Genomic DNA, 144179 nt, shown 5'->3' with positions numbered 1-144179 from the left:
TGATGACAAATCTGTTGGCGCATAATATGCGCATGGAGTGCAATCTACTCGTGGCGTGTAGAACAAGGAAAACAGTGTCGTATATTTCTTGTAGTATTTCGAATAGACATGCTTACTAAGTGCACCGCTACAACCTGTATGCATGACGTATGCTAATACTGATCCACTAGTGTCACAAAACAATGGTCATTCAGACTCAGTAAAATTACGTGGAACAATTTACAGGCATGTTGTTCGAACGTTGAGAATGGTTGAACAAAATAAGTGGACTACATTGTACTACATGCATTCTGCGCGTGCAACACCTGTTTCAGCTGTATCTCAAGTTCTTAAAAATAATGTCATAATGAAAAGTAGTTTTTTCTGCCACACACGCATGCGTAGGGTAGACATCCGAATTTGTGTGAAAACTTCCAATAATACTTTATTACCAACTTTTGTACACATTAATAAAGTTAGTGAGGACTGATGCCCTGTGATCGCTAAAAATCCTCATATTAGCACAAGCTTAGCACATTTCTAGGCGCAAACTGGCACAGGGCACGTTGTTGTTCTAGAAACTGTTGCCTTGCAGTTTAAAAAGAAGGCGCGGAGAATATTGTCACGTGTCAACGCGAACAAGAGACAACACGTTGAACAAGACGGTGGAACAGCTTTAGAAATCACCAGAACAAAGACATCTTCTTCGTCTTCGAATTACCCTGTCCTACCACTCGGAGCTAGTTAAAGCGCGTATTGTCATCGTAGTTTAAACGTCTAGCTAGAGTACGCGTCAATATAAAGATCACAAGTACATTCCTTGGCGTTTTTTTGCGATAATTATTTTGGTATTGGTGCTCTGAGTTCAGAATAATATTCTGTTGCACTGTATTTATTGTGCTTAACGAGGACTAATAATTATCAAGGACATCTGGAATTTGTGCTATATTACAGTAGCATGAACTCAAGGGTCTGATAACAGCTCATCTGGTTGGGAATGAACTTGGTATAAGAAAGATAGTGACCACAGTCAAAGTGAAAAGCTTACAGTAGTCGGTGCCTTTCTTGTGCTATTGTAGTGACATGCAAGTGAAGAATTCAACACTCCAGGATAATGATTGTGGTAAGTAGAGCTGCTAACACCTGAGAAGCCAAAGCAGGCCTGAACGTTCAATATCTACACTGTAGCTACACCAGTGCTTCTCAAGGCAACTACTGTTGCAGTGAAAGCGGGGAGAGATAGTTCACCGTGACGGTTCGTGGTCAGGTGATTTGGCAGCGCGTGACTTTTTTCTTCCTCAGATAGAACACTTATGATAGACTATTAAACACGTGGTTATGTGACTGGCCGTCTCGCTCTTCCGTCCTGGCTATAACATGGTGTCAGAAGAAAACGTGCTACCAGCGGGCCCCTATTCACTCCCCGTGCGAAGGACGACGCCAGCAAGGAATCACCGGTGAGCTGCTCCATGTGCGCACATCTCAGAACTCAAGCAACGCGGCCCAGAGCGTCCGAGGTGTCGTTCGTAATTCAACCGTCGGACGCCTTCAACATTTAGTCGGCGAACGAGTGGCCGAAGTGGAAACAAAGATTTGAACGTCTCCGAACCTCTTCAGTGTTGTGCGTGAAGCTCGAGAAACATCAAATAGACGCTCTACTCTGAATCATGGGCGAGCAAGCCGAGGAAATCTACGACACCTTTGCTCTCTCTGCAGATAACTTCAAGAAATTCGACGCAGCCGTGGAGCAGTTCGACAAATACTTTATCCCGCGACGCAACGTAATCTTTGAAGGAGCCAGATTCAACACCAGAGTGCAGCAAGATGATAAGTCGGCCGAAGATTTCATTACTACGCTTCACATACCTTGGAAAGATTGCGAGTTCAGCGCTCTTCGAGAAGAGCTTGTGCGCGACCGCCTGATAGTTGGGATAAAAGATAAGCAGCTATTCACCTGGCTGTAGCTCGACGCGGACCCCACTCTTCAAAAGGCTCTTGAGTCCGTCCGCCAAATCGAGAGCGTCCGTCAACAACAAGCCGAGCTCCACAAAGAAGTGCCATCTGTGAACAAAGTTGCGTCCGGTCCCCAAACCGTTTGGCGTATATCGAAACAGGACAAAAGCGGCAGTTATTCACGCGGCGCAAACAAGCCACCTTCATGCTCCGGTAGAAACTGTATGCAAAAACCATGCCGTTGGTGCGGTCAAGAGCATCACTATCGTACTCTTTGCCTAGCATGCTCGGAAGTCTGCAGGAATATCCGGAAAAAGGGTCACTACGCCTCCGTATGCATGTCGCGGCGCCTCGATTGCGTCGAAACCAACAAGTCACTATAGAAGCAGGATTCCTCGGAGCAATCAAGACATCAGAAATAGCGCGCAACGGGATGGGACAACAGAAAGGAAGACGAACACAGGCGCAAGCTAACAACTGATTTATTGAAGCCAGACCCACAGGTATATTTATATACACAAGCTGTGCAGGCGCACCGTTACAAGGAATATGGAAACCGTCAAACAGGAAATGATTACACCAGGCGCAAAAGGAATTTTATTTTTGCATTGTACAGTGCAATCGATGTATCGCTAACACACTCCTGATCTGCTTTCCTGATAAAAAAATTTAGCGCAGCTTGCACTGGAGGCGCAATGCTAAAGAGACAGCGGAGCTGATGGGCACCTAGCTAGTCCTTGCTTTTGGGCTAGGCTAAGCACTAACAAGTCATCCCCAGCATTTCCCGGAGTTTATTTATTATTGATCGATTATTGATTAGCTATTGATTGGCTATCAATCGGCTATCGCAAGGTGTTGGCCGCGTATTTGGGCTAGGCTAAGCACTACCAAGTCATCCCCAGCATTTTCCGGAATTTATTGTTTATTGATAGATTCTCGATTAGCTATTGATTGGCTATCGATTGGCAATCGATGACTGACTAAGCTTAAGTGGTCCCAACTAGTGCTTGCAAATATCTGTCAAACCGGCTATGCGGTTTAACCGGAGGGAAGTGATTCCGGTCTCGAAAACGGTTATCCGGTTTTCAAGAAATGGATATTCAGGATATCCGGTTTAAATAACCGGTTAGCCGAATATTCGAATAGTCGGACACGGATATTTCGTGTCGCTAATAGCTCATTAAAATTTTCTTTTCTATTGCATGTATAAAATAATGGCGCAGTTTCACCCGATAGGCGAAGCATCAATTGCGATAGCAACTGAGTAGAGAGCTATACGGAGTAAGGATAGTAGTTTTATCAGCTGTATAAACTTGGACATGCAGCAGCACAAGCAACGCGCAGAACTGTTGTCGACGCTGTCGCCGTTTTGCCCGCGTTCTCACCGAACGCACGTGGCGCTGGTGACTGTTGCCAGGGCCTCTGGGGGCGGCTCGGAGGTTTTCGACGAGACAGAACGGGAAACTCGTTGAGCAGCGTCGGAAGTCTTTACTGCCTTCTCGCCTCGCAACGTTTTTATATAAATACGCATTTTGTGCCGCAGCTAAACGTCGCAACCCCTCCCTCCCTACCCCACGGCCTTTCGCGCGTCGGAAGAAGGCGCGTTTGCTCTACATATATGGTGATTGTAAAGGCGGAAAGAGACGCCTACTTCGGCAGCCCTTAAATAGAGTGTACTAGAACATGGAGAGTGCCCGGAACGGCTGCATTTTCAATGCATTGAAAGTGAAGCCAAACGACCGTAACGCCGCTTGGGGCGCTGCGATCGGTAGCACATAAAACCCCTTGATCTATCTTGATCTTGAAAGTAGCGACACTCTCCTCCGCGCGCGCTTTCCTCCTCAATTCTCCTCGCCCGCCGGCTGCGCGCGCTGCGCACGGCATGCTATTGCGCCTGGGCTCCCGCGGACGGGCCGCAGAATTCGATGGAAGCGCATTATATTGGGGCAGTTGCGCGCCCCAGTGGCGTAGAATATTTTGAAAAATGGTGATAACAGCATGGAGAATGCTGAAGGCAACGTTTATGAGGAGGTTGGTTTCATCTTAAAGCCTTATGTAAAAGGAGCTTTGAGGCGAGTTCTATACTCCAGTTATTTTTTCTGCCACATGATATGCTGCTTTACTTTTTGCATCTGATCTAGTATTGCTTGTGGCAGATCGCTCTATGTTTTGCAGTTTTTCTTGTATGTGCGCGCATTTTGTATGTGCGCGCATTTTTCTTGTACGGCACGCAGCTTCTGCAAGTAGCGACACCGTGCGGAACGAGTATAAAGGGACACCCTTCGGAATACTCGAACACTGGGCATGGTGGCACCGAAAGAATGCGGCTCAACTCTCTGCTTTTTGTTGTGCACGTGAGAAAGGATTACGGCAAGTGCTACCGTTCAAGCGACCCTTTTCTACTGGTGCTGCCATGCCCTTGGCTGTGTTGTTTGCTTGATGTGTTTTGCCTCCGGAAGTTACTGCTTTTAGGAGGGGACATTGAAACTAACCCCGGGCCCGAAACTGCTCAAATCTTGAAGCAACTTAAGGAAATCGCAGCTGATATTAAGGATATCAAAGAAAACCGCCTGGTAGAAATTGAAAAAAAAAGGTAGACGCTTTATCAAAACTTGAAGATAAGGTCACTTTATGCCAAAACCGGCTTTCACACATTAACGAAGTTGTTTTGACCCTTGAAAAGAAAATAGACGAATTAGCGAATCACAGTAGAAGACCTAATTTGATTATTTTTGGCCTAACAGAACCATGGAGTGAAAACAGCGAATCAGTGGAAACAGCCATAAATAAAGGTATCTTCAAAGAGCTTCTCAAACTGAACCCGATAGCTATTTAACGAATACATAGATTAGGTCGACCGTCCACAAATAAGAAACGACCGGTCATCCTGCGATTGTTCGATACAAGAGACAAAGCGTTAATTTTTAAACAGTGCCACAAGCTGAAGAACACTACTATATCGATAAGTGAAGACTATTCGCGAAAAGTTCGTGAGGTTAGAAGGAAGCTGTGGGCAAGTACGAAAGAAAACCGCGAGAAGGGTGACAAAGTTTCCTTAGCTTTTGACAAATTGTACACCAATAGGACGGCTTATGTTTGGAGCGCGGAAAAAAAATGAAAGAATTTCTGTAAAAAAAAAAAAACGCAGAAAAACCACAACGACCCGCCGTCACGCGCAAGCGCAGAAATAGGCACGACAGTCGCCGATGTTCCGGATAATGTTTCAGAACTTTCATGTTTAGAAATCTTCGAACCTGCCATCCACAGAAATTCAATTTCAGCCAAGGAAAAACGGCTGCGTATCGAGAATTTTAATGCTCGTAGCGTGGTGAACAAGACAGATTCCCTAGAAATTCACTTGCTACAGCACCATCCGCATATCGCAGTCATAACGGAAACGTGGTTGCGTAGCGATATAACAAACGAACTTGTGTTTCCACCCCATTACAAAGTATTTCGTAAGGATAGACTACGCAGAGGAGGCGGTATAGCCGTTCTAGTTAAAGATCAAATCAGAGCTACGCATATCGGTGATACTCCCGAACTAGAGTATCTATGCGTCAGGTTATCGTGCTGGGTCAATGCTTTGTGCTGTTCGCATTTTATAGACCACCTGATGCCACACCAGACTACTTGAATAAACTTCAAGAACAGATGTCTCTCTACCAAAATAAGGAAATTTTTTTGATTGGCGATATCTTAACTTGCCTGGTGTTAATTGGGAGCTCCTCCAAGCAAACAATAAGGCTGATGCAAATGCCAACATTATATTTGACATTATGCTAACACATGATCTTATTCAAGTGGTTAATGAACCCACACGTGTACAAGGGTCATCATGTTCTATATGAGATGTTATTTTTATAAACCGAGCCATTTCCGTGTCAATCAAAGATGGTTTATCTGACCATTACCTTGTTGCGCTTTCTTTGCCCATTGCCAAAACTACCGTTCCTAAAATTACCAATACCAAATCTTTTAAAGATTACACCAGAGCTGATGACGCTAGCATCGTTGACTACATGGAAACTTGTCTTACGGGCTTTGCAGATAGTGGTAGTGATGTGTGTACACTTTGGACCGTGTTTACTACAATGTGCAGGCATTGCATAGATACATTCATACCCACTAAAACTAAGAAAGTCAATAAAAGTACGCCTTGGATGATGCGTGCAATAGTACAACTAAAGCGCAAAATCAAACGAGCAAAAAAGAAGCATCCACGCACGGTCGCCATCACGGAACTACATAAAAAGCTGTCATGCGCCGTGCGTGATTGAAAAAATCTTTATTTTACCACAACATTGCCCAACTTCATAAAGAACGCACCGGATAAGTTTTGGGGATACCTTGGCAACAGCAAGAAGACTGTTACGGAAATTGCAGTTAACGGAACCATTCTTAACGACTTGAATGCCGTCGCACAACATTTTAACAATTATTTTCATATCGTATTCTCCCGTGCACGTTCAGGCCCATCTTTGAGTTCTGCAGTGTTTGAAGAACATGAGGCGAACTTTATATCGTAACATGGCATTGTGTCTATGTTACTCAATTTAAAAACCAAAACAACTCCGGCCCTGACAACCTCCCGAATGTGTTTCTTAGGCGATACGCCGAAACTATTGCTAAGTTCTTAGTTGTATTGTTCAGAGCATCTTTGTTATGCGCGAAAGTCCCTGAAGATTAGAAGATGGCTCGAGTTGTTCCGATCTTTAAGAAAGGCGATCGATTATTGCTCGAGAATTACCGCCCCATATCATTAACGTCATCTTGCTGCAAACTTTTCGAGCATATAATCGCAACTCGCATTACTGAATTCTTAGATGAACACTCCATACTGTCAAGTGCTCAACATGGCTTCAGGAAAGGCTGTTCCACTACTACACAATTAGTAACAATTATTGATTCCATTGCCAAAGCTTTGGATGCCAACGGTCAAATTGATGCTGTGTTTTTGGACTTCAGTAAAGCCTTCGATAGGGTAATTCACAAAAAGCTAATTCTAAAATTAAGGAACATTAACCTTCCGGACATCATAATTGCCTGGATTACAGACTATCTGGATAATCGCCAACAGTATGTTTCAGTTGACGATCACAACTCGGGATATCTGCCGGTCACTTCAGGTGTTCCCCAGGGCAGTGTCCTGGATCTATTGCTCTTTCTTTTATATATTAATGACATTGTTACCGCCGTCAAACCTGGAACACAAATAAGGCTGTTTGCAGATGACTGCGTTGTATTTCGTACAATTAAGTCCCTAGATGATCAGAAGGAACTTATCTCTAGCTTGAATAATATATTTTTGTAGTCCGAAGAATGGGGCATGGCTGCAGACGTAGATAAAACTGTCTCTCTTCGCATAAGGCATAAAAAGAATCCCCTGGAGTACGCGTATCAAATGGGATCTGTTCCACTAAAGCAAGTTGAGAGCTACAAGTACCTTGGCGTAACGTTCACTAATAATTTTTCCTGGAACCTTCACATAGACAACACATGTTCTTCTGCCTTTCGGAAGTTAACTTATCTGCGACACAAACTAAGAAACGCCCCCTCAAACGTTAAGCTACTCACTTATCTAACTTATATCCGGCCAAAACTTGAATATGCTTGCGTTTCATGGGATCCCTATACTAAAGTCAATGTTAACAAACTTGAGAGAATACAGAGAAAATCTGTTCGTTTTATTTACTCCAAGTTCAAAAGTTCGGATTCGCCGTCAGAGTTGATGTTGGCTAACGACATTCCTTCGCATGAACAAAGAAGACAGAAACAGAGGCTAGATTTTTTACATAATCTAATTAATCACAAATTGGCTCTGGACCCTTCACTATACGTAAGTCTTCTCTCCACAAGATATACACGACACGACCGTCCGGATACACTGACACCTATCTATGCTAGGACAGACAAGTTCTCCTCCTTTCCCCGGACTATTTCTGAATGGAATTTGCTGCCCGCCCCTTACAACATGTGAATGCGTTTTATGTAAGTTTTTTTTATTCTATTATTGTTTGTTTTGTTTTTGTTTTTGCATAGTGTTGTGTTATCGTGTTTGTGCATCGTGGTGCTGACGCAGACGCACTTCGCTATCCGCGGTGACCCGGACTCGGATTGTTGGGCTTTGTGACATCAATGCTTGGTGTGATAGTGGCTCGAGCATGTATATAAGCAACCGCCCCTTGTTTCTTCCGGGGTTGTTAGATGGTTAGTTGTGTGACCGAATAAACATGTGTTGCACTTAGCACCGTGTGCTGCCTGCCGGCTTCGCCCCTGCGTAGGCGAAGATATAATACATAGAATGTGTTCTTCTTGCTGTTTAATGATCAAGGCAAGTCGTTGATTGTGAAACTCCATTGCCTTTGGTGCGCAATTCCCTTGCTTTTATTACATCGTTCTGTTAATTGCACCATAGATTGATTAAGGTGTTGTGTTTTCGATCTTTTCACGAAGTGTTTCTGTGAGCAATATATTATTGTAAAGTCTATATATATGTATATGTATATATACTGTTTTTTATTTATATCTTTATGAATGTATATGAACGTATCTTGTATTCAATGTCTGCCCGTCCTGCGAGGACCACAATGTGGTCTGCAGTATGTACTAAATAAATAAATAATAAATAAATAATAAATAAATAATTAAATAATGTGCACCGCAGGTATTATATTCAGTGTGCCTTCTTATAATGAATTACTGGCGAGTGCATCGTCCGTCCATGTGTTTGTCTCAATGTCAAAGTAGCTTTTGCGCTGTGGTTTCTGCATTGAATAGGAGGGTTGCGCAATTTCAGTGCGATGAAGCGGTGGCGGCAGCCACTCATCACCCACAATAACAGAATCTGAGGAAAGGTATTTACAGATTATTCTTTAGGCTTCGGTGTCAATGAAGCTTAAAAAATACTCGGTATGCTTATGGGAGAAGGCACTCTATATTTTTAGGCAAAAGAAACGCCTCTGGAAAAGGTATTTTGATAGTTCACACCAGCATACCGTTAAATTGTGTAGTAGGATAGTTAAAATTATGATTTTGATTAGCGGGGGGCCCTATTGCCGACGTATTGTAGATTTCGGGCAAGCATGCGGTGGCGACAGGCTCTGCATAAAGAATCATAGTGTCGTTGGCTGCGTCGTTAAGCGGCCGAGATCAACATTTCTGAAATTATTAGAGGCGGGACAAGGAGCAAGCAGCAGCAATCACTTACTACTGTCAGTTCGAGGTTCATGCCGCTGTCGAGGGGGCTCTCTGTGCTTCACGACAGGTCGGTGGGAAAAAATTGCTGGAACTGCGTTGGGCTTCAGCTTTTTTTCCCCAAGTTCTTGTAATATGCGCGGCTCAAATTGGTCTTCAGTGAAATGTAGCTAGAACATTTATCGAAGAGTTAATCACTCAGGCAGGATGAATAAAACGTCCTTTATATAAGTACAAGTGCCTAATACACTGCAGTGATAACCATTATTGCCTACATAATATTCCCTGCATTGCTACATCATAACCATAATCAGTAGTTATTGCTCAACCTTCGTCATCAAAACGAATTGACACAATGGCATCGGCTCGAGTTACATGGATGGAAAAGGTCTACCCACAGAACAAAACCGAAGAAAGGTGATTTAACGCATTCGCTATTAAAGCAAAAATTCCCGGCCTCCGCCTAGAAGTCGATATCAACAGCAAGGGTGCACGATCATGTGAACACCTCCTGCAAATTGCCTGTATCCGTGAGACAACCAAATAATAATCGTCACCCACTCACGCATGCATGGCAGCCCAGTTCAAAGCAAATTCAAGAACTGAAATAGATCACCAGGTGTCCTTAGGTATCGCCTAAGAGACTCGAATGCGAGTCTTGTAAAATCTGCTGTAATTCACCTCAATCCACACTAATCCACCTTCAGGCACTTTATTCGACCTTAACCCACTCTAACCCTCCTAATACACCTTGATAGATCTTAATCCACCTCAATGCACCCTAATCGTCCTTAATCCACCTTATTCAACCTTAATCCACCCTAATCCTCCTTAATGCATTTTAATCGACCTTAATCCATCTTATTCTTCATTCATGCACGTTAATCGACGTTAATCCACCCTAATCCTCTATATTATATCTTAATCCACCCTAATCCAGGTAATCCTCCTTAATCGACCCTAGCCCTCCTTATTTAACCTTAATCCACCTTAATCAACTTTAAACATCTTAATACAATCGTTAATCAGTCATGAATTTACTTTGCTAATTATTAATAATCTCTTATACACGGCTGGATATGATTTGGCTCACTTCTGGCCTTCATTAGGTCACGTTACTTTCTGTACCTCAAACGCTCACCTTGAAACATATCCAACTAAGGGTCTTGCCTTAAAATGTGGACTAGCTGGCGCTCATCATCTGCAATACTATGGGTATACTTGCCACTATTTTTTTCGGGCCCTGCATTCATTGTATTTAAGTGACGGACACACACATCGAAGTAAGCTGTAAATAGCTCCTCTACAAGCTGCTATTCCAATTTCCAGTAAAACAGGCAACGAAAATCACGAAAAGCGCGATCGAGAGGCTGTATCTTCGGGTATATTTGTTCAGTGGAAAGCATAATCTATAATGCTGCATTTCCGATTGAATAACAGTTGACGACGTGCGAGGTGATGGAGTCCCAGCAGAATATTCAGCATTCTGAGGAGAACTCCATTTTTATGCAACGTACAAATTGCCGCAACAAAAACGCTAATGAGCAGGCCGGAAAAGTGGAAAAAAATGCAGCATTTAATTGGGGATGCTTTGTTATGAGCAATAAGAAAGACGCCTTACTTCGCAAACAATACTGTTCCTTGTCGGAACAAAGTGCTTTCGGCCAATGTTGTGCAGCCACTGCTTCTTGCGCAAGCCATCACGCTTTCCTTGCGGTATCGTGAAAACTGCATAACCATCATCACGCTTCTTGCTGCAGTTATATGCGCAGCAACACGGCATAGCGCTAGCAGACAGTTAGCGTTCGACGTTCTCTACACGCCGATCCAACCGAGCTAAGGCGCAAAATGGAGCGATCGAAAAAGCAAAACACAAGCAAAATGCAAGCTCCACTCGTTTCCAAGGGCAACTGCAGGGAGACCAGTCATCGTGCAGGAAAACGGGCGCAAGACCGTCTGTCGCGGAGGGGACTCCCGAGAGGCGAGTAGGTCGCGTGCCGGCGGCAGAGTACAAAGAGTGGCGGTACTTTAGAATTATCAAGGGGTTTTAACTGGATTGGGGCGGAGACGCGCTCCGCGGCATAGTCAACGTACTTTCGCTGCGGGCGCCGAGGCCGATTGCCCATAGTACGCTCTTAAATTAGTGTTTTATTTCAAGTGCAAATTTATGCTTACACCATCTTGCCAAACATATATATTTCACGCATGGATATACTACGCGACGGCTTCAATTTTGCGGTCGTTGTCAAGCGCGTCGTCTGCTAGCGAGCGCGCGTTCGCTACGCGGACGCTGGCGGCGCCCAGTTTTTCTCGCAGAACGTCTGTGCAGTACATTTTTTTAATGTTTTAGTTGCTTTAGTGCGCCCGTTACTCTTTACGGCGGATACCAAAGGTAGTTTTAGCCAAGTGAACCGCTTTTTTTAACGCTGTCTTCTAAACGCAACTGGTATCTCTGCAACATGAAGCTACGTACGAAAATTTTCTTATTGATAGCGTGTCATTTTACGCGCGCTTCTTGTCGGTGGGTATTGATCAGGGACAATGATCGAAGAAAACAATATTAGAGTGAAATAAACCAGGTTTATTAACTGCGTGGCGCGAAGAATGACCAATGTATTTCTAGGTAATTAAATCAAAGGGTACATAGACATATATATATATATTCACGATATATAGGTAAGGGGGGAAAATACCAAATATTCTAAATGCACTAACTGAAAAAGTGAGAACTCCCGACCATGCACGTGTTTGCATAAGAAACACACGTAGTGAATACTGCACATAAAACTCTCAGTCGCAGAAATAATATTCATAGCAGGCAAAACCATTATGTATGTATGTATGTATGTATGTATGTATGTATGTATGTATGTATGTATGTATGTATGTATGTATGTATGTATGTATGTATGTATGTATGTATGTATGTATGTATGTATGTATGTATGTATGTATGTATGTATGTATGTATGTATGTATGTATGTATGTATGTATGTATGTATGTATGTATGTATGTATGTATGTATTGTAACGTGGCAAAGAGGAGATAGAAGAGGAGGGGAACGAAGAACTCAGCAGCAGCCCCGGCTACACTTCGGTGGCGACATCGTGGTGACCTCTCATTCATCCTATAGTCTTCACCTGGGAATAAACATCGATCATCCGTAATAGTTTTTGGTGGAAGGTGCTGGGTGCCCCCGACCACCACGCAACACGGCCAACACGGTTTTCCAACCTCCTGATCTTCGTCGAAGCCGCCGAATCGCTGGATTGCCCGCATTACTTCCGGTGTCTCAGATGTCCCACACCGAAGCCAACACTCGCATGGAACCAGCGGCATCTTCGACCCAAATGATGGCTAGTCCGTGGCAGCGCCAACATCTGGTAGAGCCTCGCACATTCGGAGGGAAGCCCGGCGAGGACGTCGAAAAATGGCTTAACCACTACGAACGGGTGAGCAAGCACTATCGTTGGGACAGCGTAACGCGACTCTCCAACGTAGTCTTCTTTCTGATGGACACGGCGCTCGTGTGGTTCGATAATCACTAGGAAACTCTGACAACGTGGGATCGTTTCACGTCCGAAATTAAGGAGCGTTTCGGTGATTCAATCGCAAAGAAGAAACAGGCCGAGCAAACGCTCCTTCAAAGAGCTCAAGTTCCGGGCGAGACGTGCACGACCTACATCGAAAACGTACTCAAGCTATGCAGGACGGCCAATCCTCGTATGTCAGAGGAGGACAAAGTTGGCCATTTGTTGAAGGGAATCGCGGAGGACGTTTACAACTTCCTCATTGGTAAAGAGAACCTTGGCTCAGTCACCGACGTAATACGTCATTGCCGTACCTTTGAGGCTCGCAAACTGCGCCGCATAATCCCGAAGTCTGGCCGGCTAGCAAACGTCACAACTGTTGCAAGCATTGAAGACGACATACCATCAGTCGATCTCGCGACGACCATTAGACAGATTGTTAGAGAGGAGCTACGTCGTTGCACGGAATTGAACAATGAGGTCCGTGATAGTCAACGTCTGTACAATCCTCCACCAGCTCCCCTTTCCATCGCTGCAACGACTGTCGAGGAGTACCGCTCGAGAAGGCCAATGAGAACGCAACAGAACTACCACCGGGAAACCGGCAACGGGCGTGCTGAGGGATATGCCCGTTGCTCAGCAACGGCCTACTCGGAGCCACGGACATACCCATTCTACCCGGACGTTAGCCGCGAGCCTCCCGTGTGTTATACCTGCGGTGTCACAGTACACATCTCTCGATTCTGTCTTCAGCGTCGTTGGGCACCGAGGTGGTACGAGTCACAGCCAACGTCCTATGGCACTGAACGTCCTAACGTCGACAATTCCTGGCCTCCACGCTCCTTTACTTCGTCGACGACCTTGCCCATCAACAGTCCTCGACGGAATCAGCGCAGCGACTCACCCGTTTCAGACCGCAGTCTCACTCCACCTTCTTCACGTCAACGTCGTTCTCCTTCACCGAGGCGACGTTCATTCTCACCACCGCCGTCGGGAAACTAGACTGCGCGGCCGATGGAGGTGAGGTCGCCAGACTCGACACGACACTGATACCTCCACCGGTTACAATGCTGAGAAACAAAGTGGAAGTGACAATTGATGGTATATGTACAATGGCATTGGTGGACACCGGGGGTATGATATCTGTTATGAGTCTTTCTTTCAAGAACCGGCTTCAACGCAAAGTGATGTTTTCCCTCGACACGCATGCTAAATTCCGCGGAGTAAGCGGTGAAATACTGCGTCCCCTTGGTGTTTGTGCTGTGAATGTGTTATTGGCGGATAAGTGTTATTTAACCGAGTTTGTGATTTTGGAACGCTGCATGCACGACGTTATATTAGGGATAGACTTTCTGCAAACCTGCGGGGCTTCGGTCAATTGTGGTGCCGGCGAGCTTTCGATAAATAATGGAAAACCTGGGGTCAAGATCCGCTTGTCAAGATCCGTCATTATCAGACCTCGTGAATCAACAACCTGCTGGACAAAAAACGTTTGCCGTTGCTGAGGGAGTGACGCTGCCTCCTTGGTCTTTAGCACCGGTAGCCGTCATCGCATCTTGTACAGACGCTTCATTTGACGCCGTAGTACACCCCTTTGGCGACTCTTGTGGGAAGAAGAACCTACTGGTACCCAATAGTATTGTATCTGTGAACAATGGTAACACGTTTTTGTGGAAATTAAATTGTTCTGCCGTCCCTGTGCCCGTTCCCGAACACATCAAGATTGCTGTCTTCACGACGTCACGTGCTGTTCATCGATGGTCGTCAGGGACGAGGATTCCACTGAAGGACGAACCACTTGCCCTTACGAGCAGAAAATTCTACGCATGGTCAGCAAGTCTTTGTCTTCACGTGAACGGGACACCTTAGTACAACTGCTAGCCCAGTATGCTTCCGTGTTCGACTTCTCTCAAGATGAGCACCGTACAACTATCCCATTCTCGCGTGCTCGTCATCGCATTGACACAGGATCGGCGCATCCTCTTCGGCAAAAGCCCTACCGAGTGTCTTCATTAGAGCGCAAGATTATCGCGGACCAGGTACAATAGATGTTGAGCAAAAATGTGATTCAAGAATCATCAAGCCCGTGGGCCGCACCTGTCATCCTGGTAAAGAAAAAAGATGGCTCGTGGAGATTTTGTGTTGATTATAGGCGACTAAATGCAATTACCAAGAAGGATGTGTACCCACTCCCGCGAATTGACGACGTAATAGACTGCCTACATTCTGCCTCCCCCTTTTCGTCCCTCGATCTGCGTTCAGGCTATTGGCAGATACCTGTGGATCCCGTCGACAAACAGAAGACCGCCTTTGTTACGCCGGACGGTTTATTCGAATGTAACGTTATGCCGTTCGGGCTCTGCAATGCGCCCGCAACGTTCGAGAGATTCATGGACACAATACTCCGTGGTCTAAAGTGGGAAATATGTCTTTGCTACCTGGATGATGATGTTATTTTCGGCCGCACTTTTGAGGAGCACAACGAGCGCCTTAGCCTGGTTCTGAAATGCATGGAGAAAGCAGATTTGATTCTTAACTCTGGAAAGTGTAGGTTTGGGGAGCGACAGACATTGGTTCTCGGTCGTCTAGTCGACAAAGATGGAGTCAGACCTCACCCCGGCAAGATTGAAGTGGTCAGTGCCTTCCAGCCTCCGCAGTCAGCACGAGAACTGCGCAGTTTCCTGGGACTCTGTTCTTATTTCCGTCGCTTTGTCCCAAAATTCGCCGACGTTGTGCACCCGTTGACGCGTCTGTTGCAAAAGGATGTATCGTTCGACTGGACACCAGAATGTGAGTCATCGTTCCGTCAACTTAAATTCTGACTTATGTCAGACCCCATCCTGCGTCATTTTGATCCGTGTTCCCCTACTGAAGTTCATACTGACGCCAGCGGAATAGGCATTGGAGCGGTACTTGTTCAACGGCGAAGCGACGCCGAACACGTTGTTGCCTATGCCAGTCGTTGCTTAAGCAATGCTGAGCGAAACTACACAGTCACTGAGCAGGAATGCCTTGCAGCTGTTTTTGCTGTTCAGAAATTTCGGGATCCGTCTGGTCGTCTAGCACGGTGGGCCTTGCGACTGCTGGAGTACGACTTTGTCGTGAAATACAGAAGCGGCCGCCCGCATGCTGACGCCGACTGTCTTTACCGCTTACCACTGCCAACGGCAAATTCTGAAGAAGACACTTTCGATGACTTTCTGGCCGCTATTGCACCTGAATTTCCGGACGCGACCATCTTCCAGGAGGATCAACGCAACGACGTCAATCTGGAACCTCTTTTTGTGATGGCCCTGAATCCGAAAGCCAGTGATGGTTTTTCCATACGTGACAGCTTGTTATATAAAACCAACCACTCTGCAAGTGGCGCCCGCTTTCTTCTTGTAGTCCCGGAGAGTCTCCGTAGTGCTGTGCTACATGCCAAGCATGATGATCCAACATCAGGTCATATTGGATTCGCCCGTACGCTACAGCGTGTACAAGAGCGATTTTACTGGCCTCACATGCGTCAAAGAACAAAGCAATATGTGGCTAGTTGTGACCAATGCCAACGGCGGAAACGACCTTCAACCGCCCGACCAGGTCTTCGGCAGCCGTTGATTCCCTCCCACGCACCTTTTGAGCAAGTTGGCTGGACCTCCTGGGCCCATTCCCACGGTCATCGAATAACAATCGATGGATCATCGTTTGTGTAGACCACCTTACACGCTACACAGAGACCGCAGCAATGCTGTCATCTACCGCTGTTTGCGTCGCTGCTTTCTTGTTGCATTATGTCGTCGTACGCCATGGCCCACCTCGCGTGATCGTAAGTGATCGCGGTCGTCAATTCGTGGCCGACGTTGTTGAAGAGCTGCTTCGGCTATGTGGAACACAATTTCGTCACTCGACGCCGTACCGTCCGCAAACCAACGGTCTTCTTGAACGCACGAATCGAACTTTGATGAACATGCTATCCATGTATGTGTCCTCTAACCACAAGAACTGGGATGATGTGTTGCCATTCATAACAGTACGCCTACAACACTTGTGGGAATCCTCGGGTCCCATGACCGCCGCACGGGCAGCGAACGTCGCGTCAAGCGCATGCGTGCCAGGGAGAGTTGGGAGAAGGGAAACTTTCCTTCCGCGGTCGGCGCGCGGGAATCGCAAGCGCTATCAGCGCCACCGGGTGGGTCACGTGAGATCTCGCTGATATCGCCCGGGTCTCTTTGGTCTCTAGCAAGCGGCGATGGCGGAAGTCTCCGCCGTCGCTCCCGTATTCCCGCACGTGGTTAGTCAACCGCGTTCTTGCCGCGGCAATCGCCCCCCCCCCCCCCCGTATTCCCCAGTTGGTAAGTCGGAAGCCCTTCTTTACCTAGTGTATTATTCTCTTCGAGGGAACCCTCAGCGATGTCAACTATAGGTAGCTGGCCTGCTCAAAGTGTTAGTTGCAGTCGTAATAAATGCTTTCCGAGTGTACACGTGGTTGTCGTCTATTGTTTTCTCGAGCTTGTACCGGACCGCGGTTGATGCGCAGGCATGCGCCAACCGCGGGGCTCGGTGTGACGAGGCAGAGGGCCGTCGGCGATCCCCACCTTATCCCGACATTTTGGCGCCCAACGTGGGGCCCGAACCCATGACCCTGAGATTAAGAGTCTCATGCTCTACCGACTGAGCTAGCCGGGCGATATCCCCCCCCCCCCCCCGTATTCCCCAGTTGGTAAGTCGGAAGCCCTTCTTTACCTAGTGTATTATTCTCTTCGAGGGAACCCTCAGCGATGTCAACTATAGCTAGCTGGCCTGCTCGAAGTGTTAGTTGCAGTCGTAATAAATGCTTTCCGAGTGTACACGTGGTTGTCGTCTATTGTTTCCTCGAGCTTGTACCGCACCGCGGTTGATGCGCAGGCATGCGCCACCGCGGGGCTCGGTGTGTCGAGGCAGAACGCCGTTGGCATCCCCCCATATCCCGACATTTTGGCGTTCCCAACGTGGAGCAAGCTTTTGGAAAACGGGACGACGATCGGTTCGATGCGAAGAAGGCTTTGTCCGGACCAGCGTTAGGCCTCACCCAAAGGCGTGATTGCTAGCTAGATTGGGCATGTGCTTTCTTGATGGCCAGTTAACGCTGCGCCAGTGTCGCCGAACTCGTGTAGACGCTGAGATTTACAGCGAGTTTTCTCCTAAGAGTACGCCCGAAGCGAGTGAAACACTGCTTCAATTCATACACAACACAGGCCAGTGGCGCACCGACGGCGGGGGGATTCGGGGGTTGTAACCCCCCCCCCCCCCTAAGGCCGACTTAACCCCCCCCTCCCCCTTTTGTTTAACCCCTTTTCTTTCCTTACGCATTTGAGTACTGCAACTAAGATGTAAGACGCGCAATCGTCTGCACACTCGCAAAAAGCGCATTTTTTAACAATTTCCAGTGAAGAAACCGAAATTAGTGCTGTTTAGCTGGTATTGGCAAACTGTCACCCCCCCCCCGGGAGAGATCCTGGGTGCGCTACTGACACAGGCCTCACAGCACACATATAAACACATATACACATCAAGAATTATGCCTTAACGGCAAGTCTTTAGCGCAATAAAAAAAAAAGAGTGCAGCAGCCGACGCGGTGGTCGATTTTCCCTGTACATATGTAAATAGCCTCCTTTCTGTATCTTTGGCTCTGGGAACCGGGCGCCGGTAACGCTGGCTAGGACGTCAGCGGAGCGCAGTCCCAGGAGTCGGCTCGGAAGCTGCGGGTTGAGCAGTGAGCGGGGACCACTTAGCTAGGCCTGCATCTCCTCGCGGCGGCTCATTGGCACCCTTTATGGGTCTTTTATGGCATTGGTATCCCTCATGGACGCGATTAGGCCTAAGGCTCTGCGGAGCTGCCGGTCGCATGTTCGAAGACGACCATGCCGTGAAATTTAGCGGGTGCAACCGGATTCGCTAGTTCTACTATACACGCCCGAGCGGAGAAACCTCGTTCGAAATAGAAAGCTTATTTTGTTCAGATGAACTCAATATTTTGCGGGCGGAATAACCGAAATCTCGGGGGACCAGATAGCGCTTTGTTCATACGAGCATCGCCCACTTTCGCGCTGTATCGGACCGGAAAAATTCGGTCGAAGCGAATAACTTCATTCAAACGAACTGGATTGTTTTTTTTTTCTCGTTGCCGCATAAAGCTATGCGGTAGAACGGATGGTTCAGCATCGTGTCAGACTGCCGACGCTGTGGCGGCCTCTACTGCCTTAATTCTAAGTGTTTGTGGAGTGCATTTGAGCGACTTTGTAGAACGAGTGAAGCCGCCTGGACTTGCTATTGCTGCCATCGTCCACGTTGCTGCTTCGGCCTCAAATTGCAGCGGAGGCCCCTCCTTGATCGCGGTCCGTTGCAGTAGCACATGGCAGCCACAATGAGGGAGGCCCACCATCATACACCCCCACGAGGATGCGTCGGTGCGAGGTTCATCGTGCCGGCGCGCGCGCCGCTTCGAGAAAGTCCTGACCCGCTGTTCCCGGGTGGACATTGCGGCGCGCATCTTGAGGGCAAGCCACCTTCAGCCCCCGTCATCGTCAACCACTGTGTGACGGCTGCCACATGTGGGCGGCCGCCACACAGGACAGTGCTGCCTATCAACGTGGATTCGGACATTTCCTGCCCGAGTTTACCATCGCATCTGCCCGGATACTTTGTCAATGCCATCGTTCAGCGATTTCTCCGCCGTAGGGCAATATTTAAGGGTGGAGGGATGTGGGAATCCTCGGGTCCCATAACCGCCGCACGGGCAGTGAACGTCGCGTCGAGCGCATGCGTGCCAGGGAGAGTTGGGAGAGGGGAAACTTTCCTTCCGCGGGCGGCGCGCGGGAATGATGATGATGATTTATTGGCATCCCCTTTGAAACGGGGTGGCGACGAATAGTCACCTAGCCTGCTTGATTTAATCAGGTATACTACACATGTTCTTTATCTCGCATTTTTGTATACCTTTTTCAAAAATTTTTCTTGTACCGCTGCCTATGATTTTAGGAGATCAGGTCGTATCCATCTTTGGGAACCGGGCGCTATCGCAAGCGCTATCAGCGCCACCGGGTGCCGGGTCACGTGATATCCCACTGATATCGCCCGGGGTTCGAGTCTCTCTGGTTTCCAGCAAGCAGCGATGGCGGAAGTCTACGCCGTCACTCCCGTATTCCCGCACGTGGTTAGTCAACCGCGTTCTTGCCCCGGCAATCCGCGTTCTTGCCGCGCACATTGGCATCGCAAAACCACTCGAAGGATCGGTACGATAGATCCCATCAACCATTTATTTTGAAATGTAGTGGGGAAGAGAGCCCGCAGCCATTGAGTGAGGATGACGAAGCCCAGCCGCCCGGAGAGCGCGAGACAGTGACCGACGCTCTTGGACCAAGGCTGTTGTTACGTATAGTCCCTGCTTGTAAATAAACCCCCTTACAGTTTGGTGGAAAGGTGCTGGGTATCTCCTAGTCTCCCAACCTGGAACTACGTAGCCGTACCCTGCCTTCAGCGCCAGCGATGGCTGAAGAAACCACCACCCAAGGTCCTTCTCAGACTCAACCCACCGTCTGTCCCGGCGTGCTGCCTCAGCGTCACCCGCCGATATTCAGCGGGACTGACGACCAAGACGTCGAGGACTGGTTGGCAACTTACCAGAGGGTGAGCGCAGTCAACAAATGGGACGATGCGACTAGGCTGACCAATGTCATATTTTACTTGACATGCGTCGCCAGTCTCTGGTTAAGCAATCACGAAGCGGAGATTCATAACTGGGCCTCGTTCAAGACCACTTTTTCGGAAATCTTCGGCCGCCCCGCAGAACAGCGACTTCGTGAACGCGCTCAACAACCCGGTGAGAACTTCACCAGTTATATTGAAGACGTCGTCGACTTGTGTAAGCGTATCAACCCGTCGATGCACGAGTCGGATAAGATCAAGCAAATCCTGAAAGGAATTGCCGATGACGCGTTTCAAATGTTATTGGCCAAAGACCCACAAACCGTCTCAGATGTTGTCAGCTTGTGCCAGAGTATCGACGAACGCGCCCAAACTCGGCGCCCTGTGGAACAGAATGACTCGATCGTGGCCTTGACTCTGGGTGACCAGAATGATCTGTTGATTCAGATCAAGCAGTTCGTGCGTGAGGAGGTCGCCAGACAACTCTCTATTTTATCGAGCACGCCCAAGCCAGCACAGGCACAACATCTGGCCCCAGTCATACGCCAAGCTATCCAGGAAGAGGTCACTGACGCTTTGCCTTTCGCTCGTCCGCTACCTCCGGAGCCTGCGCCCTTGTCGTATGCGCAAGTCGTCGCTGCCGGGCCGCCTCGTCAACCGACCTATTCTTCCGCGTCGGCACCCGTTCGGCCCCCACCAGTTCCGTTCAGCCGCCCAGTCCCCACAAATACATGGCGCACTGCGGACAATCGCCCTATCTGTTATTCTTGCGGCTATGCAGGACATGTGGCGCGCTTCTGTCGCCGTCGCCCTCCTGTTCCAATAGATGTCATGCGACCGTCTGCTTACGATCCTGGGCGCTTTGACGGCACAGCGCGGCTACAACAATCCTCTTCGCCCGAGCGCATGCCCTCAGCTACCCGCCGATCTCCATCCCCCCGACGTCGCTCTCTGTCACCTATGCGCCGTCGACCCTGCCCTTCTGACGCGGAAAACTAAACGTCGCAGTTCCCGAGGCACGAACTGCGTCGTCGTCGAAAAATTCAAGTCCTCGAATTTCTCCAGCGAACCTCATTGACGTTATTGCGGATGGTTTTCGTACCCTTGCGCTTGTAGACACTGGTGCTGCCGTTTCAGTGATTGATGTAAAACTTTGCCGCTTGCTTCGGAAGGTTACGATGACGTCAACGGGATTATCCCTCCGTACCGCGACCGCACACCATATTCAGTCGTTAGCCGCCTGCACAGCCCGCGTCATAATTCAAGATGTTGTTTATCCCATTGAGTTTCTTGTGCTACCAGCCTGTTCGCATGATGTCATCCTTGGTTGGGATTTTCTTTCTCGCCATCATGCTGTTATTGACTGTGCTCGTGCCGAGCTAGGTGGCGTTCTCTGCGTTGTGTTCCGCGTCGTCTGCACCTACAATGGAAAAGTCTGTCGCTGCGGATACGAACATACCACCCACTAGTACAGTCCTTGTCCCCGTGTCCTGTGCCGCTGTTCGTGAGTCTGCAGTTCTCTTTTCACCCTCCGAGACCGTTCAACACCGCAGGCATCTCACGTTGCCTTTTGCCGTTCTTGACATGACCAACGGTGCCGCATCCTTATTTGTTACGAATCCGTTGCCGGTTCCCTCAACCTTACTCCGTGGAGAATGTATCGGCACAATTCAGGCGTTCGACGTATCCTCTATCTTCTGCCTTGACGACGTGGACAACTTCCACCTTAGTGCCTGGACGCCTTCTGCTAGTACGCCTGATCGACCGCCTTTAAGTATGTTCGGCTCCGCCATCGACGACGAACTTGCAGAGGTGCACCGCGCGAAACTTCTTGCACTCCTCAACCAGTTTCGAGGCTCGTTTGATTGCCAGAAGACGTCATTAGGCCGCACGCATACTGTTCTCCATCCGATTGACACCGGCTCACAGGCGCCTCTGCGCCAGCGCCCTTACCGCCTATCTCCTGCTGAGCGTCATGTGATCGCCGAACAAGTCGACGACATGCTTCAGCGCGGCATCATTCAGCCGTCCTGCAGCCCCTGGTCGTCGCCTGTTGTTCTTGAGAAGAAAAACGATGGCTCAATCCGCTTCTGCGTCGACTACCGCCGATTGAACAGTTACGCGAAAAGATGTGTATTCCCTGCCACGCATCGATGATGCCCTCGACTGCTTGCATGGAGGCGAATTCTTTTCATCACTAGACTTACGGTCCGGTTATTGGCAGGTCCCTATGGCACCATCCGATCGCCCGAAAACTGCCTTCGTAACTCCCGATGGGCTGTACGAATTCAATGTTATGCCCTTCGGCCTATGTAATGCCCCAGCTACATTCGAAAGGATGATGGACAGTGTCTTGCTTGGGTTGAAATGGAAAACGTGCCTGTGCTACCTGGACGACCTCGTCGTTTTCTCCCCTGATTTCGACAGTCACCTCCGTCGACTTCACGAGGTACTGAGCTGTTTGACGCGCGCAGGCCTTCAGCTTAACATCAAGAAGTGCCGATTCGGAGCTCGCAAACTCACCATATTGGGCCACGTAGTCTCTAAGGACGGCGTCCTTCCCGATCCGCAGAAGCTTCGTGCTGTTGCTGAATTCCCGAAGCCTACCACCGTGAAAGCGCTTCGCAGCTTCCTTGGTCTATGCTCATACTTTCGCCGCTTTGTGCAGAACTTTGCTTCTATAATAGCACCACTGAGGAAGCTGCTCACCGGCGATAGCTATCTGTCTGGTTGGTCGCCGACGTGTGATGAGGCTTTCGCAACATTACGCCGTCTCTTGACTTCACCGCCCATTCTACGTCACTTCGACCCTACCGCTCCGACCGAGGTACACATCGGCCTTGGCGCTGTCCTTGCCCAACGTAAGCCGGGCTTCTCTGAGTACGTTGTTGCCTATGCGAGTCGTGCCCTTACCAAGGCAGAGCGCAAGTACTCGGTTACCGAGAAGGAATGTTTGGCAATTGTTTGGGCGTTGCAGAAATTTCGCCCTTACTTGTATGGCAATTCGTTTGATGTCGACACCGATCATCATTCGCTCTGTTGGCTGGCTTCACTGAAGGATCCGTCGGGTCGACTTGGACGTTGGGCTCTTCGTTTGCAAGAATTCGATATTCGCGTTCTTTACCGCTCCGGACGCAAGCATGCCTACGCCGACGCACTTTCCCGCTCGCCGGTGTCTTCCGACGTTGCGCCTGTTTCCCTTTCCGCAACTTCCTTCACCAGCATCAATACACTGACATGCCTTCCGAACAGCGCAAGGATCCCTGGATCGCCTCGCTGATCGACGTTCTCTCTATGCCTTCGACGACACCAGCCCCACAGCTCTCTCGTGCCCTTCGTCGCCAAGTACCTCATTATGCGCTCCGGGACGACATGTTGTACCGCCGCAACTACCAGCCCGATGGTAGAAAGTGGCTTCTTGTTATACCTTGCCATTTGCGCTCCGATCTGTGCACGGACTTTCACGCAGACCCACAAAACGCGCATGCTGGCGTTTTGAAAACGTATGATAGACTTCGCCAGCGATTCAACTGGCGTGGAATGTACACATACGTCCGCAAGTACATTCGTTCCTGCATTGAGTGTCAACGCCAGAAAACAACTTGTCACCCACCTGGCCCATTACAACCTTTGCCGTGTCCCGCTCGCCCGTTTGATAGAATCGGCATAGACCTGTACGGACCCCAAGCTTCCTTCCACCCCTGCGGGCAATCGGTGGATTATTGTGGCCGTCGACCATATGCCGAAACCGCCGCTCTTGCAACAGCTTCAGCTCGCGATGTTGCCTTGTTCGTCTTGCGCCGCTTCGTTCTTCGCCATGGTGCGCCACGCGAGCTGCTTAGTGACCGAGGGCGTGTGTTTCTTTCTCAAGTCATCCAAGAGCTTCTCAGTGAGTGCAATATCATTCATCGCACCATTACAAGTTATCATCCGCAAACTAATGGCTTGACGGAGCGCTTTAACCGAACACTCGGTGATATGCTATCCATGTACATAGCATCCGACCATTCTAATTGGGACTTGGTGCTTCCTTTTGTGACATATGCATACAACACAGCCGCGCAAGCCACCACTGGATTTTCGTCTTTCTTTTTACTATACGGACGTGAGCCATCTTCCACACTGGACACTATACTTCCGTACCGCCCGGATGCATCCGAATACCGCCCAGTCTCAGAACTTGCTCAATGTGCCGAAGAGTGCCGCCAACTCGCATGCTCATTTACATCCGTGAGCCAGGGTCTTCAAAAAGAGCGCCTTGACCCGGCTGAACCTACCCCTACCTTCCCTGTTGGCTCGTTCGCGCGGCTTTCAATCCCGTGCCCCACCCCTGGTCTCTCCCGCAAGTTTGCCGCGAAGTATCATGGTCCCTACCGGATCGTTGAATGCACATCGCCGGTGAACTACGTCGTCGAGCCTGTGACACCTCCCACCGACAGACGCTGCCGTGGTCGTGAAACAGTCCACGTGGGCCGCTTAAAGCCCTACTACGACCCTCTGGTGCTTGCCTCACCTTGAGTCGCCAGGATGGATCCTCTTCGTCGCCGGGGCCAATGTTGTGGGGAAGAGACAGACAGACAGACAAAGAACTTTATTTGTGGTCCTGAGGAACCGCTTTAGGGTACCTCCCTTTTCAGGGAGTCCCCGTAGCCGTCGCGGGCCGCACCCACGTCGGGGTCGGAAGATCGTGGTCCTCCGCCCTGTCGCAGGCCCTCTGGACAGCCCGTAGTTGCTCTGAGAGGTCGCCGCTCTTAAGGGCTGCCTCCCAGTCCATTAGAGTGGTAAGCGATGAGCTGCGTAACGCAGGGCATTGCCAGAGCATATGAGATAAAGAGCAGTACGCCTCCCCACAGTCTGGACAGTGGGGATCTACATTAGGCGCGAAGTGACTGAATCGGCCCCTGGAGGGGAACGACCCCGTTTGGAGCATGCGAAAGGCCGACGATTGTGGTCTAGTGAGTTTAGGATGTGGTAGCGGAAAGGCCCGCCGAGCAAGTTGATAATGTGCCAAGATTTCATGGAAGGTGAGGAGCGAATCCCTGTACAGTCCTAAGTCGCCGCCCGTGAGTCTACCGGAACCACAGCGGTGTGTTATACCTCGCGCGCAGTCATGGGCTAACTCATTGGCGTTAACAACCTCAGAGTGCACATTGATTCCCATATGGGCCGGGAACCATTTTATGATATGAAAACCAGCAGCCCCCTCGGTGCCGAGGATGGCCGCCGCCTCCTTTGATATCGAGCCGGAGGCGAACTCTCGGGCTGCAGACCTAGAGTCTGTAAAGATATGGGTACGTAGAGGGTCCTTCAGTGCTATAGCTACAGCAACCTGCTCGGCTACTGTTGCAGAAACCTTCCGCACGGATGCTGAGTTAATGAGCGAGCCATTGGAATCAACCGAAACTGCGACATAGTGATCAGAACGCCCGTACTGGGCGGCGTCAACGAAACATGCAAGATTCGGAGTGGCCGCAGCCACTTTTAATAGGGAACGAGCCCGGGCTACCCGGCGCCCTACATTGTATTGAGGGTGGACGTTACGTGGCAGGGGATCTACCTTGAACGTATCTCTGACCATGGGTGATAGGGTCGCGTTGCGCTCCATGATTTCCTGGTGACCGCATCCAACGGATTCTAGGATGCGTCTCCCCGCTCGCGATGATGAGAGTCGTATTATTTGGGCCACTCGTTGGGCCTCGATCACCTCTGACAGGGTGTTGTGCATGCCTGGTTGCATGAGACGCTCGGTGCTGGTAGTGAGTGGTAAACCCAGCACGCGCTTGATGCTTTTGCGCATGAGGGCGTCGATTTTGGCCTCTTCCCGTTTAGACCAGCGCAAAGCGGAAGCTACATAATTAACGTGGCTCATAAGAAACGCGTGGTAGAGCCTGAGGAGATTGCTTTCACTTAAACCCCCCCGGCGGTTCGAGACCCTGAGGATAAGCCTAAGCATGTTCTCCGTCTTGGTGGTGATGCGGGCTATAGTCTGTGAGTTGCCCCCGAGCGATTCCAGCAAGAGTCCGAGGACCCGGATGGTATCCACTCTGGGGATTTGTTCTCCATTCCTCGTATAGACGGCTATGGGAACTTGATCTAAGGGTGTGGAGCACCTAACGCAGACCCACAGTTCTGATGGGCCTATACAATAGAAGTTCGGACTTGGTTGGGGACAGACTAAGGCCCGTGTCTAGTAGGAAGTGTTCCGTGATGTCGAGCGCCTCTTGGAGCGCACTCTCAACTGCAGCGTCAGACCCTCCCATGCACCACACGGTAATATCATCCGCGTAGAGGGCGTGACCAGTTCCTGTTACTGTGGCCAGTCTTTCCGAGAGGCCCTTCATGGCGATGTTAAACAGTAGGGGAGAGATGACCGCCCCTTGCGGAGTGCCTCTCGCTCCCAATGTAAATTCCTTGGATTTGACCTGCCCTATTTTGACAGTGGCCTTGCGATCCCTGAGGAAGGAGCTAACATACGCATGGAATCGTGACCCCAGGCCCAGGTCCGAGATCGCGTCTAGCACGAACCGGTGCGAGATGTTATCAAAAGCCTTCGACAAGTCTAGAGCCAGGATGCCCCTAGTGTCTCTAGTGTCATCATCAAGGATTTGCCTCTTTATAAGCAGCATGACGTCCTGTGTGGAGAGTGCCGGCCGAAAGCCGACCATGTTGTGAGGGAATAACTCATTAGTTTCTATGTGCTTAGATATACGGTTGTGAATGGCATGTTCGGCCACCTTGCCTACGCAGGACGTAAGTGAGATGGGCCGCATGTTCTCCGGCGCAAGAGGTTTGCCTGGCTTCGGGATGAGCACCACTGAGGCTGTCTTCCAGGAGTCGGGAACGATGCCCGTTTCCCAGATTTTATTGACTTCCTCGGTGAGCAACGCTACTGAATGTCCGTCCAAGTTTCGGAGGAGCTTATTGGAGATTCCATCCGGACCCGGTGCAGAGCGACCGTTGAGCGTTTGGAGCACCTCCCAGATTTCGGATTCTGTGAAGGAGGCGTCGAGCTCCCCCACTGCGCCCCCCCGGTAACGAGGATAATCCCCGTCACAGGAGGGGCCCAGCGGGAGATACTTTTCGGCCAACTCTTGCAGGAGGACGTGTTCAAATACGCCCGCCGCCTTTTGATTGTGAACTATGCGATCAATGGCTAGTCTTTGATTGCTTTTGCTTTGCGAATCGTCGAGTAAGTGCTTGAGGAGGTTCCATTTTCTCCCCGTTCTCATTTGCCCATCAACCGAGGAACACACCTCGTTCCATTGTTGTTTGGACAGTTCGATGGAATGAGCTTCGATTGCACGATTGAGCTCCGCAATTTTCTTGCGAAGTCGGCGATGGAGTCTGTGCGTTCTCCAGCGGGCCAGGATGGAGTTTTTGGCTTCTAGGAGGTGCGCAAGGCGTGCGTCCATCCGATCAACTTTTAGGTCGGTCATAACCACCTTGGTCGCAGCTTGTACGTCCTTCTGTAGTCTTGTGAACAGACTATCGAGATTATCGTAGTCGGTCTGGTCCGCTTCCCGCAATTTCCGGAAGGCATCCCAGTCCGTCACTTTAAATTCCCTGGTAGGGGCTGCGCTAATTGTTAGGGTAATCTCCACAATGAAGTGGTCGCTACCCAGATTCTCTTGCAAATTTCGCCATCCTGCTCCGGGGGCGTTCTTGACGAACGCCAGGTCCGGAGTGGTATCTCGGACTACCGACGTGCCGATTCGCGTCGGGTATTGAGGATCCGTAATAAATTCCAGTGAGCAGTCAGAAACTGCCTGGACTAGGAGATTGCCCTTGGTGGAGTTGCGGGGATATCCCCAGGAATCGTGGGGTGCATTGAAGTCACCCTCTATCACTATGGGGGCCCCCTTGGTAAGGGCCACCGCCTTTGTCATGATCGTGACGAATGCCTGCCGCTGATCCGACGGCGAGCTGTATATATTTAAAAGGAAAACACTGCTCTTAAGCCAATTGTTAGGGATAATTTCGACCATAATGATCTCCACCCTGGTTTTGCCAAGTGGTAATTTGTGTACTTGGAAGGAGCACTTCCGTGCGACCAAGGTTGCTAAGCCCCGCTTTCCCTCCTCCCGTATCGATACGACCCGGTATCCCGGGAAAGTAGGCGTGTCATCGAGAGTTTCTTGTAAAAGAATTACGTGCGGTTTGACCGCCTGTGCTGAAACGAATTGCTGCAGCGGAGCTTTGCGCCGTTGGAAACTAGCGCAGTTCCACTGCCACACAACCAGCTTATTTGAATTGACCGCCATGGTGATTGCCTTGGATTGGCCATTCCACCGTATTGTTGACGGGGGAGGCGCTTGCGGGTAAAGGTGCCCGACTGGGCTCTCTCGAAGGCTGCCTAGCCGTAGCTAACGCGGCCTGTCCACTTTCCAGGGACGCCATCCTCTTAAGGAAGGCAGTCACGTTTTCAGTGAGCTGCTGGATTGCGCGCTGCATGCTTTCTAGGCCTTTGTTATTCGACTCGGTTTCCATAGAGTCAGCGTCCCCCTCTGGGGGCGTGGCCCTACGTTTACTCGAGCGCGCCTGTGGCTCCCCTGTTGGGGGCACCTGTTGCTTCTCGGCTTGCGAGGGGTAAGAATTACGGAGCGACTCAAAGTCGGCCCTCATCTGCTGCATTTCTGCTTTGAGTCTAGCGTTCTCTTGCATGAGCTGAGCGACTCTGGGATCTACTTTATGCTCCGGCAATGCTACCTGCGTTACCTTTGGAGCCGGCGTCGTGTGCTTCGGCTTGACACGATCGGCCCAGGTGGGCGTTTCCCGGATCCGCACCCGGGAGGTAGAGCGCCCTCGGGAACGAGAGCGCCCTCTGGAGAGGCTGCGTTGTCTACCAGTTGGCGTGACGGAGCGCTCCCTCCTGGGGGCTCCCGCCGCGCTGGAGTCACGTGGCCGGTTCTGCTTGGCCAGCTGTTGCTGCTGGGGCTTGTTCTTTGCGCGCTTGCGGCGCCGCCGGCGTCTTCGTACGACGTATGGGACTTGAAAGCGCTGCTTACACGTTTTGTCCGCCGTAAGATGCGCGCCCCCGCAGAGGGCGCACACCGGCGAACACTGGTGGTCATCGGGTGGGGAGGCTAGTCCGCAGCCTTCGGCAATCCTTATTGGTGGGGTTGGGACAGACGTCCGCACGATGTCCCAAACCGCCACACGCGTAGCACACCTCGGTTTGGCGTTTGTACAGCGTGCAGCGCAGAAGGCTGACGCCGCACATGACATAGTTAGGCACTGTCATGCCGTTGAAGAGGACGACCACTGTTGTGGTGTTCTTGATGCGTTTGATTTCCAGAGCCTTCGGGTTGCGGTGGTTGACGATCATGCGCTGGAGTTGGGTCTCGCTGATGTCTGCGTCGACCCCTCGTATGATCCCTTTGCAGGTGTTGTCTGGGGCCGCGATGTAAGCGGCCACCTTGTATAGTCCTTCGCTTATGCGGATTTGCTGGATCCCTGCATAAGCGGAGGCGTTCTTCTTCTCCGGGGTAGAGACGACGAGAACGTTTTGCGTGAAATTAGGGCAAACTATGTCATCCTCGGTTTCTGTGGGGGCTAGTGCAGCCGCCATGGCCAAGGCTTGAGCCAGCCTGATTTGGCTTACTTTATTGACGTTCAACCCGTCCCTTGGGCGGACAATAATTCTTATGTGCTCCCTCGGTAGTCTAGGGAGCCTCGAGGAGGCTGCGAGGCGTTGCAACACGCCTTGCGGGGCAGCCGTGCGGCAGCCGCCCTTCGAGCTCACGTAGGATTTATTGCTCGTTGAAACTGGTGTTTCTTGCCGAGTTTTCTTATTCTTGCCCAACGCTGTCGTCCAGCCTGGGCTGTTGGCTTCTTCGGAGGAGATGTCCTCTCCTACAACCATTTCTACTTCGGGCATAATGCCCCTCTTCGTCGGGTTAGGCCTAAGCCTACCCGCGCCTAGCTTCGAAGCGGCGTGATCGACACAAAAAGTTCCACAATTTCCGCACAAGGGCCACTCACCGAAGGAAGTCCTCAGAAGAAACCCTGACGAATGACGTGCATGTCAGCGATAGGTGACACCAAAAACAGACCAAAACATTAACGAAAGCGGGAGCCGATCTTTCCACGTCCGCACTAGTCGGCGCCTTCTTCTTCTTCCTGTGGGGAAGAGAGTCCGCAGCCATTGAGTGAGGATGACGAAGCCCAGCCGCCCGGAGAGCGCGAGACAGTGACCGACGCTCTTGGACCAAGGCTGTTGTTACGTATAGTCCCTGCTTGTAAATAAACCCCCTTACAGAAAAAGGTGACCTAGTGCTGCTATGGACCCCACAACGCAAGCGTGGCTTGTGCAGCAAGTTCTTGTCACATTATGTGGGCCCGTTCGTTGTTTTAGATCGCCTGAGCGACCTTACTTACGTGGTTGCACGGGTTTTGTCTAAAGATAGGCGTTCCAAGAAAACCCAGCTGGCTCATGTTGCACGCCTTAAGCGTTACTACCCCGCCAAGGAACAGTGACTTTCCCAGTGGGCTTCGTCTGCGAAAGGGGGTTGTAACGTAGCAAGGAGGAGGAGAACGAAGAACTCAGCAGCAGCCACGGCTACATTTCGGTGGCGACATCGTGGTGACCTCTCATCCATCCTAGTCTTCACCAGTGAATAAACATCGATCATCCGTAACAGTATGTATTGATATGCAAGTGTTATTGCCATACTGTACGACACCGAATAGTCGTTTCCATTCGAATGTAACGCATAACAGCACTATTGCAGTCTCAAAGGAGAGTGACCGATGCAAGTGAGGACTGTTATTCCGAATGATTGTGCTGCCGGAGAGTTGTGGCTGTTGCGCAGAGGCGCAGTTCCTGAGAGAATTAACGCAGGGGTGTTAATGTTAAGTCCTGCTAATAAGTGTAATAACCTGTCATTCAATATAAATGTCCCGTTTTGCGGCAGCCTGTAGATCTGCTAACTTGATTGAGGCAAGGAAAACTTTTTTGACAGTCTCACCATGTGTGCAACCCATTAAAATTGGGTACCCCATGTGGTACCACACTTATCTTCTTGAACGAAGGCAGCACATCTACACATATCTCTACGTGTATGTGAGGTATGCCGTTTCTTTAATTGCTTCATTATGGTCGTTATGATAGTGCACCGAATAACTGAAAGCAGCCGTTTATAATATACAAGCTGCTCAGTTGAGCGGTCGTACATTTAAGAGCAGCATTACATTTATGTATGAGATATAGGATAAGCGTAACATGTTTTTCTCGGAAATCTAAGTCGAGAATAATTTATTTTGTTTACACTCGTAGAAAAAAGCCGAAGAACGCAGCCACCTGATTTTTTTTTTTATAGTTTAAGCAAATTCTTGGGTTTTACGTGGCAAAACCACGATATGATTATGAGGCACCCGGTTTAGATTTCCCCACCTAGGGTTCTTTAACGTGCACCTAAATAGAAGTACACAAGTGTTTTCCATTTGTTCCCATCGAATTCCGCGACCTGGATTGAACCTGCGAGCTCCAGTTTAGCAGCTAGCGCAACGCCATATGCACTATACCGGGTGTTCAAAATTAAGCTTTAGGGAATTTTTTAAAATCGCTTGTGGCAGCTAGCACAATTCTTATTGATGAGCTAATTCTTATTGATTCTAAGAGGCGGACATTAGTAGCACGAGAAATCGAAACACATATTCAACTTATTCACAAAAGTTGATTAATGAACTTCTTAGTTAATTACTTTACCCCAAATATTGCAATTCACGAATTGTAGCCGGTGAGGTTGCGAAACTCATCCACTTGAAATGAATTTCCAGAATGACACCAGAATGACACCGACCGCGATAAATGACCCCGTACACTCCGCACTCTGTTACAAGGCGGAAACTCGAATTGAATGTTGCGCTGCAGTTTTTTTTTTTTTTTTCAATAACAACGTTTCCCGTAAATCTGAGTACCCGCCACGGGGGCTCAGTTAGCTAAGACGTTGCGCTGCTGAGCGCGAGGTCGCAGAAACGAATCCCGGCCGCGGCGGCCGCATTTCGATGGAGGCGAAATGCAAGAAGCCCGTGTGCTTGCGTTGTAGTGCACGTTAACGAACCCCAGGTGCTCAAAATTAATCCGGAGCCCTCCACTACGGCGTACCTTATATTCAGAACTGGTTTTTGCACGTAAAAACCCCCAAAAGAAGAAAGAAATCTGAGTACAAGGTGCCGGATGGGGCTGATATGTTTTATTTGTATGAAGCGGCAAGCAGGAAGGTTACATATGTTACTCCGTCTGCGTTTCGCCAAGACCTACTGATGGAAAACTATATGCGCACCAATACACACGAGATATACACGCTGCTTGAAGAACGAGAAAAATATTTGTTCTCCAAAGGAAACTGTACAATAACATAGTAGAATGGAAGCCGACACTGCGGCCGCAATGCACGCGCAATCACCGAGCGGCTTTAAAAAGTAAAATAAAGGAAAGAAAGGCATTTATTGTTATGACATAAATACATATGATATTCAATTATGAACACCATTTGAGCGGTCTGAACGCAAATACCAGCGCGCAAAGTAGTACGAATGGCCCTGCTGAGCAGTATCGCCAGCAGTTTCCAACGGCGCGACCTTGATGCGGCCCAATTCACTTCGATCGCAGCGCCGCCACAGTATTTTTCCACGTTGGGCGCGTCGAGCACAATGTCGTCTGCGTACATCAGTCCGGGGACCTTCTGTTGCACCATTTGTCCATTACGCATGCAGGATAAATCAAAACCTAATTCGCTGTTTTCCAGTCGTCTTTCTATGCCCTTGACGTAAAGCGTGAACAACAATGGTGACAGAGGGCATCCTTGCTTCAATCCTTGGTGAATTCCCACCATTTCATTTCCTTTTCGGCCTTCCCATGCCACTTGTACTTGGTTGTCTCTATATATCTCCCTCAGCAGTTCCACGAAATCGTCATCTAAGCCTTCGTGCTGAAGAATATCCCATAACTATGGTGTCATAAGCTCATTTAATATCTCGACATGCTATCGATAAAGGTCTTTTCTGACCTACTGAAATCTCTATGCGCTGACACTGTAGCGCTGAGTTGGTACAAACATATTGTCCTCGCAACTTATCGGTTGCGCCCTCCTTATTTAAAATGCGGGTCTTAAAGGCTATGCTTTTTGCTAGTTGAATGCGCCGGACACGTTTGCGGGAGCCAGAAATACGCATGGTGGAAATACGTGGAGGTTTTACTAGTTTTACTGCTTAATGAAGTGTGGTGGGGAACGCGCGTTATCTGTCCATTCCAATCCAATCCAATCGGTTCAGAGATGGCGGCATGGTATCCGTTGTTTCGCGGCGTGCGTACTTCTTGCCGGGTCGACTGCCGCATCGCAGCCCTTCACAGCAGGCGTGTGCCTAGCGAACCACTCAGTGAGAATGACGTCGTATCAAGCAGCTTTGTGAACCGCAACCCACGCAACCTGGAGCAGATGCTGCTGGCGCACAAACACGGGGGCTTCGAGCTCGACAAACCCAGCCGCAGCTACTGGCACAAGTGCGTCGATCGATGCGCTGCTATATTCACTGTGGTAATAGCAACAAGTGGGGAAAGTTGTGCTTCTTGGTATAGGTACAGCGCGAGGAAGACAAGGCGGGCAAGAGGAGACAGCTGTGTGTCCGTCTTCCTCGCGCTGTACACCAACAAGCCCAACTTTCGTCTGCATCTGCCAGCTTTCTTGTGCTGAGCGTGGCATTCACCCTGCCGGGGCCAAAGTATTTGCCGATTGTGTTCTAGCTAGAAGTGATGCTGTCTCTGGTGCTGAATTCTAGGCTAAGCTTGTTGCGTTTTGGTCCGAGCGGGCTTTTGCGAATTTGCATGTTTTGCCGCTTTTCAAATGGAGGCTCACCCTCTCTGAGGGCTCTGTGCAGAAGTTCTTGCACAAGATCACAGCAGAGAGTTAAATTTTTTTTGTGTTTAGCGACTGTCGTGTTGACCGATGAAACCTGCCACGAAACAGCATAACACGGCATTGTAAACTACTGCAGATTCTCGTCTTTGTGCATATCACAGTTTGCCCTCGCGTAAGCTCAGTGATTGCAACGCCTCCTATAAAGACAATGCCTGGAACATAGAGTTTCACACTATAAAACCTAGAGGGGAATGTGGCGCTGCTGCGCTGTGGTATGCAAGGGCATGCCGGTATATTGTGGATTCGGATTGGCATCGTTCTTGGAGAGCCAGAAACGAAAGCCTTGAAGACGCGCCTGGCTAGCACTGTTCCGTCTGTCACAATGTGGTCACAATGATTCATTTCCTGCTAAAACAAGATGTAAAAAACTGCTTTAGCTTTATTATTACACAAAAACATGTTTTGTTTAATTTTGAGGACATAATATTGGATGCACAATTCTATGAAACGTAAAAAGTATCAGCTAACCGCTAAAGTTGGAGGGCAGACGACAAGATTCTTGCCCGCTTTGAAACAATTTGTCGTCTGTTCTTGCTTTTCTTCGCTTTATCCTGCATTGTAGGTGAGTAACCTTTATTGAGAGATGTAATATGGGTGAATGAAAGCCTTTTATGTAGATTTTATTTTAAGAACGCGTTATTTGTGTAGCCATATCCACGTTTTAGACGAAGCCTCGTACAACACCAGCCAACACAAGCCTCGCAGACACATATCCCGTCATTCCCATGAGGGCACGGCAGCCCTTTAAGAAACTGGCGGTGGCGCCAGTTTACCCTCTAGGTGTTATAGTGAGAAACTCTATGGCCTGGAACGTCGCTCTTTTTCCCATAGAGAGGTCCCTGCCGCGTGTTGTAACCGCGTGACCAGGCGCCGTGCGAGAGCGCTCGCCTACCTACCGCCTGGTCACGTGACACCATCGGCGTTGGTGATTGAGACTCGTCGGGCGCGTGGCTGCCGGCGCTTTTTGCGCCACGCGATGAAAGCGGAATGTCGTCTGACGCATTGGGACTGAATTCCGTCCTCCAGCGATCACCGGTGCTGCAAAAAGAGCGCCAGTCGCCATGCAAGCCCATTATCGCGATGGAATCGATGAGCACTGTACAAGTAATGGCGTTGCAAATACTGGTTTGCTTGAGCATGAGTTCAGTGTAGGACATCAAGCTGTGCTAGACCCTTATTTACCATCAGAATAAGTTCAAGTATGTAATCATAGCATGTTATGCACATGGTAGCGCAATGGGAGATAGCTCCTACTTTCTCAGAATGTATGTTATGGAGCCTTAAGCCACGGTTACAAACACAAGGAAACACCATAACGTGCGCTACTTGCTTTCAACTTTTCACATTTGAATTTTGTTTATAGTATAGTTACCTGTATTAGTATTCTGCCAACTTCATAAGATTTTGTGCTGATCACTATATTGTTTTCACTCAAATTCTGCAACAAGATTGGTTGTTCAATCCACATCATTTGATAGAGCACTTGAGTTAGGTTTCTTCTCCTCCTCCAGGTCTTCTAGGCAGACGATTCTTCAGAGCCCTCGTAGCCGTCCGGTGACACATTGCACTCAGGGAGGCCAACTTAGGAATATACATTAGTTTATTGTAGGACAAAGTGGCATACACCGACTAGCGGCGGCCGGTTCTCGGCTCGCTCGCTCCCCCCCCCCGTTTAATCTCTACATTCCCGTTTAAATGCTTTGCGAATTGGGGTGGGACTATTGTTTTAGGTCCCCTCGCTCACATTCTACCAATCAGTTCTTTTCCAAGTAGGCGTGATCATCAACAATACACACTGTACCCGCCACCAATTTCCAGTCCGGTTTTTGGAACAAACTGACCAATATCACTTAAATGAACGCCACATTGCCCTCTTGCTCGAGGCTCACACGCCTCAGTGCAGTTGGCCCGGTGCAATGGCATGCCCCGCGAAACACATAAATCGCCTCGCGAGCCACTAACCCTGGACATGCCGCAGAATCGTACTGCCGCAAGGTCTCCCGTTACGTATGCTCGGTGGTGTAAACTGTGTGTCTCCCACACCGCAACGGGAATGCCGCCACCCCTCGGCAGTGCCTGTGTTTGTGTTAGCCCCCGAGAACGCGCCTATATGCCGCTGAGTGACATGCGCGCTGTGAGGCGGCTGCTTGGCCTCTCGGTATACGTATGCTTTTCCGTTAAATGTCCGTATATCCTAGGCACTGCAGTGGAATTGCGCCATCCCCAGCGGTCCCCGTCTCGAAAAGCAGTGCTGTTCTAAGAACCCAAACGACGTCGGCTGTGAAAGAATAAACAACCGCACGAGTGTCGTGCTTGTGACCCCTGGGTGGCATTCAATGCATGCAAGGCTGATTGGATCAGCCAACTTAACTACTTGGCATTTTTGCTCTTTCTGCCTCGTTGTCTCTGACATTCTGCTGCTAAATGTGAGGTCCCGGGCTCGATTGCTTGCCGAGTTCTGATGGAGTTGGTGCAAGAACGCTTGTGTGTCAAGCTCGATATGCGCATCTCAAGTGCAGCTCTTTAATGCAGCTACAGCATCTCTCATAGCACCTGATTTTGTTTTTCTGGCGCAAGACACGTATAAAGAATATTGAGCCTATACAGTTTTATCATGAGAGACCAGGAAATGTAGCTGGCTATGCCTCCCTAAGCACCATACCCAAGCTCAGTTGTTGACCACCAGTGAACCATGTCTCTGTGGCAGCGTGCTTTCTTGTTCTCAAGGTGTGCATATGATGTTATCAAATATTTTTTATGAGAGGGACCTAGCAAGTTGAGGAGCCAGATCTTTTATTGAGCAGTGCAGGTACGGTGGCTAGATGGGTAGGTGTGCCGACCGAGAGTTCACCACTTCTCCGCATCATGACGCAAAAGTGGCGCTGCAGACAATATAACGGTTCAGTGGCGCGCAATGGCTGTTGCACTGTATAGACGAGCTGTGTGTCTGATAGTATCACTTGCCTCTGATTTTATCTTTGAAGTGCGCGTTAAAATACCGTTCTGAGCAGTGTAGGCCAAGCCAAAATGAGGAATCTGTTGTTGTCGTCTAGTCAGAAAAAACGAAATGCTGAAGTAAATTTTCTAGCTTGGCAATCGGTCACATTTATTGATATAAACGCGGCACTCCAGCCCATTGCATTAAAGACATAGATGTATTTTTCCATGCATAAAACAATACTGCAATGGTTTTATACGGTATATGGAACCGGGGGGGGGGGGGGGTGTTTACATGATATTTAGCGAGTTCTAATGTTTCAATTTCGAGAAATCCAGCTATTGGGGGGGGGGGGGGGTTATTGCTGCATCAGTTATGGTATCTAAATTGGTGCGAGAAGAATTGTGTTGGTAAGTGCATATGGTTCACTGTTTCATTGTAATAAAATAAAGAAATACGTCTTGGACTAGATTCTTGAGTATATTTAAAATACAAGAAAAGCTCTCGTAATTTGAGTCAGCAGACGCACCAACATAAATAAGCTAGCGCAAGCAAGGCCGCAACGTTGGTCCACCACATCATAGCATTGTTCACAGCAAACGCCTCATCTTCAGGGGCTTCCTCTTCTCCCTGTTGCTTTCACGCACCATGTTCTTGCTCTTGACAAGAAAGTAAAGCCGTGTAACCGAATAGAACTTCATAGCATCGTTTGTGAACTCTTTCTTGTGCTGCTCACAGCTGATCAAATTCGGAGGATTCATCTGCAGAAAGGATGCAAAGTCGGCAATACTATTCCTTCGTAACTCATTTAAACTGAAGCAGAGCGTAAGGCATCTTCTAGCGATGCTACCAGTTTGTTTATGGCTTCAGAAGGGAGTATCAGCCCTGACCTACTCATGTGCAGCATAAGTGACGACTCGGGAGGAGGAGCTGATTCTGTGGAATTCAGTAATGTCCCTGAGCAATCGGAACTTCCTTGCCACATAGCCTGCTATATAGAATATCAGTCTAGAGTTGCTTTTCCCTGTAGCAGCGCAGCGGTGCTCGATGTCGCAGGTGCTGAGCACCTCATGTGCGGCTTGCAAATTTCCAACATCGAGGAGCTCATCGACGTACGTTTTTCAGTGCACCGCTTGCTCATTAACGTTGCCGATACTGAGCAAGCTACTAAGCAGCCCGCGGCGAACATTTCCGCTGTCACGAGACCTTGCCAGATTCGTAAATTTCAATGTGTTGATGGATATTAGAAACTGTACAAGCGTGGGATGGTCATTGGTGCTCGACATTTGCCTCAGAACACCGAACACTTGTTCCAGAGTGTCTTGACTCAGTCTTGAAGTCATCAGGTACCTGAAGCCGAGTTTGGATGTCGCATACTCCAAGAGACTGAGTGTGCCGGACAGAGTTACCCGAAGGCCTTCAGCCGTGCTTGCGCTGATAAATCCATTTTTCTCGGATGTGCGCTCCCACTCTTCTAAGTAGTCGAGGAATTCAGATACTTGCTGAGCATTGTTCGAGTTTGTGCGCAGTGCAGCTGCTGGAAACCGTGATTTCATGATTGAGATGAGATCCTGGAACCGTTTGATGAAAACTTCTGTCGCGGTGGCTGAGCCATGTCATGTCTCTGCTGAATTTCTTCACGATACATGAAGAGGCCGCATCGAACCTCGTCAGATAAAAGATGAAATGTGTAGTTGACCCACATTTTTTCGAAGCCGTCTGGCCTAACAATTGCCTTGCGCACTCTTGGCATTGCTTTCAAAGTTACGCTGCTTTGCTGGTCTCGGGCCCATGCTGCTCGGACGTGGTTAATTGATGCTGTTCCTTCCGGTGTTGGGAATGGATGCTTCAGTAGGCTGTTTCTCACATTTTTGATCAAATGGGGGAAATCGGAAATGAAGTGAAGGTGACGTCGGTGAGTCTACGGGGTGAACAGTTTTGCAGATGACCCGATGCATTTTCCCAGAAATTTCGAAACTCCGCCACATAGATCTGTTCCAGGCGGCGGCGTCTGTCATGACGAAGTCCACACGAAGAAAGGAATTGTCCAGCATTATCACTGCTTCATTAAAGGGAAACTGAGACATCCACCCAAATGTAGCAATTTGCTACAATGGAAACCCAACCGGGTTCCTCAAAAGAAAGCCTCGCAGTTGAAGAAAAATTCGTCCTGGTCCGGGACTCGAACCCGGGACCACTGCCTTTCCGGGGCAGCCGCTCTACCATCTGAGCTAACCAGGCAGCTAGCAGATGGCAGGGCGAAGTCGAATTTGTCGACAACTCGAAGCAAAGGCAAGTGTTTGATGTGCCACCCAAATGTAGCAAATTGCTACATTTGGGTGGATGTCTCAGTTTCCCTTTAATTACTTATCTCCACCTAGCGGATTCCCGCTGAACTATAACATCTATCACTGCTTCAACGATAATTTTTGCAAGTACATCGGCCTTGACGTTCCCTCTTGAGGCAAACGCACCAAAAACTTGGTGCCACTTTCCCGTCAATGGTTGAAAAAGGACTACTAGGGCGTGGTCTGCTAATGAAGTACTCGCGATGCTTGAAGAAAACTGACCGAAGTCGACTAGCCCGTCCACATTTCCGTAGTGGTCAAGTGATAAGCTCTCCGACAACTTGATTCATCAATAATTATGCCACCATGACACTGTAGCTCTGGCATTTGGCAGCATTTTTCTCTTAGTGCTGCGAAGACATTTGGCTGAAGCCATATCCGCTCTTAAATGAACACAGATACCTCTGCAGACATGTGCAACCATAAGCAGCATGATTTTTCGTTTGCACAGATGCTCATACAGGCGCTTACTCTTCATACGCATAATCATGCACTCGAGGATCCATTCTGCGTGGTATCTGAAACCTTTGGTGCTCTTCCTCTTGGAGGCGTTAAAACATGCCATCACTTGCGACTGCTGTATTGTTGGCAGGTCATTAATCTTTAGTTGAAGGGGGGTCATTTTCACTTAGCTTGCTGTTCTTCTTTCTCATTTGCTGTAGTGTTACTCCTTCGGTGAGAACCCTTTACTTCATTCTTCGGAACTTTTGTGCCTCGAGCTTATACCTGTAAGTAGTCTTTCTTGGAGTCCGTCCCTTTCTTCTTCTGTAAGAAATCTGATTTAGCACCAACTTCCTAGCGTAGCGACAGTGCAGACAAGATTCGTTTGCTTGTAGAGCGAGGCCTGTACACTTGGAGCTGAACTTACTGCTCCCATGTGTTTTTACGTCTTTAACCTTCTCCAAAGCTTCATAGAAATCTTCACTGCCTTTGATGCCTTGACATGGCAGCATTTTGTCCACTTCCGCAAGGCGGGAGCTGACTTCTGCAGATTTAATTAGCAGTCGTTGCACCACTGTGCCCTGGACAGAAACATTTGCTCACACATTTGATCCACACGCTTCCAGGAGGATGACTTTAATAAGGGTGATGCTGTTTCCGTTTTTCGCGCAAACGGAAAACGCAGCAGCTGTTGTACCTTCCACTGCATGTCGGGTCCAGCTGCCATGAGGCAGAACACACGAGCTGACGATCTCTGCAAGCGTAGGTGTACAAAACTGAAAGCTGTCGCCATTTGCACAGGATTCATTAACATCCTGGGATCTCTCCTCATTTTGAGAAGAGCTTGCTGTCTTAATCACTTTTTGCGATTGCGCACCCAAAGAATTCTTGGTTTTCCTTTTTTGGGGCAACACTTTAGAAAGGTAGGCGGGAGCACCTGGAAGAATTGATGGCACTGCATCACTGGTAAGCTGTGGACGCTCCCTTGGAATCACGACAATCTCTCCGTTGAGCACATGAGTGAAATCGCGCTGAATAAATTCTTCTTGAAAATGTCGCTCGCAAACAACTGATGTCGGCTGCAGTTGCTTGTCCGCTCGATGAAGGGCCAGTTCCCATTTCTCTAAAAGCTCAGGGTGTTTTGGAATTGAAAACAAGGCTGTTTTATGAATCTTTCTCACAGATTTAGAGCCCGATTTGCAGTTTGGAGCGAAGCAGTAAGTCTCCTTGGTGGGTCTTCTTTGGTGGAGCAAGGCCGCCGCTAATCTCGTCGGTCATTTTTTCGACCTGGAACATTCCACATCGCTTAGGAACTTGAAACAGTACAAGAGACCTGGAGCTCTACACCTTTGAAACTGACATGAACAGACGACATATAACTATTCCAATGCGTACGGGCTTTATTTTTTTGCGCACCGTCTCTCACCAACCGTTCTACTGACCGCAGCGCCAATTTTGCGTCATGATGCGGAGAAGCGGTGAACTACGCTCCAGACGCGGCAGTCGCACACCTACCCATCTAGCCACCGTAGTGCAGGCCCGAAAAATGCAATCATACTGCAAAATTAAGGAGTAAAACCTGTATCAAGCACAAAAGCATGTCTTGGAATGCACGTCATAGTAGCACTAAATAATGTTCTGTTCTTGTAGTCTGCACTGCCTACATGCCAGGTATACATGACTTTCCCACTTGAGCCACTGGTTCGACTGCACTGAAATTTCGCACAGAGGTATAGTCTCATAGTGGGTTCAGTTTAATACCACTTTTACGTGCATTACTAGTGTGTTTCTTTCACAGTAAACTGAAATGTTCATTGTCTGCAGCAGTGCCACTTCAAAGGTATGTTTTGCTGCAGCGAGAACTGAAGCGGGGGCTGTAGCAGCAACAGATGGTACCGCCTTTTTGTTGCAGCAAAATAAGAAATTTTTTTAGTGGTGTCGCTGCAGAGACCAAACATTTCGGATTTATTGTAGGTGAAACAAGTAATTATCGCATGTAGAAGTGGTGTTAAAAACTAAGCCCATCGCGAAATTCCTGCCTCTGTGCAAAATTTTAGTGCAGAATTTTAGCTGGGAGCTCACTCTTAATAAAAACAACGTACAGCGCAAAGGACGAGGACTGACAGAGACTACAAACAGCGCAGTGTTTGTCGTCTCTGTCAGTCCTCGTCTTTCGCGCTGTACATCGTTTTTACCATGAATTACCAACTAGCCCAAGCAACCACCCTCGTTCGGCTCACTCTTATGTTTTCCCATGCGGTATCGGTAAATTGCTCCAAAGGTGGGCTTCACAATGCAATACGATGGCGAGCTGGGAGTTACCCACCGCAGGTTCGAGTACCAAGCAGAAATGGCAGGCCTGCTCTTGCCGCACATATGGAGCGCCACTTGAGGGAAAGTGAGACATCTAGGACAGTAAATGCATTCTTTGAGCAGAACACTATGCGACATAATACGCTTCTGCACTCAAGCGCACAGAGCACACTCGGCATCTGCTGCCACCAGTGAAAGGCAGGCGGCGTGCCTTGTCAAACAATGGTTCAGATGCATCGGCTGAGATGCTTTCAAAAACCCTAGCCAAAGCACTTTCCGCCACTGACTGGTCAGCGACGATTCAGATACAAGGAATGTGACTCTCCTACAAAAACTGTGGGCGTGTCACCCAGACTGGCTCAACATAGCAACGTGACTTTTCCAGCTCCTGCATAGTTTGGAGCTTGAAAAGTCATTCCTATTTATGTAGCAACACAGGTGCTCACACGCACAGCTCTTGCCACTGTCAAGGCTGCATTTTGATTGACTGGTCAGACTGCTGTGGCTTCTCTTGCTTTTCTTAAATGTCTGCTCCCATTTGTCATGATCTTGCGATCTACCAAATCTCAGTGCAGGGAAATTGAAGTATGTGCGACCGGAATGTAGCATCGTCACCATATGCCATTTAGAAAGCAATATTTTACACACAAAAAACTCATGCAATATGCACCTGTTCAGGTACCGAAATTGTGCGGTTCACCTTGGCAATGCTGTTTTACTGTCAGAAGTGTAGGGAACGGAGCATGTTGGTATTTATGTCAGTGCTTGTGGATTGGAATAAAAGACAATCGCACAGCATGACATCTTGTCTAGGAGCTGAGAGATGCACTTTCCAATGTCAATACACATGCAGTGTTATTAGTGATTCAGAGGGATATCAGTTTCTTTTTTTTTCATTTGTAGCCTGTTATACATCTGTAATCAGATCAGAAATTTCACTGTGTGGCCGTAAGTAATATATTTCTTAAACATATTCAATCAAGTGCAAATAAATTTTTCTTCGGAAGAAAAATCGGGTGTTGAGGTAATTGAAGCAGTGTTCATAGCCCACTTAAAGCTTCAATCAGGATTTATATTTGGCGTCACAGTGGGATAGGAGGCAGGAAACAACCAGTGCTGGCTAATGAAAATGCCAGAACAAGGGGGAAACTAGCCTAGCTCACAGCACAAGCTTGCACCTACTCATCTGGCTGGGCAGAAGTGATTGTAATGCATTTTTTTTAATGATGCAGAAAGCATCACAGACCAATCTGCCTTGTAAAAGTACTGAAAGTTGGGCGAGTTGGTAGCTATTCATCATGAAACTGCAGCCCACACACAAGGCAAACAGCGCCTGTGAGTTTACTTTGCCTTGTATCCTCGTTTCTTGTGTGTGCTTTGCAGTTTCGTGATCAGTCTGCCTTGTTCTAGCTTAAGATGACTGAGAACTGGTAAATAAGGAGGAGAGAAATGTGCTGGTGTTGGCCTCTGTCCTTGTCTCATTATGAGCAGTTGATTGCCTTATTCGAGTGATTAGGCATGTGAAAGGAGGTTTGCTTGTCCTGATCAAGTGTTAATCCATCATTCCTCCTCCTGTTTAATGTCTTACACTACTGGTTAACATGCATCCTAACTTTTATTAATAGTTTTAGTAATTGTTTATTGATGGCCTGCGCTTTGTGCTATAAAGGATGAATTGACACATATATGTTTAAAGCTGTAGAAATTCTACCACACACATCTTACTTGCCATACACAATAACTTTTATACGCAATTAATAACTCCACCTCTGGTCTTTCTAGTTGTAACTACATCACATTTACAAACACAACTTCTACCTATAGCTCCCACGCCTTGAACATAACACCTGTCTTTGCTCGTACTAAGACATTCTAATACAGTTTTTTTCCACGTACAATAGAGCTATGGAATTCTCTACCCAGCAACATACGTTAACTATCACTAAAAGATTTTATAGCTAACACCGGTAAGCACTTCGCTAACATGTAAAGCGCTTCCTTTCTTCATTTTTTTTGCGTGTATATGTATGTTTTTAATGTGTAATGTATAGTAATGTATAATGTTCCCACTCCTGCTACAGCCCTATATTGGGTTGCACTATATGTAAATAAATAAATAAAGAGCAAGTATGCACGAACGAGGAGAATCAGGGGATCCAAGGGGCTCGATTTATTGTTAGTCACAACCACTCAAAGCCAAGAGACAGTGAAGCCAGATGGGGGTGGGATTAACTGATTTGGTGACTTGAAATGGGGGAAAGTTAGGAAACTATTATAAAGTATTTTAAATTTATACTAAAGGTTCTCTTGAAATCCATGTTATCATGATATGACACTGAGCAAAATTTCCAGAAGTCATGTAGCAATATGGCTGGGCATGGTGACATTACTCATCAAATATACTACATCAGACAGGAGTGCATGCCTGTCGTCTAGCTGCGCTTGTGTGTGGCGTCCACAGTGATTGCAGGATATCAGGATTTTACAGAAATTATTGCAAAGTCTCTTCAGGGCCCTTGCCAGTATCTTTTCAAGGATTTACAGGGCCTTCACTAAGCACAATAAAATGAGAAGCAAGTGACCAGTGAGGCAGTGTAGCCAACAAAGGAACACCTGCTGCTGTTCTGCTGCAGAAAAGGAAGCTGTGTTTTCTTGTGCTTCTCTGTAGCCCTCACATTTCAAAATGGCATTTCCGAGGCATTGAAAGCACTTGAATTCTATGAAGGCTGGGTGTATCAAATTTCTTTATTGTAACATCTGCATGTCAAGCAAATTCACCTAGCTGCTCAATAATGGTTGTTGGGAACTGTCAAGATGGTTATTAGTTGTGAGCCACTCGTCAGACCTGTTTCATGTAGCCTCTTAATGTGTGTAAAAAATTGCAGATCCACCGCAGTGTTTGAATTCATATTATGTTTCCCATTTATAAATACTTTTTTCACATACTGTTCGTGTGCCTTATCAACGTCATTTCAGCGTGATTTCTTAACTGCCTTTGAGAGTGCTGCTTGAAAAATATTTTATGGATGTTGCACTCATCTTTTGCACACATTATAAACACATGCTTGCGTATCATTTCAATGCCATTGCAGTGTTTTTACAAGGTCGCACTTGTTTTTCAATGTCAAAGTGCCTTCGAAGTCACAACTCTCACACTTTCCACATCCAAACATCAGTTTAGCTGTACATCCTATGGTATGTGTACGTACCAACTACTATACTGCCCTGCTTCACGCTTGCGATCAGTGCTGCTTTGCTTCTCATTGAGCCATGTTCTGCAATGCTTGGCCTTTTCTCTCGCCCCAATCACCTTTTTGGATTGCAACTGGTGCTCCCTCTCTCTGACAGTTGAAGTGGGTGCGTGCCAAGCCACTTGCCACCTATTTCGACACAGTGTGGTTTTTCCTTCTCCCAGTCGTGCCTCTTCTCTTGTCCGTGCTCTACAAGTGTGACCACTGTGCCGCCGAGACAAGAAACCAAACAGCCAGCAAAGCTAGGCAAACAAGGCTTTGCTTTAAAAAATACTGCTCATTGTTGACGACTGTGTTTTGTATTTATATTTAACCTTTCAGACATAATTTTGCTTTTGTCCTTGAAAATGTTTTGCCAGAGCCTTGGAAGCTCTTAACAGCCCTCGAAACGTTTTGTATAGAACTGCTACAAACCCTGGCATCACAATGGAGTGTGCTCGCAAAGCACCCTCCGAGTGACTTCTTGAATAATGTGATGCTTCCAAAGGAGGGTCATATCTTCCAAAGGTGAACACAGCGCTAGAAGACATGGACAAGAACGAGAGAACAGGACGAGCGCTCGTTCGGTTCTCTCGTTCTTGTCCGTGTCTTCCAGCGCTATGACCACCTCTGATGCATCTAACCAACTAGCCCAAAAAGCCATACTTCCAAAGGAGGGAACTGGCATCGTGGCTTGGTCATTGTGGCTTGGTCATGAAGTGATGTGTAAGCATTGTATTTTTTATTTCACACTAAGCTGCAGCAATCTTCTCTATCAGTTTTCATGGCCTCAAAGATTTAATTGTTCTGCTATTGAAACAATGTCTTGCTTGGTTCTAATTCATTTCCGTAATAGCTTCTGAGTCAAAGGCATTATGGAGAGGAATGGTTACATTTGACTCAACATTTTAGTGTACAATATTAGCTATCACAATTCTGTAGCATTGTCATATACAAAAAGTAATTTCCTTAGTCTACAATGTTAGCTAAAGCAGAATGAAACAACTGCGGCACAGGGAAGATTGTTCCAGTTGAACGATTTTCTAGGGACTCGCTGCAAGATTTGGATTGACATTGCACAACCTTTTCTGTATGACTAATGGTTGTCTAGAAAGTGACTGGCATGGAGAGAAGGAATGTGGTAATGAACTTTGTGGAAAGGTTTTTAGTGTGAAGCAAGAGATGAAAACTGCAGTAAGGTTTTCATGGTGCTTGTACTTGTGTGGCAGCCTCGAATCTTGAAGGTTTGGTGTACTGCGATGTTCCCTTGGAAAAGTGTGATGCTACAGGTGAGCCTGTATGCACTAGAAAGGGACTGAAAGTGCCATGATCTACATAATTACTTCAAAGCCTCTTTGGGAGGGCACTAACTGGGACCCTGTTATCTTGCTGCAGGCTGGTGTTTGAGAGCAGTGGGCAGAGTTTGAGCGGCTCTGTGGTGCACATTGACGGCCGTGTGGTGCTGCGGGTGTCAAGCTCTGAGTGGGGCATTCGTCGCCAACTAGTCAGTGCTACGGATCGCAGTGCTGCTGCAGCTGTGGCAAGTGTGCTGGCCAGGCGCTGCCTTGAGGCTGGCCTCCTGTGTGTAGAGGTGCCCTCTACTGACTTGCAAGGTTCCTCCTCCTTACGGGTGAGTGCACTCTACCACATTGAACCTTGGACTTCTTTCAAATCCTTGTTTTTGTTCATTTTGCGGTATGAGGTTGAAAGAAAGACCAAACCTCCATGTTTCTTTTTGTTGTTGTTTTGCGCTGAGCTCGAGCATATGCCACCAAAATCCATGACGGCATGGCAAAATGGTGTGGGCACTTCAAGGTGGCCCTGCCGCCCTTTATTTTGAGTCTTTTACCTCTTGAGGTAAGGCTGCCTTTTTTTTTTGGTATTGTAAAAGTTTATTGATGCAGCTCAACATATTTCTCGCTTTAGCGTCCCGTTGTGTTGTTGCATGCATCTGAATCTGCACGTCTTTCAACAGGAAGCCACTGCAGTAGTACAGCGTAAAGGTTTTCAAAGTAGAGCCGTTGAAGCAGAACACGCAGATAAGCAATGAGGGACAGCAATTCAATCACAAATGAGATACCACGGCCTCAGTTATGTATAGCACCAAGTGCAAATAAGCTGTAGAGCACATGTAATCGTAGGGAGCGAGCCATAAGAAAACATTTTTTAGCAGCTGCATTAGCAGGAATAGCAAGTGTGATATTGTTACACAGAAAACAACATAGAAACTAAGAAAACAAATTACTGTAAAAATTGGCTATTGCGAAAACCCCAACCATTGTGATGCACTGTGACTGGCATGTCGCATGCCTTCTTCATTCTTCAAGCTACATAGCCACTTGATCCTACTGTTGCAAGATACAGTCAATTTTCTTAACCTGAGGTAACAATGGTCACAACAGGAAAGTTGGGCATGTGCTGCAGGATTTCAAGGCCCTATCCTGCATATATTGCTGCAGGAAAAGACACACAGCGTCCAAAAGACATTTATGCTTGGTGCTACAACCAGCTTCAATTCTTGAGCAATGATGAGTACGTAAGAAATAGCCACCAATTTACCATGTCCTCGAGATACCCAATACCTTTTATAGTATTTACTCAATGTTAATGCACACCGACGCGCTTTCTATGGGTTTGAAGTAAGAAAATAATGCACACACAAATTTGACGCGCAGCCGATGTCATAAGAGCAGAATGGCAATTTATTCACACTCACTCTGCTTTTAATGGCAAGCGTTCCTTTCCTCGGACCAGGCACTCTGTGGCACGTAGGTTCCTATCTTGCATTGTTTCAGGCCTCTTCAATAAAAAACATTACCCAACGTGCGATGGTGTGATTTAACTTGAGTTTCCCAGCACAAAAGCTTAGTGCTCTACCCAATAGGCCAGATACATGCTCTGGTACTGATGTCGCCTAGCGCTTGGAGATACCGTATTTATTCCAATGTAGGGCCTAAAGTTTTTTTTCAAATGAACATATTCCAAACTCTATAGGGTTGGCTTAGATTCGAGGATTTTAATAAACGCGCCAGTTTTTCATTGAAACTGCTAAATACGGTGCATAGCTTGCGCCATCTAGAAAAGTCAGTATCCCAGCCACTACTAGCCGCCCCAGTAGCCAACCGTACGCGAGCGACGTCGCCATTTTAACCTGTGTTGTATCGGTGTGCGGCGGGGTGTTATCGCGATGGCACCAAACAGTAGATGCCACTATAATGCCGCTTTCAAGCGAAAAGTTGTGATAGCCGCAGAGGCATCTGTTGGAATTCGTGCTCGCGCGGCGCATCGAAGAGGATGAAGAGAGAGATGAGCTCGCGACCGGCAGAATGCGCACGTTAGGGCTTGTGACCTTGAATTCGCTATGTTAGGACAGCTTAGCGCTCTGTGCCAATAAACCCGGCAAAGTGCCGTTTCCCACAGCTTTGTCGAACGTTCAAGCCGGGCAGGACTTTGGCATCGATGCAAAAAACATCCGTCGTTGGAGGGGACAACGACAGAAGCTTTTTGCTTGTGCCGCAACAAGGATGGCATTTACCGGACCAAAGAAAGCCCGTCAACACGAACTGGAGACAGTTTTGGCAGACTTTGTTCGGATGCAGAGAGTAGCTGCCCTTCCAGTAACAACAGAAGTGCTCCAAGCGAAAGCGAGGGAACTTTCAAGGGAGTGAAGCCTAACGCCAAAGGATTTCCAAGCCAGCTGAGGCTGGCTTCAGAAATTCATGAAGCGCTTCGGCTTCAGCCTCTGACATCGCACTTCATTCACCCAGAAGCTGCCAAGCGATTTTGAAGAAAAGCTGGTAGGTTTTCAGCGCTACGTGCTGCGAAAGAGAGAAGCGAAAGGCTACAACCGTGGGCAAATTCGCAACGCCGACCAGACGGCTGTTTATTTTGACATGCCAGTGGCGTACACCCTGAATGAAAAGGGTGCCAAGGAGGTGAAGGTGTGCTCTGCGGGCTACGAGAAATAGCGCGCAACCGTAATGCACAGCTGATGGACATAAGCTCCCTCCTTATATGATATTTAAAAGGAAGACACTGCCTGCTCGAGAAGCTTTCCCAGGAAATGTCATTGTGCGGGAAAATGAGAACGGTTGGATGATGGGTGCGATGGTGGAAGAGTGGGTAAGATTGTGTGGTGACAGTTTCCAGGAGCCCTTTGGACGAAGAACTCGCTCCTTGTCCTCGACTCTTATCGTGGACACTTGACTGACAACGTGAAGGCTGCGCTCGCTCAAGCGAACGCGGACCTCGCTGTCATACCGGGCGGCATGACAGGCCAGTTGCAGCCACTTGATGTCTGCATCAACAAACCCTTCAAGGATCGTCTGCGGAAATACAGTGCAGTCCACATATAACGATACCACATATAACGATATATCGGTTATAACGATGAGTCGAGCTAAGAGTATCAACTTATGCATTAGGGCTATGAGAAAAAAAACCATATATAACGATATGTTATTCACCGCATATCGGATATAACGATTGAAAATTTTGCTTCTGGGCGGCGTTTTTCGTGCAGAATAATCGTGAAAATTGCATTCCTACGTTGCCCTTAACCGAGATGGGGCGAAAAGTTTGCCTACGCGAGTTCGTATCTGCCGCCATTACCGCGCAGCGCATCCCGCTTGCGCGCCGCGCCGATTGCGAAAGCCACGGAGAGCATCGCAAGTTGGTGCAGCGTGCTCAAGATGGCGCCAGCTGCTTCGCCCCCGCGTCACCGGTGGTCGCGCGAGGAGATGGCGGAAGGAAGGCGATAAGCGAAGGCAACGCCTCCTCTGGCGAGGGGCGCCTGCGCTCCCTGCCGCGCTCCCTCTCAACGGAAGCCGCGGCAGGTGTGCGACGAACCTGATTTTGCAAGAGGGGGGAGAAAGCGATAAGCAAGCGGCGCCTGCGCTGCCTACGCTCCCTTTACTTGGCGCTGAGCTGTGCTCTCGCAAGGGCTGCAGAAGATAGCGCCAACCTTTCCTTTTCCAAACGAACCACTTAGTAGTCCCTTCACAATCTCCCTCTCAGCGAGCGCGGAAATGCACAGCGGAAGCAGCGGCAGGTGCACCGACAAATGCGTCTCTCAAGACGAAGCTGCAGATTTTGCAAGACTCGAAGTACGAGCTCGCGCAGTGGATGATATTGACGACTATGAAAACCGGGAGCGCCACGATCATGAAGGCTAGAAGCAGTTTCCATGCCGATCAATGGAAAAGGCGGGCTTCGTGTGCCACGACGAAACCCCCATGGGCGAAACAAACACGGTGGTGGCCGAACTCTGGGAGCACGTCGCTACTGACAATGTAATAGGTGGTGCTTCGATGGAGGAGCTTCTGAGTGTAAATAGTGCTGCTTCGTTCTGCGAAAAGAACTCCGACGGCGCGATCGTTGTTGCGACAGACGGCAGCATTGTGCGATGGAGGCGACAACAGTAGCAGCGGTGACGACGGGATTGACAATGGCCCGTCTTTGATACCGACCCCGAGGTTCAAGCAAAGTGCAACGTCGTCGATCGAATCGCTCATTGAATTCATGCACAATAAATTATAGCCGCTAGTGTTCGCGCAGCAGATGGACGCAATGCAAGGCGGTTGTGAATCCGAAACTTCTGCAAAAGCAAGTGCAGATTTCTATTTCAGCCTGCCTAACGATTGAGACGCTATTTAGGGGTATAAATAAAAGCTTAATTTTTCACGGCCTACTTTCTACGTAAATTTTTTTATCGCAAGTGGCAGTTTCGGTTTCGGGACTGCAAAGGTATATCGGCATTTTTTTTTAGATATAGCGATGATCGGTTATAACGATCGGATTTCTCGTTTTTCTCGATATCGTTATAAGTGGACTGCACTGTATTACACGACCTGGTTGACTGACGAAGACCACATGCTAATGGCAACGGGCCGCATCATATTAGCATTGCTATCGCAGCTGGCGGGCTGGGTAGCTGCAGCGTGGGACGACATCCCAGGTACTTTGATCGTGCGCTCCTTTAAAAAGGGCAGCATATCTAATGCGCTTGATGGTACCGAAGATAGTTCACTGTTTAAAGATGATGCGACGGGGAACATAGTGACGAGGCTAGCAGCAACGACAATGTTGAATGAGCTCCGCCCATTCAGATTTAATAAATGCTGTTTTCATTTTGTGAACGCTGTCTTTGCTTTTTTTGTTTGGCCTACATTCGAGGTAACCTTATTTTTTTTCTGGCTTAGGACTTTCGGGGGTCGGCGTAGAATCGGGGTCGGTCTAGATTCAAGTAAATACGGTAATTGGTGCATACATCATGTAGCATTCATGTAGCATAGCAACAATTTCTTTGAAAATGGATGCTACAGATGCAGGAATGGAGCGCACAAATAATTCAAATCAAATCACAGGGTTTACCATCCTGTAACTGCTATGTAGATTAATAATGAGGGACGCTGTAGTGGGCTGGCTGCTCTGGAATAGTTACGACCATCTTTAACGTGCAACTCAATATATGCCGTATTTTCCAGTGTATAAGTCTGCATTCTTTTTTTTTTTTCAAAATTTTTGCCAAGACATCTTATATTACGGTGCAATAGTAAAATTTTCTACGTATATAAAATTATGCGTACTAGCGCGACCAACATGTGTGTTTTTTAAACAGTGCGTTATAGCATTTTGAAAGCAATAGAAAGAAGTGACCATTGGTTCAGGTGTTAGCGCCTAGGGCTAGCTGTGTAGGTAGCGTGGCAGCAGCAGTAGCGTAGCAGATATAAGTACGGGCCTTGTTGATTGGACGTCACGCTATAGTTTGCTGTTGTTAGAGTTTAGCTTTCCTTTTAAAAATAGACCTACGTCACTGATGCAATAAATAGCTAAAGGGTGCGATAATTTGTTACTGTTACGTTGTGGTGCTCAAGATATCATCATCATCAGCCTATATTTATGTCCACTGCAGGACGAAGGCCTCTCCCTGTGATCTCCAATTACCCCTGTCTTGTGCTAGCTGATTCCAGCTTGCACCTGCAAATTTCCTAACTTCATCACCCCACCTAGTTTTCTGCCGTCCTCGACTGCGCTTCCCTTTTCTTACCCATTACTAAAAGCACTACTTGGTTATAATCGTCACCAGTTATCCGAGTGAGAACTCGCAGTGCTCCTGGATTTTGGTTGCCATTTTGCCTTTTGTGTGTGTTTGTTCAGGCTGGTTCAGGCGTATTGTGATCGCGTGTTTGTCCAGAGCACGCCGCAAAAGCAGTGCCTATGACTTCACGTGAGAGCTGTTTATAAGCCGCCAATGGTTATCCGTAATACTGCTGGCCAAAATGGCTGCAGTTTTAAACACTATGCTGAAGGACGTCTCCTTAGATGGCTTCAAGTGAAGTGATATATTGGTTTACTGGTTGGTTGGTTGAAGAGCTGTTCTTGTAGAACTTGTGGCTTATAAAAATTTCGTTTTCAGAAATTTAGTGCCCTGAAACGGGTAAGCTCGGAATTTCATGAATGGGTGCATTGTTTCATTATATCATTGCAACTTATGTACTGCCTTTTCTTCTAAACTCGTGAAAAGTGGAGGCGTCACTTATAATCCGGAAAATATGATAGGTACATTTTTACCAACTGTCCTTTGCATCGGTCACATCGCACATCACCATAGTTGCTCATAAAAGCGAGAGCACTCCATCTTGCTCCATATAGCCTTCATTGTTGGCCCCAAGTCGCAATCGAGGAACAGGTTGTCACAATTTCTTGCCAAAGGGGTCATGCCATCGCCGTTGTCGTCACGCACACTTGCTCATGTCATATGCACAATTTCTCACTTTAGAAACATGTAGGTCCATCGGTCAACACTTTGCAGAACCGCCAATAATGATGGATAGCTAGCTACATGCAAAATTTCGTTGGCCATACTTATTTCATTAGACTAACCGACGGCTATAGCGAAACCGAATGTACAAGATCCAACACAATATCACGTGGTCCTTGTGCCAGAAAAACCTACAAATCATCATCACCAACTCAATATCGAATATAGCGAAGCAAATATTTGCTCACTCACAGTTCAAAATCTGTTTCTTGGGAGGCAGGCACTCTGGAGCGGTATTCTCAGTCAATAACTTTTGTCGGTACGATCGCTTTTGCATGACCAAACACATCGACATCTCTGCAAGCAATGGCTTTCCTGGCACAGTACCAATGCTTGCCACTGTGCAAGTAGTGCTATCACCCATAGATGCCAATGCTTCTTGTGCGAAGTCACACATCTTGTGAAATTGATCATTTCATCATATATTAAGTACATAAACGACTTCCTATGTAATAACTAGTGTGCAACATGGCGTCGACTACAGCTACAGTTAATGAATTTGCCAAGGTGCTTGATAAAGGCAGCCAAATTCATGTAATTCTTCTAGACTTCTCTAAAGCATTTGACAAGGTGGTACACTTGAAGTCCAAAAAAAAAAGGCGAAAGGTTTACGGTCTGAAATTATAAGCTGGGTCATTACGCATCTTTAGATGTATAATGACCCATTTCTAGATGTATGCTTGGGTGTTCTCCAGGGGTATGTTCTTGGACCAGTATTTTTTAATATATACGTTAATGTGTTTAGGTTGCGGAATGGTCAGTTTATCTGAAATTATTAGCAAATGTCTGCATTATTTGCCCCCCAATAAACACTGTTGAGCTATTTGGTTTGAAGGCAGCAGCACAGGGAAGACAAAGACACAACAATTGAAAACAAACGCCACAAGCACTGAACTAACAACATAAATTAGAGACCTCAATGGAAACCTGCAGAAACTAGCAGCATTGCACCAAAGACGCAGTTATGCTGCTCTTATGAACCTTTATGCTATGCATGTAAACTTGAGATTGCATCAGAAATATCATTTCACATCAAAATATAAATCACATGGGCAGGTGGCACTTGAATGCATAGGAACATGAAGAAAATGGGTGAAGTTTCACTTAAATATTGGCATAGCATTTGGCCCTAGGCCAGAATCTTGCACTGTTGCCTTGAGCTGGAAATGAGAGAAATAGGGAGCACCATAAATTTAAACGACATGTGTGGAGGCAAGCAAGGCGAACGTCAAAGGAAGAATCGGTCGTGGCGACACAGTCGAAAAAAAATTAACTAATGGGGCGCAAATTAAACTAAATGCCACGAGGCAAGCAGTGATCACGTTACAGGCCCATGCATACAGGTGTGACTGCGACACACATGGGGTCGTTTTTCTGCTTGTGAATAGATCTGAGTGTGTTGTCTGGTTTTAGGTGATGCTTACGAGTGGTGAACGTATCGCAGTAGGTTCTTTCTACCACAGTCCTAGTAATAATACCTGCACACCGTGTCATTCTCTTTCTAACATGCTACTCAGTATTAGACAGTTTTAGTTTAGCTTGTTTAGCATAATAGAGGGCATAGCGGAATAGCTGGATCGAAATGCACATGTGCAGAACGCTGAACGACCCACAGCGATTAGCGTATGCACACTATTTCTCAGATTTAACGTTACTGTCCTTGCATAGTTTACTTAGTTTATATAAAACATGGTGGTGGTCCCGGCGGCCTGTGTTGAACTGAATTTGGTGTTGCTCTTGTAGAATTCACTTCGTTCGTAGCAAATGACTGTGCACTAAGCCGCTTTTGCTTCGTGTCAGGGTGCTTCAACGACAGAGTATTATGGATAACCTTACGGAGTTTTTGAGATTGCTTCTTGTTTTGAATGTGTCGAGGCCTAACGAGAGAAACATCCGTAATGGCAGCACCACCGATCGGCGCAGTTGAGAGATAGGTGCGTCAGCAATAGGCTTGCGAGATAGGGAGGTCTCGGAGGCCATGGACGACAGGCTTGCACCAATTTCACTGCAGATCAGCAGACATGGAAAATACAAATACAACTCGCTCCCGGCTGTCATTGCGCTGCCTCTTGCACATTTCAGACATACACGTAAAGCTTGGTGAATAGATGAAATCACTTATATACGCCGTGTATGCAAAGTTTTAAACATAATTGAATAGAGTCCCACATGTAAACTACGCAATCATGCCATGCTATTTATTTTATTTATTTATTTATTTATTTATGAATACTGCAACCCTAACATAGGGTTTTAGCTGGGTGGGTATACATTTGCTAAATGTACAAATCGGCAAAACAAATAAATATAAGACAGTTAAGGTGAGTACATGCTTTCAGACAAGACAACGGTTTGCAATAAACAGGCATAAGGGCATATAATGAAATCAGCGCTACATTCAAGCTGATCACGAGTGGTGAATCGCTACAGTGATTGAAATAAACAGCAGGATCACATGCAATAGAATTCAGACACTCACTACTGGAGCTGTGCAGCAAAAAGGTTCAAGTATGACTGTGAAACAACTTGGTTACTAAGATTATTCCATTCTGTAATTGTCCTAGGGAAAAACGAATACTTGAATGTGTTATTACGGGTGGAGAATGGGGTTATTGTAAAGGCATGCCTCTGCCTTGTGGCATATCCTATGGAGAAATGAAGTATACGTGATAAGTCTAACTTAAAATAACCTTTAACTAACTGAAAGAAAAATTTCAATCTCAATACTTTATTTCTTTGTGTAGGTGTTGGGAGGTTGGCTTTTGCTAATAAACATCTTATTGAAGAACGGCCGAAACTGTTATAAATAAATCTAACAGCTCTTTCGAATTTTTTCCATTTTGTTGATATTTTTTCTAGTGTGAGGGTACCAAATTATTAATGCATAATCTAAAGTAGGTTGAACAATTGCCTTAAATGCAATAAGGCGAACGGCGGGAGTGGAGAGCTTGAGAGCTCGTCTAAGATAAAATAGTTTGTAATTGCACGAGCTTATTACAGTGTTAATATGTCTCGTCCAGTTAAGGTCATTCGAAATCCAAAGACCAAGGTACTTGTAGTGTTGTACCTCCTGCAAAAAAACATTATTGGCTGAATATGCAAAATGAAGAGGGTCACGTTTGTGAGAAATTTTCATGAAAACAGTCTTTTTAAAATTAACTGACATCTGCCATTTATCGCACCAACGAATGACCTTTTGAAATGCATCGTTTAAATGAATCTGTTCTGTATGGTTTTCTACTTCCGAGTATAGGATGCAGTCATTCGCATATAATTTGACTTTTACAGGTATATCATGTGATATATCATTTATAAACAACAAAAAGAGGAGGGGCCCAAGCACGGAGCCTTGGGGGCTAAAATTCACTTTCTAAAACAGCTAAAACTCACTTTCTGAAAAGTTCGCTTGCGGAATGGTACTGCTATTTCTTTAAGCCCTGCTACAGTGAAATCTCGGTGTAACGAAGTTCAGGGGACTGTGGAAAAATGTACGTTATTCTGAACGGTGTTTAAGTAAAATCCCCAAAATTAACCATAACAATAGCATTTCAGTAATGCAAACGTCCTACCGTTGCAATGGTATGTCCTTGAACTCGTTTCTCACAAAAATGCACACGTGATTGTCAGACAATGCTCGTTTATTTGAAGTAGTCCGAGATCATTTTCTCGTGGGTGCAGCACAAACTCTGCAGCATGAACAATTCTAGACCATCCACATTCTTATGGACTGCTTCAGTCACTGTGCTGCTTTTCCCTATAAATGTGCGATCTTTGAGAGCTACGACAGCACCGTCATGGTCCGTGAAATCGTTGTCCATGTCGTCATTGCTGCCTTCCTCATCCTGAGTCACCCTGCTCTGTACACTCTGCAGAATGTCATCTGTGGTCAGCTCCGCTGATGTCCACGTCTCCTCGTCACACTGGACATAGTCGTCAAATGTGACTGAGGGATCCAGGGTCAGCTGCTCCAGACCTCACTCAAACTGCCCTCTGCTGCCGGTTCATCGCTTTGTGGTTGGCCATCTGTTCTCGTCGGCAGTTTTGAATGGTGGTAGACGTGACGCTCCACCATGTGCCTGTAAACATTTCCACCACCTGTCAGCCGTTTTTGGCTGTCGAGTGCTGCAGGCACAGGTATATAAGCAGCCGCTGAACAAGGTGCTTCTGAAAGTGCGACTTGATGCTCTTTATCCCTTGGTCTAGTGGCTGGAGTACAGATGTGCAATTCTGCAGCAGGTACTCCAGACGCAATTGCTCGGCGCAATTGCCAACAATCATGAAAATGTGCCGCCCCTCCTTCCTCATCTTTTCGTTTACCGTCAGCAGCCACTCGGAAAACAGCTCGCGGGTCATGCAGGCACGCTGGTTCACCCGATACTCGCACGGCAGCGACACTACGTTCTTCGTGCAGCGCGGCTTCACATACCTCCTGATCACTGCAGCAATACAGAACGGTGACTCGAAGTTTCGGTTTCCTACGGCACTGTTGTCCCTTAAAATGCATCGTCTTGTCTGGAAGCAGCTGATAAAAACAGACCGTCTTGTCTGCCTCAGCCTTGACCATTTAAGACTTTCCTCCCTCCACGTGGCTGCTGCTGCCTTATCTGCTGCCTTCTCGCCAGACACAGTCTGCCAGGTTTAGTTGGCGAAAATGGTGTAGCCAGCCAGAAGACGCTTCGAAGCTAGTGAAGTTTTGTACAAAGGAGGAAGCCGGGGCTAAAGGCTGGAATGCCTGACTAGTGACCTCTAGCATTGGGCCTGGCACGGGCACATTCTGTGCTCTCACGTCCTTAAACCAAGTCAGCAATGCTGCGTCAATATTTTGAAAATGGCACAGCCACAGTCTTGATGGGGCAAGCTGAGATTCGTGCTGGTGCTTGAAGATCTTTTCTTTATATTTGACAATAGTGGCAATCGTCGACCGCACCACTCCATGTTCTTTGGCCACGACGGCTTTTTTCCCTTCTTCTATTTTGCAAAGCATGTCAACTTTCTCACTCAAAGAAAACTGCTTCCGCTTCTTCGCCATAAGAAGAGTTGAGCTCATGACAACACAAACGCTGGAATGCACTTCCAACACAATAAATTACCAAGAAGAAAAACAAGATGGAGAGGCGTGATATGGGTGACAGCACGTGGACAACTGAGAAAGCAAGAAAAACGGGATGTGTTGTTGCCCCTGCAACAGAAAAAAAAAAGGCGCACTTTAGCGTTTGTTACAGTGGCTGGTACATTTTTTTTTGCTTCTCCCGCACCATCTCAGGTTTTTCGAGCCCATGCTCCCCGCCTCTCTGCTCACAAAACCTCATGTGTCATTGCCTCCTCAACAAAGGGAAAAAAAAGACGTCTTGCGCCCACGTTTTTCACCTCCCGCATCGTCTCAGGTTCTTGCGGGAAGCAAGTTGCAAGGCATCCGCTGTTCGCGCTGCGTTGTCTGCTATCTTACAGCTACAGTTGACACAGTAAGATACAGTTGTTGAGTTTGTGAATATAGTTTCTGCAAAGGTAATTTTTTTTGTTACACAAATAGACTACAAATTTCAATTTAGAAGTATTTTTATAAATTTCTGGAATCCTTATGAAATTGCTGCTGCTGCTGATGATGATTTATTGGCATCCCCTTTGAAACGGGGCGGCGACAAATAGTCACCTAGCCTGCCTGATTTAATCAGGTATACTATACATGTTCTTTATCTAGCATTTTTGTATGCCTCTCATTATTATTTTTCTTTTTCAAAAATTTACCTTGTGCCGCTGCCTATGATTTTAAGAGATCAGGTCGTATCCATCTTTTCCCTGCTTTTTTTCCACCAGTACTCAAATCGTCTCTTGCTGATCTCTACGGCTGATCTGTTTGTTTCCTTCCACTTTGAAACCAAGCGCTTCTGGGAGTTGCACGTTACCTACGGTTCTCGCTGGGTGGATCCCGTCGCATTCCATCAGATGTGCTGAGTGGTTTCTGGATCTTTACTGCAGCATGCACATGTCTCATCTAGTTCCGAATATTTGTTCCGATATGTTTTCGTCCTTAGGCAACCGGCTCGAGCCTCAAATAGCAAGGCACTGCCCTTTGTGTTATCGTACAGATTTTTCCTTCTAATTTCTTTCTTCTCATTCTTGTAAATCTCCATTGTCCTTTTTGTTTCCATTCTTTGCATCCAATTCACGGTCTCTATTTCTCTCACTTTCTTTCTGATCACTCCTGGTTGTCTATTTGCAGTTTCGATTATCCTGTACTTGGTTGCCAACTTCCTTGACCTCTTCCTCCATTCTGTGTCCACGCTTTTCATGTAGAGATACTTGTGCACTTTAGCCGCCCATTTATTTTCATCCATGATCCTGAGCCTTTCTTCAAAACTAATTTTGCTCTGTGCTTCTCTGACTTCAAAAGAGGCCCAACCCATGTCACCCTGCACTGCCTCATTTGTGGTATTACCGTGGGCTCCCACAGCCAACCGGCCTACTGATCTTTGGTTAACTTCCAAACCCGCCAATATATCCGATTTTAAGCATATAATGGCATTTGCGAATGTTAGCGCTGGCACCATTACTCCTTTCCAGATTCCACGCACCACCTCATACTTATTGGGGCCCCACAGTGCTCTGTGTTTCATTATTGCTGCATTCCGCTTCCTCTTTATTTTCAGATTATCTTGGTGGTTGTTTGAGTAATTCTTTCCTTCGTTTATGTGTACGCCGAGGTACTTGTATTGCTACACTATGGGTATTTCTTGCTGTTGAATTGACACCACGAAGTTACTCGTGTGTTCATTAAAGATCATAATTCCTGATTTCTCTGTGCTAAACTTAAGGCCTAGATTTGTCGCTGCATTCCCACAGATATTCGCAAGTATCTGTCAATCTTTTTTATTGTCTGATAGTAGCACAATGTCGTCTGCGTACATCAGTCGGGGGACCTTCTGTTGCACCATTTGTCCATTACGCATGTAGGATAAATCAAAACCTAATTCGCTGTTTTCCAGTCATCTTTCTATACCCTTGACGTAAAGCGTGAACAACAATGGTGACAGAGGGCATCCTTGCTTCAATCCTTGGTGAATTCCCACCATTTCATTTCCTTTTCTACCTTCCCATACCACTTGTACTTGGTTGTCTCTATATATCTCCCTCAGCAGCTCCACGAAATCGTCATCTATGCCTTCGTATTGAAGAATATCTCACAACAATTCCCTGTCTACGTTGTCATAAGCTCCTTTAATATCTAGAAATGCTATCCATAAAGGTCTTTTCTGAGCTACTGAAATCTCTATGCACCGAGTTAGTACAAACATATTGTCTTCTAAGCATCTGCCTGGCCTGGACCCATTCTGTAGTTCCCCCAATACATCGTTTTTCTCCACCCATTTTGACAGTTCTAATTTTATGGCTTGCATTGCCATTCTATATATCACCGACGTTACTGTAACTGGCCTGTACGAGCTCGTCTCATCCTTATCTCCTTTGCCTTTGTAGATGAGATTCATCTTGCTTTCACGCCATCCAACGGGAATTTTCTTAGTTCTAATCACTTGCTTTATGGCATTAGTCAGCAGTGCCTTGCTTTTTGGACCGAGGTTTTTCATTAGCTGTATTGGGATTTCATCGGGTCCTGCTGCCGTGTTGTTAGAGACATTTTCTGCGGCCTTTTTCCAATAAAAGGTTTCTATGGTAAATTTTGACCTCTCTGGCCTCTCTGCTGTTGCTGTATCTGTTGTCTGAACTACGCTTTTTCTCGTGCTGAAGTTATCCCTAATAACGTCTGTGATGTACCGCATCGCATCATCTCCTTCGTAGATGTTACCGTCTTCATCCCTTATAGCCGTTTGAGAGTTTTTAGTTAGAGCTCCGAGTGCTTTTATATGGTTCCAGAATCTTTTTGGAGCGCCTTTGTCTCTTTTGTGAATGTTATGCACCCAACGTTCACTTGCGCGTTTAATTTTCTCTTGCACGAGCTCACCCGCAACCCTTTTCTTTTCTCGGTATGTATTCCATCTAAGGAGCACCTCTTCTTCTTGTAATCCTAACTTTTTGGCTTCTCGATGAACCCTAGATGCCTCTTTACGCTCTTCTATAGCTTGTTTAATTTCCTTGTTCCACCACTTACGTGGTTTCCTCTTTCCAATCCAACAATTGTTTTGCCGTGTCCGCCTTATTTCATTCTGCATAACGACCACCAGTTCCTTATATTCCCAGACTGCTGTAGGAAAATCCTCAATTTTCTTCTCTATGTTGTTTGCGATCTCTGTTATTTGCTCGTCATTCATTTTTAAAAACGCTGAGGCTATGGGTTCATGTTCTGCGCTAGTATCTCGCCCAAACTTTAATGCTAAAAAAAAATGACAGCGATAAGCGAGCTTGCCAGGATTCGAACCTGGAATTTTCTGATCCGTAGTCAGACGCGTTACCCGTTGCGCCACAAGCCCATTGCGCCTGTGTGCACCGGAGCCCCCCGGCGAATTATTTCATCCTTCTCACGCGCAGATGCCCTGGTACGCAGTGATGTGATTTGTTGAGGGTGCTAATAAATAATGAAGTCGCTGCACTAAAGCTGAAACAATGTTGCAGTGCAAGTTGTGCTAACCAGAGTTGGTTGTGCTAACAACAGACTCTCCTGCTTAAAACTACATATTCACAGAAGAAAAAGTCAGCATGTTTATACTTTGCTCGACGTGCAAAACAAATTTGATCAACAGCAAAATTCCAAGATCGACATGGAACTTTATTCAAATTGTAAGGAAGCTGGTATCGGACGATCCCTACAGAATTCAGCAGGGTAGAAACAGTGTGCCACTTTACAACACTAATATTGACGCAAGACAAAAACCGTCTTTAAGTAACGCGCGCAGGTTCGTGCGCCCTCCAAGAGGACAACGGCGTATTAGTAAGAACAACAAAGACGAAGCCGTAATGGCACGTGCATTGGCCACACGCACTCGGATATATGTGACCGTTGTCAAAAAGAAGAGGAAGTGAAGCGCCGCTCGTGGAAAAGAAGGCTTCTTGATATCCTGCTTGGAATGCTGCAGCTATTTAATTTATTTACTTGCCGGGCACAAGTTCGCCCCCAATAAATAGTTATCTCAGAAGTTCTTGTATCATTCGTTACAATTCTGGTGGAGGTGCGGGGTATGATTTCCAGCCCCATTCGAGTTGAAGAAAGCAGCCCGGAGCCACGCCACCTCGGACCCAACGAGCTCACGCCTGTCCACCAGCGCACGAGCCGTCGCCTACGTGGTGAGCGACTCGAGTTTTCTTTTTTGCCGGAGCCAACTAGAATAGCAGCAGCAGCCAATACCGAAATGACATCCCAGACTGCCTCAACCCACGTCGTCGTTGATCAGCTGATGACACCTAAGCCTTTCCACGTCGACACTTTTGAAGACGCCGAGGACTGGTTAGAAGGCTTTGAGCGTGTGGCGTACTACAATGGATGGAACGAAGGCCGGAAGCGCCGCAATGTTTATTTCGCGTTGCAAGACTCTGCACAAACGTGGTTTGAAAACCATGAAGCTGCCCTCTGGTCGTGGGATGACTTCCGACGGAAGCTGCTGGCTACGTATTCGAGCACAGACCGCAGAGAAAGAGCTGAAGACGCTTTGCAAGCAAGAAGCCAACGAAACAACGAAAGCGTGGCAATGTATGTTGAAGATATGTCCCGCTTATTTCGCCGGGCCGATCCGAGCATGAGCGAGGACAAGAAGCTTCGGCATCTGATGCGCGGTGTGAAGCAGGAGCTTTTTGCCGGTTTGGTTTGAAGCCTGCCACACACCGTTGCCGAATTCCACGCCGAAGCGACAACTATGGAGAGGACACTCCGACAGCGAGCGAGGCTCTACAACCGCGATATGAATGTCGCATCTGTGGACGCCATATCAACGGTGTTTGGGAACGGCGTCGATGTCTTACAATAACTCGTAACGTCTGTGGTTCGAGAAGAGCTCCAGAGGCAACAGCTGAACAATGGCCCTGCAGCGGTCTCTTCATTGGCAGAAGTGGTTCGTGAAGAAGTGAGACAAGCAGTTCGCGAACAGCACCCACAAGCACAGCCACAAGCACCACCAATGGTACGGCTGAGAGTATCGTACGTCGAGGTACTCAGAGGAACGCCTGGACGTACTTTCGTCACGGCACCTACCCATGTACCCGAACCTCAGTTCACGCCGCCTCCGCCTGAGACGAGATTGCGGAAGGCTGACATATGGCGCACTCCTGATAGAATCCCACTGTGCTACAACTGCGGCGAAGCTGGTCATCTCTACCGGATATGCGAGTACCGCAGAGCGGGACTTCGGGGTTTTTCCATAAACGCTCCTTGTCCAAGAAACGGCGAACGCCCTTTTGAAATCCGGGAGTATTTGTCAATGCGCCAAAGCCCTCATACTTCACAGCAACACCAACCTCGGTCAACAGTACCACTGCGGTATCGATCACAGAGTTCACGTCTATCCTCCAGCTCCCCGAGGCGAAGTTCCCAAAGCCCGCGTTGGGAAACCTAATACCGGCGACCTGTGGAGGTAAGGCCGCTGTCGACGCAAGAACAGAGCCTCCAGCGCTGCATCCGAAATGTAACGACAGACGCGAGAGCAGTTGCGGAAACAGTGACGTTACTTCCGATTTGTGTGTGGTTGTAGACGGCGACGAAATTACTGCTTTATTAGACACAGGCGCAGACCATTCAGTTATGAGTAAAGAACTTGCCAGAAGACTGAAGAAAGTGCTGACTGCTTGGAGAGGACGGCAAATTCGAACAGCCGGAGGACACCTTATCGACCCGGTGGGCAGGTGCACTTCTAGAATTGGCATACGTGGCTTCAAATACGTCGCTACTTTCATTGTCCTGTCAGGATGCTCGAGGGATTTAATTATTGGAGTGGACTTTTTGCAAGCGAACGGTGCAGTAATCAACTTGCAGGAATCTTGTGTGTCGTTCTCAACGAAGCACGCATCGCTATGTTCGAGTGTGAAGAACAATTTGATGCGCTCGAGATTATAGACGACGTCACGATACCCCCAAGATCCAGCATAGCTGTCGCCGTAAGAAGCAACGTATTCAGCGACTATGAAGGAATTGCAGACAGTAACATTGGCCTCTTACTCGAAAAAGGGATCTGTATGGCCAGAGGTCTTGTTCAGCTGCGTGGTGGGTGTTCGAATGTCTTTGTGACTAATTTTGGAAATGAAGTCCAGCACATTGCGAAGGGAACTGTCATTGCCCGCCTTAATGATTAGGTCCAGATTATGGATTTGAACCCTTCCTAGGCTGCACCACTCAAGTCTGACAACGTTGACTCCATACTCACATCCATAAAGATCGAAGCAGCACTATCACCGACCCAGAAGCAGCAAATAGAAAGCCTTATACGAGAATTCGCCACGTGTTTCTCAACGTCATCCAAAGTCCAGAGAACATCCATCGCCAAACACCGTATCATTATTGACGAAGCTGTCAGGCCTATTTGCCAGCATCCCTACCGAGTGACACCGAAGGAGAGAGAGATCATCAGAAACCAAGTTGAAGAAATCCTGAGAGACGACGTAATTCAACCGTCGACCAGCCCGTGGGCTTCGCCGGTGGTGCTGGTAAAGAAAAAGGATCAGACCTTGCGTTTCTGCGTAGGTTACCGCAAGTTGAATGTCGTCACAAAGCGGGATGTTTATCCACTTCCGAGGATCGATGACACCCTTGATAGACTACGGGATGCGAAATTCTTTTCCTTTCCTCTCTCGACCTCAAAAGTGGATACTGGCAGATAGAAGTGGACGAAAGAGACCGTGAGAAGACAGCGTTCGTCACACCAGACGGGCTATACGAATTCAAGGTACTTCCATTCGGCCTCTGTTCCGCACCTGCCACATTTCAGCGGATGATGGATACTGTACTATCCGGGTTAAAATGGCAGTCCTGTCTTGTTTATCTTGACGATGTCGTGATTTTTTCTACCACCTTTGATCAGCATGTGGAACGACTACGGACTGTGCTCAACGCTATTAGTTCAGCAGGGCTGACAATAAAGCCACAAAAATGTCACTTCAGCTTCCATGAGCTCCTTTTCCTCGGCCATGTGATTAGTTCTGAAGGCATCCGTCCTGACCTTGAGAAGACCACAGCAGTAGAAAAGTTTCCTAGACCAACCAAAAGGCCATCAGGCGATTTGTGACCAAAAGGCCATCAGGCGATCTTTAGGACTTTGTGCCTATTATAGACGTTTCGTCAAAAATTTTTCGAACATTGCCGAGCCGTTAACGCGATTGACAAAAGAAGATGTACCTTTCATTTGGCTAAGTGAACAAGAAGATGCATTCAATGAGCTACGACGCCGACTTCAAGACCACCCGGTTCTTGCGCACTTTGATGACGAAGCGGAAACAGACATCCACACGGACGCAAGCAATTTCGGGCTTGGTGCCGTCCTCGTTCAGTGGCAAAACGGAGAGGAAAGAGTGATTGCATACGCTAGCCGCACTCTTTCGAGGGCTGAAACTAACTACTCTGCAACGGAAAAGGAATGTCTTGCAGTAATATGGGCCATAGGAAAATTCCGACCATACTTATACGGTAGGCCATTCCGAGAAATCAGCGACCATCACTCGTTGTGCTGGCTTGCAAACCTCAAGGATCCTTCTGGTCGACTTGCTAGATGGAGTCTGAGGCTGCAGGAATACGACATAACGGTCGTGTATAGATCTTGTCGCAAGCACAGTGATGCTGATTGCTTATCACACGCTCCGATCGAGTCTGGTGCTGTGGAAGATGGACACAACTTTCCGTTTCTTGGAGCCGTGACCACGTCTGAGATGGCCAAACATCAACAGTCTGATGCCGAGATGCTTCTACTCATCAGGCATCAGGCATCATCAGGCATCAGGAAGGACACCCCGTCCATGTTCCGCGAGATTTCAAACGGGGATTATCATCGTATGTGACGAGAAATAATGTCCTCTACAAAAGAAATTTTGAGCACAGCACAGAGAAATTCTTACTCGTCGTTCCTTCATCTTTGCAATCCGAAATCTTGGAAGCCTGTCACGATGACCCATCCGCAGGACACCTCGGAAGTGAGTAGAACATTCGCTCGCATTCATGCCAAGTACTACTGGCCAAAGCTATTGAGTTCGGGGCAGCATTATGTGAGAACATGTCGGGATTGCCAAAGACGCAAAACGCCTCCATTAAAACCCGCAGGCCTCCTTCAACCAATAGAACCCCCAGAAGCCCCGTTCGAACAAGTAGGAATGGACTTGCTTGGTCCATTTCCGACATCGTCATCAGGGAAACGATGGATTGTAGTAGTGACTGATTACCTAACCCGATATGCCGAGACAGCCTCTCTAATCAGTGCTACAGCCATTGAAGTGGCTGAATTCTTTGTCACCAATGTGGTACTACGACATGGTGCCCCTGCAGTTATTATCACGGACCGAGGAACTGCATTTACAGCGGATTTGACGCAGTCCCTTATGCAACTAACTCATACCAGCCACAGGAAAACAACTGCCTATCACCCTCAAACAAATGGGTTGACCGAGCGACTGAACAGGACGCTGACCGATATGTTGTCAATTTACGTAAACTTAGAGCACCATACATGGGACAAGATACTACCATATGCAACATTTGCTTACAATACCGCATTGCAAGAGACCACTCAAGTGACGCCATTTCAGCTTGTTCTTGGCCGAACAGTTACCACACCTTTAGATGCAATGCTACCGGTAAACGACAGTGCAGAACAAACCCTTGAAATCAGCGAATTTATACAGAGGGCCGAAGAAGCACGTCAGCTGGCGCGACACTGCATTCAACAAAGACAGCGCATTGACGCCGACCGGTACAACTTGCGGTGAAGAGAAGTCGAGTACGCACCAGGTGACAGAGTATGGGTGTGGACTCCTGTACGGATGCGCGGCCTGTCCGAAAAGCTTCTGCGCCGTTATTTCGGCCCATACCGAGTACTTCGCCGCATTAGTCCCTTAAACTACGAAGTTACGCCGGAAGGACAAGTCACCTCATCACGATACGGACGTCGCACAGAAATTGTGCATGTGGTCAGAATGAAGCCATATTATGACAGGCAGTGAATGTTCTAGCAAACACCTCTACTCAGTGCCATATACCACTTTAGTATGGACAACAGCTTGTCAACAGTTTCGCCACTTTACGCATCGGGACGATGCGTTCTTGGAGGGGGAATAATCACGCAAGGACAAAAACCGTCTTTAAATAACGCTCGCAGGTTCGTGCGCCCTCCAAGAGGACAACGGCGTATTAGTAAGAACAACAAAGACGAAGACGTAATGGCACGTGCATTGGCCGCACGCACTGGGATATATGTGACCGTTGTCAAAAAGAAGAGGAAGTGAAGCGCCGCTCGTGGAAAAGAAGCCTTCTTGATCTCGTGCTTGGAACGCTGCAGCTATTTAAATTTACTTGCCGGGCACAAGTTCGCCCCCAATAAATAGTTATCTCAAAAGTCCTTGTATCATTCGTTACAATATAAAGCATATTCAATAAATTTTTCTTGCATGCCATGACATACTGACACGTATACATGTTTTATCTTTCACCGGTGGCCGCTTTCCACCGGCTAACAAGTGTTAAACGTTATCGCTCGGCGCAGGACGCGCCTGCATCGGAAGCTTCTCGAACGTTATCGATGCTTCTATCCTTTGTCTGTGGTCACCGACACTCATGTAATCTGATTGTATGAGCGACGCGAATTGTCTAGAACTTTCTGGAAGACACGCGGGCATCAGGGATTAATCTGAAACCTTCGGTGACTCAGGTATAAAAGCCGGCGCGTTTCGCCGCTGATCAGATTTTCGACGATCGCCGACTGTGTTCGCCGCTATCGTTGTGCTTTGAGTGTACCTTGCTTTTGTGGGCACAGGTTTGCCCAATAAACAACCAGTTTCGTTGTACACAGTTTTACGACTGTTTTCTTCAGCGTCACTATTACGTGACAATACTGACGTAGCACCACGGCGCTTACAAGTCATTTGGAGTGAAGCATGCATACTAGCTTCAATCTTCTTGTTCTTCCATGCCACAACTCTCTGCCGAGGCTTCTTTTGCGAATACAAATAATTATTTACAGTTAAACCTGCTTATAACGAACCTCCATATAACGAATTCCTGGAAATAACGAAGTTTTTCTATTCGTCGCCGTTACTCCATAGAAGCACATGTATTTGAGACCTCTACGTAACGAAGTGGCAGCGGGAGACCCCCTCGATATAACGAATTTACCCCTCCGACAACCGAGAGATTTCTCCCCAAATTTTGTCATTTGTGCGTGAGCAGCAGCCGGAAGCACCTTCTCCACCACGACGGAATGCGAAGCGAGTGCACGTGTGCGTGCGTGTGCAAGGCAGGCCTGCATCTCTCGACCGAGCGATCTTGCCGCCGCAAGCGTGACCTTTCCCCCTCCCTTCATTCAAACCTGATCCTGCCGCTTGCTGCAACTGGCCTAGCCCGCCACCCGGCACTTTCTCCTTTTCCAGTTGATGTTGCCGACGCGCTGGTACACGCTGTGACACATCACACTCGATGAACGCGGGCACGCGCTGTCAACGCTGGCGGCGTGTGGAAGCGCCGCTGCAGGAAGCGAGCAAAGTGACCTTTGTGCTGATGTCTATCGCTTCAACGCAAACTGAGCGCCGAGAACACACAGCACGCACAAAGCTACGAGCCGCCGACGCACCTGCCCCAACGCAGATCGCTTTCAAGATACGGCTCGCGCGACCGCGCGCCGCCGCGCAGTACGCAGTTGATGCCAGAGTACAGTACAACGCCGCCCCGCTATCCCTCCCCCCTCGCTCCCTCGCCGGTGCCTCGAGCGCAACGGAAGAAGGCGCGGTTCTTTTCTGCTTTTCTTGCGCGCGCGAGATTTAGACACGGTCGTCGGCTCCCCTTGCACGTTTTCACTCGCACATGCAGCATACGGCACGCGGTGACTACGTTATCGCCCTTGGACTTTATACGGAATATCTATGAGCCAAAACCAATTTTAGGGCCACAAGGCGTCATAGACACCATCTTTATATAGCAAATACGGATCTCAAGGGCCGTACTTTTGCTGGCGGAAACCGAAAATATGTCATAGTTTTTGCCCCCGGCAATTTGGGTGGCCAATGCCATCGCCAAGCCACCAAGCCAAGCGACATGAAAAGTCAAAATGGCCGCTTGGGCCGGCGCGGAGTGGCAATTCGCAACGTTTGATGCGGGAACGGTCCCACAGTTACGACGAAACAGCGGGGTTACCAATGCATTGGGTTCTATGGGAGCTGTGCCGGGACCGGCCGAAAACGACGTAACAGCCGGGAAAACGCAGCCCCCGGGATCGTAACAGCGGGGTTCTACTGTAACACTTTTTTAACAGAATAAAAATAGTCACCGTCTGCTTGATACACAAGCACAGCATGGACAGTTCTGTTGTAGAAGCCTGCTATGCTGGTCTTGTTCTGGCGCTCCGCTGCGACCCCTCGGTTCTCGACACCGTAAAGCCTGTACCCCTGCTTTTGCCGGATTTCTGAATATATATATGCGCGCATTTACATGGTACTGCACACACACAGGCGATGACTGCCAGCTCACTTGACGTACATCACAACACATTTGATGGCTGGCCCATCTGCAGTTTATGGGCACGAACACATGCTGGTAATGGCTTGGGGAATCATTTTGCTTTATTGAGCAAGGTTTGATTGCCCGCACACCACGGATGCTTGACAAAGCCATAGCGCTCTGACGAAGAGACCAGCAGAAGAGAACGTTATTACCCATTTAGATAAACTGACTATGGCCCGAGATATATTCTTCTCGTAGTAACTAAAGATTCATGGAACCAAAGTTATATAATATCCACAGCACAGTGCTGAACAGTACGCGCATATGCGTGCAGTTAGTGCATTGACACGACCTACTTGTGGTCATCAGCTGTTTAATGTGTACGCAGGCACATATTCCTTTGTGCAGCTTTGGTCACTCTTGCGCCACATACGCCACCCTTCACTTCCCTGCGCTCCTTGGATGCACAGATAAGATGTCTGCAGTAAGGGGGTTTGACCTTTGATTACTCAAACATACAGCTTCTTCCCATCCTTTGGCATGGATTTATTACATGCCACAAATTCATTGTCCGCTGTCAAAGGCAGGAACGCTGCACAACTGTCTCTGACTTGCAAGGTGTTCATCATAAACATTCTGAACCACAGCAGTTTGTCTGTAATGGCAAATTAGCATGAAACTACCAAAGACGGCAAAATTACTTCCTGATCCTTTCTTCGTTAGTGGCATGGTACATGTTTTACAGCATTGCATGTTGACTCTTCTTGGTTCATCCAGTCCCACTTAGCGGCACAAGCGGCACAAAACATCGAAGACTGAAACAAACCTGCACACTTGAGACCTTTGCCATGGTATGAGACCTACGGAACAACTCACACCACCATAACAAAACTGCCACTGTGCTCCAACAACATGACGTCGACAGGCACCTATTACACCTTTGGGAGGCTCGCCATTGCCTGCAAAAAAAGGTGGAAAAAGCAAAAACACAATCGCAAGCTCAGGCAGCGGATATCGGCCTTAACAGCCCAGGTGGAAAGTTACGCATCCGAACTAACGCGAAACAATTGGAAGAACCTATGCAATCAAATGTAGGGTACCTTGGGCACCACCAAAGTGTGGGTACTGCTTAGAAATCTCATCGACCCCAATCAAACCAAAGCAGTGAGCAGCAAAACCCTTCAAAAAATATTGAAACAGACACCTGGGAATGATGCGGCCATAATACAACAGCTAAAAGACGCTTACATAGGTACAGGCCCCAAACCAACTTGCATAGATTATCCGCATGCGGAGCCTTCGGAATTAGACAAAGACATCACACAACATGAATTTAGAATGGCACTGCATCGAATAGTACGCAACACCACCCCGGGAGCAGACGGAATACAGTACTGGGTTTTAAAAAACCTCGACGACAGATCGATAAAAGAACTTACAGATTATTTTCAGTACCACTGGCTAGAGGGCACGCTGCCGCAAGAATGGCGGCACGCCGATATTACAATGATGCCAAAACCAGGCAAGCAGCCCTCTCTAAACCAACTGAGACCCATCTCGCTCACATCATGCATAGGAAAGTTATTTGAAAACGTCGTCCTGGCAAGGCTTCAGCCGTACCTAGAAGAGCAAGCCTTATTGCCGCACACAATGTTCGGTTTTCGACTGGGGCTATCCACTCAAGATGTACTACTGCAAATTAAGGAAGAGATAATTGACCATATCAGCACCCAACAATGCAAAGCCATCCTTGCGTTAGACCTGAAAGGCGCTTTGATAACATAGCTCACAACCTCATACTTACCAATCTAGCGGCAACAAAGTGTGGCCGACGACTATACAATTACGTCCGGGCATTTCTGAAAGATCGCACTGCGACTATAGGTATAGGAAATATACATTCGGACTCCATCCCTATTGCGGGAAAAGGTACGCCACAAGTCGTGCCTTGTGCTTTCTTCCGTGCTATTTAACATAGCTATGAGCAGACTACCTGCATACTAGATGCCATACTGGGAATCAGGCATGCGCTTTATGCTGATGATATCACCATCTGGGCCACCAGTGGCTCAGATGGTGAAATACAGGATGCACTACAAGCAGCAGCGGATGTCACCCAGAAATATGCACGAGCAAAGCTGTGTGTTTTAAAGCTCTGTGTTTTGAGCTGTGCACAACTTACGTGCACAGCTCAAAAGTCAGAACTGCTTATAGTAAAAAAACTCCAAAGGAAACATCACCTACCGCCTCACATCACGGTGACTATCGAAGGTGAACCTGTAAATAAGGTTAACAAATTACGCTTACTAGGACACCACGTTCAAGCCAATGCGAAAGCGACATATACCCTGACGCTACTGAAGAAACAAATTAATCAAGTAGTGCACATGATCCGGCGGGTCACGAACCGCCGCCACGACCTAAAGTAATCCGATGTCATGTGCATCATACATGCTTTAATCGTAAGTCGCATTACCTATCACGCGCGTGCCTTACCACCGACTCACCCAAAAACAAACAAACCAGCTAGACACCCTCATACGAACAGCGGTGAAAACGGCGACAGGCCTTCCTATCTACACCTCAACAGCCAGACTATTGGAGCTTGGTTTGTATAACAACATGGCCGAATTAATCGAAGCCAAGAAAGTCGGTCAGATCGAACGACTTAAACGTACATCGACAGGAAGGCTCGTACTCAGACAATTACGTTAACCAACATCAGAGTTTGCCCCACAAGAGCCCCTGTCAATTGCACCAAACATTAAAAAAAAACATTACAGTGGCCCCCATACCTCGAAATATGCACCCCGAACACCATAAAGGCAGTTGCACTGCACGTGCAGTGGCTCTGCACCGAGCATACGGCAACGACCTCGACACCTTCTATACAGACGCGCGTGCTACCCCGACAATACAGCCAAAGTGGTAACAGTGGCTGACTGGAGGGGTGAAGAAGTATTATCAGCCACAATACGCACTGACAACTGCACGAAAGCTGAAGAATGTGCCATAGCCCTCACCATCAGCGCTCAACCCCCAGATAAGATTATATATATTCTTACAGATTCCCAGCAAGCATGTCGAAACTATGCACAAGGACGGATTTCATCGATCGCTCATAAAATGCTACACAAGAAGCAAAATGTTCCACTAGTTCACCTAGTCTGGACACCTGGGCATGCGTCTCTCCCTGGCAATGAGCGCGTTCATGTGACAGCCCGAGGCCTAACCCTCCAGGCACCGGTGGAAGGCCAGTCCAACCCAGACAAGGTGGAAACGATACCGCTTACATACACCCATATACTACAACACCACAGACTATCCCGTAGAACATTCCCTCCACCACACATGAAGCTTAACCGTGCAGATGCAGCCGCTTGGTGCCAGCTTCAAACTAATACGTTCCCCAGCCTTGCTCTCCGCCACACTTTTTACCCTAGCCAGTACCCCGACAAATGTACTTTCGGTGGTGGACATCCAAACCTCTACCATTCTACGTGGGAATGCCCCAAACCACCCAGCTTACCTAGAATACCCAACGCCTCCCCATCCCAGTGGGAAGCCGCTCTTTCCAGCACATCCTTCGACGACCAGCCATACCTGATAGCAGCAGCAATGGGGCCCTGGACTGAGGGCTCCACCCTCTGGGACTTCGTTACAAAACACCAAATAGTTTTCTACTACTACTACTCTACAGCAAAAATACCATGCCACTTCCTTCATGCTTTTCTCTTAGTGTGTGGACTGGTTAGGCCTCTCCTCAGTTTTTTCCTTCCTTCATGTTATCATGAATGATGCTATCGTGAATGGCGGTTAGGCAGTATGTTCACCGCGTGCTCTCAGAAGGCAGTTCTGAGAGCATGGGGTGAACACACTGTCATATGTGGCAGTAAGAGTAAACGCAAGGGCTATAAAGGTACATATATACACAGTGTCCCAGCATTACTGTCTTACCTGTACGGTTTCCGCCGATGACTATGGTTCTGCCGCTTTGTTTCAATTGTACGCTAGCGCTGCTTTTAGTATTTTGCGTCGCACATTTGCAGTGATTCACGCTCACCATTATCCAATGGTTGTTAGAATTAACGAGTTTCATACCGTTAAATAACGCATATGCCGGCCGGGACCAGAGGATCAGTGTGAATTCTTAATTTTTCAGAAATTAACGAGGGTCTAAGTAACGAGATTTTACTGTAATTTCTTGCCACACTTGCATTACACGTTAAAGTTCTTTAGCATGGTCCTCCCAAGATATGCTTTGTTTCATCTTGAGTTGTCTGTTATTTCCAATACAACACACTGCTGAAACAGGGCTCCAAATTGTCACTATTGTGAAATTATTACGGTGCTGTTTGGTCCCGCTTACCTTCAGGATGATGCTCTGTTGCCTACAGTGCCTGTCCAACATGGTACAAAGCATGCCTCCTTTGATAGGCAATGTTGCCCACAAGTGACACATTTGCAATATTTTACATCTGCCAGTTTTACACCATTGAAGTAAATAAAATAAAAAGACAGCAAGACCATGGAATGCAGGTGTAGTGTTATGAATTTTCCTTTGTGGTGCACACCTATTTAGTATTTCACAAGAATCATATTATTTTTTAACATGTGGAGAGAAATTGAAGTGCCATCTTCTATTATTTAGAGGAGTGGCTATTCCTCCCTACAAGCTTCTGTGATTTCAGTATTCTGTTGGTTGTTGTCTTTGGATATTGACTTTGCACAGGTTTCCCAGTCACGCATACATGCTACTATATGGCAGGCTGGTTAGTGAAATATATGTATGTTTCTTTTGAAGAAATTCAGCTCTCTACAGCACAAATGTGTGCCGACTTCTTGGAGGCAAAAGGAACTCTCCACTTCCATAGTGAATTTTTCAGGTTATCAGATAATCAGTCTACATCATTTTCTTATTGTGGAGAATGTCATGACACCCTTGCCTTTTTACAATTGGTTTTTGTGAGCTCTCCTCACAGGTTCTAAAAACTCGTCAATGCTTGAGCTGATGAAAATATTGTAATTTCGACGGAGGTGTTTAAACAAGTCTAATGCACATCTTCTCTGAACGGAAATATGTTGATGCAGCAAGCTTTTTATGTCTTTTTGTCTTTCGTTTTGGTAATTTCGGAGTTAGACAGTTGGTTCACTTTTGTCAGGTCATGTGAATTCTAAACTTATAAATTTTTCTATGTAATTTGGTCGGAAGCTTTGACAATGTGTGTTATTTAACAGAGCCAGGATGGTTAATGTATACATAGTAATATTGAAGAAGGCCTAGCCTTAGCATTATCTGTTAAATGTGCAGGGTGTCTGAATTCATGTTCGTGAAATGCCAGAGAGTTGTAGTGGCCAACTTTCTTGAAGTCTGTTTTTATCTGTATGAAGGGCATGTATGGTGGAGGCCTCTGAACAAGGTCATGATTGTGAGATTTGAATCGGCATATTCAAAAAATATTAGGAGCACTGCTTGATGTCTATGAGCAGCCCTTGCAGAGTCCTACCTCACAGACAGGAGCTGTGGTGCGAAGCTGACTGCCTTAATTGGGCAGTTTTCTCTGATGAAACTGGTGGCCGATTAAGGGAGGTTAGCAGCTGAGGAGTAGCACAAGTACGAAGCCACTGCCACCAGGAGAGTACAGTCTGCCCCCTCAAAAGTTGACATTTAGTTTTCACGCAGTCAGTGGTCTCAAAAGGGAATATGCTTTGTATCATGCTGGTCAGGTGTGGTCTCTTAGCAATGAGTTACAACTTGAGTTGACTCAATGGCTGGAGGCCACCTGTCAGATATGGATGCATTATAGGTCATGTGATGCATAAAGCACATAGTCGGAATGTGTGCCAAGGGAAAGGAAATGCAGTTGAGGACAGCAGGCAGTGTTGCATGTGTCAGGTAATACGATGAGAGCGAGAGATTTGCAGGCATAGAATGGAGCCAGCTGACGCAAGACAGTAGAGATAGGTCGCTCAGGAGCAAGCCGGATCTTGTGAGCGGCTCTTTTGAAAGAGCAAGTGAGCCGTGGTTCAGTAAAAGTGAGCGGCGGTTCGTATGGAGAAAGGGAGCTGGTTCTATCGCATTCAGTGAGCCGTGCCGATGCGTTCCGTCAGAGCCGGGTCTCCTGCTGGGTGCGACTTCCGCGCCATCTATTAGTGGTACGAGAAAGCAACTGCCCTTCCTTTCAAGAGTCGCCTTCACCCCCTCACCTTCGGCTGTCTATTGAGCCGCTCTTTTTGAAGAACGAATGAGTCGCAGTTCTTGTGAGCGGCGGTTCTTTCAGAGAGGAAGCCGGTTCTCTCTTGTTCAGTGAGTCGTGAGAACCGTTCCTAGAGAGCGCTCAGGAGAGAGCCGGATATTTTGAGCCGCCCTTTTGAAGAGCGAGGGAGCCTTGGTTCAGTAAGTGAGCGGTGGTTCTTTCGGAGAGAGGAAGGCGGCTCTCTCTTGTTCAGTGAGCCGTGAGGAACCGTTCCTAGAGAGCGCTCAAGAGCGAGCCGGATCTTTTGAGCCGCTCTTTTGAAGAGTGAGTGAGCCGTGGTTCGGCGAGCGGCGGTTCTTTCGGAGACAGGAAGCTGGTTCTCTCTCGTTAAATGAGCCGTGCCGAACCGTTCAATCAGAGCCATGTCTTCAGCTGGGTTTTGAGGTTTCGATTTCTGACTGACGAATGGTGGCCGGTGTGGGCAGACTCCCGCTACTGGTACTTGCTCGCAGTGTGTGGTGTGCGCAGAAGTCCCTTTGGTTTATTGTGCGTCCTATGGCGTGGCACCTGATGCCATTGAGGGGAGAAGTAAAGAAGCCTTAATTGGCAAAGGATGGTAACATTCGTTGCTAGCTGCTGTTCCAACGATGTCTCACGACTCGCACTGATCGCACATCGTGCGCTGGTGCAATAACACTTCGAAGATGGTCTTCCGTGTCTTTAAAGACAACAGGTGAAAGTACAGTTTATTGTCCTGGTCTTCATTTGTGCTACAGTGTAGACCGCTTATAACGTAAGTCGTCGGAGTCGTGAATATCTGCACTATAAGCGGTACCGCACTATAACCAAAACAACCATTTTCAAGCACTGCACGTATGCAAAACATGTAGACCAAGCATGTAGACACGCTTTGTACTATCGCGCGCACATCGCGATTACGTTTTCGCCAGTGAGCTGGCGAAAACATAATCACGATGTAGCCGGTGCTCTTCAAGCTCGACAGTTTTGCACCGAGTCAAAACGAAACAACTGTTTGCCGCAACCGCTGCGGAAAAAACTGTGACTGCTATTGACGCGATTATGAAAGGCGACTTTGCGGTGCTGAAGGCACGCGCCCGACGCACGCACCAAGTCTGGACAAATTAAATATCATTCGCTGCAACAACTGCAGTCGAAACCGCGGTCTCTATCTATGCGATCATCGATGGTGACTACGCAGTTCTTTAGGCACACGGCCGACGCGCGTACCGAGTAAAAATGAAACTACTGTTCGTCGCAACCGCTGCGGAGAAAACCGTGGCCGCTATTGACGCGATCATGGATGACGACTACGCAGTTACGAAAGCCCGCGGCCAACGCGGTGTTATGCGCGGTGGTAAACGCAAGAATACAGGCTTTAAAGACACAAATAGGCTCGAAGCGTTCCGCGGTTGCTGTCATTCACGTACGATTTCAACTGATGGCTGTGGCGATGCGGACTCCGCCGCTTCGTTTCAGTTGGACGCTAGCGCCGTTCTTGCTCTTTTGCGTCGCACATTTGCGGCGCTCCTCGCTCACCGAGCTCCGAAAGTAGTCCGAACTAACCGATGTGCGGCCAAATAAGTCCGAATTAATGAGAGTTTGATTGCATTCAATAATGCATACGCCGGCCGGCAGCACGCACCTTGTTGAGAAGCGTGCTTGCTGCCGCCCTTGTCGGCGAGATTTTCCCGCGGAAGCCGCATTATAACTGGTATTGCACTGTAAGTGGTATGCGTATACATGGAGTGCTATGGGAAAATTAACGGGAGTCTGAAAAGACCATACTATATCCGGTCCTGCACTATAAGCGGTTACGTTATAAGTGGTCTATACTGTAGTTAGTGTAGTCATGAAAATGTCGCCCATGGCATCCACTTCTGTGCATTTTCTGGGCGTGTATCATTAGCACGTCATTAAAAAGAGGCCAATGATCTGTTGTGTTGTAATAGAACTTCATTTCTTCTTTTTTTCTTTTTGTCCTGGCGCATGATGGCATGATCGCCAGTGTCGTGCGTGCACTCAAGAGAAAAAACAAACAAAAAAACTAAAAAAAAACGAAAGGTACGTGCGGCAGTTTTGTGGATCTTTCGTATAATTTTTGTATTGTACTTCAAGAAATGATTTCTACATTCATTTTGCGTGTTGTTACAGCTCACTCATATTATAGTGAATATACATATGTTAGAAGTTTGAAGTTTATTTGTAGCGCAAGAGCGAAAAAAGCATACATCTTAGGTAGTACATTAGGAGGTCCCAAAGTAGAACTGTCCGGGGGACCTCCTCTTTTACAATGGATACGATATAATCACATTAACAGCAGCAGGATGCATCCAACAAGTGATAACAACTTTACACAAATCAGAGTGTTATATAAAAACAAAATAACAAGATAATAGTATAAAAATAAGTATCATAAAAAGGTTATTTCATTATGATAAGCTAACAAAGGCATAGAAACAGATTATGAAGGTAGTTTAACTTGTGAATTTAAAGCAATAGAACACGAACGTAATTATTTCAAATCAATATGAACAATAAGAGTGAAGAAAGTTATACATAGTAGAAATTCCCACACAAATACTAGAAAACACATGTCCGCAGAAAAGACAAAGACGAAAAGGAAAATCGGCAAGAAAAAAAAAGACAAAAAAAAATCACAGAGAAAGCAGCTCTTCTAACAATTTTATTTTAAATTTTCATTTAAAGCAGTAGAAATAAGAGGTAATCTTAATGTCTGCAGTAATTGCATTCCAAACACTTATACCAGCGAATCTGAGGGTAAACTTTCCATAATTTGATGTTATTTTCGGTAAAAGGAGGTTATTCTGTTCAGAAAACCTTGTGTTCTATGAATTAACGATGTGACATAAAGAAAGATTCACATGTGTGATTTATTGAATAAAGTTGAAAGGTAATGTACAATCATTTTGTGTTCTTATTCTGACGAAAGTTAATTTTAAAGTACCACAAAAACAGACAAGCTTCTGTAATGATGATGAAGTTACATTTTTTTTTTTCTGAAAAAAGTATGTCGCATTCTGCCTGTTACAGTATCATAAGCATTTTATCCCCAATATTAGAAAAGAAAGTCATTACAACTAAAAATTCACGCTTTTAATAGATGTAAAAAATATTCTCTAAACATAGCGAGAATACCAATAACACAGTTATGCAATTTGCATATATCGTTTTTTTCAAAGCCAGATAACTATAGACTATGCATAACACAGGTTACACATTTAAGTGAACCGGTGAGCCGTTCAAATAAACCGGTTCATTTCAGTGAGCTCAGCCATGCCGAGCCGCTCACTGAAGTGAGCCGTGTTGCCCATCTCTGCAAGGCAGGGGACGTGCTGTGGTGGACATAAAACAGACCTGTGCACTCCAGCCTTCAGTGTTGCATGTGTACTGCGCGAGTGAAAAGACCAAGCTGTGAGAACAGTGCTTTGTGTCACAAGTGTTACATTTTCTGAATGATTGCTGTGTGTCTGTGCCGAGTGATATTTGTGCAACGTTTCTTAATATTTTATTTCTATTTTTTACAGCACACCTTTTTGTCACACACAGCCGAAAAAAAAGTCGCAGTTTCGCCTGAAAGGCGAAGCATCAATTGCGATAGCAAATTAGTAGACAGCTATACGAAGTAATGATATTAGTTTTATCGGGTGTATAAACATGCAAACATTTGCTTACGAACTAAATAAACAAGCACGGTGTCACGCGTGCACAGGTAAACGTGAACAAATCTCACTGACCACGGAAACTTGCTGTCAATATGCTGGAGTGAGGAAGCACGGCAGCAGCACTGAGCGAATTGACCTTCGTGCTGTCTCGCACTTCAACACGAACTAAACGTCGAAAGCACAGTGCATAGGAAGCTACGGGCACTTGGCGTGGCGCACTTTGCCCATGTTGCAGATCGCTTTCAAGATACAGCGCCCGCACTACTGCGCCGTAAGCAGCAGCCGCCGGAGTAGACCCCCCCTTCCGCCTCCCCTCCGTGTCTCGCACGTGACAGAAGATGGCGCGCTTCCGCCCCACATTCCGCCCTCACGCACGCAATATTTAGCTACGATTGTCAGCTGACCCTCACAAGCTTTCACTCGCACATTCAGCGTACGGCGCGTGGCGACGATGTTATCGTGTTTGAACTTTATGAACATCACGGTGATGACGACTGCGATGGCATAAAGGCACTTGGAGTGTCAATATAATTGCTATCGCAATAAAACAGAGAATGTGCTGTCCATTATTTTTTCACCTGTCCATGTCAAACAGTTGTGCTCGAAAAGATGTATCAGTACCAACTCGTCCAGTTTCCAATCCTAATATGATTTATCATTGTCAGGTCTTTGTTATAACCACAGGGGTATAATGTTATTGTTATTTTTTTTATGAATGACCAAGTTGCTTCGCACATACACTGGGCACAACTTGGCTAGCTTATGCAATGACACGTGGCCATAACAGCAGCAGTAAAGGGGCATATCCACTCCCTATTGTCATGCTGCTCGTATATCTGCAAACACGTGCCATCAACTAGCCTTGTTGGTAGGAGCCAAGGTTCATGGCATGACGCCTCATTGCATACAGTCGTGCCACATTGTAACGAAGTTGCATCTTACACTAAACTACCTTTATACTATTCTATATTAGTTTAATGCATACTCATTGAGACCGAGGGGGGGGGGGCAGAAAATATGGTTAGGTCTATACAAAAGAAATACAAGCAAGATGCCTCTGATGGCAAGCAAAGTTTCTACCACTTTTGATGGCCTGCCAGCAGCTTGCCATTGCCAATACGTGACATATTAATTGTGATAAATTACAAACTTTGTACTGCCATTAATGTTCAACCGTGAATTTGGTGTACTTATAAACGTTTCGCTACCTTTCTTTTTTATGGTGCAGCTGCAAGCTTTCTTGGATGGCATGAAGGAAGGTGGCATCCTGCTCACAGAATCATGGAGTCCTCACTGACTGCATCACGAAATTGTCTTCATTAGAATGTTGCACACTGTCGATGTCTTGCAATGACCGTGCAGTTAGTTTTATAATGGTACAGTGGTGAAAATCCCGTGCTTACTAGTGCCAGCAGTTTGCAAGCTTGATTCATATACTGGCACTATTTGTCAGGGGAAAACACTGCTTTAGATGCAAATAAAAAATTGCATTTCATTAAAAGTTGTTGAGCGAGAATTTTTGAAAGCTTGCACTCTTCACCAATGAATAATGTGTAAAAAAAACACCCAAGGTGAAAAACGACAAAACAATCTTATGCAAACAACGACTGGCAACTGGCACTTATCTAATATGCTCTACAAATGTGCAGGCAACACTGTTCATATAAATCTGATCCCATGCTGCAAATGCAGCAATGTGTCACATGGGCAGGACATACCGGTATTTACTTGGACAGCACAATAAGGGGGACAGGAAGGGAACAAGAGACTCCCAGTGCTGACTTCAAGCTTCTTTAGTACTATTCTGAAGGAACTCGCATAGTATGTTTGAAGAACAACCACCTGCACCTCCATCGCCAACGTCATTAATATTTCTGTATTTAAAGCTGCCATCGACAACTATTATGTCTTCGGGCACTGAAGGCATTGGAATAAACATACTGGGTGTTGCTGCGAAGACTGCCAAAAAATTTTGTCACCTGTGCAGTCACCTGTGCATATAGCACAAATTTAGTCCTTGAGATGGATTACTCAAAGAGGTATACATATTTGCATGAGAAATCAAATACATAATTGACTAATTACTAGAACTTAATAAGACTGCACATTTTTAGATTTAGTTTTTAGACTGCACATTAAGCTTACGGCACATATTGCAATTACAAATTGTAGCCGGTGAGACTGCAAGGTATATCTGTGGTGGGGGGAGTTTTGCCAATCGTGGTGCTTTGGTGCACAATCCTTTGTCTTGCTAGATGGCATAGGGTTACTGCATATGCCCCGACGACCGCAGTTCGAGCTGGGCATGGCTCCTACACGGGTCTGCCTGTACAGACTCCTGTACCTCGAATAAAACCCGTTAACTAGTACTACGGCACAACTCTGTCACACATTGTGTCAGGAGTTTGAGGAACGTCACCTTATGTCACCAGGTGAGTTCTCATCATAACAGCAGCCATGACCGAGCCGGGAACTCAGTCATCAGATCAGCATATTAAACTCAAGCCCCCTCAAGCCTTCAGCTTCTTAGCCAAGCAACGCCTGGAAGTGAAAATGGGATTGTTTTCGAACGGCCAGTCATCTTGATCAGCAACCAGAAACTGAATGGGTGAAAAGCCTGAAGACATCCTCACAGCATTTTGTATGCCAGCCATAGGCAGTAAGTTTTCATTTTTCCGGGGGGGGGGGGGGGGGGGGGGGGCTGGGGCCTTTCGGAAAGGTGGTCAGGCCCCAGCCCCCTTTCCGAACCTCACCCGTGTATGCATATATATATATATATATATGCATACATGGGTGAGGTTCGGAAAGGTGGTCAGGCCCCAGCCCCCCCCCCCCCCCCCCGGAAAAATGAAAACTTACCGCCTATGGCTAACATGGCTATATATATGGCTATATATGGCCATATGGCTATATATATATATATATAGTGGTGGTGCTGGCTAACACTCCTAGGATGAGTTCTAGTAAAAACATAAATACCCCAGAAAGTGGATGGGAAAATGGCTCCGCGGTAGCTCAATGGTGAGAGCATCGCACGCGTAATGCTAAGACGTGGGTTCGTTCCCCACCTGCGGACAGTTCTTTTTTCATCCACTTTAATTTCTGTTAATTTATAATTTTCTTTATTTGAATTAGTACAAGTGATTTCCCCTATGTTGTCCTTGGTGTCATTGTTGGCTTCTTATGATATATAAATATATGCATATATATATATTGTTGCGTCCAAGCGCGTAAAAGGGACGTGCCGATCAAAAGGAAGAAGGAAGAGAAAAACGATGACTGTGCAGCGGCCATTCCTGCTGTTTGTAGCCTGCTGTTCCTGCTCTCGCACGCCTAAATAAACTCCTTTCCCCCGTGCTTGTAACAAATTGGTGGACGGTGCTGGGTACACCTCGTAACCACGTAGCTACTACGCTGCTACAACTTCGCCGAAGCCGTCGACTTGCCGGACTTCCGCCACCCTCACCTGACATGCCTGAATGAGCCTGCCAGATTCCCGACGTCTCTGACGCGGCTTCAAGGCCAGCACCTGGCGTTCCGTGCCAATACTACCGGGTGCCGCTCACTTTCGGAGGAAAAGCCGGAGAAGATGTCGACGAGTGGCTCACGAACTACCGAAGGGTGGGCCGGTCTAATGGTTGGAACTCAACTGCACAGTTGTGCAATGTTGTGTTTTCCCTTACCGACACAGCGCTCGTCTGGTAAGAGAATCACGAAGACACGCTCACTTCATGGGAGCGTTTCGTCGAGAAACTGGGAACGTGTTTTGGAGACTCTAGTGCAAAAAGAAACGCGCTGAACAGACGCAAAGGGCTCAGGTTCCCGGCGAAACCTGCACGACTTATAGAAGTGCTAAAACTGTGTAAGATAGTCAACTCTCAGACGTCTGAAGAGGGCAAAGTTGGACATTTGTTGAAAGGAGCAGCCGAAGACGTCTACAATTTTTTGATCGGCAAAGAGCTTGGATTTCGTGTCTGACGTCATTCACCACTGCAGGACCTTTGAGACGCTGAAGATGCGACGGATAATACCGAAGTTTGGTCGCCTGGCTAATGTCACAACGGTGGCAAGTGTAGAGCCGAGCTCGTGTGTTGACCTTCCATCAACAATACGGCAGATTGTTCGCGAAGAGTTGCTCCATCGGGAAGAGATGTAACGTCGCACACCCGGCATCACTGGTGCGTAGTCACCACACGAGATGAGAAACACGGCGACCATTGAGTATAGGTCTACCTCACAAACGAAGGGACCATGAGCTATCAAGATCATGACTACGAACAACGCCCTCGCCGCACGCACGTCTCCCGGCAGCCAATGCCTATATAGCCATGATGAATGTGACCCACCTGCTGGCTATGCAGTCGACAGCAACACTACATGGAGGAACATCGAAATTTGCGGCCTCTGCCGGTGTGTTACCAATGCGGTGTCGCGGGCCACATAGCGAGGTTTTGCAATCATTGCCCAACAACGTGGAATGGTCGATCCAGGTTTTCAACAAGGACCACACTTCCTGTGAGGACAACTCAACGGCCGTACACCACTTGGTCAGCTGGCGCTCCTCCCGGCAACGATTACTAGCAGAGAAGCTTTCAAAGCCGCTTGCCAGCATCTGACAGGAGCTTGACGCCACCACCTTCCTCTCGTACACCTCGTTTACGTCAATCTCCATCACCAGTGCGCCGCTCCATCTCGTCTTCGCAACCGGAAAACTAGCCAGCGCGGCCGATGGGGGTGAGGTCGCTCGACATGTGCTATCGACAGAAATGCCCCCTGCAGTTGCTATGATTAAGAACAAAGTGTATGTACTTGTTGATGGTGTTTCTACAATGGATTTAGTGGATACCGGAGCAACTGAATCCGTAATGAGTCGGTTTTAATGGTCGGTTGGGGCGCAAAGTTGTATTTCGGTGGGACCAGGCTGCAACGTTTTGTGGAGTGAGCGGCGAGTCGTTGCGTCCTGTTTGTGTGTGCACTGCTGAAGTATCTTTCCTTGGCTGGTGGAGTTTTCGCGACGTAATTTGTAGTTATTCCCCGATCGACGCATGAAGTGATTTTGGACATCGACTTTTTGCGACAGTGTGGTTCGACCGTCTATTGTCGCACGGGGGAAGTTTTCGTCGATGGCCATGTTTCATCCGGGCTCTTAGAGAAGACTTGCAGTCAAGGTGAACTTTGTGTATCTGCAGATATGTTGTGCCTGCGTCCACCTCTGTGTGCGTGCCGGTTGTATGTCGTGGTGAAGTTCCAGACAGTTTCGATGCCTCCCTAGAGCTAATGCAGGGGCGTAGCCAGAAATTTTTTTCGGGGGGGGGGGGGGGGGTGGCAAGCTTCTGCTTTCCTCTACTTCACGTGATCGATAATAAATATCGGTAGTTTAAGCAGACTTTATACATGTATATCAAAGACATGGGACCGCCCCCCCCCCCCTCGCGTGTGCTTGTGCAGAAATTAAGTAAAAAGTAAAGTAAGCTCAGTAAAGCCAGTAAGTACGACAGGTACAGTGGGTGTTTGGAGCAACGGTCTCTCATCGCGCCACTGAATGGACCAGTCTTCGAAAACGCATCATTGAGACGACCCGTGCGGAGAAGACATCATTAATTGTTAATATCCGTTAAGCGTAGATGGCGTCGACCTCGTCGGGGCGAAGTGCGTTTCACAAGTTAAGGACGGCTATACGCGTGGAAATGCACGTGTGACCAGGCTATACCTACTCCCATAGCAATAGCTTGTTCGCTGCGTCTTTGCGCTAGAAAACTTAAATACATGCAAAAACGCGCAAGGCTTTTCTTTTTCTTCGAAGCTTTCGTCGCCCTGCTCCCTCATACGAGAGGGTTGCATTTCCTGCGGCAAGTGCATGGGCCGCTGTGTCTTCCGCTGTCTGCGAGCGTGCAGCCATCATTTGCCTTTACGTCAACAGATTCAGAATTGTACAGAATATTTCACCGCACAGCATAGATATGGCATGTGTACGTATTTTAAGTAGTGCGTGCAACTCATTTCTGCTTCACTTACGCCAGTGCAAACAGGAAGCGGCCTTGTACCTCACAGAATCTCGACTGATTGATGTACTAAGTGATGCAGGAATGAACTCCGGTCTTGTTCAGTGCATAGTGCACATAATCAATTTCTCAGGACGCGTGAACTCCGACGAGAACTGTCAGTGCCTGCAACAAGAGTTTACTTACGCTGTACTGCGCACAGCAGTAATTCGTGCATGCTTGTCGGCTGTCTGTTTCGTGCATTCTGTTGCGAGTCGGTGGAATTTCACTGCTGTCATCAACCCCTTCGTGTGTACATTGCTGGTTTGGGATTCCACAACAAAACAGCAACTACCAGCCTTCCGTAATTGCTGGTTTGGGATTCAACAACACAACACCCAGTGAACCACAAATATCCATTGGATGTACCACAAAAGGCCAAATATCCAAGACATTTAACGATGTCCAGTTTACATCTATAGTATGTTCGACTAGTACTTGGCAGTCAAGGGTCATCCAGAGGACGTCGAATGTCCTTATGATTTGGACATCTCTTGCACATTCAAAGCTCTCGTGCATTGATCGTACATAGTGCGTTATGAGTAGATGCACGGACTATGCCGTAGAAATACAAGCAAATTGTCTCTAATGCCTAACAATGGGAAGCTAGGAGAGCAAAAGCATTAAATTAATTATTTTGCAATTTAGCACGACCTTTGCACGCACTGTTGGAGGTCTAGTAACGTTGCTGCCGGACACCGCGCGCAAAAGCCAATACTTTCGCCATTTTTTCGCTATGCTTTCGGTCTCGGTTACGTCATTTTCTTTCTCATACAAAGATGCTTTATTTTTCAGTTATATCTATTAGTACATTGTTAAAAATACGTAACCTTTAACTTGCTGATGTATTACGACAGTTTATAAAAAAAAAAAAAAAAACGCTTGAACTCGCAATAACTTTGACTTCGCATCGCCACTGATATCAATTCAGCAACACGCGCCTCGATGCAAGATTGCAGCAATGTTCCGGGCGCGAGCAGCGTGTGCTTCATTTGTGCCTTTTCGACTTTTGTGCGGTTGACCATGGTCCAAGTGCCTATATACTAGGCAGAACTGTACAGTCAGCTGTGCTTCTGACTGCTATTTGTGGTACGTTTGTTCGCCTTGCGGAGCGCTTACGGGAATGTTCTGCAGGCAATGTTTTGATGGTTAATTTTGGCACATGTTTGTATCGCTTGGTTTCCGGCGTTCCTCTTCAAGTGTCAGGGATATTTCTCATTTGCAATGCCTATCTCTAAGTCTCTGGCAGCATTATGTTATTGGCACTTTTGTGATCTGAGAAGCTGCCTGACCAAGTTGCCTATCAAGATGAACATTCCATCTCTGGGTTCTGCTTGCGTGGAATTTATTTTACCATATATTTTTCAATGCAGCTAGAAAGTACTGGCTTTCTATCTTGAATCCGGTGGCCCCAGAAGCAGGTGCTGGGAAGCAGGCCATGCACTTTTGGTCATTAATTAGTATGTGATATTACCTCCTACTAATCAGTTTTATTGTTTTTAATTATAATCGTGGCACTTCGCCTACTAGTCATTTTCCGAGTGTTAACACCATTTTCTCGTCACTTTTGTTTTAGTGAAGTTTAATTTTCAAGAATCTGTTTTTATTTATTTTTTAGATCCACGTTTAACCTGTTTGTATACAGCGAGAACTTGTAATGAATATTTTCATACATGTGCCTGGCGGGGGGCTGATCATTTTTGTAATAAAGCTGTATGAGTTGTATAAATAAAAGGTAACATTGGTATGACATTGAGTTTCCCTGGTGTGCTTTACCTAGTGCTTACTGAACTCACTATTTTTCATTTAGCCATTGCAGGATTTGTAATGATGCATAATGATCAAAATGCAGATTTACAATTTTGTTAGCACAGTTTGCGCATTTTGATGAGCGCTAGAACTATATATAAAAGTTGACAGTCACTTTAGTGAACACTGAAGAGGATGAAGGCAGAAGCCTGCGCACTCACGAAGCATTAAATTATTTGTCATTCTCATTTGCATGCGTTGTTACTTCTATTGTTTTCTCCTACCAAAGTTGTGGGCTCGAGTGCCTTAATTACCTGTGCCTTAATTAACTTTGTCATAATTAACACCAATGGTTGCGGGCTCTACTCCCACCAAAGGTCGAGAGTTTGAGTGCCTTAATTGTATCTTAATTAACTTTGTCTTAATTAACACCAAAAGTCGTGGGTTCGACTTCCACCAAAGGTCGAGAGTTCGAGTGCCTTAATTAACTCTGCCGTAATTAACTTGCCTTAAGTAACTTCGCTCTAATGAACACCCAAGGTAGGGGGTTCGACTCTCTACCTTCAACATGTTGATTACAATCCAACTTGGAGATAACTTGGGGATGTGGCCGGTTCGCCCATATCTCCAAGTGGTTTCGACTCCCTACAAAGGCCGTGGGTTAGAGTGCCGCAATTGTCTCTATCTTAATGAACTGTGCCTTAATTCGCTTCAACCTAATTAACACCAAAGGTCGAAGGTTCAATCCCCAATTTTGGTGCCATTGAATTTTGGTGCTGCAACGCTGGACATCGATTTTTCGACCATTGAACCATCTAAGGATTTCACCTTAATAAGTGTTGCAATTTATATTTTCACATTTACACGTTAACAAAACATTTCAAACAAAGTCACTAGCTACATGCCGACAATGTGGGTAACTGTGCCATTAGTGTGCCTCAGCAGATGTACCATCGAGGACAAATTAAATGCGAACAGCGGAGCGTGTGGCCGAAGCATAACTAAAGGTGTATGGTGTATGTCGTCGGCCAGTCGTTGTGCACGTGCGTGGAGATGTAGTTCTCGAGGAAGAGTGCAGCGCTGCTCGCCCTATTGCGATAAACGTCATCCGTACTTTGTCCGAAAGTTGTTTTCTCATCTCTCCGCGGCAGTGCCATACTCACCTGGCAGTACAGTGTTATGGTGACTAGCACCATTGCTACATCTGTAGTGTGATATAGCTGGCATTCACCCAGCTTGCTAACGTGCATTGCTTTGCTTTTGTTACCACCATCAAAGCTGCCAGTGTCTAATCGTAATTTGAATGGCACGAAAAATGTATTGCATTGGATGCGCAACAACAGTGCTAGCCACCTTAAAAGTAATCACAGATAGGAATGGCACTGCAATGGCGGGGTGAGAATACAAGCTTCAAACAAAATACAGGTGACGTAATACGCACTAGGACAATCAGCCCCGCACTCCGCATCGAAACCACATGCATGAGTAAAATCATCGCTGGCCGACGCCGCACACTGTGCTTTTAGTTACGCTTTGGCCACACACTCTGCTGTTCGCATTCCATTTGTATTCAATAGTACATCTGCTGTGGCACTCGCAGGTATGCAGCTCATTATAGCGTCAGCAGGAAATATCCACTAGATGTTCTATGGACCTCCTGCATCCCCAAAAAGGACATCTATTAGAGGTTACTTATGTCCAGCTGTGACATCCTTTCAACGTTACAGCAACGTGATCTGGATGGGACTTAGATTATCCATGGTACGTATTTGTAATGTTGTTTGGAGAAATATAGATATCTATAGGATGTGTGCAATGTCTCAAACATGATGTTCTATGGACATCTATGGTGCATTAATGGTTCACTGGGCAGTAATTACCAGCCTTCCGTAGGGGCGCAATCTCAAACAAGAGACGTTTCTCGCGCAGACTACGTTCGCACTTGAGAAGCGGCAAGCGGGCGGAAAGGCCAAAGCGGCCGGAAAATTTTTTCCGCGCCTGTCGAAGTTGTTCACATTTGTTTTGCTACCGTCGCGGCCACCGCTGCCGTTTTCGTCCAGATCCATCTCGTCTGCGTACGTTTGTCGGCGTGGTCGCGCTCATTATCGCATTATTTCAAGTGGTATGTTCATTCTTTGACCCACATACCGTCATCAAAAGTGATCATTTTACGCAACTGCGCGTGTCATCTGCGACCTTCGGTAAATTCCTCGTTGGCGTTCCGTAATTCTCCTCACACGGGCGCGGTAGCGCTGAGTCACAGGTTGGTGCCTAGGCATGATAATATTTCTTTAATAGCTTTTATTTACAAGTTGTATTAACATTTCATCATTTCGTATGGTCGGCGCCTCCAGGACACCAAAGGGGCAACGGGAACACCACAGCTAAAACCCGGGCTGGCCCTTGTGTTGGGGCTCACCAAAGCCTGCGCGTCCTACGTGAGACCTACGCTCCCAATCTATCGTCGCGACGAGAAAAGCACCCCGCGACTTCTGCAACATACTGTACACGTGCGAGGAGAATTATGGAGCGCCAACGAGGAATCTGCCTAACTATTGTCTGCCGTGGAAGTGGAAGAAGAAATGGCTTTTATACTTCTACCTACTTGTTTTCTAGAAATGGACAATGAATAAATGGAAGACGCGGACACCTCGGAAACGGCGGTGGTGGGTTCGCCTGGCTTTGCAAAAGCGCGAGAAGTTGGGTCACGCCAAGGCTTCGTTGCCGCACCTCCGGTCGCGCGACGTTGAATACTATCGCAAGTATTGCTGACAGTACGTTTTAGTGCCACTCTTGTCGTAGAGCAAGGGCTGGTTCTTGATTGCGTCGATCAGCATTACAGCCTACACTTATGGTGCCATGTTCAATTTTACGACCGGTTGTTTACATGCTAGTGTAGCTTCCAGTGAAGCAGAACGACTTTCCGCCGCGTTTCCGCTTCGCCATGGCGAAAAAATCGGCCCGATTTGGCTCGCTGCCTGTTTTTCTGCCTGTTTTGCCGCCTAGACGGGCGGATTTTTGCAAGATTTTGGCGCTTCCGACAGCTTCGAGACCAAGTGTGAACGTAGCCTAAGATCCTGCGCGAGCGCGGCCTAACCGGCACCTGAAGGGAAGCGGCGGAAATGTATACCGCATATTTCGACCACCTGGGGTCTTTAACATGCACCTAAATCTAAGTAAACGGGCCTCGAGCGTTTTCGCCATCATGTAAAATGCGGCTGCCGCATTTGTTGCTTCATTTGTTGCGCATTTGTTGCTTCAGAATGCGGCCGCCACATTCTCGCCCAAAACTTCACAGAGTGCCAAAGCCTTGACAAACACCGTGACAGTTTTTTCCATATGCAGACATGATTCGCTGTAAGTTAACAACCCAAACGGAAGCGCCCAGGAATGAAATTGTGATAGTAGCACCGGTTTCATGAATTATGTCAGCGCGAAGCGACGAGAACGAAGGGTGGGTAAGTGGGGGGGTTGCGGAAATAATTTCGGGGGGGGGGGGGGGGTTTCACCACCTCAACCCCCCCCCCCCCCCCCCCGTCTACGGCCCTGGTCCTGGCTGTATTTAATCCATTTTCGTATCCTTAAGTTTTTTGTAGTTCTTAAAGATGGCGATTTTCTCATTGTAGTTATATAGCTTCAGGATAATGGGTATATCTCGGTTTGCCTTCTTTTGGCAGAGCCTATGAATCCTTCCCGCTGAGGACACTGCTACAGCGAGGCGGTCACCAAACACACCCTTAATTACGTTGTTTTCTATGTTTTTGTGCGTCTCATTTGGGCTCTCCGGCACACCAAAAACCATAATATTATTGCGTCTAGCTGTATTCTCTAAGTCATTAATTATTTGCTGCTGTAATCTGATAGTGCACTCAAGATCGCGCACATTCCGTTCAAGTGCAAGTAGCTTAGTGCATGACTGCGCCCAGGGGCGGATCCAGGTTTTTTCTGAGGGGGGGGGGGTGTCAGCTTTTGTGGATGGTGATGATGATGATGATGATGATAGTAGCCTCATCTCTCAATTATCATCTCACTTTGTGTCCCCCTGGCCACATAACTTATTTGCGCAGGTGGTTTTCACGTGCCTCCCAGTGCCTCATTTTAAGAAAACCATAGAGCTTAATTTTGAACACCCGGTATATCTAGCCTGTATTGTTTCTTAAAATAAAATTTGGGATGATCTGTCGCAGGTTCGTTATAAACGTGTAAGCACGGGTCCATCTTTGGAGTTCTGTTGGGACACCTTGATTTTCTTAAGAAGATTCCTTGTGTTCGGCTGAGACACCTTCGTTTGTTTTGGAGCAACGCTCCGCTCCAACTAGAGTGTACTAGACAATGGTCGAGTGGGCCGAACGGCGCTCTGGCGCTGAGGCGCCGCGTGTGGAAAAATAGTGCGAGGGCGCTGCGAGCGAACTGGATTGGGGCGGAGACGCGCTCCGCGGCATATTCAACGTACTTTCGTTGCGAGCGCCGAGGCCGATTGCGCATAGTACGCTCTTAAAATAGTGATTTATTTCAACTGTATATGTATGTTTACACCATTTTGCCAAACATATATATTTGAGGCACGGATTATAGAAGGCGACGTCTTCAATTTTGCTGTCGTTGTCAAGCGTGTCGTCTGCTAGCGAGCGCGCGTTCGCCACGCGGACGCATGGCGGACGCCCAGTTTTTCTCGCAGAGCCTCTGTGCAGTACATTTTTAATGGTTTAGTTGCTTCGGCGCGCCCATGACTCTTGACGGCCGGTTTCAAATGTAGTTTTAGCCAGGTGAACTGTTGTTTTTACTACTGTCCTCTACAAATAACTGGTATCTCCGCCCCATGAAGGCTACGTAAGAAAATTTATTATTGATATCTTGTCATTTTACACGCGCTTCTCGTTGGTGGATAGTGATCAGGGACAATGATCGAAGAAAACAATATTAGAGTGAAATAAACCAGGTTTATTAACTGCGTGGCGCGAAGAATGATCAATGTATTTCTAGGTAATTAAATCAAAGGGTACATAGACATATATATTTACGATAAATATATGTAGGGGAAAAATACAAATATTATAAATGCAACAATGGAAAAAGTGAGAACTCCCGGCCGGGAATAAGCGCACGTGTTTGCAGTAACAAACACACTTATTAGTGAATACTGGAAATAAAACTCTCATTCGTAGAAATAATATTCACAGCAGGCAAAACCATCTTATATATATATATATATATATATATATATATATATATATATATGTGTGTGTGTGTGTGTGTGTGTGTGCGTGCGTGCGTGCGTGCGTGCGTGCGTGCGTGCGTGCGTGTGTGTGTGTGTGTGTGTGTGTGTGTGTGTGTGTGTGTGTGTGTGTGTGTGTGTGTGTGTGTGTGTGTGTGTGTGTGTGTGTGTGTGTTATTGATACACTGAACGACGCCGAATAGTCATTTCCGTTCGAATGTAACGCATGCCAGCACTATTGCAATCTCAAAGGTGAGTGACTGCATGCAAGTGAGGATTGTTATTCCGAATGATTTTGCTGCCGGAGAGTCGTGGTCTGTTAATCCCACTTCCCCTCTGTGCAACGCGGTTGAGGTGTCCTCTATTGAGAGACAGTTATCGCGTTGCATTTAACCCAACTTTTCACCCCTTTCCACAACAATCTCCAATGCGCAGAGGCGCAGTTCCTGAGAGAATTAACGGACGGGAGGTCCAGTCTCACCATGTTTGCAGCCCATTAAAACTGAGTGCCCCATGTGGTACCACACTTATCTTCTTCAACGAACGCAACAGATCTGCACATATCTCTACGTGTATGTGAGACATGCCGTTTCTTTGTTTCATTATGGTCGTTATGATAGTGCACCGGATAACTGAACGCAGCCGTTTATAATATACAAGCTGCAGAGTTGAGCGGTCATACTCAACATTTGGGAACGGCATTACATTTACGTATGAAATATAGGGTGAGCGTGACATGTTTTTCTGGGAAATCAGGCTCGAGATTAATTTATGTTTACACCGCAAGAAATAAGCCTAAGAACGCAGCGACCTGCTTTTTTCCTTTTCTTGTTTTTTAATATAAGCAAATTCTTGGGTTTTACGTGGCAAAACCACGATATGATTATGAGGCAGCCGGCTTAGTTTTTGCCACCTGGGGTTCTTCAACGCGCACCTAAATGGAAGTACACGAGTCTTTTTCCATTTCGTTCCCATTGAATTCCGCGACCTGGATTGAGCCCGCGAGCGCCCGAATTAGCAGCTCAACGCCGTATCCACGATATAGGGACTAATTAGGCTACCGCGCAGGCTTTCTTTCTTTTTTCTTTTTTGAAGTATCGACTGGAATAAAAATTCCACGTATGGCTTACGGCCAAAGATTAGCATATAGAATGGCTAACTAAAACCATTTTCGGCGCGCGAGGTCCTACTGCAATAAATTTATGACCCCGTACCAATTACTCCGCATTCTGTTACGCGAGAAAGGCGGAAACTGCATTGAAATGTTGCACTGCAGTTTACTTTTTTTTTAAATCTCTACCAATGAGTCCCGTAAATCTAAGTACAAGGCGCCGGATGGGGCAGATATGCTTTACTTGTTTGAAGCGGCAAGCAGTAAGGTTACATACGTTACAATTGCTTCGTCTGCTTTTCGCAAGACCTACTGATAGAAAACTATATGCGCAACAATACACACGAGAGATACATGCTGCTTGAAGAACGAGAAAAATATTTTTTCTCCAAAGGGAACCGTACAATAATGTAGTAGAATGAAAGCCGACACTGCGGCCGCAATGCACGCGCAATCACCGAGCGGCATTAGAAAATAATAAAAAATAAATAAAGAAGAGAAAGGAAAGGAATTTATTCTTAAGGCATAAATACATGTCATATGCAATTATGAACCCCATTTGATCGGTCTGAACGCAAATACCAGCGCGCGAAGTAGTACGAATGACCCTGCCGAGCAGCATCGCCAGCAGTTTCCAACGGCGCGACCTGATGCGGCCCAATCCACTTCGACCGCAGCGCCGCCCCAATATTTTTCCACGTCGGGCGCCTCACTGCAAAGCATGCGCCGCCCCAGCCGCTCGTCCCACTCGACCATATTCTAGTACACTCGAGCTTCAACGCGGCAACCACTACGCTGGTTGTTTACGATATGCGAATCACCGCGTATGAAGACTCACGACGCCACCTACAGGAAGAACGATGTGGCGTAGTAGCCGTGAGCGCAAGCCAGCTAGCGTCTTGATGTTTTGTTTCCCACGCGACGTCATCCTTTTACACAAGGCGCGTATCCGCTCCCGTTTCTCTAACCACGCGACGCCATCCAAGGCCCGCGCGCTGGCGTTGGCCGCTGACGTCACGCTCCCCCATTTCGCAGCCGCTGCTCGAGGTTTCGCCCCGCTCCGCAAGAACGCCCACTTAGATAAACGGATCCGGCGGCTTTGAGCCTCCTATGCTTAATGTACGACAATACAACTGCGAAATTACAATGAAAAACTTGTAGCATACGAACGGTACTGTGCTCGTACTGGATATTGTCAACGTGTAACTGTGATCACAATTGGTACTACAGTTTAAAAAAAAAGTCGCCTATGCGTAATCCTTAGTTTAGCTGTTAGTTGTTATTATTTATATATGAACACTTCAGCGAGAGATCTTTTTCATTAAGCAGGTTGGTCGCGGAACCGATGACAGCCAATGAGGCAACCGTTGACACCCCAATGGGGAACTAAGTTGATCAGGCGCGAAGGCGCTCGCGCGGACATCGGCATGCTTGGCAAAAGGGACGTCCCCTCGTTCATTCGACGCCACCGACGGTACGAGTAAGGCACGGCCGGCGCCAGGAGGTCCAAGGTGTGCATGAGAAAAAATAACTACGGCAACCTCTGCGACACCACACCCTATACGGAATACAACTAAGCTTGTGAGCGAGCTAGCTTTACTTCTACATGGCTGTTACCACTGGTACTCGCGAAAAATAATTTTGAAGAATGTTGGTGGCGATATTTTTTGCGACAGGGCCATCCCCCTGTCAGCGAGGGGGCGATGCAGAAATCTGAGGGGGGGGGGGGGGTCAGGACATCCGGACATCCCCCCTGGATCCGCGCATGACTGCGCCACCGTGTCTAATTTTTCCTCAAAACGTGGAGATCTATCATCCATCAATGCCTGCTTGTCCAAGATAAGATGAAGCATATCCTCAGTCCAAGGGCCACGATTACTCTCTATATCTCCCGCCACCAAAATCGCAAGCAACACCACAACGTGCACAAAATTTCCGAGCATTTCCTTGGGAGCGGCAGCACAATTAGACAAAGACTATTAGAATGGAAACCATAAAAAGGAAAATAGTAACCCAGTGAACCACAAATATCCATTGGATGTACCACAAAAGACCAAATATCCAAGACATTTAACGACGTCCAGTTTACATCTATAGTATGTTCGACTACTACGTGGCAGTCAAGGGTCATCCAGAGGACGTCGAATGTCCTTATGATTTGGACATCTCTTGCACATTCAAAGCTCTCGTGCATTGATCGTACATTGTGCGTTATGAGTCGATGCACGCACTATGCCGCAGAAATACAAGCAAATTGTCTCTAATGCCTAACAGTGGGAAGCTAGGAGAGCAAAAGCATTAAATTGATTATTTTGCAATTTAGCACGACCTTTGCACGCACTGCTGGAGGTCTAGTAACGTTGCTGCCGGACACCGCGCGCAAAAACCAATACTTTCGCCATTTTTTCGCTATGCTTTCGGTCTCGGTTACGTCATTTTCTTTCTCATACAAAGATGCTTTATTTTTCAGTTATATCTATTAGTACATTGTTGAAAATACGTAACCTTTAACTTGCTGATGTATTGCGACAGTTTATGAAGAAAAAGTTGTCGCAGTTTCACCTGAAAGGCGAAGCATCAATTGCGATAGCAAACTTGTAGAGAGCTATACGGAGTAATGATATTAGCTTTATCAGCTGTATAAACTTGGACATGCAGCAGCATCGGCAACACGCAGAACTGTTGTCGACGCCATCGGCGTTTTGCCCGCGTTCGCTCAAAATGCGTGCGGCGTTGGTGACTGTTGCCGGAGCCTCTGATATAAATAGGCACTGCGTGCCGCAGCTAAACGTCGCCTCCCTTCCCTCCCCCTCCCCCACGGCCTCCCGCTCGTCGGAAGAAGGCGCGTTTGCTCTACATGGTGATTGTGAAGGAGAACAGAGACGCCTACTTCTGCAGCCCTTAAGCGAGCACGGCGCAGAACGCGCGTTTGTAGTAAGTGGTTCTTGAGGAAAGGGAAGGGTTAACGCTATCTTCTGCAGCCCTTGATGGAGCACGGCTCAGCGCCAACGGGGAGGGGTAAGTGGGAGCGAAAGAAGGGATAGAGTGGAGTCACCATGGCCAGGCGTAGCAAACTGGCGGCACGTATCGGTCGAGGTGGTAGGCCGTAGAGTGCTGCAGAGTCTGCGGGGGTGTGGTTCCGAGCCTGTCAGGCCCGGGGTGGGATGGGAGGCCGCGAGGCCTTCCCGATTGCAGAAATGTTCTAGAGGCGTGCGGAGAGCCCTGACGAGTCAAGGAACTCCACGACGCCTCGAAGTGCAGAAAGGTGGTGTCGGCCGGGGAAGAGTAGATCTTCCTCCTTGCCGGAGGGGAGGCCCAGGCGGCGGAACTCCTGCAGGAGTGGGCCCCGCTGCTGGAGGTACGCCGGGCAGGCCAGCAGGTTCGATGGTCTCCGGCTCCCCGCAGGAACTGCAGGCTGGGGACGTCGCTCGTCCCAGTCGGTGGTTGCGTGCTGCCGTCCAGCTGCAGCCGATGCGGAGCCGGAGAAGGAGTGAGGTCTCCCTGCGAGCCAGGCCTCGCTGGGGGAGTGGTCGTGGAGGGCAACCCAGTGCCACCCGTTTGTCTGGGTGGTGGGTCGCCAGGTGTCGCCGCAGCCTTAGTCCTGTGAAGTCGCCCTCTGTCACGGCCCGACTGAGGGGCACAGTGGTGTGGTGGGCGTCCTTCGCCAGGGTGTCGGCTGCCTCGTTGCCCGGGATCCCTACGTGGGCGGGGATCCAGTGCAGGGACACCGGGTGGCCTGCGTCCTGCAGCGCTGTCAGCCTAGTAGACAGCAGTGCGACTCCAAGGCTGGCGCTTTCTGGCTTCTGCAGGCCGAGGAGGGCTGCCTTGGAGTCGCAGAGGATGGCCGCTGGTACCCCAGGAAGCTTCTCGGAGAGTAGGTCGACGGCCAGGTGGAGGCCTGCCACCTCCGCTGCAGTCGTTTGTTCTCCGCCGTGCGTTCACTCCCCGTGAAAGACGCGCCCCTCGCGCCCTTTCACTCGCACATACAGCGTTCGGCGCGCGGCGACGATTTCTTCTCCAAATGACGTCATACGGAACCTCACGGCGACGGCGACGCCGACGGCAGAAATCTGCTTTTGAGTGTCCATATAATTGCTATCGCAATAAAAAAGAAGCTTGAACTCGCAATAGCTTTGACTTCGCATCGCCACTGATATCAATTCAGCAACACGCGCCTCGATGCAAGTGCGCGGCAATGTTCCGGGCGCGAGCAGCGTGTGCTTTATTTGTGTCTTTTCGACTTTTGTGCGGTTGACCATGGCCAAAGTACGTATATACTAGGCAGAACTGTACAGTTGCGTGCTGAAATTTAGGGCTGTGCTTCTGACTGCTATTTGTGGTATGTTTGTTCGCCTTGCGGAGCGCTTACGGGAATGTTCTGGAGGCAATGTTTTGATGGTTAATTTTAGCACATGTTTGTATCGCTTGGTTTCCAGCGTTCCTCTTCAAGTGTCAGGGATATTTCTCATTTGCAATGCCTCTCTCTAAGTCTCTGGCAGCATTATGTTATTGGCACTTTTGTGATCTGAGAAGCTGCCTGACCAAGTTGCCTATCAAGATGAACATTCCATCTCTGGATTCTGCTTGCGTGGAATTTATTTTACCATATATTTTTCAATGCAGCTAGAAAGTACTGGCTTTCTATCTTGAATCCGGTGGCCCCAGAAGCAGGTGCTGGCAAGCAGGCCATGCACTTTTGGTCATTAATTAGTATGTGATACTACCTCTTACTAATCAGTTTTATTCTTTTTAATTATAATTGTGGCACTGTGCCTACTAGGTCATTTTGTGCCTACTCGTTAGTCATTTTGTGCCTACTCGTTACTTGGGTTTTGATCAAGTTTAATTTTCAATTTGATTACGTTTTTTTTATATAGATCCGCGTTTAACCTGTTTGTACACGGCGAGAACATGTAATGCATAATTTCATTTATGTGCGTGGCTGGAGGCCGATCATTTTGTAATAAAGCTTTATCAGTTGTATAAATAAAAAGTAACATTGGTATGACATTGTGAGTTTCACTGGTGTGCTTTACCTAGTGCTTACTGAACTCACTATTTTTCATTTATCCGTTGCAGGATTTGTAATGATGCATAATGATCAAAATGCGGATTTACGGTTTTCTTAACACAGTTTTCGCATTTTGATAAGCGCTAGAACTATATATAAAAGTTGACAGTCACTTTAGCGAACACTGAAGAGGATGAAGGCAGAAGCCTGCGCACTCACGAAGCATTAATTAAATTATTTGTCATTCGTATGCGTTGTTCTATTGTTTTCTCCTACCAAAGTTGTGGGCTCGAGTGCCTTAATTAACTTCGTCATAATTACCACCAATGGTTGCGGGCTCTACTCCCACCAAAGGTCGAGGGTTTGAGTGCCTTAATTGTATCTTAATTAACTTTTGTTTAATTAACACCAAAAGTCGTGGGTTCGACTTCCACCAAAGTTTGAGAGTTCGAGTGCCTTAATTAACTCTGCCGTAATTAACTTGCCTTAAGTAACTTCGCTCTAATGAACACCCAAGGTAGTGGGTTCGACTCTACCTTCACCATGTCAATTGGAATCCAACTTGGAGATAATTTGGAGATGTGGCCGGTTCGCCCATATCTCCAAGTGGTTTCGACTCCCAACAAAGGCCGTGGGTTAGAGTGCCTCAGTTAACTCTATCTTAATGAACTGTACCTTAATTCGCTTCGACCTAATTAACACCAAAGGTCGAGGGTTCAATCCCCAATTTTGGTGCCATTGAATTTTGGTGCTGCGACGCTGGACATCGGATTTTTCGACGATTGAGCCATCTAAGGATTTCACCTTAAGTGTTGCAGTTTATATTTTCACATTCACACGTTTACACGTTAACAAAACATTTCAAGCAAAGTCACCAGCTACATGCCGACAATGGGGGTAACTGTGCCATTAGTGTGCCTCAGCAGACGTACCATCGAGGACAAATTAAATGCGAACAGCGGAGTGTGTGGCCGAAGCATAACTAAAGGTATACTGTGCATGTCGTCGGCCAGTCCTTGTGCACGTGCGTGGGGATGTAGTTCTCGAGGAAGAGTGCAGCGCTGCTCGCCCTATTGCGATAAACGTCACCCGTATTTTGTCCGAAAGTTGTTTTCTCATCTCTCCTCAGGCAGTGCCACACCCACCTGGCAGTACACTGAGTCCAGTGTTATGGTGACTAGCACCATCGCTACAGCTGTAGCGTGATATAGCTGGCATGCACCCAGCTTCCTAACGTGCATTGCTTTGCTTTTGTTACCACCATCGAAGCTGCCAGTGTCTAATCGTAATTTGAATAGTACGAAAAATGTATTGCATTGGATGCGCAACAACAGTGCTAGCCACCGATAGAAATCACAGATAATCACAGATAGGAATGGCACTGCAATGGCGGGGTGAGAATACGAGCTTCCAACAAAATACAGGTGACGTAATACGCACTAGGACAAGCAGCCCCGCACTCCGCATCGAAACCACATGCATGTGTACAATCATCGCTGGCCGACGGCACACACTGTGCTTTTAGTTACGTTTTGGCCACACACTCTGCTGTTCGCATTTCATTTGTATTCAATAGTACATCTACTGTGACACTCGCAGGTATACAGCCCATTATAGCGTCAGCAGGAAAAATCCACTAGATGTTCTATGGACCTCCTGCGTCCCCAAAAAGAACATCTATTAGAGGTTACTTATGTCCAGCTGCGACATCCTTTCAACGTTAGAGCAACGTGATCTGGATGGGACCTAGATTATCCATGGTACGTATTTGTAACGATGTTTGGAGAAATATAGATATCTATAGGGTGTGTGCAATGTCTTAAACATGATGTTCTATGGACATCTATGGTACATTAATGGTTCACTGGGAACCAACCTGCAAAGCAAGCCAGCAATGTCGTAGCGACATTATAGTGCCTAGAATATACTGGCTAGTGTGCCGACCGCGGCCTCCCGGGTGGCACAGTTTGCAATGAATGTCGGCGGCTGCCGCTAGGAGCGCTGCAGTGCGGGTGTGTGCCGCGGCGCCGTCCGCTCTTCATAGACCGCCGTGTTATAACAAGGGGGCTGCTGCGCTTTTTGTATTTCTAAAGCCGTAGGAGCAGTAAATTTCTCATGTAAAGAGGTGATTTCTAATTTAGGGTTTCTTTTGATTATAAGAAGGCTTATTTATGCTTGCTGCCTGCGTTTGAGCTCTGTTTCGAGTGTCGAACCTCCAGTGGTTCAATTCAGGAAAAGGAAGCACTACATTCGTTTTCTAAGACAGTCCAGCTCATTGCACCGTAGGATTTTTAAAGTATGCTTATTCGGCGACCTTTACTAATAGAGAATAGGAATGCCTAATCTATATGGACATGTGAAACTACACTATATGTAGGATGTTTTTTTTAGACAATACAGATTTTTATTTTTAAAAAGTAATGAACGAAACGAACGTGGTGTTTTCGCAGACGAGTTCATAGGCGAGGCGGACATTGCCGCAAATAACGTGAGCTTGAGAAAACTAATTTGGAAAATGTGTGATTACATTTTTTATTCGTGTCTGGGGACCGATGTCTAAATGGCAAATTAGCTAGAGGCAGTGACATTTTCATCCACACCCATCTTTTAAAGACCTGGAGGATCACACCTAATTCGAGATGTTCAAGAAGTGTGCGGCGAAGTTCGAATGACAGCATGCCGCGGCAAATCCTAACCCGACAAACAGCCGCACACGCTTGCCAGGGAAAGCGTATGTGACGCATCAGTAGCTGCCGCGACTACAGCTAGCCGAGACGTTCGGTTTGCTACTTTTTCGCGCTTGTCGTCACGGCGTTTCTGTCTGATATGACAACGGGGTCGCCTTTTCTGCGCTCCAGCGGATATCCTGAATTTACCTTTGAAATTCGATAAATATGTGGAATTAAATGTGACTTTAAAGGTAAAACAAAAAACAAAGGTGCGTTAAAATATGAATGCCTTCATATCGTCAGTTCAACAATTGTATAAAAAGGTAATTAATAAATTTTTGTTAATTCCTCTTCTGAACCTCACGCTATTAGCGGCAATGTATTTCCGCCTCGCCTCGGAACTCATCTGCAAAACAACGCCATTTCGCTGCTCTTTATATATAGCCTCTTTATAAAAAATCTGGATAGTCTAAAAAAAAACAAAAAAAAAAAAACACCCCATATATGACTTCTCTTCGATGATGCTCGTATGTGCGCTTCGCATGTTCATCATCATACGTTTGACAATCTCACCATTGTATCGCATGCCGTGATGCGACTCGCATCACGGCATGCGATACAATGGTGAGTTTGTCAAACGAGCAGCTCTTGGTAAAAAATCGGCTCTTGTTGCACGACGTAATTACGTCGTGCAACAAGAGCTGCTCTTTCAGGTCAAAATATTAACTTTTGCTTCACTTGCCGGAATGTTCCTATATGGAATTATACTCCTATTGATTGTTCATTTTCCCCATACTTTCCTGCACTTTCGCTTTTTTTTGTGTGGACACTACAGGCAAATTTCCACCGTCGTCGTGATGCTTTGTGTATAAAGTCCAAGTGCGATAATATTGCGGCCGCAGGCCGTGTTGTGTAGGTGCGAGCGAAAGCTTGCGAAGATGAACCGAGAAGCATGATTGGTATTTGAGAACTGTTTGGTAGATGCAGAAAACATGTACAATGTCCCCCGTACCTCGTACTTCTTTCCATAAGCTATAACTAACATTTTTTAGCGAGAACAATGTCTCTATAGTACTGCTTCTTTGAAGCAAGCTTTAATTAAACTGCCTCGACCATAAACAAGCTGGAGCTGATAATTTTAAGGCAACTTTCTTGATCAAGGATTATACGTACCTCATCACAAGTTGTGCGACCTGTTCTGTCTTCTGTCATCATCACAGCACTCAGAACACTACCACTTTCCTTAAATAAAGGTGGCAAGTAAATTATTTTACGTTATTCATTCCACCTTCTCAATAGGCATAAGCTATAATGATTCCACTGGCCCAGATAGCACATTCATCCACGTGGATGAATGTGCTATCTGGGCCAGTAAATGAAATGTGCTATCTGGGCCAGTAAATGAAATGAAAACTCGCTCTCTATTCCAGTCGCGTACGCGACTGGAATAGAGAGCGAGTTTTCATTTCATTTATTTATCTTAAAGACCCCACGAGGTCGTATTGTAGTACAGATGGCGACTTTCGCTAGTGGTTTGCGGCCGTTGTGCACAATCATTTTGCAATCCACCAGTGCTCGCGGCTTTGAAACACGGCGTTGGGCGCTCTCTTCTGATACAGAAGCGTTGCGGTAAACACCATATCCTTCGATCGAAGTTCTAGGATTCGGCGCTCTCAACGGCTGAACACAACAATTAAGGAGGCTCCCGACTAGGTGCACCTGTGCCACTTTGATGGAAATTCCTTTGCATATATATATATATATATATATATATATATATATATATATATATATATAGTCTCTTTTAATTGTCTGCTTTGAGATACAAGGTGTGTAGGATACTTATGGAATATCGTACGTATCGCATTGATTTCCCACGCGATTTATTGCGGCGAAGATCGTTGAAAACGCCGTTCGCGATGATAGTGAACGTGCGTTGGATGAAACGGTTTTTTGAATACTTTTCACACACCACAGCAGATGGCGTCAGCGTTTTGTCATTTCTTTCTATCCTTCGTTCCCCTTCTGCGAGCCATGTGCCATCACATGGTGCAGTAAACGCGAATACAAGCCCTTTCCTCGAGCAGTAATTACCCCAGCACAACCACGCAAAGCTTCACTGTCGCTGTGATTTCAGCATTCTTTCACCGCCGTCACACAGTTCTCCTACTCACATGCACGGGAGCAGAACAACCACAAACTCACTCGAAGCTTTTATTGCGATAGCAATTATATGTACACTCCGAAGCAGATTTCTTCCGTCGGCGTCGCCGTTGCCGTGAGGTTCCGTATGACGTCAATGGAGATGAAATCGTCGCCGCGCGCCGAACGCTGTATGTGCGAGTGAAAGGGCGCGAGGGACGCGCTCTTTCACGGGGAGTGAACCCACGGCGGAGAACAAACGCGCGTTCTGCGCCGTGCTTCCTTAAGGGCTGCAGAAGTAGGCGTCTCTTTCCTCCTTTACAATCACCATATATGTAGAGCAAACGCGCCTTCTTCCGAAGCGCGAAAGGCGGTGGGGGGGGGGGGAGGGGGAGGGAAGGGAGGTGACGTTTAGCTGTGGCACCAAGTGCCTATTTATATCAGAGGCTCCTGCAACAGTCGGCACCGCCGCACGCATTTTGTGCGAACGCGGGCAAAACGCCGACGGCGTCGACATTAGTTCTGCGTGTTGACGGTGCTGCTGCATGTCCAAGTTTATACAGCTGATAAAGCTACTATCATTACTCCGTATAGCTCTCTACAAATTTGCTATCGCAATTGATGCTTCGCCTTTCAGGTGAAACTGCGACCACTTTTTATGACGCAAGAACAAACACGCAACACCGTAATGACACTGAAAACGCAAACAGAGAAATCGATGCAACCACTGCGAAACTGCTCCAGCCAAGCAGACGACACGCGGAGTCTGCACCAACCTGTATTGCTGCGACCCCTGTCGGCCACCGTGGGCATTCATTGCAGACGGTGCCACGCTCCTCCATTGAAAAGAGCGGGTGGTCGGCACACTAGCCAGTATTCCGTCATTCCAGCGACTATAGGCGGCGCGACAGTAGGTCAACATGGCTGCCGAGACGGTGATAAGGCTACGGTGGCTAGAAGGGGTAATAAGGCGATCTCGCAAGCGTGTGCATCTCGAGCAGCAAAGCAACGTCAGGCTCTCTAGTTTCGCTGCAGACCATGTTTTCTCTCGCTAAAGAGACACAAAGGTGTGTGAATGAAGGCGAAGCTACTTTCAACGCCGGTCACATCATATGCTGCGGCATCAAGTCCATTACAGACACCGAGGTCAGCGTCATATCGCTCTGCCTGAAGACGATTGCAATCAAGGGCCCGCCGCTACCGCATGGTTTGAGAACTGCGGCACGCTGCACCATTGGCTGCAAATGCGATTACTATTCGCTTTTTCATCTTCGGCGCGTCCATGGGTATACCGCGAGACCGATTTGCCGAACTGCGTCGCAGATTTCTATCACCGGGTGACTGCTTCGGAGGAGGGCCGCGTGGCGCCGCCTGCGTCGCTGGAGTGACACTATAGGCACTATAGCGACATGGTCGCTTCGGTGCTGCCCCGCTCCCACTGAAGAGAAACGGACGCAGGGAAGGCTTTATGCACTCCGGGAACTCCGTAGACGTGCCTCCGATTGCTGGGCTCCAGTCATAGAGTTTCACACTATAAAACCTAGAGGGAAATGTGGCGCTGCTGTGCTGTGGTATGCATGGGAATGCCGGTATATTGTGGATTCGGATTGGCATCGTTCTTGGAGAGCCAGAACGCCTTGAAGACGCGCCTGGCTAGCACCGTTCAGTCTGTCACAATGATTCATTCCCTGCTAAAACAGCACGCAAAAAACTGCTTTAGCTTTATTATTACACAAAAACATGTTTTGTTTAATTTTGAGGACATACTATTGGATGCACAATTCTATGAAACGTAAAAAGTATCAGCTGGCCGCTAAATTTGAAGGACAGACGACAAGATTCTCGCTCGCTTTGGAACAACTTGTCATCTGTTCTTGCTTTTCTTCGCTTGATGCTGCATTGTAGGTGAGTAAACTTTATTGAGAGATGTAATATGGGTGAATGAAAGCCTTTTATGTAGATTTTATTTTAAGAACGCGTTATTTGTGTAGTCATATCCACGTTTTAGACGAAGCCTCGTACAACACCAGCCAACAGAAGCCTCGCAGACACATATCCCGTCATTCCCATGAGGGCACGGCAGCCCTTTAAGAAACTCGCATAGACGGTCAGGCTTTTTGCCTTTTCGCCGGTCCCCTAGGCAACTGTATATGTGTGTACATATACATATATGTATTGTTGGTTGCCTGAAATAAACTTCAACTTCAACGGTGGCGCCAGTTTACCCTCTAGGTGTTATAGCGAGAAACTGTATGGCTCCAGTTGTCGGTCCATGTGTCGTCATCAGAAGCAATCGGCGATGAAGGTTCCAAAACATAACACGTGCTGCCTGTAGTGCTTGACACTTCGCTTTGGGACATCAGCGGCAGAATGTGCAAAACAAGCCAGCAATGTCTTAGCCACATGGTTGCTTCGGTGCTGCCGCTCCCACTGTCACCAACATCAACAGCGTATTGAAGCTTCTGACAGAGCCACTGCGAAATGCAGCAGTCCTGACAAATTTCCGGAGGTGTTTCAAGATCGGGGATGTGTGAAACGACCATACAAAATGGTACTACGTGAGGGAGTGCAACCCGTAGTGCAGCCAGCGAGACGCGTGCCTCTTGCACCGAGAAACTCACGGCGAAAGGAACTAGGCCGACTAGTTGCAGGGGGAGGGGGGGGGGGGTTATGCGACGTGTTCAAGAACCGACAGATTGAGTGAGTGATCTTGTCATTGTACCTAAAAAGAATGGACGACTCAGAACGTGTCTCTATCCGCGACACATTGAAACGTGCACGTTTACAACTACCCAAACGCGAGAAAATCCAGGCCCAACTGGCTGGATCGTCTTACTTTTCGAAACTCGACGCAAATTATGGGTTCCATCAAATTCCACTGGATGAGGCCACATAAAATGTATGTACAGTCGCAAAGCCGTTCAGTCGGTACCAGTACTTGCGGTTGCCCTTCGGAATTAGGTCTGCGCCTGAGGTGTTTCAGAAAACCATGAGTGAGATGTTCGAAGACCTAGGAAGAAAAGTGTAGCACGGCTGAATCTGCAGTCGTCACCGAGCACCCGTAATCCCGTGATCTGTTACTTCACGTTTTCTTCTCTATATGTGTGACTTGCTTAACCGAAATAAACTCGTTGTTCGTCCAACTGCTGGCTTGGCCACAAGGTGGCAGCGGAAGCCAGCCGATATGTCGATGGCGTCCGCGCTACTACCGCCCCCGAAGCCCATGGATGCATCGCGCGACCCTTGGGTTGCCTGGAAAACTTGGAAACGTGAGTTGCTGCTATTTTCGACAGCTACGCAATTGAACAAGCAGCCAAAAGGCGCCCAAGCAACCACGTTGCTAGTTACCATAAGCGAAGAGGCTCGAAAGTCGTACAGTACCTTCAAGTTCGAGGAAGCGGAGGGCAGAAATGACGTTGAAGTTTTCATTAAGAAATTTGAGGAGCATTACAAGCCCGCAACGAATTTAACATTCCAAAAATTTCGTTTCGGTTCAAGGAACCAAAAAGAAGGCGAGACGTTTAACAAGTGGCTAGCAGAACTGGGTGTGTTAGCGAAGAACTGTGAATTTGGGGACCTTGAAGACCGCATGTTGCGCAGCCGAATCATTTTGGGCACTTGGGATTAGAGATTACAGCAAAGACTGATCGCGGAAAACCAGATTACCAAAAGACGGTTGACATTTGCCGCGTGCAAGAACAAGGCAAAGAGCACTTTCGTGAGATAAGTGAAGCTACGGGCGCCAGCGAAGGCACCATAGTTAACGCGGTAGCAACAAGAAAAAAACGTTTGCTACAAATGTGGGGTTCAAATGCAGCGCAGTGACACGTGCCCAGCAAAAGGAAAAACATGCCGGAAGTGCGGAAGGCTGAACCATTTTGCTCGAGCGTGCAAGTCGTGCAAGCTTGCGCGCAGCGCCAACCAACAAATGCTCGAGTTACGAGCCGAAGACGACGATTTTTTTTGCAAGCGTTGACTATCGGTGCGATAACCACCGGTCACTGAAGCACAACGGTCTAAATTGAGGGCCATTCTATCATGTGCAAGCTAGATACTGGCGCCAATTGTGTCATTTCAAGAAGCGACGTTGCAAAGCTGCCAGAAAAGCCTCAACAAGCCTGCGATGCGAAGCTCGCAGCATTTTCTGACACAGAACAGCTGCGCATGCGAAAGCATGCGAAATTGGTGCTTTCAGCAAATGACAGAACCAAGGAACAAACATTTTTTATTGTCGAACAAGACGTCCCTGCCACTTTGAGTGGTGCAGCAGCCGAAAGTCTCGGCTTCATATACCGTATGCAAAACGTACAGCATGAACTGTAACCGCCAGCGCAACCTTTTGCAGACGTCTTCGAGGGACTCGAGCAGCTAAAAGACGTCGAGTACGACATGAAGATCAAGCCAGGCTCGGTGGGCGTTGTCATTCCAGCAAGGAGAGTTCCTGTGGCTCTTCAGGACAAGTTCACGGCTGAGCTACAGCGTATGGAAGCACAAGGCGACATAACAAAGGTAACCGAGCTTACGGAGTGGTCCAGCCATATGGTTACAGTTGTTAAGAAGGACAAGGTTAGAATTTGCCTGGACCCTACAGCGCTCAATAAAGTGCTGCTGCGCGAACATTACCCAATGCCAACCCTAGAAGACGCAGCCTCGCAGCTGTCCGGTGCTAAGTACTTCTTGACGCGGCGTCAGGATTATGGCAAATTGAACTCTCTGAATCAAACTCTAAACTATGTACGATGAGCACGCCGTATGGGCGCTATCGCTTTTTTCGAATTCCCTTCGCCATTGCGTCAGCCGTAGAAATCTTTCAAGCAGCTATGCATCGCTTGCGGGAAGGCTTACCGTGCGTAACCGTCGTAATGGATGACATACTACTTTGGGGCCGCACGAAGGAGGACCATGACCACCACCTGTCGCTTTTGTTGGCACGCTGTCTCAAAAAAACCTCAAGCTTAACTTCAAGAAATGCACTCTTTTACAGGCCGAAGTCCGCTACCTAGGGCACATCCTTAGCACAGAAGGTCGAGTGAAGGACATACTGGAATGATGATGATGTATGGTGTTTAATGGCGCAAGGGCCAGATATGGCCAACGAGCGCCAGGCCAATGTTCATGAGTTGACAATGAAGCAATGAATTGCGAAAGGTAGATGTGTCGTGGCTGTAAAAGGCCTAAAAACAATCGCTGTAAAATGCGTAAAATGAATATGTAATAAAATTATGGCAATGGATAACGAGGTGCACTATGATCACGAAAGAACAAATTGCAAGATAATGACGATAAACGAAAATATATCATAGATAAACTTTTTAAAAAGCACTACTGCCTTGACAGAACCTTTGAAGTGCAAGGGCCTGGAGGCACGTGCTATGCAAAAACTACTATCGCGGCGACATCCTGTGGAGAGAGGATACTCTACGAAACTATTGGGCAAATAACATGCAGTACAACATCACTCAGAAAATCCAGGGCTGCTTTGGTGTTAAAGAGAGGTTCGTCACCAAGAAACATAGCGGGATGGAGAGGGAGACGGTACCGATACGCTATAGCAAAGTTCCTTTTTCTTTCTCTTTCGGCTTCCCTGCACTCCACGAGGCCGTGGAGCACGGTAAGCCTCTATCCCCATCTACCACAGGTTGGCGGGTCATTTCCAGTCAAGAGGAAATTGTGGGTGCCGTATGTATGTCCTATTCTCAGACCAGAGAATAGGACATTAGTTCTTAGTATTTTCGTAACGGGATGCCAGTGACCTATTTGTGGCTTAACTAAGTGGAGCTTATTGTTCGTTTCGGCATCCCACAAGCGCTGCCAGTGGCTTCGAAGTTTGTGTCTCAAGTAGGGCTTCAGATCTCTGGCAGGGATAGAAGCGGTAGGGCTAAGGGCTCGCGATGTAGTTGATGTGGCCATTTGATCAGCTATAACATTGCCCTCGATGCCTCAGCATATAACAATATGCTGGCTAGACATGTATGCTTTGCACAGAGCAGAATACAGTTCAATGAGTACAGTGTGGGCAACTGTGTGGGCGCAGGTCAGCCAGACGCACAAGAAGGCACCCAGAGACACAAAGAGATGTCTTTATGACACAAAACAGCAGATGGGACGAATACGGGAACACATAAACTATACAGATAAACTTGGGTAACTGTCACACTCGAGTACTCACAATGCTAATCAGGAGTCCGGCCTCGTGGCGACGGCTCGGCGGACTTGGCTCTGACGGTGGTGGGTACGGGCGGCGGTTGAAGTTCAGGGTGGCACCAGGACGTAGCCCGGTTCCGGAGCGTTAGCTGTGGGTCGTAGCCCGAGCTCGGCACCGTAGTTGTTGGATGAGAGCCAGGACGAAGCCCAGCACAGCAGTGGGGTGAAAGCCGGGACGACGCCCGGATTGAAGAACAGGACTAGGGCTCTGGGACGTAGCCCGAGCCCGGCAGCACGGCAGCGGTCGTGCGAGCCGAGCCGTGGCTCAGCTCAGCAGGACCTGCGACGATGGAAGAAGCCGGGGCGGCGCCCGGTTTGCATTACTGGACCCCGGATGCCGGGACGTGGGCAAGCGTTCGGTCCGGTCCATCTTGCTGCACTGCCCGTTCTGTCAGCCTGGCTGCCCCGTCGTTCCAGATGGTCTCCCCCGGCACGCGCACCGACCACGCGCCCCACCGACGCTCACTCCCGCGCTTTTAGGCCCCGCACGCCGAGCACAAGCACCGAAAAGCCCGCGCATTTTCGAATATCGGCCCCGCACACCGATCAAAAGTCGTCCTTCTACCACATACAGGATTTTTGTGTTTATGTAGAGTCATGACGGCTTTTACAACGCTTAGGGAGTCTCTAAATATTATTGATCGTTTGAGTTTTGATTTGCCTACACTCTTCACAGCCGATAAAAGTGCATAGGCTTCAGCCGTAAAAATGCTTGTTTCCGGGTACAGTACATCGGACTCAGAGAACGATGGGCCGACTACTGCATAAGACACCCCTGCATGTGACTTGGAAGCATCAGTGTAAAACTGAGTGCAGGACGAGTACTTGAACTAGATTTCTAGAAAATGCATCTGGATATGTGCCTCTGGGGCGTGGCATCGTGGCAGTGGCAACTCTATGAGTTGCCACTGCCACGATGGCAATGGATTCGTTGGGGCCATCAAAGTATTTTCAAGTAGTGGGACATCCATTTCTTCACTAATTTTCCTTACACGTAGTGAGAAGGGTTCTCTTCCTGTCGGACGGTTATTAAAGAGTGTGGCGCTTAGCATATTATTTACAGTTAATAATGACGGATGTTCCGAGTTTGAATTGACTTTCAGGAAATTGGTGAGGCTCAAGTACGACCGTTGCATGTCAAGCGACCACACGTCCGCCTCTACATACAAGCTTGACACAGGACTTGTCCTCAAGGCACCAGTGGCTAGGCGGATGCCCAGATGGTGTACAGGTTCCAGCATCCTTAGGGCGCTTGGCGTAGCGGAATGGTACACTATGACGCCATAATCTAAATTTGTGAGTATGAGGCTCTTATACAAATTCAAAAGACATTTTGTGTCACTACCCCAAGTGGTGCGTGACAACACTTTTAGAATATTCACTGTTTTCATACACTTGTTTCGTACATACCGTATGTGTGCCACAAATGTAAGCTTTGTATCTAGAATCACACCTAAAAATTCATGTTCGGTTTTTATGGCCACACGTTGTCCCTGCAACTCAATGTCAGGATCAGGGTGCAGACCCCTTATTCTGGAGAACAGGACGCAGGTGGTCTTTTATGGCTTAAGGCTAAATCCATTCTCGTCTGCCCACTTAGACACCTTGTTCAGACCAAGCTGAATCTGCCGCTCACAGACTGCGAGATTGCACGAGGCGAAAGCTATCTGTACAGCATCGACGTTTGCAGAATAAAACATGTTTCTTGGGATATACAGATGCAAATAACTCATTTTTACGATAAATAGAGTGCAACTGAGCACCCCGCCCTGTGGCACTCCAGTTTCCTGCACAAATGGTCTTGATACATCATTTCCCACACGAACACGGAATGTGCGATTAGATAAATAACTTTCTATGACATTTAACACGTTACCATGTATACCAATGTGTGAGAGGTCTCTAAGTATTCCAAACCGCCACGTAGTATCATAGGCTTTTTCCATATCAAGGAATACAGACAGAAAGAACTGTTTATGGACAAAAGCTTCGCGAATTTGCGTCTGAATACGTATCAAATGGTCCGCAGTGGATCGACCTTCTCGAAATCCGCATTGGTACGGGTCAAGCAGTGTTTGATTCGAGGAAATGTATTAGTCGGTGGTTTATCATTTTTTCGAACAGTTTGCAGAGACAGCTTGTTAGTGCTATAGGCCGGTAACTCGAAACAGACGATGGGTCCTTGCCCTGGCCTCTTTCCAGGCAATGGCCTCTTTCCAGGCAGAGGGGATCTCGCCGGAGGACCATATAGCATTGTATAGGGAGAGCAGAGTTTTCTTTCTTTCATGGGGAAGGTGTTTTAGCATTTGATAAACTATGCGGTCAGAGCCTGAGGCAGACTTGTTGCAACAACTAAGCGATGCATACAGCTCAGCAATGCAAAATGGCTGGTTGTATGCCTCGTCTCCGGTACATTTTCTTTCTAGTTTCTGTTTTTTCTATTGTAGTCTTGTGTTTTTTAAATGTTTGGGAATAGTGGAATGAGCTGGCCACATGTTCAAAGTGTGCTCCCAGGCAGTTCGCTTGGTCTTCCAGACTGTCGCCTTGTATGTTTACCAACGGGAGTGAATAATTTTGTAGCCCTTTTATCTTATTAACTGTCTTCCAGACTCTGCCCTCGTCTGTATACGAGTTAATGCCTGCTAAGAACTTCTCCTAGCTCTCTCTCCTGGCCTGTCGGCGCGTTGTTCTGCCCTGCGATTTTATCTTCTTAAAATTGATAAGATTCTCTGCAGTTGAGGAGTCGCGTAGCAACCCCCACGCTTTGTTCTGTTTCGTGCGACCGTTCCGACATTCGTCGTTCCACCATGAGACACGGCGTTTTCAGGTCGCACCACTTATTTCAGATATACATTCAGAAGCGGCGTCATTTGTGAAAGATGTAAGATACTGGACCACAGCATCAATTCCCAGCGAGGATATCTCAGACTACGAGATACTACTTGTAAGACTTTGGAATTTCTCCCAATCTGCCGTATCGAACTTGCACCGGGGCGCCTGTGGTGGAGGTTCGTTTTGTAGTGGTGATCTCAGCAGTATAGGGAAGTGGTCACTCCCGTAAGGATTTTTTATAACTTTCCATTTAAGTTCAGGAAATATAGACGGGGAAGCTACACTGAGATCAATCGAAGAAAATGTGTGGTTTGCGAGATTGTAGTAGGCGGGTTCCTTTTTATTCAGGAGACACGCACCAGAGGAGAAAAGAAATTGTTCGATTAGGCGTCCTGGCGCATCGATACGCGTGTCGCCCAACAAGCTGCTGTGTGCATAGAAATCGCCAAGAAATCGCCAAGTCTATAAATGACTGAAATTCATGCTTGTGTAAAGGATAATGTGGGAATATGTCGAGCGAGCAAATAGTTATGAGTTTACCAAGAAGTACAGCACGAACGGCTACTGCCTCAAGTGCCTTATTCAGTGGAAGTTGCTGACAGGCTACACTTCTGTCGAGTATGATGGCCACACCACCAGATGATGCGGCAGAATCCTCTCGCACTCTTTTCGGACAACAATATTTTGACGTAGGAAGTTAGTGTTTCTGGATTTTAGGTGTGTTTCTTTAACACACAGCACCTTTGGATTAAATTTATTGATAAGTTCTTGGATGTCGTCTAGGTTGTGGAGTAGTCCCCTAACATTCCACTGCATTATTGTGTTCATGTTGGAGGAAAATAAACGATGCTGTGTATCTCTTAGGAAGTGTACAGCCTACTTTACAGAGCCTTTTCCAGGCGCTGTAACTGGTGTCTTGTCTTTTTTGGAGCGTTCTTGGGAGAGTCGCCTCTCCCTAGGCACTCCGTGTGCCGTCTGAGAAGGAGTTGTGTCCATTTCCTCTTGCGAGGCGTTGGACACTCGCTCTAGCGAGCGATCTGTACGTCGGTTTGGCTTCGCCTCGGAAGACGAAGCCTTTGTCCCCACCAGTGCGGAGGTTGACGGTACCTCCTTAGCCTCTGTGCTATCCTGGCTGCTCCCAGAGCTAGCAGAGGCCACTGGTGTGGCCAAGTTCGGTGATGGCAAGGCAGCCTTGGCTGCTCCCACCATAGGGGCTGCCACAGCCGGCGGCTCGCTGGGCGCGGGCCGGGCAGGTGGCGGAAGCCGGTGCGACGCTGCTCCCTGACGCGTCGCATCGGCATATGTTGTGCTATGGAATGGTAAGCACCTTTTACGTGCTTCCTTGAAGGAGATGTTCTCACGCACTTTGAGAGTCATAATTTCTTTTTCTTTTTTCCAGTTGGGACAAGATCTAGAATAAGATGGATGTTCACCATCACAGTTTACACAGTGAGGTGTCGCTTCGCAGTTGTCTGAGGCGTGACCTTGGACTCCACATTTCGCACACGTGAGTCTACAATGGCAGCTCTGCGAGCCGTGGCCAAATCTTTGGCATTGGAAGCATCTTCTGGGATTAGGTATGTATGGTCTGACAGCTATCTTAGTGTATCCAGTTTCTATGGTTTGTGGGAGATCGCGAGTGGCAAAGGTCAGGATGAGGTGTTTAGTGGGAATTTCCTTATTTTCTATTCTGATAACGATGTGCTGTACGTTTGTTACATTTTCTTCTTTCCAGCCTTCCAATATTTCGGTTTCTGACAAGTCGATGAGATCTGCATCAGATACTACTCCACGTGCCGTGTTCATAGACCGATGAGGTGAGACAGTAACAGGTATGTCTCCGAATTCCACAAGCTTGTTCAATTTATTGTGCTGCGCTTTATAACGGATCTCAAGCCGGAGGTCCCCGCTCGCCATTTTGGTCAGGGGCGGATCCAGGTTTTTTCTGAGGGGGGGGGGGGTCAGCCTCTGTCAATGATGATGATGATAGTAGCCTTTATCATTTACCGAAATTCACCGTTTCTGCTCACGATAAACCCGCGTTTTCTACGGCTAGAGCAACACCTGTAGCCCGCCGTGGTGGCTTAGTCAGTTCAGGCGTTGCTCTGCGGAGCACGAGATCGCATCCCGGCCGCGGCGGCCGCATTTCGATGTAGGCGAAATGCAAAAACGCCCGTGTGCTTGCGTTGTAGTGCACGTTAAAGAACCCCAGGTGGTCAAAGTTAATCCGAAGTCTTCCACTACGGCGTGCCTCATAATCAGAACTGGTTTGGCACATAAAACCCCAGAAAGAGGAAGAAGCACTATAGCGAAGCCAGGTATCGGTTTCTCCGAGCTTATAGGAAAAGGACGTTACCCAATACAGCCATGTGCTTGTCGGCTGTGCCTGATAATACCGGTTGTTCAAAACTAAGCTTCATGGTTTTCTTAAAATTAGGCACTGTGAGGCACGCGAAGACCACCTGTGCAAATAAGTTATGTGGCCAGGGGGGCACAAAGTGAGATGATAATTACCGCTGTGAGCAGCCCAATTAACTAAAGTTGAACAATTATTTTTTGTCGACTGCAGTAAGTGGGTATGTTTGTATTGAAAACTTAGAGGCAGTCGTGTTTCTACACAGTATCAGTCGGAAGAATTATTCTAGCGTGTTCGTGCTCCGAGATATCCGACTCCAAATTTCTATTGTACTGCGCAGTTATCGACTCGACGCGAGAGCGGTTTATGCTTTGCGTTGCTGTGGAAGGGAGGCATTTTGAACATTTTTAGGGCATTGACATCTGGATGGGTGAAGTGTTGTCATGAGATTTGTGCATGACAACACCAAAGTTAAAGCGGCAGTATGAAATATTCGTTAGCATATAGCTAAAAAAGGTTCTGCTGTTGATGGTGCAGTTGTTGCTTTTGATTTCAATAAAACTTACAATACTTGGAAATCAGCAGTCACTTTATTTGCGTAGCCCAAACAAGGACCATGCCCGGTCGTCTAGTCACCATTACGCGCGTGCACTGCCCTCCGACTTCTCCGCTCGCGCCATTATCACGGCATGGCAGCTGCCGCCATCTTTACAGGCTGCGCGGTCGCGTGTTACGACAGCGGTTACGGGTTCTTCGATTTTTTTTATTTCGCCAGCCGTGAGGGAAAGGGGGGCAGTTATTATTTTTGCCAATGCCTCTACCGCGTTGTCAGACTAAACGCTGCACCCAACAGCCGCGTCACATCAGGGAGGAGCTTTGCGCCGATCCTCACTTTCTTGCATGCGTAATCATGCGAACGACAATTAAAATTTGGAGTTGGATATCTCGGAGCATAGAAATGCTAGAAGAATTCTTCCAAGTGAAACTGTGCAGAAACACGACTGCCTCTAACTTTTGAATACAAACATACACACTTACTGCAGTCAATAAAAAGTTAATTATTCAATTTTAGTTAATTCGGTTGCAGACAGCGATAATTATCTCACTTTGTGTCCTCCTGGCCACAAAACTTATTTGCGCAGCTGGTTTTCACGTGCCTCCCAGTGCCTAATTTTAAGAAAACCATAAAGCTTAATTTTGAACACCCGATATATCAGCCTGTATTGTTTCTTAAAATAAAATTTGGGATGGTCTGTCGCAGGTTCGTTATCCATGCGTAACCACGGGTCCGTCTTTGGAGTTCTGTTGGGACACCTTGATTTCCTTAATAAGATTCTTTGTGTTCGGCTGAGACACCTTCGTTTCAATGCGGCAACCACTACGCTGGTTGTTTACGATATGCGAATCACCGCGTATGAAGACTCACGACGCCACCTGCAAAAAGAACGATGTGGCGTAGTAGCCGTGAGCGCGAGCCAGCGTCTTCATGTTTTGTTTCCCACGCGACGTCATCCTTTTACACAAGGCGCGCATCTGCTCCCGTTTCTCTAACCACGCGACGCCATCCTAGGCCCGCGCGCTGGCGTTGGCCGCTGACGTCACGCTCCCCCACTTCGCAGCCGCTGCTGGAGGCTTCGCCCCGCTCCGCGAGAATGCCCACTCAGACAAACGGATCCGGTGGGCTTGAGCCTCCTGTGCTTAATGTACGACAATAAAACTGCGAAGTTACAATGAAAAACTTGTAGCGTACGAACGGTACTGTGCTCGTACTGGATATTGACAACGTGTAACTGTGATCACAATGAGTGCTACAGTTAAAGAAAAGTTGCCTATGCGTAGTTCTTAGTTTAGCTGTTAGTTGTTATTATTTATATATGAACACTTCAGCGAGAGATCTCTTTCATTAAGCAGGTTGGTCGCGGAACCGATGACACCCCAATTCGGAACTAAGTTGATCAGGCGCGAAGGCGCTCGCGCGGACATCGGCGTGCTTGGCAAAAGTCCGTCCCCTCGTTCATTCGACGCCACCGACGGGACGAGTAAGGCACGGCCGGCGCCAGGAGGTCCAAGGTGTTCACGAGAAAAATTAACTACGGCAACTTCGCGACACCACACCCCTACGGAGTACAACTAAGCTTGTGAGCGAGCTACCTTTACTTCTACATGGCTGATACCATTGGTACTCACGAAAAATAATTTTGAAGAATGCTGGTGGCCATATTTATTTTGACAGGGCCATCCCCCTATCAGCGAGGGGGTGATACAGAAATCTGAGGGGGGGTGGGTCAGGACATCCGGACATCCCCCCTGGATCCGCGCCTGATTTTGGTGACCTTATCACCTGGGCAAAGGGCTTCAGTCAGGCCTTTTGCAACAAGAAAAGGGTATACGGTTCGAGCTGGTTTTTCAGTTTTCTCACTGTGCACAACTAGGAATCGAGAAAAAGTTTATTTCGGTCTGAATAGGTTTAATATTTCATCGGTGCGTCCCCTCCTGTGAGGGTGACGATCAAGTAAACAGGGAAATGCAGGTGTTCCCATATTAGTTCGGTTTATTTCGGCGGCAATGACGGCCACCCACCACGGAGCCCAACTAGGGGATGCTGCAGCACTTAAAGTGTAAGGCTACAGACGCCAGCCGTGCATTGCTGCTATAATCCAATATAAGATACCCAAGCGAGGGCACATACACAAGGTTAACCCAAGCCACCTACGAAAATGTAGAAGTAACAGAAGAGAGGAGAAGACAGGACAGCAGACAGGGCATATAGAAAAGAAAAAGTTCGGAGAGGGGGATAGGAAAAGGCGACCAGCCGATTTCCCCTGGGTGGGTCAGCCCAGGGGTGCCGTCTACGTGAAGCGGAGGCCAAAGAGGTGCGTTGCCTCAGCCAAGGGGCCATAAAGGTCCAAACTCCCGGCATCGGCTCAACCCCCAAGACCCGCTTTTTTCCGGACACGGCCAAGCCGCGCACAATAGGCGCGGGAGGGTCCTACCCTCGTGTGCTCGGGTCCGTGGTGTCGCCACACACCAAACGCCTGCTGACGCAGACGCCCCTGCGGGGAGGACATACTGGAAATGATAGGGCCAAAGAACAGTAAGGAACTCCAAGTCTTTCTAGGCATGTGCAACGTTTCATTCCTAACATGTCCATCGTGACTGCCCCACTGAGAATTTGCTGCGCAAGGACATTGCATGGGTTTGGACCGAGGCTCAGCAACGAAGTTATGAAATGTGGCGTCAGAGCTTAATGAACGCACCAATCCTTTCCTTCTTCGATGCAACTAAGCCGGTCACCCTTTAGGTCGACGCGAGCCAAATGGGAGTTGGTGCAGTCCTTATTCAAGACAGCCACCCCGTCGCTTTCTTGTCATGCTCGCTGACAGAGGCGCAGCAATGCTACGCACAAATTGAGAAAGAAATATTGTCAGTTGTCCATGGCTGCATCAAGTTTCACGATTACATTTTCGGCCAGGAAAGTGTAACTGTCGAAACTGATCACCGCCCCTTGGTGCCGATATTCAGCAAACCACTATATCAGTGTCACTTCGCCTGCAGCGCATGTGTTTGACTTTGCAGCGATATATTAAGTTGATCTACATCCAGGGAAATAGCTGTTTTTGGCTGACGCCTTATCTCGGTTCCCAAGAAAGCAACTAATGCAAGAAGAAATGGAGCAATTTCAAGTAAATGTGCTTGAATACGTTTCAGCTTCGCAACAGCACCTGAGGGATCTTCTTGCGGCCACCAATGAAGATCCTGCTCTCGTCAAGCTTCCAGGTGACGCCGAAACAAGCTGGCCCGAAAAAAGCGAGGTAGCCGAAAATGTGCGTCCGTACTGGTCCTAAAAAGAAGAGCTGCAGACGCAAGAAGGTCTTGTTTTTCGCAGCAACAATGTAATCGTACCATCTTCAAAAAAGAGACACATTATGCTGCTGCTTCACGCTGCGCACCCGGGAGCGGAAAAGATGAAGGCAGGCGCAAGAGACGTCATGTACTGGCCAAATATGTCACATGAGGTAGAGCAGTTTTGCGAAAATTGCGCTGTCTGCCAGAACTACCAGCCGCCAAACGCGAAAATGTCTCTTTACTGCCACGACATCCCAAAGCTGCCCTGGGAATTCGTTGGAATGGACCTGTTCTTCCATGAGGGTTGTGAATTTGCCGTCATTGTGGACTTTTATTCTGTCTTTTTTGAGATCCGCGAACTCCGTCAGAGCACTGCTAGCGCTCTGACGTCATGGTGCGCAGAGCTGTTCTTCACACATGGCTTACCGCTTAAGCTCTGCAATGATAACGGCCAACCGTTCCGCAGCCGGCCTTTCACAAATGTCCTGTAGCAGCTAGGTGTTGCCCATGTTACGTGAAGTCCGTATCGTCCCCACTCTAATGTTATGATGGAAAGAGCAGTACAAGAAGCCAAAAAGCTTCTGAAGAAATGTTGACGTAACCGAGTTGACTTTCATTGGCATTGCTCGAATGGCGCAACACCCCCAGAGATGATATTCCAAAGTCACCTGTGCAGAGACTCATGGGACGGCAAATCAGGACCTTGCTGCCTGTGCCCACCAGCCACCTAGTACCAGAGGCAGTATCAAGCAAAGCCGTTCACAGCAGGCTCCGGGAGATCCGTCAACGCCTGTTTTACTATAACCGCGGAACGAGGCACTTATCACCACTCTCTCCAGGTGAGCCAGTCACTACATACGAAACCCTCCAGCGAACCTGGTCGCCTGCTATTCTTTTGAGGCTAGCCAACACGCCCCGTTCAGCGATCCTGAGAATAGCAGATGGTCGATAAATCTGACGCACAAGAGAACACCTGCGGGACTTATCGCGAAGATAGTCCCGAAAAGGCTCCCGAAGAAGGCTCCAGAGAAAACCACCCCTCTCAAGAGCTACGCAGAAGCACGAGGACTAGCCACAAGCCCTGTCGATACCCGCAACCTGAAAGGCCTAATTAATTTGTGTCCCAGTAAAGGGGAGATGTAGCATGGCTGAATCTGCAGTCGTCACCGAGCACCCGTAATCCCGTGATCTGTTACGTCCCGTTTGCATCTCTATATATGTGACTTGCTCAACCGCACTAAACTCGTTGTTCGCCCAACTGCTGCCTTGGCTACAAAAAGTACATATGGATGACATCCTAGTCTAGGGACGTACCAGAGAAGAGCACGATGAGCGACTGTTTACTGTCTTAGCTCTCTAGAAAAGTGTCAGTTTGGGCTCTCAGAAATTGTATTCCTGGGTGACGTTATTAGTAAAAGTGGCATAAGGCCATGTGACGAGCTCGTGGTGGCGGTGAGAGATTTTTCCCCACCAAAAGACAAAGCAGCTGTCCTCAGGTTTCTAGGCCTAATAAATTATTTTTGCAAATGCATCCCAAACTTGTCAGCAGTGTTGTACACGTTCCTCTAAAACAGGAACGAAAGCTCGTTCCCCGTTCCTTCTAAATCTTGAAACGAGTTCCCGTTACAAGTTCCATTAATGCGAGAGCAACGCGCTCCAGTTACACTTCGAACATTGGAACGTGTCGTTACATTACCGTTACATTTGATTTTTTTTAATTAAAATATAGTGTCGGATAATCCTGAGACGAAATAAAGTGACGAATTTAAAACTCGCATCGAACTACGTATATTATACGAAATTGAACATCGCCGGCAGCAGATTTTCTGAAGATAAAGAAGAATCCACAGAAGAATTTTTTCAGGAAGCACCAGACATACTCCAGACGTGTCTAACTGCAACTTTGATGCTCGTCTATCGCAAGTGCAACACATACGGCACTTTCAACTTTGGTCATCAAATAAGCAGTCATGATACTGCAACTCGCCGTGGTTGCTTAGCGGCTATTGTGTTGGGCTGCAAAGCACGAGGTCGCGGGATCAAATCCGGGCCACGGTGGCTGCATTTCGATGGGGGCTAAATGCGAAAACTCCCGTGTACTTATATTTAGGTGCACGTTAAAGAACCCCAGGTGGTCGACATTTTGCAGAGTCCCCAACTACGGCGTGCCTCATAATCAGATCGTGGTTTTGGCACGTAAAACCCCATAATTTCTTTAGGATACTGCGCTTCAGATGTGAAAATGGAAAGCTACTCACATGCACCAATATAAAAATTCTTGCACAAGAAACCACATTGAAAGGAACAATACATAGGCGTTTAATGAATGCTGGCTCAGTATTGCAGCATGAGTGAAAAAAATGTGGTTGATCCCTCTTATATAGGAATCGGTATAGAACACGAAAGTGAAACGTGTCTTCACAGAAGTAGTGTAATGTTTATTGCACATTGATATATAATGTCTATTGGTGTTTTGTGGCTAAAGCGCCCTTAGGCGTTGATGCACCCACGCTGACGCCTGGTGGCACGTCTCCTCCATCACGACTACCAACGTCGATGACCATGAGCAACCGTCGTGCATATGGAAGCTGCACTACGCTGCACACGCTAGCACAACGCGAAAGACGAAGCACGTAACTGACACACTAATACAACGCGCAAGACAAAGCACGTAACTGAATCGTCACCGAGTCAAATCAGCGCGTACAGCGCGTCGCAATTGCAGCCTCCGCGATCAACTTCAGAAACATTTTCAGAGCTAATTGCGGAGGCCACGCTCCGCTGTGCTGAGTACGGTGAACGCCACCTAGTAGTGCTTCTGCGAGAACGCGTTGGTAGTGCTTCTTGATGTCAGCGTCCCTTCGAATGCTGGCATCGAGGCGTCGTAGTGCTGAGACCACCGAAGCGTTCACTGTCGGTGCGCGTTAGTGTCATAATGCAGTACTTCTCTTTTCTGCTCGTAGGCGGCGGCACCGCCCCGAGCAAGAGCGCGGGTACACGGAGGAGTGTTAGATATATAAGGCGCGTCTGTCTATAGCTCTCTGCAAATGCGTTTGTGGCGCAATGGGTTAAACGCTCGGCGATCTATCGTCGCGGACCGAGAGGTCGTGGGTTCGATTTCCAAATTTTGCATGTTTGTGTAACTTTTTCTTCTGGTTTCTTTCTTTGTATTATGTTCGTGTATGTTCGTGTGACGTATTTCCGTGACGGAAATACGTCAGTGAAGTCTTGGTGGACCCCGGCATAAAACACTTTCGTGTTAAAAAAAATCTCCAAAGTACATATGTGCAACATAGTAAAATCGTTCCCTTCTTTGAACTCAGTAAGAGTTGCATCTCGACGTTGCTGTCCGACAGACGAACCAGTTTTTTCGTCAGCACTTCGTTGGCAACGATAAAGAGCCGTTCCACCGAAGCGCTTGAGGATACTTCCGTGTTGTACTCGAGGAAATGTTTGATTTGATTTGATTTAAATAATAAAGAATGTTCAGTCCTTCATCTGCGACAGGGGGTAGTCAACTGGTACCAGTAGGTACTGCGACAGCTCATCGTGTTCCTCGGCAGGAAGGGTTTGGTGCCCAAACAATAAGAGACAAAGTGAATACCTTTAGTAAATCGGCTCCATAGCGCATCAACATCGCGCTCAAGTTCAATAAAGTCAGTGTAACAACTTTACATGTATTCTACAATAGAGGCATCGTTAGATCTTGAATAATCCTTGAATAGCTTCGTACGGTTGCGCGTTTGGGATTGACACAGTTGATTAGAGGAACAGTAACACTTAGAAGATGATTATCAGACAGGCCCTTTTCAATTAAAACAGTATATTCATAAAAATCGTGGTTTAGAAACACTAGGTCAAATATTGCACGAGACGAACCTTGTTCACGAGTAGGCTGCCTGACCACTTGAACTTGGTCATGAGTAGGGCTCCGTGTTTTCGGATAAATTCGAAAAAATCCGATAAACACTCGCCGGTAAAATTTTTGACACTTCGGATTTATCCGATAAACTCCGATTTTAACGGCCAATATGACCCTGTTCCATTCTATATCGAAAGGGCAGGTTCTAAGCTCTCATTGAGACATCGACCGATTTGGCCGATACAAACTTTACCTCACGTCAACAGTATCGTACCACACCCCTCGCACATTTAAAGGGACACTAAAGAGAAACAGGAAGTTCAGCTGGAATAAAAGAGGGAGCTTCAGGAATGCATGCAGTTTTTGTTGGGTGCAAAAATATGAGTTATTAGCGATGAAATTCGTAAACAAAGACCAAATATCTCTTCCTCAATTTCTCTCACCCCAGATTTGGCACTGGAGCAGTGTCGTCACAGATTTCATTGCTCTCAGCGAATCAGAATGCGCCATGATAAGTCACCGCTTGCGTAAACGGCCGAGGCACTGGCTGCATCATGGCTGCATGGCCGCTGCGTTTGCGTTCGCCGCGATGGATACCGTTGCTGCCGCTGAACTTTGCAACGAAGAGCTCGTCAGGGAAGCAGGACTGCATTTCACCGATATTCAGTGAAACGGAGCGCGAAAAGATCCTCCGTGCTCGAGCGGTAGGTGTTTCCGCGTGCGATGGCGGTGAGCCACCGGCCTCGCCGGCGGAAAGCAGAGCTTCGTTTTCGTCGACGGAAGGCGAAGCGTCCGATCCGCCAGACGACGATGTTCCCGACAGAACAAGCGTAGAAGGTTGCGCACGTACTCGGTATGGTTATTGCGTGGTTTTATTTAATGGCAATCAGCACTCACAGAGCCGCAAGTTTGCTGCTGCAGGGGCACCAATAGGGGGGGGGGGGGGTTGAAGGCCGCATTGAGGGAACAGCTGCTCGAGAAAGGACTGGCCTCTGGGGCACGCCAAGATACTTTCCGATGGCGGGATTATATACATAATCCGAGGGCGAGAAATGCAGAGACCCCGCAGGGGCGTCTACGTCAGCAGGCGTTTGGTGTGTGGCGACACCACGGACATGAGGGTTGGACCCTCCCGCGTGTAGCGTGCGCGACTTAGCCGTGTCTGGGGAAAGGGGGATCCTGGGGGCTGAGCCGATGCTGGGTGTTCGGACCTTTATGGCCCCCCGGCGGAGGCAACACACCCCTTTGGCCTCTGCTTCACGTAGACGGCACCCCCGGACTGACCCGCCCGGGGGAAACCGGTAGTCGTCTTTTCCTATCTCTCTCTACCCTCATCTTCGTCTTTCCCTTCCACTTTTAATCTGTCCTGTCCTCTCATTTTTTCCATTCACTTCGACTTTTCCTGGCGGCAAGGGTTAACCTGGTGTGGCTGTCCTACCTTGGGTATACCATATTGGGTTATAGTAACGGCATACTGCTGGCGCTGTGCAGACTTGTTTACATGTTCTGCCACGTCCCCTTGTTGGGCTCCGTGGTGGGTGGCAGACGCCGTTGCCGAATAAACCACTTCTTTCCATGGGATCCTCAAACCCTTTTACAACCGATGTGCCTCGAAAAGGGTACGCACCGACGCAACCTAGCTATTCTGGCCCAAAAACAAAGGAACTTTCCCGAAATTCTACGTCCTTCACTTTGAGCAGTCATCTACGAAAGCTAGAGCAATTTGCCCATTTCTTGTGGCCAAGTGCCTAAAAGAGACCATTGGAGCTGGTTATAAGGTAACAAAGAGGTCAATTGGACATTTGCTCCTCGAACTAAAAGAAAAGGAACAGCACAACAAACTGGCACACCTCGTAGCTTTTGGTAACATACCTGTTTCTGTGAGCGCACATCGAACTATGAACACAGAGAAAGGCGTGGTATCAGATGAAGACTTAATGACATTGAATGAAGAATAACTCCTGGATGGATGGAAGGACCAAGGCGTAATCCACGTGCAGCGCATCAAAATCAGGCGGAATGACATTGAAATCCCAACAAAGCATTTTATTTTATTTATTTATTTCATACTGCAGACCAAGAATTGGTCCCAGCAGGACAGGTACAAGCGGTAGGATAAACGTACAAACACAAAAGATAACATAGGAAAATATTACGCAATATGGAAACATCACATCAATTAATAGTACGTATAACCAATTAACAGTACGTAACATGGGAAAAAATAACGCAAATGGAAATGCCAATTAACAGTACGTATCAAGGCTCTAAGTAGCAGAAAATTGGCTAAGATCAGTTAGACGGTTCCATTCTAACACAGTACGCGGGAAAAAGGAAAACTTAAACGCGTTAGTTCTAGCAAAGTACGGGGTTAAAGAATGAGCTTGGTGATGTCGTGTGTGTCTAGTGGACAGAGGAGATAAATATGCATGTGGGTCAAGGGCTAACTTATGATTAAGAAGTAGGTAAAGAAAGTTGAGGCGGTTCTTTTTTCGTCGTTGTTCAAGTTTTTCAATGTTGTTAGCAGCCATGAGTTCAGACGGTGAGTCTGTACTTTTAAATTTAGAATAAACAAACCTAACTGCCTTTCTTTGTACAGCTTCAAGTTTTTTTATGTTAGATTTAGTGAAGGGGTCCCATACAACACAAGAGTATTCTAGTTTAGGTCTTATATAGGTAAAGTAACTGAGAAGTTTAATGTTAGAAGGAGAATTTCTAAGCTTATGCTTTAGAAAACATAACTTACGAAAGGCGGCAGAACATATGTTGTCTATGTGTAGGTTCCAAGATAGGTCATTGGTTATTGTTAAGCCGAGATATTTGTAGCTGGTTACCTGTTGCAGTGATGATGAGCCAAGGTTATACGTAAAGTCAAGAGGTGTTTTTGTACGAGTTACACAAATATAAACAGTTTTTTGTACGTTTAGAGCCATACCATGTTCATTACACCAGTTTAATATGTTATTAAGACTAAAATTCAAATTGTGTTGATCATTAGTACAAGTAACTTGACGAAAAAGCACACAATCATCCGCGAACAGTCTGATTTGAGTTCCTGGTAGTACTACGTTAACAATGTCATTTACATAAAGTAAAAACAACAATGGCCCCAGAACACTGCCCTGGGGCACGCCTGATGTTACAGGAAGAAAGCTCGAATTGTTCCCATCTACTGAAACAAACTGGGCACGTTCCGTCAAGTAGTCTTCAATCCATGCTATAAATATATCTGGCAGATTAATGTCCTTAAGTTTCGTAATTAGTTTGTGATGAATAACTTTGTCAAATGCCTTACTGAAATCGAGGAATATGACGTCCATTTGACCATTCTTATCCAGAGCTTTTGCAAATGAATGAACCACTGTGACTAACTGAGTTACGGTTGAATAACCCTTTCTGAAGCCATGCTGAAAGTTAGTTAGTATAGAGTTTTGTTCGAGGAATTCCGCAATGCGTTTAGATATTACATGTTCAAGCATTTTAGAAATTGGTGATGTTAATGAGATAGGACGGTAATTTTCTAAGAGTAAATGGTTGCCTTTCTTAAAGATGGGAACAACACGAGCCCTCTTCCAATCACTAGGTAGTTTTGCAGTTAACAGTGAACATCGAAACAGCACAATGACAAAGTGAGCAATAATTTCTGCATAGCGGCGAAGAAATACATTAGGTATGTTGTCTGGACCACAAGATGATTTTGTGTTCAAGTTCAAAATCATTGAAACGACACCAGAGTATGATATGAATTCAACGTCAGTGCGTTGAAACACTCTTGGATGAGACGTAGTGAGACTTGTCTTAGCAAAGACACTATGAAAGAAGGTGTTAAAATGCTCTGCTATGACTTTCAGATCTGTAACTGTTTTTCCGTTAATTAAGATCTGTGATACCTGCCTCTTGCCGTCGCTTAGGAAGTTCCAGAACTTAGTAGGGTCATTTTTTAGAAAGTTTGGTAGGGTTGTTTTGAAGTAAAAAGCCTTTGATTCGCGTAAAGTGCGTGCCAAATTTATTTTAAGCTCATGAATAACAGCGCATCGTGGGTTACTCTTTTTCAGTCGTTTCAATTTGCGTTTTAGATGGATAATTGGTCGTGTAATCCAGGGTGTGTTTTTAGCAATCTTTTTACATTTGGTCGGTACGAAAGTGTTTATGCAGTGATGGCACATTTCAGTAAATCGGCTCCATAGCGCATCAACATCACCGTCATGTTCAATAAAATCAGTGTAACAACTTTCCATGTATTCTACAATAGAGGCATCGTTAGATCTTGAATAATCCTTGAAGCTTCGTACGGTTGCACGTTTGGGAGTGACACAGTTGATTATAGGAATAGTAACACTTACAAGATGATGATCGGACAGGCCTTTTTCAATTAAAACAGTATATTCATAAAAATCACGGCTTAGAAACACTAGGTCCAATATTGCACGAGACGAACCTTGTTCACGAGTACGCTGTTTGACCACTTGAACTAGATCATGAGTAAGCATGATGTCAAAGATGGAGTTAGCATTTTTGTTCGATTTGCGGCTTGCCCGAACGAGTTCCCAATCAACATTTGGTAAGTTAAAATCACCTATAAGAAATAGTTTTTTATTCTGAAATTGTATCATGTGTTCTTGCAATTTTAGCAAATATTCAGGCGCAGCGTCTGGTGGCCTGTAGCATGCATATAGCACAAAGCAGTGATCCCAACAAGTTATTTTAATGCACAAACACTCAAGCTCAGTGACATCTGCTAAAACAATCGCTTGTATTGACGGCTTGATAAGAATAGCAACACCTCCACCCTTACTTGTCCGGTCCTTACGAAAGACACTGTAACTCGGCGGAAAAACTAAATCATCACTTATTTCATTTCGTAACCACGTTTCAGTGATTACTGTAATGTGTGGGTCGTATTCGAGTAGTGTAGCCTCAATAGAATCCTTTTTATTTAGAATGCTTCGTGCGTTTATATTTAAGATTCTTAAGTTTTTACCGTACGCTTCGTTGCATTGTGGGTATTACGAGTAACTTTACGAGATGGATGTACATGTTTAGAGGAAGTGGAAGGGTTTATATTATCACCCTGGTATCTCAACTTTTGCTTTGATTCTGCGCGTGGCGTCTGGTTATCGGGCGGTTCGTGCCCGTATTGCCGTTTTTTCGCAACGGAACTTTATCATTCAAACCATGGTCCCAGACAAAAGGCACGTTGTTAATATATAGTTTATCGAATGCTAGTGAAACTTTATCTTTCTTGTCGCGGTTCAATTTCGCACTAGCCCACAATTTCTTTCTGATGTCACGAATTCTTTGTGAAAAATCTTCACCTATGGAAATATTCGTGCCCTTTAGTTTAAAACCGCTTTTCAGTATTGCATTTTTACTTCTTGTATCTAAGAGTTTGAGAATCACAGGTCTCGTCGAGTCAGGTCGTCGTTTGCCTAGTCTATGTATACGCTCGATTTGAACGCTGTCAAGTTCAAGGACATCCTGAAAAATGCCTTTATTTACCGCAGTTTCAAGTGCTGTGTTTGTTTCGTCTTCGTTTTCTGGAAGTCCGTAAACGACCAAGTTTGACCGTCTACTATGATTTTCCATGGCATCTATTTTAGCTTCAAGTGCTTGAATTACGTTTTGCATGCAGTTAATCTGATCCTGAAACGATGTTACCCTTTCTTCGAGAGCGGAAATTGTATCTAATTTCTTCTCAATGTCTACCAGACGAGTTTCCTTGATTTCTTTAATATCCGAAGCAATTTCCTTAAGGTGTTTAGCGATTTGCGCCAAATCAGGACCCGGATTTTGTTCTATATCTCCCCCAAGCAACAATAATTTCCTGAGTGAATAAGTGAGTACATTTAGCATAGCACACAGCCGAGGGCACGGCAGCATCAAAAGAAAACGGTCATCGGAACGAAAGCATTTACCAGAATTCCGTCTTACCTGCACAATGAAAACAAACGGATTTTGAATGGTCCGCATGTTTCCGATGCCGCCGTGCCCTGTGACCGCAAAGTAAGCTGGCAGCCCTTTTATAGTCGGCCAACATGGTGTCGCCACCTGTGGTGGTGCTGCGCAGCGTTCCAGGCACAATGACGTAGAGCGATGATTCAGTCGTTCCCACGGCGGCCAGCTGAACTCTTGTAGCACGTTCCGAGGTAGTTCATCGTGATGAAGCGTACTGGTAGCAGCCACACGCGGTTCCGAGCAACTTGATACAGGATCTTGCAGAAGGCTAAGGATCTGCACAATGAAAACAAACGGATTTTGAATGGTCCGCATGTTTCCGATGCCGCCGTGCCCTCAACTACTTTCAACTCACTTTCAACTCAACTACTTTACCTGAGACTCTCGAAACCGGCTATGTAAAACTTCATGTTCGAGCTTATATTCCAAACCCGCGACGTCGCTTCAAATGTCAAAGATTTGGTCACGCATCCCAGAGCTGCAGAGGGCAGCTTATTTGCGCAAAGTGCGGCGCAACCGCTCACTCTGCTGACGACGGCAATAATGATGAGCTACATTGTGCGAACTGCGACGGCAGTCACCCTGCATACTCCAGAGCTTGTCCAGCCTGGAAGAAAGAAAAGGAAATAATTACAGTAAAAGTTAAGGAGAATATAACATTCCGTGAAGCTCGACAACGGATCTCATCATTATTCTCACAGAAAACATCGTTCGCCGAAGTGGCGCAACGGGGGGCGGCACCAAAACGGCCTCTGGCGGCAGCCCGGACCACGCCTATAGCGTGCCGAGTCCAACGCCATCCGCCCCTAGGGTGGGAGCAGCCAACGCTGCCCTTCCATCTCTCAAAGTCTCCACACCAGTGGCATCTACAAGCTCCGGCAGCAGCCAGGGCACCGCAGAGGCCACAGGGGTCCTTTCGACTTCCGGCCCGGTGGGGACGAAGACTTCGTCGCTCGAAATTAAGTCTACGCGACGCACACATCGCTCTCTGGAGCGGGTGTCCAGTGCCTCGCAAGAGGCTATGGACACCAGTCCAAGCCAAACGGCGTAGGTGGCGTCGAAGGAGCGGCGAGGTTCTCTCGACCGCACCAAAAAATACAAAACACTAATTACAGGGCCTAACAAAGGCCCTGTAAAGTAAAGTCACTCTCTTCCCTTTCCAGAAACACCTTTTATTTTCTTCCAACATGAACACAATAATGCAGTGCAATGTTAGGGGACTAATCCACAACCTAGACGACATCCAAGAACTTATCAATAAATTTAATCCAAAGGTGCTGTGTGTTCAAGAAACACACCTAAACTCCAGAAACACCAACTTCCCACGTCAGAATATTGTTTTCCGAAGAGATCGCGAGGATTCTGCTGCATCATCTCGTGGTGTGGCCATCATACTCGACAGAAGTGTAGCCTGTCAGCAACTTCCACTCAATACGGCACTTGAGGCGGTAACCGTTCCTGCTGTACTTCTGGGTAAGCTCATAACCATTTGATCGCTCTACATATTCCCACATTATCCTATACACAAGCATGAATTTCAGTCATTTATAGATGAATTACCAGAACCTTACCTCGTTCTTGGCGATTTCTATCCACACAGCAGCTTGTGGGGCGGCACGCGTATCGATGCGCGAGGACGCCTAATCGAACAATTTCTTTTCTCCTCTGGTGCGTGTCTCCTGAATAAGAAGGAACCCACCTACTAAAATCTCGCAAACAAAACGTTTTCTTCCATTGATCTCAGTGTAGCTTCCCCGTCTATATTTGCTGAACTTAAATGAGAAGTTATAAAAAGTCCTTACGGGAGTGACCACTTCCCGACACTGCTGAGATCACGACTACAAAACGAACCTCCACCACAGGCACCCCGCTGGAAGTTGGATACGGCAGATAGGGAGAAATTCCAAAGTCTTACAAGTAGTATCTCGCGGTCTGACATATCTTCGCTGGGAATTGATGCTGCTGTCGAGTATCTTACATCTTTTATAATAGATGCCGCTTCTGAATGTATACCTGAAATAAGTGGTGCGACCTGCAAACGCCGTGTCACATGGTGCAACGACGAATGTCGGAACGCTCGTACGAAACAGAACAAAGCGTGGGGGTTGCTACGTGACTCCCCAACTGCAGAGAATCTTATAAATTTTAAGAAGATAAAATCGCAGGGCAGAAGAACGCGTTGACAGGCCAGGAGAGAGAGTTGGGAGAAGTTTTTATCCGGCATCAACTCGTATACAGACGAGGGCAGAGTCTGGAAGTAAGTTAATAAGATAAAGGGCTACAAACTTATTCACTCCCGTTGGTAAACAGACAAGGCGACAGTCTGGAAGACCAAGCGAACTGCCTGGGAGCACACTTTGAACATGTGGCCAGGTCATTACACTATTCCCAAACATTTAAAAAACACAAGGCTGCAATAGAAAAACAGAAACTAGAAAGAAAATGTACCGGACACGAGGCATATAACCAGCCATTCTGCATTGCTGAGCTGTATGCATCGCTTAGTTGCTGCAACAAGTCTGCCCGAGGCCCTGACCGCATAGCTTATCAAATGCTGAAACACGTTCCCCATGAAACAAAGAAAACTCCGCTCTCCCTATACAATTCTATATGGACCTCCGGCGAGATTCCCTCTGCCTGGAAAGAGGCCATTGTCATTCCTATACTCAAGCAGGGCAAGGACCCATAGTCTGCTTCAAGTTACCGGCTTATAGCACTAACAAGCTGTTTCTGCAAACTGTTCGAAAAAATGATAAACCGACGACTAATACATTTCCTTGAATCAAACAAACTGCTTGACCCGTACCAATGCAGATTTCAAGAAGCTCGATCCACTGCGGACCATTTGATACGTATTCACACGCAGATTCGTGAAGCTTTTGTCCATAAACAGTTCTTTCTGTCTGTATTCCTTGATATGGAAAAAGCCTACGATACCACGTGGCGGTTTGGAATACTTAGAGACCTCTCACAAGTTGGTATACGTGGTAACATTTTAAATGTCATAGAAAGTTATTTATCTAATCGCACATTCTGTGTTCGTGTGGGAAATGCTGTATGAAGACCATTTGTGCAGGTAACTGGAGTGCCACAGGGCGGGGTGCTCAGTTGCACTCTATTTATCGTAAAAATGAGTTCTTTGCGCCTGTATATCCCAAGAAACATGTTTTATTCTGCATACATCGATGATGTACAGATAGGTTTCGCCTCGTGCAATCTCGCTGTCGATGAGCGGCAGATTCAGCTTGGACTGAACAAGGTGTCTAAGTGGGCAGACGAGCATGGATTTAGCCTTAACCCATGAAAGACCACCTGCGTCCTGTTCTCCAGAATTAGGGGTCTGAACCCGGATCCTGACATTGAGTTGCAGGGCAACGTGTGGCCATAAAAACGAACATAAATTTTTAGGTGTGATTCTAGATACGAAGCTTACGTTTGTGGCACACATACGGTATCTGAGAAACAAGTGCATGAAAACAAATATTCTAAAAGTGTTGTAACGCACCGCTTGGGGTAGTGACACAAAGTGTCTTTTGAATCTGCATAAGAGCCTCATACTCACAAGACTAGATTACGGCGCCATAGTGTACCATTCCGCTACGCCAAGCGCCCTGAGGATGCTGGATCCTGTACACCATCTGGGCATCCGCCTAGCCACTGGTGCCTTGAGGACAAGTCCTGTGGCACGCCTGTATGTAGAGGCGGACGTGTGGTCGCTTGACATGCAACGGTCGTACCTAAGCCTCACCTATTTCCTGAAAGTTAATTCGAACTCGGAACACCCGTCTTTCTCAACCGTAAATGATATGACCAGTGCCACACTCTTTAATAACGGGCCGACAGCAAGAGATCCCTTCTCAGTACGTGTAAGGAAAATTAGTGAACAAATGAATATCCCACTACCTGAAAATACTCTGATGGCCCCAGCAAAGTTAGTGCCACCGTGGCAATGGTAACTCATAGAGTGTGATACCTCGTTTGTAGAGGTCACAAAAGACGCTCCAGAGGCACCTACATATCCGAATGCATTTTCTAGAAATTCAGTCCAAGTACTCGTCGTGCACTCAGTTCTACACTGACGCTTCCAAGTCGCATGCAGGGGTGTCTTATGCAGTAGTCGGACCGTCGTTCTCCGAGTCAGATGTACTGCACCCAGAAACAAGGATTTTTACGGCTGAGGCCTATGCACTTTTATCGGCTGTGAAGAGTATAGGCAAATCAAACGTCAAAAGATCAATAATATTTACAGACTCCCTAAGCGTCGTAAAAGCCCTCATGACTCTACATAGACGCAAAAACCCTGTACTCATTGAACTGTATTCTGCTCTGTGCAAAGCATACATGTCTAACCAGCATATTATTTTGTGCTGGGTGCCTGGCCATAGAGGCATCGAGGGCAATGTTCTGGCTCATCAAGTGGCCACATCAACTACATCGCGAGCCCGTAGGTCACCACCTTCCAAAAAAAATTTTCACAGTAACGGTCCGAAAGTTTCAACTGCACTTTTGGTGTGTAAAGCTTAGTTATTTTGAATGTTTAAAACCAGAAAATTTCAGAAAATTAAAATTCTTTTTTATAAAAATCAAAATGTGCCGAAAAATGCATGTTGCGCCAACAGTCATAAGTAAAATATGGTCGATGCGATTCAAATGCGACTTGGGAGGTATGTAGTGAGGACAACAGTCTGTGCATCTAAGCACCATCATCACCGTATCTCAAAGCTGAGGCGCGTTATCATAAAAAAACTAATAAAGATGATATCCGGCAGGTTTTTTTTACGCAATTGGCCATAGTATAAAAAGTTACTGCTCGTTTTCATTAATTCTGCTTGAATGCACAGCTCTATGTATAACAAAACAGCACACATAATTTTACGCGAAATTATTTATTACACGGAGAGTTATCACTGTTCGCGCAACTGCACATAGCAAAAAAACATGTTTTGAGAAAAAAGGGTTTGAAGATTTCAAATGAATGTTTATGTAATAAAAAACATCAGAAATGCCTAAAATCCACCAGACGCGTAGCTTGGGCCCTCCTTGGAAGCGGCACGGTCTCCTTTTGAGCGAGCTGATGCACGGATTTTTTTTCTTGCCTGCTTTGCGTCTCCACCTGAGTTGCGCGCGGCCTTCCTCACAAAGCAGCAGACACTGGTCAGGCATGCCATCGTCGTGTAGTGGCCGTGTTTTTCATATTTCATAGAGTACACAGACTTTCTTCTTGAGTGGATAGCGCTAAATCCACGATGTTCAAAAAGCGCACGAAAAAGCACACGCGACACAGACGCAAACGCCACGCCAACGCGCGCAAAGTAAACAGAGTGTGCTCTATCGCTCCGTAGCCCTCTAGTGGAATATTTTAATGAACTCAGAAAATGACTAGCATTTGAAAATGAACTAAAGCATACTAAAATGACGTAATATGCATTCTGAGAGACATTTATGATGAGGTAACAGACTCCGTGGTATCAGAAACCTTCAGTTTCGGTTTCGGACGCATCTAGGAGGGGTTGGAAAAATCGCCAGAACTTTTGAACCGCTTGAGCTATCAAAATAATTATTTTTGCTAAATATTCTTCAATAGACAGGGAATCTAAAAATATTAAATTTTAAAAAGTCCATTTTTTTTCAAAAAATCGATTTTCGAAGGTGGTGACTTAACCCTACCGCTTCTATCCCTGCCACAGATCTCAAGCCCTACTTGAAAAAGAAACTTCGAAGCCACTGGCAGCGCTTGTGGGATGCCGAAGCGAACAATAAGCTCCACTTAGTTAAGCCACAGATTGGCCCGTGGCATCCTGTTACGAAAATACGAAGAACTAATGTCCTATTCTCTCGTCTGAGAATAGGACATACATATGGCATCCACAATTTTCTCTTAACTGGAAATGACCCGCCAACCTGTGGTAGATGTGGATAGAGGCTTACCGTGCTCCACGTGTTCGTGGAGTGCAGGAAAGCCGAAAGAGAGAGAAAAAGCCACTTCCCTCTAGCGTACCAGTACCGTCTCCCTCTCCACCGCGCTATGTTTCTTGGCGACGAACCTCTGTTTAACACTAAAGCTGTTCTGGATTTTCTGAGCTATGTTGTACTGCATGTTATTTGCCCAATAGTTTCGTAGCGCGTCCTCTCTTCAGAGGATGTCGCCGCGATAGTAGTTTTGCATAGCACGCGCCTCCAGGCCCTTACGTTTTCAAAGGGTCTGTCAAGGCAGTGGAGCTTTTAGAAAGATTTATCTGTGATATATTTTCGCCTATCGTCATTATCTTGCAATTTGTTCTTTCGTGATCATAGTGCACCTCGTTATCCATTGCCATAATTTTATTGCATATACATTTTACGCATTTTACAGCGATTGTTTTTAGGCCTTTTACAGCCACGACACATCTACCTTTTGCAATTCATTGCTTCATTGTGAACTCATGAACACTGGCCTGGCGCTCTTTGGCCATATCTGGCCCTTGCGCCATTAAACATCATACATCATCATCAGAAATGCAGAGAGAACACGCACACATTCGGTTTCTCTGGCTCTTTTGCCATTTTATCATCGGCAGAGCTCTGAGCCGTTGCGAACACCGGGGAGCCGGGGCTCATCGCGCGGCATCACATGAAAGGACACAATCGGGTCAACGCTGCCCCTGAGCAAGCGCCTTGGGTCATTTATACAGCCCTCAACACTACACACACGAGACATTTTCTGGCTGTTTCCCGCGAAGTCAACGTTTTTCGAGCCACGCAACACGCAACCAAACACTAGGCGGAACAGGCGTGCGCGATGATGCATGGACCAAAAACGAAACTATGAAAGTATCACGACTGGGTGTATCGGCATGCCATTTTTACTTATTTAATTTTGCGCTGAACTTGTACTTGCTCGCTTGAAACAGTTTAAAAAGTTGGCAAATGCTGTTTATGTACGTTTAATGTGTATGTCATTTTTCGTTTTATTAACAGCGATAAATCGCTTTCGACCAATCGCGACCGGCCTGCGTTTGTAATCTCCGACGTCACGAACGTGTAGTGCGGGAAATTCGAAGGGGCGTCAGCACCTATCCTTCTTTAGGGGCGAAGCTTTTTAGGGCGTGGGTCTGTCCTTCCTCCAATGTAGTATGTAGCCACCTGTAGTTTTATGAAGTGTTCACTAGATGGCGTAAGTCCATAGCTCTGGTTGGCATGGAAACCGCTATGTATGTATGTATACGCATATATACATATATATGTATATGTATAGTATAACCGGAAGCCGACTTCCGCTTCCGTTTCCACTTCCGGTTCCACTTCTGGTTCCGCTTCTGTTTCCGGTTCCGCTTCCGGTTCCAGAAGCCAGCTTCCGGCTTCCGGAGAACCCTTCCGGCGTTTTGCTCTCTCGTCCGTAGCTAGGGGCGCTGCGGTGCACAAGGCCGTTCGTGCCCGACGCGCGCTCTCTTTCTTTCTCGTCCGTAGCTAGGGGCGCTGCGGTGCACAAGGGCGTTCGTTCCCGACGCGCGCTTTCTCATCCGTAGCTAGGGGCGCTGCATTGCATAAGGGCGTTCGTTCCCGACGCGCGCTCTCTATCTCTCGTCCGTAGCTGTGGTTTACCCGAATGATCCCCCCGTGCTTCGCCCACTCATCATCATTCACTTCGTGCATATGCTGTGATTTTTTCGCTATTTTCTGGCTTAGTAAACATCTGTTCGCCGTAAGAATGGTATGACTGTCATTGTGATAGGATAATCTACCATTAAAGCTCAACTTCCGGTTTCTCTTTAGTGTCCCTTTAACAAAGGGCTTGTCGTGCACGGAGCGAGAGACGTATGACCGCTCGACGACTGTCGCAGACCTTCATGGATACAACGCTGCTGTTGCTGAAAAGCGGAGCCAGACAGTTGAGAGGAACCTTTTCGATTTACTTCAGTACACCAGTGAATCGTTTTGGTATAGTGTTGAAATTGTGAATCTAAATGTGTGTTCATGTGTTTTCACCCAGCGCGTTCGAAACCTATGCGCCGATTTTTAAGGCAGTGTTTCTTGAAACTGACGACATGAGCCAACTCATGAGTGATTTTGCGAACTGTGAGAGCTAATTAATCAGTAACATTGTTGAACCCCTGTCGCTTTGGAAACTTCACTGTCCAGTGGCTAGTGCTGTCTCGCTGCGCGCTGAGTCTTCTAGCACAAACGTTGAAAGGGCATTTTCAAAGCTGCGAATCATCAATCGAAAGGAGCGTGCTTCCATCAGTGACAGCAAACTCGTAAAGTATGGCTGCGTCAATTACAACAAGCTTTGTGGTTGTAATACGCACAGACGTAGGTGTTTTGTATTCAAGTATTCGTACTTGTGTGTATATGTGTTTGTGCGTTCAAACCTTCCAGACAACAAAAATACGCTTCGTGTATTCTGATGTATTCGTGTTCAGATATCCTTTCAACTAAGGTTTTGGAGTATTGAGAGTAATGCAAAATATAACCCTGAATTTCGGAGAATTGAGGATTTACAAGAAATAAACTCCGATAAACTCCGAATTTCCTCTAGAAAAAAATACACCCAAAAACACCCTCCGATTTTTAAGAAAAATAAACTCCGGAAACACGGAGCCCTAGTCATGAGTAAGCATGATGTCAAAGACGGAGTTAGCATTTTTGTTCGATTTGCGGCTTGCCTGAACGAGTTCACAATCAGCATTTGGTAAGTTAAAAATACATATAAGAAAAAAGTTTTTTTATTCTGGAATTGTATCATATGTTCCTGCAATTTTAGCACATATTCAGACGAAGCGTTTGGTGGTCTGTAGCATGCGTATAGCACAAAGTGATACCAACAAGTTATTTTAATGCACAAACACTCGAGCTCAATGCGAGAAACTAAATCATCACTTATTTCATTACGTCACCTCGTTTCAGTGAGTACTGTAATGTGCGGGTCGTATTCGAGTAGTGTAGCCTCAATAGGATCATTTTTCTTTAGAATGCTTCGGTGCATTTATATTTAAGTTCTTATCGGTAAGTTTCGTAGCATTGCGGGTATTACGAGTTACTTCACGAGATGGATGTACGTGCTTAAAGGAAGTGGAATGGCTCATATTATCGCCCTGGCATCTCAACTTTTGCTTTGCTTCTGCGCGTGGCGTCTAGTTATCGGGCGGTTCGTGCCCGTATTGCCGTTTGTTCGCAACGGAACTTTATCATTCAAACCATGGTCCCAAACAAAAGACACGCTGTTAATATATTGTTTATCGAATGCTAGTGATCTTTTTTCTTTTGTCGCAGTTCAATTTCGCACTAGCCCACAATTTATTTGCTTGCATTTTATGCAATGAGCAAAAATTTATTCACAATCTAAGGGGCGATCGAATCGGCGTTTAACTTGGAGCAGCACAAATGGTGCGGAAACTGAGTACATGCGTCAGGAAGCCATCCACGGCCTTATAGCCGCAAGTACGGACGGCGATTGTGACGCAGTATGCATTTCTTTGTTGTCTCTTGCCTTTATAGTTTTTTTATACTCACTTTGTTCTATTTATTCTTGCTTCAGTCGTCGCTAGTTTGTGTCACCATCAACTTACTGTGACGGATGTGACGTCGGCTCGAACACGTTACATGTGCTCTCTTGACAGCGAAGATGCCGCCCTCTAGGAGTGGTGAAGCGAAATACTGCATCATGACACTTACGAGCGCCGACAGTAAGCGCTTTGGTAGTCTCAGCGCAGTGGAGGCTCCAACGTGGTGTACTTGGTGGTGTAGGCCTTCTGCTGAGGTGACGACGCAGTTTACGCACATGGTTTGCCTTTCGCGTGCGATTATCGCGTGACGCCTCGTCGCCTACGGAGTGCAGCTTCAACATGCATCAGCAGTGCTTACACGCCGCCCACTATTTCGCTTGCGATGGCACCGATGGCTCATTCACACTACCCACGAAACACAAAACCTCTTAAAAACGTCTTGAAACGACTACAAACATCTATAGACGTCTTGGTCTACGACAAGACTGCAAATAGAATTTCTTCTAAACATGACTTAAGCGCCTGAAATATGCTAGTAAATGTTCGATCTGCGGTAACATCTCACTACCAGAGTCTATTTTGTTAAACGCATTCAGAATGTCTAACTCCAGAACGTTTTTAGATGTTTTTGTCTAAAAGTGCATACAATGCCAAACGGAATGTTAATTTTACGGTTACCGTCGGCGATAACGAACAAAAGACGCCACAGATAAACGAACTCACAAGAAGCAACATAACAAATCTGGCTTCATTGTTCAATACTTTCACACTGGAGCTTCAACGATGAAAGGTGGATTATCGTTTTCAACCCAGCGCGCACACACGACGCCTGGAAACAGTTATTCCATGCTCGCGCAGCATGCAGGGGCTTAGCGCAAGCGCGAAAAGCTGGTGTCAAAGTAATCGCATCACGGTGACTGTGATCGTAGCGGTGTCACAGAGCAGCCACCGCGGTGCGATCACTTTGGCGGACAGGCTCTAAATTTGTCAGGCATCCCATTCCAGGCTGGGAACACTGGGAGTTGCTGGCGTACGCATCGTTACAGTGCCTAGAATATAAGTATATTAAAGTATAATGTAGGCACTGTAGCATCGTCTCGTACGTGGGTTCGTACGTTGTGCTAGTTGTGTGCCATTCTAAGCAGTTCAATACAATTATTTGATATCAGCTGGAGTCATTTGGCTGTGCCGACGCTGTTTGCCATGTGTTTTGCATCAGTGCTTTGTGATATTGACTGTATTGTGTGTTTTCGCCGGCGGCTTACTGCCACAATGGCGGGATCTGCGTTCGCCGCCTTCGTTCTCGATGCACGTTTGTACGTCATGCGTTTGGATAGAACTTTTTCCGCTAAGTCAAATACTTTGCACTTTGTTTCTCGTCAACAATGTCCGAATTATTTTAGGTGTTAACCGCGAGAATTATTGATGGTTGGGCTCTTCTGCGTTGCCTGTTTTTGTCCGCTTTATTTTTATACGAGGGTTCTGCTTGTTTATAGTCTTTATGGTTAACGTAGCATGAAACAACCGAAGGGAGAGCATTCAGAGAGCACGGTGCTCATAATCTTGAGCCAGACTGTGCCTGCCCTATCTTGTGTCCTTTTGTTCTTGCATGGGTACGTTACAGCTTTGCGTGCACGCGCGCGCATGTGTCACAGCTTGTAGCGTTCCCACCGCAATGCTTACTTGTTTTATACAATGCCAAATGCAGTCGGCTGCTGATGTAAAAAGTGCACTGGTGCTTTCTTAAAAATAAGCTGCTAAACTTGGAGCCTAGTACCTGCTTCATCTGGAAGTGCAATTATGACTGCTTGTCGTTTACAATGAATAACTGTGGTTTGATCAGGTCATTTTCAATTGCATAAATGTCTTTCAACTGACCTGATGTTATCTTATTTTCTTCTTTTCACTGTATAGGCGGCTGGACATCTTGTCTCTTGGCGGTAGCTGAATGGGGGGACCTCATCATTATGATAAATGCAAGCCAATGTACTTTACCATCTCTGATCTTCACAGTGCTTTGTATATGGTTTAAGACCACAAGAAGCACTTCACGGTAAAATATGTAGCATTTAGCAAACGGGCATTTTTTCTTTAATTTTTTGCACTGGTCCCTAATCAGCTGCCACTATTCTCAGTTTCTCAGCACCAGTGTACAGTTTACTTCTACTACTGCTTAGTTTCCCTATACCTTCCCAAGTTTAACTGTAGGTAGTCAATACGATGTAAGAACTCACAAATTAACTCTGTTGTGTCATCATTCACCAGTATTTCATACATGAGTGAAAGTTTGCTACAACATTGTACGTCGCACCTTGCTTCCCCAATGAGCAAATGTGTTCAAGCCATTATGTGATGAGTTCTCTGTTCTAAAAGGTTTTCTGTGTGATTTAGTTTCTTTACAGGAATTTACTATACAGCATCAGCAAGGAGTCTATTTTCAGATCTTTGTGTGTTCTGGAGGATGTATGCTTTGCTGCTTGGATTGATAAAACATTGGTTGAGGCTTCCATACAAGAACGAACTTCAATTTGGCTCTACCACCATCAGAACTTGGCTGGCGCCTGCCGAATTAATCATCGCAGGTAGTTTGTGCAGACTATTATTAAACCTTACTCTGAGGGGATCGCACAATGATGTGTGATATGTGTCGCGGTATTGGTTTGAAGTGTCTGATTGTCGTGTAGAACACGTGCGTGTAGAACAGACATGATGCTGCGGGTTCCAGCAGTGTGCAGAGCTGCCTTGCAAAAATTTGTCATAACTCTTATTTTACTTGTGTTGTTTTTATGTCATCTAGAGGTGTTATCACAATTTTTGCAACTTATTTTTCTTGACATAAGAACCATCTTGAAATGCAGCGCAACGGAACGGCACAACAGAGAGGAAGACGAACACAGCGCCTGTGTTCGTCTTCCTCTCTGTTGTGCCGTCCCGTTGCGCTGCATTTCAAGATGGTTCTTATGTCAAAATACCAACTAGCCCAACATTCAACTCTTTTAAAGTATATTATTTTTCTTGGCCCTCTGACTAGGCTGCCACGTTTCGCCTTTCGCTAGGTGGACCATTACTTGAATACAGTTTTTTGTGTGTAGTGGCCTATCAACTGCTAGTCAATGCTGATGCTCAGAATTACCTGAGGCTATAGATGCACTGATGAACTTGCAACCTCTACAAATCACTGTTCACTTTCTGGCGCAACCAACACGTTAACACTTCTAAGACAGGGCAATGTTCGGCAAATTTCGGCAATGTTCTTGTTTGATCACATGGTGAGACACTTTCAATTTCGTATGAGGTGTCATCCAAGGTGACGCGTTATTGGTCTGAAGTGTTGCCCTATATTTAAGTATAGAAAAAAGGTGACAGTTCGACAGTGCAAAATGCCAAACTTGCTTTTGGTTTAATATAAAATGCAATTTAACTTTTTAATCAAGATACCAGATTATTTACCAGCAGAATGGTTAACTGTTACTGATTATATTTTGCAGAGAGGCTCTCAGACTTGTTTACCAAGTTTATAGATGCCTTTTAGCCACGAAATACCATATATTAATTTGAAGGCACTTCTCTGTCCGACTCTGCTCTGCATTTTAATAACTATATGCTAGGAAATATACTAGTCATTTTAAGCATTATCACATACATACCTTAAGTCGAGGGTTTCACGAAAACTCGTCTGGCGAGGAAAGAACATGGCTGTATAAACGTACACTCGCCAACTGAAGAACACAAAGACAACAGATTGACGTTTCGGCGGCCAGTACGGGTGCCTTGTTCACAATGACCAAATGCATGGTGATCTTTATTATATATGCGTCGGTAGACGTAAGGCGCTTGCGTACAACTCAGGGAGGGGGCCCCGTGTGCGGTTTATTGTGTTAGTCGTAGATTGTATGCAAAATGATTCGAGAAGCAATCGGGATCATAATTTCTTCTCTCTTTCGATGATGGTAGCCCAATGCCAGTTAATACTGTGACCAGTCTTCTCGTGATGCTCTGCTAGGGCGCTGGAAACCGTGTGTCCTTTGGCTACATCATTGCGGTGCTGCTGTAGCCTTCTTTTAAAGTTTCCCGTCTCGCCTACCTAGCACGCCTGGCAGTCCTGGCAAGGAATTTTGTAGATGACGCCGGGGTATTTTTCTTTTTCGAGGCTGTCTTTGACTCGGACGAGTTGTTGTTTTTAGCTTGCTTAAAGGGACGTGGCAGATTTGTACGTCATAATCTTTGAAAATTCTTGACATTGACTCGCTCGTACCCGTACTGGGCGCCGAAACGTCAGTCTGTTGTTTTTGTGTTCTTCAGTTGGCGAGTGTACGTTTATACAGCCATACATACCTTAAGAGCCCAGTACTTTAAGACAAAGGAGGGCTAAATTTATTTTCAATGTTAGTCAAAATTTTTGCTTGACATATATTGCTAATTCAAGTTTCAATTTGCGCATTCTGATTTCCTCTTTCGTTTTCTGTCCCCTCGTCTGTGCAGGTTTTGCTTGCTTGTGTCTACAAGAACCTTCACGCGTTACCTGCGACAAAAAGCATTTGTGGGCAGCCAGTGCTCTCCTACAAAGACTTGCCTGCTCTGGCTGCGGCAGCAATAATCTTCAAGATCTATGCATGGCCACCTTTGCTGCTATTTGTCACTCTTGTTAGTTACACGTTCTGCATCTTTTCTCATTTTTTAGGTAATAAAGTTTGACTGTGTCCCATGGTGTGAAGTAGATTTCTTGCAGCATTTTAGCTTGCAGTTATGTTTTATGCACTGCACTGCATGAAAAGCTCATCGTATACACTTGGTTAAAAAGTAAAGGTTTCTTCTAATTTATCTTTCAGTGGTGGTAACATGCAATATGCAAGGAATTCATTCAAGGATGGTATGCCGAAGAACTGGCCATTATTTCTGTGTGATGCTCTGCAAGCATATGGTGATCCCTAACAAGGGGCACCCATAAAGCCATAAAGTAAGTTACAATTTGCTTTTAAACGAGGCACGGACATCAGAAGAAAATATTTCTATTGCCGGATAGAGTAGTGCGCAGAGTGCTTTTCCAGATGTGAACCATTCTTTATTTTCAAGAATTCATTGTAGCACAATATTCTGTTTCGTATACTTGTGTAATGCTATTCTGCCAGCTGTAACTTGTACCAGGATGTCATCTCTTCCTGAACCGCAGCATCACTGACAAAAATGTTTCCCTGCTATAAACTATTTCAGTCCGCAGGTGACCCAGCAGGGCAAAGTTTTGTCTACAGTGATATGTTTCATGCAGACGTGACATCCTTGTTTCAGTCAAAGGCGTCACATTGGCATGACATCGGCATACAATACAGATCTTGTTTTATAGACAAAATAATTGTGATCGGTGGTGACAGCAGTTTACAGGCCGGAAAACGCTGTGGCCAACGGTTTAAAAGAAGGAAAACGCTGTCGCTAACAGTCGGCAGACCAAAATCGGTGTTGTGTCGGCCTAGTGTGAATGAGCCTTAAGAAAACTGCTGCGCTAAGCGGCGCAGAAAGGTAATGACTTCGACGGGCGAATCTCGCTTTGGTCTGACGAAACTCACGCCAGCGGGAAACAGAACGCTTTCACGCTTTCGCGGCGCACGTTGCGAGCTCTGCATTCCTGAAGCTGAGCATGTCGAAACTGTACTGGCTGCCCAAGGCACTGCGGAGCCGGAACGAAATGCTCGCACCTTCGCCGAAGCGACTCGGCAGCAGGACACCGCTCTCCAACAGGACGCCAAGGAAACCACCGTCGCCAAATCGCCCACCTTTCGCTGCAGCCCGACCGCTAGTTCACGACATGCCACAGCTTCTGTGAAGACACGTTTCACTTTCGGCTTCTACCGATTCCTATGAAAAAAGGAGAAACCATATCTTTTTATTTGTCTATTGAGCACC

The 144179-nt window shown here is 47.0% G+C and overlaps 1 protein-coding gene and 3 non-coding genes across 4 annotated transcripts; 1 reads left to right on the top strand and 3 right to left on the bottom strand.

The window, feature by feature from the left end:
* Positions 1–17256: 17256 nt before the first annotated feature.
* On the bottom strand, positions 17257–17329 carry Trnak-cuu (transfer RNA lysine (anticodon CUU)). The gene has a single exon. It is a non-coding gene; the product is annotated as a tRNA-Lys (tRNA).
* A 16220-nt stretch (positions 17330–33549) lies between these two features.
* LOC119445365 (39S ribosomal protein L18, mitochondrial) lies at positions 33550–81307 on the top strand. Its single transcript, XM_037709672.2, has 3 exons — positions 33550–33831; positions 46912–47146; positions 81035–81307. Exons 1-3 carry the CDS (start codon positions 33605–33607, stop codon positions 81101–81103), a joined length of 531 nt encoding a protein of 176 aa, XP_037565600.1. The 5' UTR covers positions 33550–33604; the 3' UTR covers positions 81104–81307.
* Positions 39351–39425, bottom strand: Trnas-gga (transfer RNA serine (anticodon GGA)). The gene has a single exon. It is a non-coding gene; the product is annotated as a tRNA-Ser (tRNA).
* On the bottom strand, positions 61689–61761 carry Trnar-acg (transfer RNA arginine (anticodon ACG)). The gene has a single exon. It is a non-coding gene; the product is annotated as a tRNA-Arg (tRNA).
* Positions 81308–144179: the final 62872 nt, after the last annotated feature.

Source organism: Dermacentor silvarum, chromosome 3, assembly GCF_013339745.2.
Source record: "Dermacentor silvarum isolate Dsil-2018 chromosome 3, BIME_Dsil_1.4, whole genome shotgun sequence".
NCBI classification, from domain to species: domain Eukaryota; kingdom Metazoa; phylum Arthropoda; class Arachnida; order Ixodida; family Ixodidae; genus Dermacentor; species Dermacentor silvarum.
This window is presented reverse-complemented; position numbering and strand designations above follow the sequence as displayed.

Bases quoted from the DNA above. Each gene is read 5' to 3' on its own strand.
- LOC119445365 (XM_037709672.2), top strand. From the start codon at position 33,605: ATGGCGGCATGGTATCCGTTGTTTCGCGGCGTGCGTACTTCTTGCCGG. The intron at 33,832-46,911 runs GTGCGTCGATCG...ATCTTGCTGCAG, and splicing joins AGCCGCAGCTACTGGCACAA to GCTGGTGTTTGAGAGCAGTG. The intron at 47,147-81,034 runs GTGAGTGCACTC...TTTATGGTGCAG, and splicing joins AAGGTTCCTCCTCCTTACGG to CTGCAAGCTTTCTTGGATGG.